The sequence below is a fragment of the Chlorocebus sabaeus genome, chromosome 13, assembly GCF_047675955.1.
Source record: "Chlorocebus sabaeus isolate Y175 chromosome 13, mChlSab1.0.hap1, whole genome shotgun sequence".
Classification (NCBI taxonomy): domain Eukaryota; kingdom Metazoa; phylum Chordata; class Mammalia; order Primates; family Cercopithecidae; genus Chlorocebus; species Chlorocebus sabaeus.
Window position 1 is genome coordinate 51,441,319 of NC_132916.1, and position 144,179 is coordinate 51,585,497.

General features: G+C 38.9%; 2 protein-coding genes and 4 pseudogenes across 24 annotated transcripts; 4 read left to right on the forward strand and 2 right to left on the reverse strand.

Annotated features, from left to right (window-relative positions):
- Positions 1-18,936: 18,936 nt before the first annotated feature.
- RNF146 (ring finger protein 146) lies at positions 18,937-40,329 on the forward strand. Of its 12 annotated transcripts, XM_008007139.3 has the most exons (6): positions 18,937-19,029; positions 32,231-32,340; positions 32,515-32,610; positions 34,286-34,399; positions 38,029-38,156; positions 38,580-40,329. In XM_008007139.3, the coding sequence occupies exon 6, from the start codon at positions 38,581-38,583 to the stop codon at positions 39,658-39,660; it is 1,080 nt and encodes a 359-aa protein (XP_008005330.2). In that variant the 5' UTR covers positions 18,937-19,029; positions 32,231-32,340; positions 32,515-32,610; positions 34,286-34,399; positions 38,029-38,156; position 38,580; the 3' UTR covers positions 39,661-40,329. The 12 variants fall into 12 exon arrangements, with proteins under 12 accessions (XP_008005330.2, XP_037856868.1, XP_072878547.1 ...); XM_038000940.2 differs by lacking the exon at positions 34,286-34,399; XM_008007136.3 differs by lacking the exon at positions 34,286-34,399 and having other exon boundaries at positions 18,968-19,199.
- Positions 40,330-40,670: 341 nt separating this feature from the next.
- ECHDC1 (ethylmalonyl-CoA decarboxylase 1) lies at positions 40,671-91,527 on the reverse strand. Of its 12 annotated transcripts, none has more exons than XM_073022447.1 (8): positions 90,503-90,896; positions 89,517-89,592; positions 80,656-80,693; positions 79,643-79,864; positions 75,847-75,989; positions 64,885-64,937; positions 63,249-63,329; positions 40,671-42,276 (listed from the first exon to the last, which is right to left on the reverse strand). In XM_073022447.1, exons 4-8 carry the CDS (start codon positions 79,860-79,862, stop codon positions 41,868-41,870), a joined length of 906 nt encoding a protein of 301 aa, XP_072878548.1. In that variant the 5' UTR covers positions 79,863-79,864; positions 80,656-80,693; positions 89,517-89,592; positions 90,503-90,896; the 3' UTR covers positions 40,671-41,867. The 12 variants fall into 12 exon arrangements, with proteins under 12 accessions (XP_072878548.1, XP_008005317.3, XP_072878550.1 ...); XM_008007126.3 differs by lacking the exon at positions 90,503-90,896 and adding an exon at positions 90,316-90,369; XM_073022449.1 differs by lacking the exons at positions 80,656-80,693; positions 89,517-89,592; positions 90,503-90,896 and adding exons at positions 78,657-78,717; positions 90,930-91,335.
- Positions 91,528-96,818: 5,291 nt separating this feature from the next.
- Positions 96,819-99,186, forward strand: LOC103240407 (14-3-3 protein zeta/delta pseudogene; annotated as a pseudogene).
- A 2,918-nt stretch (positions 99,187-102,104) lies between these two features.
- Positions 102,105-104,990, forward strand: LOC140713243 (large ribosomal subunit protein uL18 pseudogene; annotated as a pseudogene).
- Positions 104,991-129,605: 24,615 nt separating this feature from the next.
- On the forward strand, positions 129,606-134,558 carry LOC140713216 (endogenous retrovirus group K member 7 Env polyprotein-like; annotated as a pseudogene).
- A 6,147-nt stretch (positions 134,559-140,705) lies between these two features.
- On the reverse strand, positions 140,706-141,947 carry LOC103241007 (charged multivesicular body protein 3 pseudogene; annotated as a pseudogene).
- Positions 141,948-144,179: the final 2,232 nt, after the last annotated feature.

Sequence of the window (144,179 nt, forward strand, 5' to 3'; positions counted from 1 at the left end):
AATAACCACATTTCAGGTGTGATCCTGTGCTATTCCCTACACTGGTATTACATCCAACATCTCATGAGAAAAGTAGACCAGGTAGACAGATGATATTGGTAAGATGGTAGAATTATTTTACAGTTCTATCCTGGTAGATAGGTGAAAACTAGTAACAGGAAATTTGGGAAAATAATATACTTACATAAAAGTGCAATCATGGGTAGAACTTGTATCAGTTAGGATTCCTTAGGTGCAAGAAACAGAAATCAGCTCGGCCTAACAAGCACATAGGAATGCATAAGAGGAGTGGAGAGTATAGGACACCTTTACACAGTCTTAGGGTCAGTCTTGAAGAAGTCATGAGCCAAAGTATCTCTGGGGAGAGGAGAAACTAACGGACAGTCACGGCCAGCTGGGATTAATCATCACAAACTGCTTTTTCCATCTTTTTCTGCATTTCACATGAGCTCCGAATTTCAAGGAGAGAAAAGCATCTGATGGTATCACTTGGGTCACATGTCTATCCCTTGGCTAGGAGAAATGGGGACATCTTGATTGGCAGTTCTATGGCTGCCAATAGTGAAGAAGTAGCTTTTCCAGTACAAGTTCAGGGCATCATTTCAAAAGAAAGGGAAATGAATTTTTGGCAGGCATAAACAACAGATGTCCACTGCATGACTGAATAACACAGATTTTGGGAAATGCATCCATGTAGAGCAATGTTATGATTACCAGTTGAACCTTGGTGCAGAACCCCTTTTTTGATAAAAGAAAGAATTCTCTCAAGATGAATCATTCTGGGAAGTGGTTAATAGTAGATTAAGAAATGAGGTGGGTCTTTCTCTGGGGGAGGAAGGGTCTTCCTTCACTCTCTGGGGCTGGAGGCATTGTGCTGAAACCAAGATGTTATTGTAAAGCTACCCCTGACCATGGTGGCTGCTGAGCACCTCTGTTCACTGTGCAAGTAGCAACAACACCAACCATGAAGAAAGATAAGCTACTTTTAGGAGCCTCCAGTATCCATGACAGTGTTTGTGGAATCCTCCTATGTCAAGAAAAGGTACCTCTCAGTGAGTGATGGATAACTGGTGCATGCTGCTCCCCACACTCCAAAAAAGAAAAAACAAAAAATAAAAAACACTGCCCTTCCCATCAAAAAGCAAAACAGAAAAATAGTCACTTGCACTGCAAGAGAAAGTTTTTGTTGCCCAAGATCAAGATGAGTTTTCACTACTGGTGATCAGGGGACAATCTGGTCAGCAGAGTAACCTTCAAGAGAATTGGCAGCCACAGTAACATAGCATAGATGCAAGATGAGAGTGTTAGAGTAAAAGAAAGCACTTCTTCCAGAGCAACTTCTAAACTCTACATATTCAGTGAAAATCCATTTAACCATTCTTGTATAATAAGGTAACATACAAAAACACTAAGAAGAAAACAGATACATGTGTGTGTGTGTGTGTGTGTGTGTGTGTGTGTGTGTGTGTATAAATAAATAATAGTACAAGGGTGGTGGCCAGTTTGCAATTTTTTGTTTATATATATACATATATACACACATATATGTACACACACATATATAAAGTTTTGAATCATGTTTTATTGTATATAATAGAACAAGAAAGAAATTTTGCTTAGGAAATATTTACTACTAATATTTTCAAACAATTTTTTATTCCCTTTTTATTTGTTTAAGGTATTTTTGATGTGCAAAAGCTTGCCAATTTTGTGACGTCAAAAACGCTATCCTTTTCCTTTGTAATTTCTTCCATTTCTTCTATGTTCAGAAAGTACTTCTGTTCAAAACACCAATGTTGTGGTCTCTATAATTTATTTTTTAAACTTTGGCATAGGCAATGTGCTATTATTTAAGGGACAATTGATTTAATTTATGCTTTATATGAGATCATTTGCCCTAATCAGGAATGCTCATGCAAAAGGTGATTATTTAGCATTTAATCAGAAAGGCCACATTTCAAAGACTATACGTACTGCATCTAATTTATCTTTGATGAAATTGGTGCTTATTGATGAAATTAATGGTATGGGAGATACATACATTGAATAAACGATTTCAGAGACACTTCCACAAGAACTCAGAGAGTCATATCCTACTCACTTAAGGATGGCACCAAGCCGTGATCCCTAGTGAGATTTTTTTGCATGCTTTCCAATGGATGTATGGGTGGCAGAATTCGATCTGCAATTGCTTTCTTTATAACCTGATAGGTTGTGGGGAAGTAGTTAAACTTCATCCACCTCTGAACATTGGAGGCTACTACTAATTTTTAAAAATAACCTAAGAGTTATACAAGATTGAATTGGCTTACACCATTTCATGAGAATCAGGTAAATATCCACCTGTATCTTCTTCTCACTTATTTCTGAGTTTTATCTTTTGTAGCCAACTCTTGACCCACCTGAAGTTTTGAATCTCAAATGGCTATGGGAATGGAGCCATTCACATAAATGTGTGAGGCAAACTGGCATAAAACAGGAGGTGGGAAGAATTGTGCCAAATTGCAGAGCACCAGGGGAGCTGTCACTCCTCTGTTCTTGCCAAATGCTGCCATCTGGGAATGTGAGTCCAGTGTTGCTGTATCTTCTGTTTTACTTTTTCCTCCCACATTAAAAAACAGAAAACAAAACAAAAAAAAATTTATAGTTTGTGTTAAATTTTTTTGAGTGTTATAATACGATGCAACAAACCATATACATTTGTGGCCCAGTTATAGTACAAGGGTGGTCACCAGTTTGCAATCTTTGGTTTACAGTATAAGAGGTGAATGTAACATATATATTTTTATCTCCAAGTAGGCAATATTTCCCCAAAATTGTTGGAAACAGTCTTTCTCGTTAAGATCTTATCCTTCCGCCACCGAACACTGTATACTTGTATACTAGCAACTGTCCTACTAATAAGTATATTCTTCCACCACTTCCATATTATTTTCATAACAAATTCCACAATTTTAACTATTACTATTTTTGGAAGCATTTTTAAAACTATGAAAAAATCCTCATCCATTTAAAAACCAGCAGCCCTCCACTGGTATTGTTTCACAAATTTTTCTTTCCTGTACACTTAAGTAAATTTAAGAATAACGTTGTGCATCTTCAACAACATCTTTTGATATATTAATTTAAATTTTATCTCCTAAATGGTTATTGCTAATATATAAATTTTTTTTATTTATTTTGTATCTGAATGTTTGACTTACATTTGTTCTGGTTTGAAGAATTTTAAAATGTATTATTTTAGGTTTTCTAAGCATATAATTATCTGATCAATTGATAGCCCATTTTCTGGGCTATGGAACATTTTACATAACATGAAGAGTTTTGAGTTATAGAAAGCTTGAAAGTATTTGACAGCAAACTATGATGCCTGGAACTATTTTTTTGAGGTAATACCATGATTATTGGATATACATTTTTTTATTCTTCTCATGTTTATTTTCCTAAAAAACTATTTACTTAAGACCTTTATTGATACCAACTATGCGTCATTATTCTATGTGCATTGGGTAATAAAGACACACAGAATCCTCTGTATGTCCTTATATATGAAAGAAACATATTCTCAGAAGACAGATAATAAACCAACACATAAAATTTTAAAATATCAGCTAATGATAAATGCCCAGGTGAAATTAAAAGAGTGTTATATTATGCTGAGTGGCAGGCTGAGGGATTTTGAGAAGCTATGGGTAGACAAAACAAAAACTTCTCTGAGAAAGTGACTTTTAAGCTGAGACATCACTGACAAGAAGGAACCATCAAAAATCCAAGGAAAGAGATTCCATGTAGAAAGTACAGTTAGTCTAGAGTGCAGGAAAAATTTATTTGTATACAAAGATTGGCATGCTCCAAGTTACCCATGTGACCAGAATTTTCAGACTTATTAGTACAACATAATTTAATACTGTTAACTTCCTCCATGTCTTTTTTTTTTCCATCCTTAATAATGCTTGTCTTTGACATCATTTTTAATAAAATGTGCCTATGATATAGCTGCTACATTACACATTTATTTTTAATTAAAAGTTTTGGATTATCAATTCCACTTTCATTTTTATATTTAGAATTTTTTTCCTCTATTTTTGCTTCCTATTTAAAACTCTTTTTATTTTTAGTAATAAACTTTTTTTTTTACTACCAATATTCCCTGAGGTAAGTTTAGCCCACACTCAAAAAAAAAAAAAAAAAAAGCTAATGCCTTGTATTCTTTCTATTCTTGTTTCAAAATTGTCTCAGATTATATTATTTTTATCATTGTGTAAGATAGGAGATTTTGCTTTGAATGTTTAAATGATATTTTATTCCCATCTAATACTTTAAAATTAATATTCAGTTAATTTTATCATGGTCAGAAAATATGAAGTTTTGATTTGAGAAATGTATTGAAGTATTCCTTTCAGTCTAAGTACATGAGTTTATTTTTTTCTGTCTCTTTTTGGTATTTCATGGGCACCTAAAAGAGTTATAGTCTTCTCTTGTGGATATAAAGCTTTAAATCTTCTCACGTATCTATTGATTTAGCCTTATATAATCATGCAATTTCTTCTTGTCATTATCTTTTTTATCAATTATTTAATCCAACAAAGGTTGAGAGATGCATCAGTTGCCCCAAATTTTTTTTCTTCAAATGTTTCTTATATTTTTAACAGTCTACTAGGACTGAGAAAGTAGGAAAGCCAGAAATGTGAAAGTTTGTAGCTAGAGTATGAAACTATTTGTAGCCAGACCTAGGACCTGTAACATGTATAAGGATGTTTCGTGTTGTGAATACTACATGAAAAGCTAACTCAAACTGACTGAAACAATATTGAGGCTGTATAAGCTCACATAATTGAGAAGTTCAGAGAAAAGACAACTTTTAATTGTGCTTTAATGAGGCCTCCCCATTCTCTTAGTCCCGCGGTTTTTGATGTATCAGTTTCAACTTCAAGTGGCGTTCTTCACAGTAGCAATATGAATGAGCCAGCTCCAGGTGTGACACCTGCACTTGCTGCTAACCAGAGGAGAAGAGAGTCTGTATCCCAAATTATTTACAAAAGTTCGGGAATTTCATATGGTAACAGAGGTCAAATGGTCACATCTTTATAGTCACTAGCCCAGGGGTTGGTATGCACTCACTGGTTTCATCTATTTTACATGCTCCACTTACAAGAATGAAGTACTGTTTCCCAGAATGTCATGGCCCCTCAATGGAAGTCAGGGACAACTGGTGTATTAGTCAGGGTTCTTCAGAAAACAGAACAAAATGGCTATAAATACATATATAGAAAAAGATTTATTATGAGGGAGTGGCTCATACAATTATGGAAGCTGAGAAGTCCCACCATCTGCCATCTGCAAGCTGGAGGCCCTGGAAGCCAGCAGTGTAGTTTCAATCTAACCCCAAAAGTCCAAGAACCAGGAAAGTCAATGATGTAAGTCCCAGTCATGTCTGAAAGCCCAAGAACCATAAGCACCAATGCCATCAGGCAGGAGAAAATTAATGTCCTCACTCAAGAGGAGAGAGTGGATTTGCCCTTCTTCCACCTTTTTGTTCAGGCCCACAACAGATTATATGATGCCCATCTGCATTGGTGAGGGTGATCTTCTTTATTCAATCTACTGATCCAAATGCAAATGTCTTCTGGAAATACCCTCACAGACACACTCAGAAATAATGTTACACCAGCTATGTGGTCATTCATTAGCCAGGAGAGTTGACATATTCAATTAACTTTCACAATAGGGAAGAGAAGAGGGGAAAACCAAATTTTAGTCAGAGGAATAGAAAATTCCTAGGTCTGGCAGGGCGTGGTGGCTCATGCCTGTAATCCAAGTACTTTGGGAGGCCAAAGTAGGTGGACTATGAGGTCAGGAGATCGAGACCATCTTGGCCAACATGGTGAAACCCTGTCTCTACTAAAGATACAAAAATTAGCTGGATGTGGTGGTGCACGCCTGTAGTCCCAGTTACTATGGAGGCAAAGCGAGGAGAATTGCTTGAACCGAGGAGGTAGAGGTTGCAGTGAGACAAGGTCATGCCACTGCACTCCAGCCTGAGCCTGGCAACAGAGTAAGACTCCGTCTTAAAAGAAAATAAAAAATAAAAAATAAATAAATAAATAAATAAAATTCCTAGATCCCTTGGCATGGGCCTCTGAAGTTAAATAGCTTTTTTTTTTTTTTTTTTTCTTGTTAAGGATCTGACTCTGTTGAGCAAAATTAAATCTGCCTATTACTGGCCAGGCGTGGTGGCTCAAGCCTGTAATCCCAGAACTTTGGGAGGCTGAGTGGGGTGGATCACCTGAGGTCAGGAGTTCAAGACCAGCCTGGCCAACATGGTAAAACCCCATCGCTACCAAAAACACAAAAATTAGCCAGGCGTGGTGGCAGATGCCTGTAATCCCAGCTACTCGGGAGGCTGAGGCAGTAGAATTGCTTGAACCCAGGAGGCGGAGGTTGCAGTGAGCCGAGATCACACTGTTGCACTCCAGCCTGGGTGACAGAGTGAGACTCTGACTCAAAAAAATAAAAACAACAAAAACAACAACAAAAAATCTTCCTATTACTTCAAGAAAACTGCACTTTTCCAACGGTCTTAGAAATGGCACACCAGGAGATTATATCCCATGTCTGGCTCAGCAGGTCCCACACCCACAGAGCCGTGCTCACTGCTAGTGCAGCAGTCTGAGCTTGACCTGCAAGGCAGCAGCCTGGCAGGAGGAGGACCATCCACCATTGTTGAGGCTTGAGTAGGTAAACAAAGTGGCCAGGGAAGCTCAAACTGGGCAGAACTCACCACAGTTCAGCAAGGCCTGCTGCCTCTGCAGACTCCAACTCTGGGGGCAGGACACAGCTGAACAAAAGGCAGCAGAAACTTCTGCAGACTTAAACGTCCCTGTCCGACAGCTCTGAAGAGAGCAGTGGTTATCCCAGCACAGTGTTTGAGCTCTGAGAATGGACACACTGCCTCCTCAAGTGGGTCCTTGACACCCGTGTAGACTAAATGGGAGACACCTCCCAGTAGGGGCTGACTGACAACTCATACAAGAGGGTGCTCCTCTGGGATGAAGCTTCCAGAGGAAGGATCAGGCAGCAATATTGGCTGTTCTGCAATATTTGCTGTTCTGCAGCCTCCACTGGTGATACTCAGGCAAACAGGGTCTGAAGTAGACTTCCAGCAAACTCCAACAGACCTGCAGCTGAGAGACCTGACTGATAGAAGGAAAATTAACAAACAGAAAGGAATAGCATTAACATCAACAAAAAGAACATCCACACCAAAACCCTACCTGTAGGTCACCATCATCAAAGAACAAAAGTAAATAAAATCACAAAGATGGGGAGAAACTAGAGCAGAAAAGTTGAAAATTCTAAAAACCAGAGTGCCTCTTCTTCTCCAAAGGATTGCAGCTCCTAGGCAGCAATGGAACAAAGCTGGGCAGAGAATGATTTTGACGAAGTAGGCTTCCGAAGGTTAGTAATAACAAACTTCTCCAAGCTAAAGGATGATGTTAGAAGCCATAGCAAGGAAGCTAAAAACCTTGCTAAAAGATTAGATGAATGGCTAACTAGGATAAACAGTGTAGAGAAGACCTTAAATGACCTGATGGAGCAGAAAATCATGGCATAAGAACTATGTGATGCCTGCACAAGCTTCAATAGCTGATTTGATCAAGTGGAAGAAAGGGTATCAGTGATTGAAGATCAACTTAATGAAATAAAGTGAGAAGAGAAGTTTAGAGAAGAAAGAGGAAAAAAAATGAACAGAGCCTCCAAGAAATATAGGGCTATGTGAAAAGACCAAATCTACATTTGATTGGTGTACCTGAAAGTGATAGGGAGAGTGGAACCAAGTTGGAAAACACTCTTCAGGATATTACCCAGGAGAACTTCCCCAACCTAGCAAGGCAGGCCAACATTCAAATTCAGGAAATACAGAGAATACCACAAAGATATTCCTTGAGAAGAGCAACCGCAAGACACATAATTGTCAGATTCACCAAGGTTGGAAATAAAGGAAAAAATCTTAAGGGCAGCCAGAGAGAAAGGTCGGGTTAACCACAAAGGGAAGCCCATCAGACTAACAGCAGATCTCTCGGCAGAAACTCTACAAGTCAGAAGAGAGTGGGGGCCAATATTTAACATTCTTAAAGAAAACAATTTACAACCCAGAATTTCGTATCCAGCCAAACTAAGCTTCATAAGTGAAGGAGAAATAAAATCCTTTACAGACAAGCAAATGCTGAGAGATTCTGTCACCACCAGGCCTATCTTACAAGACCTCCTGAAGGAAGCACTAAACATGGAAAGCAACAACTGGTACCAGCCACTGCAAAAACATGCCAAATTGTAAAGACCATCGATGCTAGGAAGAAACTGCATCAACTAACAGGCAAAATAATCAGCTAACATCATAATGACAGGATCAAATTCACACATAACAATATTAAACTTAAATGTAAATGGACTAAATGCCCCAATTAAAAGACACAGATGGGCAAGTTGGATAAAGAGTCAAGACCGATCAGTGTGCTGTATTCAGGAGACCCATCTCATGTGCAAAGACACACATAGGCTTGAAATAAAGGGATGGAGGAAGATCTACCAAGCAAATGGAAAGCAAAAAAAAAAGCAGGGTTACAATCCTAGTCTCTGATAAAACAGACTTTAAACAAACAAAGTTCAAAAGAGACAAAGAAGGCCATTATGTAATGGTAAAGGGATCAATTCAACGAGAAGAGCTAACTATCTTAAATATATATGCACACAATACAAGAGGACCCAGATTCATAAAGAAAGTCCTTAGAGACCTACAAAGAGAATGAGACTCTCAAACAAAAACAATGGGAGACTTTAACAACCCACTGTCAATATCAGACAGATCAATGAGACAGAAGGTTAACAAGGATATCCAGGACTTGAACTGAGCTCTGCATGAAGCAGACCTAATAGACATATACAGAACTCTCCACCCCAAATCAACAGAATATACATTCTTCTCAGCACATCACACTTATTCCAAAATTGACCACATGGTTGGAAGTAAAGCACTCCTCAGCAAATGTAAAAGAACAAAAATCACAACAAACTGTCTGTCAGACCACAGTGTAATCAAATTAGAACTCAGGATTAAGAAACTCATTTGAAACCACACAAGTACACGGAAACTAAACAATCCGCTCCTGAGTGATTACTGGGTAAATAATGAAATGAAGGCAGAAATAAAGATGTTCTTTGAAATCAATGAGAACAAAGACACAGCACACCAGAATCTCTGGGACACATTTAAAGCAGTGTGTAGAGGGAAACTGAGAGCACTAAATGCCCACAAGAGAAAGCAGGAAAGATTTAAAATAGATACCCTAACATCACAATCAAAAGAACTTGAGAAGCAAGAGCAAACACATTCAAAAGCTAGCAGAAGGCAAGAAATAACTAAGATCAGAGCAGAACTGAAGGAGGTAGAGACACAAAAAACCCTTCAAAAGAAAAACAAACAATGAATCCAGGAGCTGGTTTTTTGAAAAGATCAACAAAATTGATAGACCGCTAGCAAGACTAACAAAAAAGAAAAGAGAGAAGAATCAAATAGGTGCAATAAAAAATGATAAAGGGAATATCACCACCAATCCCACAGAAATACAAACTACCATCAAAGTATACTATAAACACCTCTACACAAATAAACTAGAAAATCTAGAAGAAATGGATAAATTCCTGGACACATACACGCTCCTAAGAATAAACCAGGAAGAAGATGAATCTCTGAATAGACCAATAATAGGCTCTGAAGTTGAGACAATAATTAATAGCCTACCAACTAAAAAAAGTCCATGACCAGACGGATTCACAGCCGAATTCTACCAGAGGTACAAAGAGGAGCTGGTATCATTCCTTCTGAAACTATTCCAATCAACAGAAAAAGTGGGACTCCTCTGTAACCGATTTTAAGAAGCGAGCATCATCCTGATACCAAAGCCTGGCAGAGACACACACACACACAAAAGAGCATTTTAGACCAATATCCCTGATGAACATCGATGCAAAATCCCCAATAAAATACTGGCAAACCAAATCTAGCAGCACATCAAAAAGCTTATCCACCACAATCAAGTTGGCTTCATCCCTGGGACACAAGGCTGGTTCAACATATGCAAATCAATAAATGTAATCCATCACATAAACAGCACCAATGACAAAAACCACATTATTATCTCAATAGATACAGAAAAGACCTTTGATAAAATTCAACAGCCTTTCATGCTAAATTTCTCAATAAACTAGGTATTGGTAGAATGTATCTCAAAATAATAAGAGCTATATGACAAACCCACAGCCAATATCATACTGAATGGGCAAAAACTGGAAGCATTCCCTTGGAAAACTGGCACAAGACAGGGATGCCCTCTCTCACCATTCTTATTCAACACAGTGTTGGAAGTTCTGGCCAGGGCAGTCAGGCAAGAGAAAGAAATAAAGGGTATTGAATCAGGAAAAGAGAAAGTCATATTGTCCCTGTTTGCAGAGGACATAATTGTATATTTAGAAAACCCCATTATCTCAGACCAAAATATCCTTAAGCGGATAAGCAACTTCAGCAAAATCTCAGAATACAAAATCAATGTGCAAAAATCACAAGCATTCCTATATACCAATAAGAGACAAACAGAGAGCCAAATCATGAGTGAAGTCCCATTCACAATTGCTACAAAGAGAGTAAAATACCTAGGAATACAACTTACAAGGGATGTGAAGGACCTCTTCAAGGAGAACTACAGACCACTGCTCAACGAAATAAAAGAGGACACAAAAAATGGAAGAACATTCCATGCTCATTGATAGGTAAAATCAATATCATGAAAATGGCCATATTGCCCAAGGTAATTTATAGAGCAATGTCATTCAATACCAATGACTTTCTTCACAGAATTGGAAAAAATTACTTTAAAGTTCAAATAAAACCAAAAAAGAGCCCGCATTGCCAAGACAATCCTAAGCCAAAAGAACAAAGCTGGAGGCATCACGTACCTGACTTCAAACTATACTACAAGGCTACAGTAATCAAAACTGCATGGTACTGATACCAAAACAGAGATATAAACCAATGGAACAGAACAGAGGCCTCAGAAATAACACCACACATCTACAACCATCTGATCTTTGACAAACCTGACAAAAAACAAGAAATGGGGGAAAAATTCTTTTTTTTTTTTTTTTTTTTTTTTTTTTGAGGTGGAGTCTTGCTCTGTCGCCCAGGCTGGAGTGCAGTGGCACTATCTCGGCTTACTGCAAGCTCCGCCTCCTGGGTTCACGCCATTCTCCTGCCTCAGCCTCCCGAGTAGCTGGGACTACAGGCGCCTGCCACCACGCCTGGCTAATTTTTTTTGTATTTTTAGTAGAGATGGGGTTTCATCGTGTTAGCCAGGATGGTCTTGATCTGGTCTCGATCTCCTGACCTCGTGATCCACCCATCTTGGCCTCCCAAAGTGCTGGGATTACAGGCTTGAGCCACCGCGCCCGGCCAGGGGGAAAGATTCTTATTCAATAAATGGTGTTGGGAAAACTGGCTAGACATACGTAGAAAGTTGAAACTGGATTCCTTCCTTACACCTTATACAAAAATTAATTCAAGATAAAGACTTAGCTGTTAAACCTAAAACCATAAAACCTTAGAAGAAAACCTAGGCAATACCATCCAGGACATAGGCATTGGCAAGGACTTCATGACTAACACACCAAAGCAATGGCAGCAAAAGCCAAAATTGATAAGTGGGATCTAATTAAACTAAAGAGCTTCTGCACAGAAAAAGAAACTACCATCAGAGTGAACAGGCAATCTACACAATGGGAGAAAATGTTTGCAATCTACCCATCTGACAAAGGGCTAATATCCAGAATCTATAAGGAACTTAAAACAAATTTACAAGAAAAAAACAAACAACCCCATCAAAAAGTGGGCAAAAGATATGACCAGATACTTCTCAAAAGAAGGCATTTATGCAGCCAACAGACCCATGAGAAAATGCTCATCATCGCTGGTCATCAGAGAAATGCAAATCCAAACCACAATGAGATACCATCTCACACTAGTAAGAATGGTGATCATTAAAAATTTAGGAAACAACAGATGCTGGAGAAGATGTGGAGAAACAGGAATGCTTTTATACTGTCAGTGGGGTGTAAACTAGTTCAGCCATTGTGGAAGAGAGTGTGGTGATTCCTCAAAGATCTAGAACTAGAAATACCATTGACCCAGCAATCCATTACTGGCTATATACCCAAAGGATTATAAATCATGTTACTATAAAGACACATGCACACGTATGTTTATTGTGGCACTATTCACAATAGCAAAGACTTGGAACTAACCCAAATGTCCATCAATGATAGTCTGGATTAAGAAAATCTGGCACATATACACCATGGGATACCATGCAGTCTTAAAAAAGGCTGAGTTCATGTCCTTTGTAGGGACGTGGATGAAGCTGGAAACCATTATTCTGTGCAAACTATCACAAGGACAGAAAACCAAACACCACATGTTCTCACTCATTGGTGGGAATGAACAATGAGAACACTTGGACACAGGACAGGAAACATCACACACCCGGGCCTGTTGTGGGGTGGGGGGAGGGATAGCATTAGGAGAAATATCTAATGTAAATGACGAGTTAATGGGTGCAGGAAACCAACGTGGCACATGTATACCTGTGTAACAAACCTACACATTGTGCACGTGTCCCCTAGAACTTAAAGTATAATAAAAATAAATAATATATAATTGACTATATATATAAAACAGAAAAAAAGAAAATAATTTATTAGTTTTCGCTAAAGACAATACAAGTTATGAAATTATAGGTATTTATTCTTATGCTTTCTAGTAGACTGAAGGAGAGACTCTGGCGGAACTAGCTCAGAATTCGAGACAGGTCAAATAATGTAATCGTAATAGCTAAGGTTTTTCAAGCTTGGCCAGGTTTTTCAAGTTTGGCCAAGCTTGGCCACTTGTCTTAAATTTCATTGTCAAATCTCTGAATAGAGGTGATAATTTACCTGTTTTGTGGCTACATATAAAAAAAAATGATATTTGGATACAGTAAGTACCATGCCTGAATTAGTTTATGGCTCTCCTGATCCTAGGACTCATCATGTCTTTACTGAACCTTTACTGATGCATGTTCATATTCCCCTCAGCCAGTCTTTCTCTGTTCACCATGATTCTACTCTGGGCTACCTGTGAACATTGGTAACCTCAATGAGTTGCAGTTGTCTGATAGTACAATGATGAAAAGATATTCGTGGACCTGGATCATTGTGGTGAAAAAAATGGTTTAAGATCTTAGAAAAAAACAGGCAATCAACTATTCTACTTCTTTCCATATTTCAGAATATCTATCACCCTGAGCAATACAATAAATCATTTTTTAAACTTTTTGAACCAGATACTGGATGCCCAGCCTTATAATAGCACTTCCATCTTCTGCTTTATATCTAAGGGAGCTGGAAAAAGTTGTTTTTGAGAATCCTTTCATAGATGGTTTCTTGTTTGGTTTTGTCAATAGAAGGCATTCACATGGAAAAAGAAGGTGAAAAGGAGAAGGTGATTTCTTTCCTATTCATTTCTTGTTCTGACATTGGAGTGGTAGGTGACTGCTTATGGCTGAGCTGCTGGACTTCCGCAGGCTCAGTGAGCATTTGGGACCCTGACTTCCTATTACAGCAATTCATAAAAAGTGCTCCAGAAGCTTCCAGGAGCTCCCAGAACACCGTTTGCTCCTCCAAACTTAGATGAGCTGGTAACTTTTTGCAGTTACTGATTTCAAGTTATCCTCATCTTTCTTTTTTAGTTTCTTCAATTTTCCAACACTTTTGCTACCATTTCACTACATTAGAGTCGCTGAAATACTTCAGGTGGCTTTTGTTTTCCAAACAGAATCTTGCTTGACAAACTTCTGTGAAAATACTTCAAACTTTTAGGTTATAATTATATTAAACTCATACAGTACGCATAGGGCTTCAAAAATAAATCCTAAATATGGATGCTTATAAACCATGTAATTTTGATTTCCCAAATCCTAACCATTTTGAGGAAAATGTGACATCACAAAACATAGTTGCTGCTTTGATGACCATAAGCAATTTCCTTTACGTGATGGAGTACATTAAGTGACTATTTTGTTAAAATAATAAGCTAGCTTAAAAAACCTCCACTGTTAAAATACAGCATTTATTCTTATCTTTCAATACTATGCTCAATGAAAGGTTATGTCATCTAATGAAACAAGCATAGACTTTGGAGATATCAAAGCTACTATTGTCAATAGAAGACATCTAAAAAGTAATAAATATGTATTATATATGTACAAACAGGTTAGGAAGTAAATGCATGGTTGACTTTATAGTCAAACCATAAAGTTTGACTCAGTGACTCTTGGGCTATTTTCTAGCCATACATTATCCTAATTCAGTTGTAATGTCTGTGGTTGATGTAGGAACATTAAGAACCATTAGAAGAGAAAGCACTGATAATCACATTAGGTAAAAGAAAAATACAAGCTAAACTGGCTAGTATATTATTATTTACAAAGGATTTCTACTAGAAAATAATATACTGTTTGATTACTGTAAGAACAACATCAAATGATAGGACAGAAACCAACCTATCTATCAGCTCTGGGAACAAAGTTTTTAATTAAAATAAAAAAAATTTGCGGCCGGGCGCGGTGGCTCAAGCCTGTAATCCCAGCACTTTGGGAGGCCGAGACGGGTGGATCACGAGGTCAGGAGATCGAGACCATCCTGGCTAACACAGTGAAACCCCGTCTCTACTAAAAAATACAAAAAACTAGCTGGGCGAGGTGGCGGGCGCCTGTAGTCCCAGCTACTCCGGAGGCTGAGGCAGGAGAATGGCGTAAACCCGGGAGTCAGAGCTTGCAGTGAGCTGAGATCTGGCCACTGCACTCCAGCCTGGGCAACAGAGCAAGACTCTGTCTCAAAAAAAAAAAAAAAAAAAAAAAAAAAAAAAAAAAAAATTTGCTTTCCGGAGCTTCCTCTTGGTTTGATTTCCATTCATCTGCTAGCTCTAATGACTGGTACTTTCCTGAATCTGGTTTGTTCTGTTTCCAGGCATACGAGAAAGCTGTGTCCATAGCTATCAGATGATTGCCAGCATGTGAAAAGGGAAGAAATTTAACTTGGAGTTGGTAAGCAAAATAGCCCCAGACAAGCATTCTCATTTGGTCTCAGGACACTTTGACAGTGTTAAGTTATAGAAGACCCCAAAGAACTTTTGTTTATGAGTTAACCAATATTTACCAAATTAAAAGTTGAAACAGAATGGTTTACAATATGTACTAGTTCATTTAAAAATAAGACCCATTAAATATTAACATACTTTATATAAAAAAAACCCTACATTTTCCAAAACAAAGTTAACTGAATGAGTTTTACATTTTTTGTACATCGTTTTAATGACTGGTTTAATAGATACAGTCAAATTCTCATATCTGCTTCTGTAATCAATCTATTGTTATATCACATATCATGTAGCTTCTGGAAAACTCCACTGTACATTTCAGAGAGTGCAAGTAAACAAAGTAACTAGAGTCTTAGTATTATTATAAGAACAATTTACTATCAGACACTCCACAAGAGTCACAAGACCCATATGGGTCACTAGATAACACTTTGAACACCGCCACCCTAAATTAGCCACATCAGTGGTTTCAACATACATTCTATTATAACACATCATTTTCTCATGAAATGCTTTTCATGGATGTCTTCGAATATTAAGTAAACAAAAAAAAATGCCTTGATCCTTAAGTAAAACAAACAACATTGGACAATTTTGAGTGTTGGAAGGATATGTGGAGAAGAGTAGGCGCTTGGAGATGTGTAGTATTCAGGAAAGCATTTTGTAAGTTGTGGGAAATAGACAATGAGCTATAATCAAACAGGCCACTGGGTAATTCCTAGCAGTCAGCTGCAACTTCTTTACCTTTGATTCAATGAAGTGAAATGGAATCTCAGTTATAGTAACATTGTTACAGAAATATATTGAAACTGTTAGGCTCGGATTGATTTCTTTAAGCAAATAATCTGAAGTTTTGGTACTTAAAATTACTGGAAACCAGTTACTCTTAATTACTGGAAACCAGCACTCTGACAATGTTGAGAGGTGCTGTCCTGTATTATTCAAAGATATAAACTTCTCACTATCTTTCTTTCAAGTGGCTGATGGAGGTAGGGTGTATAGTATTCCATGCATTCAATTCTGCTCTTCATATGCAACTACTGAAAAATAATGAGAAGTTCACTTTTATTCATATATATAAAAAGTGTGTATATGTATATATACACACATAAGTATATATGTATATACGTGTATGTATATACGTATATACATAAGTATCATGTATATATGTATACGTATGTGTATACATAAGTATACACATATGTATGTGTATATATATACACAGTCACATACACAAATGTGGTTTTTTTTTTTTTTGAGACAGAGTCTCGCTCTGTTGCAGTGAAGGCTGGAGTACATTGGCACGATCTCAGGCAACTTCCGCCTCCTAGGTTCAAGCGATTCTCCTGCCTCAGCCTCCCGAGTAGCTGGGATTACAGGTGTGTGCCACTATGCCTGGCTAATTTTTTTTGTATTTTTAGTAGAGACGAGGTTTCACTGTGTTAGCCACAACGGTCTTGGATCTCCTGACCTCGTGATCCGCCCACCTTGGCCTCCCAAAGAGCTGGGATTACAGACGTGAGCCACCGTGCCCGGCCATGTGTGTATGCATTCATTCATTCATTCATTCACTCACTCATGTAACACATATTTACAAAGAACCTCTTTAAATGGGTCAGGCACTATTCCTGGCAGTTGAGATACAAAATAGAACACACATTCCTGGCCTCCCAAGTCTTGCGTCCTAATGTGAAGAGACATATGATGATTAGTAAGTAAAATAAATTATCCATTACATTGTGATAAGTATTAAAAAGTAGAGGAGGAAATATGAAATATCGGGAATGGGAAATGTCATGATTTAAAATGTGGTGACAAGTAGAAGGACTGACTGAAGGGTTGGACATCTGAGCACATATGGAGGGAGCATGACGGTGAAGAGTGTTCTAAGCAGAGGAAACCGCAATTGCAAAGACTATGAGGTTGGGAGCCTGTGGAGAGCTTTCTGGGAATACAAAGCTGGGTAAACAGTCTGTGGGGTCAAAGATGTAATGAGGGGAGGATTTTAAAGTCATTGTTAGGACTTCGGTTTGTACTTGTGTTGGGAAGCCATAGGAGACTTTGAGCAAGGGAGTGGTATGATCTCACTTCTTTTTAAGTAATTTTGGATTCTGTATCGAGAACAGAGTCAAAGAAAAGACTAGTTCTTGGTCTACCATAATACTATAATCCAAACAAGTGATAATGTAGATTGTAGTGGAGGTGGTAAGCACTTGGATTCTGGATATACTCTGAAGGAAGAGCCAACAGATTATATGCCAATGTATATAAGACATAAAAGAGATGAATTAAAGATGGGTTTGAACAAGGAAAAATGCAGCCATTTGAAATACAAAGACCCTAGGTATGAGTGAGAAGAGGTGGAACTAGTTGACATCTTACAGTGTGCCTGGATTCAGATCTTAGCTGTGTGTCTCTCTCTGTAAAATGGGAAGAATAATAGTGTCTACCTCATAGTTTATTAGGAGAATTAAATGGGTATATATGAATAAAGCACTTAGAGAAACACCCGGTACCTCGTTAGTTAATACTAGCATGACCTCTTCAAGCTGGAATCTTCGAGTATATATCAAATTTTAGCTATTCTCTGTTCTTGGGCTGTGTAGGATACAGGGACAAAACTGAGTGGCTAATAAGAAGATAAAGATAGAAAACTAAGCTTAAAGGATATACACTTCAATATTTCTACATGTATAGAACTTATAAGAAAAACAGTATTGCATACATGCACAAGCATCACTGAACTAGATGCACCCTTCAAGAGACTGGTTGACATATTAATATATGTGAATAAAAACCCTGAAATAAACTGATTTCAGGGGAATAACAGAAAACATATACATTTCTATACCTATAAGGGCACTGAAAACTTCCAATCCTGAATCAGTTAATGAAATCCCAAAATGCGAGAAGACACTGTCACAGAATGTTGAAATACATACTCTTTTAAAGATAAAAGGTCTGCTCTTCCACCCTCTTCATTTTCCTACACATTAGGAAAATTTTTTCAGTTCTGAAAAAGGAAACGTACATGCTAAAATGGTGAATTACTGCTAGAAGTCTGATGTTTAAAACCACAGGCTTGCGACCAAAATAACCTATTTAATTTTAGATTCTCACGCAGATTAATTTCTTTCTTCAGTTTCTCAGGCACTATTCTGTTTTTTAAAAAGGGGAGGGCTCAAAATAAAATACCAATTTTTTCCCGTATTAAATTGCTCAACCATTAAAAAAGTGAATAAATTGGAAAGTCCTAAAGTACTCTCTCCCCTCCGTCCCCGCCCACGACCCTCCTTTTTTTTTTTTCTTGCAGTGGAACAAGCAGTACTTTTGCTAAGGAATCTTCAAGCCGAAACTCAGCTAGGCGCCCCAGGGCTTCCTCCGGATAGCAAAGCTGGATTCTTGAGCAGCACCACCTGCCGGGCCTACACCCGTTTTACTTCCTCCACCCCAAATCTCTCTCTGCTGGAACTGCATTCTTTCAGCGCCTCTGGGCCCTAATACAACCAAAGCACACTGTAAAGCAGCCAGAAGAATCCAAGCAGCGAAGTCGCCGGTCCCCACAAGCAACAGAGTGCGGGCAGGCAGCGAAGCGATAGATGCAGGGACAGAAAAAGGAGGTGCCGGAGCCAGCTCGCGGGTGCGCGGCACGGCTTCCGCCCCGCGCGGCCCCGCCTCCGTGACGCGCCGAGTGGTCACGTGACGGCCGCGCGCGTTCCCGGCCGCTGCGGGCTCCGAGGCCAGAGAGAAAAGACTGCCAGGTGGCCGCAGCTGTGGCCGGAGAGGTGGGAGTCGAAGCGAGGCCCTCTCGGGGGAGCAGGGTGAACGCCGTCCACTCCAGGATCCTCACTCGGGGAGAGGAGGCATAGCTCGCGGTGTCACCTCCAGCCGCAACGTACTCCGGGTCGGCCTTGCGCTCGGGGCCTGAGAGGGGCGGCGGCGGGGTCAGGGGCCGGTACGTAGATGGACGCCCTTGGGCTGGCGCGGCCCCGGCTGTCCGCGCAGCGGCGGGATGGGACAGCTCAGCCCTTTCCACCACCCCCGCCTTGGCTGCTGGGGCAGGCAAGACGACCGTGACAGCCCCTGCGCTGCCCGAGGGCGCCGCAGTCCCTGCCCTAGGTGACGGCCGGAGCTGGTCTCGGTCCGGGTGCGAGGGGCGGAGCAGCGGCCATTACTGCGCAGCCTCTTCCGCCTGAGCCCGCGTCGCTGCCTCGGGTGGCAGGCGGGTCCTTCTCCTCCCCCTGGGCCGTGGTTTCAGGCCTTTACCCGGGGACCTCCTGGCCTCGAGGTGTAGGGGCGGCGATGGGTTTTCGGCAGTAGCCTGCTCCCTGTTTCCCGTGTGGGGTCAAACAGTTTAGGCCTTGGGTCAGATCGAAGCCAGGGCGTACAGTCTGCATTTTTCTTTTCCCGGAGTGTCTCTGGCTGCTGCTTTCTCCTCTCTCTCCCTCCTTTTCCTCCTCCTCCTCAGTGTCTTGGTCTTGGCTAATACGAAGAGAGCAATCCCTGCACCTTGTTCTAGTGAAGCCCAGCGCTGCATATTCTTAGTTGTTTTGACGGCTGTTGAAGCATCGGAACAATTAAGAGATCTCACAGTATCCCTTGAGCCTCCAAACCCTCTGTGCATCTTGAAAGCCGAGACTGTTGCTTTGTTCTGTTTGTTGGGTGGGGAGTTCTCTTCCTACCCTCCATCCCATGTGAGGAGTGTGGATCTTCCATTGTTGTCGCTATTTATTTTGCGAAGGCTTCTAAAGAATGTAAAATTGTTTTTAAGAGTGTGGAGAAGGAACCGTGCTCTCCACAGGTAAAACCTACAGGACTGTAAGTTTACACACACATCCTGGCAACTAGAATTTTTTATCGTTAATCATTTTGGTATACGTTTTAATTTCTTTTCTACAAGTGCCATTTCAGTGAGCACTTATATCTCAAGTTTTGAACATTTTGTTTAATATTTTTGTAATACTGAAACAGTGGAGAACTGAGGTGAGAAGAAAGCCCAAAGATAGGGAACGCTTTGTTCTTTGTATGATTGACGTTTCAGGTACTGGGCGCATCACCCCCACCCCGTGTGTGTACTTTTCAAATGGGATGTGAACGTATAATGGCATTCAGTCCAGTATATAATTATAGAATTTGGAAGACTTAGGACATTTTAGTCAGTGAATCTATATTTAGACTTTTAAAAGACATGGCACGTAAGGACACATGGAGAAAATGTCCCACACTAATACCAGGATTTGTGATTTTTGCTTTGCTGTTTTATGACTAGCAAATATTGCTTGTATAGAGTGCCTGGGTGCCCTAAAAACACATGAAAATAGGTCAAGTAAATCTCGTTTTAAAGAGAAAACCGGAAGAGTGAAACACCACTCTAAAAATAGATTCTGGATGTGTTTGTTTTGGTGCCTTGTATATCTTAAAGTGGAGGATGTTGTTCAGTCCAATCTTTCATTTAGAATTTATGCCTCAAATGGGCCAGTGTGTCATGTGGGCAGAATGGAAATACATTTAAATATTTTTTTTTTCTTCGCTGGTTGTTCAAAACTTGGTAGAATTATAATCATCAGGAAAACTTTCTCCAAATAGCTGGTCTTTTAGACAAGAGAAAGAAAAAGTTAACTTTTTTTAAAAGGAGATGTCAGCTTACAAAGTGTTTTGTTTCAGTCTCCACCAACTTATATTGTCAGAGGAAAGGAACAGACTTTTTTTAAAAAAGGATCCAAAACGATATTTTGAGTTAAAAGAAGAAAAGGATATTAAATATGTTGTTTTCACAATATCGATATGTTTAAAGAGTATTATTTTATATGTTAACCATATACTACCAGGAAACATCTAACAGCTCTGACAGTTGGGAATTCGAATGCGTATTTTTCTCCCGTGTTAGTAATAGAAGGTACTGAGCCTTTTCCATTCTCTTATCTGGTTGCCTTGTGCCTGAGGAATCTGAATTTGTGGAACAACATCTTTGTGGATATAGAAACCAATTTATGTAACACTTGGCTACAACCACCTGTGCTTACTTATGGACTGTGTTTAGTTTTCGTGGCGTATTACCTTTTGGGTTAATTCAAATCCAAAATGTTGTGAACTGATTGCTAATTAAAGCATTTAGAACTTAGAATTACAGAATTATACAGTAGGATGAGATAACAAAAGACTGGGGGTCTTTTGACTCGACCAAGGTCACACAGATAATTTGCCAAAGAGCTTTCTTATTTATGAAACAGTTGCTGGCTAAGAAACATCTGTGTATGATATGATTAAAAGACAATATTTGTTCACTTTTACATCTCATGTTTTGAAATAAAATGCAAAGCCCACTTTTTTGTTGTTTTGAGAAAAATTAAAGGGTTTAGTGCGCTAGTATAAAGATTGTGAAGGCAGTAAGTAGATTGCCACATAGTAACGTCTTAAAGGGAAGTGATTCTTTAAAATAAAGTATCAGACCCCATTTAGTTGAAATGAGTTTTGTCTGAAGTTTCCAAGTATGACCTATTCTTTTTTTCAGCTAATTTTTAGCAGGCGATGATTAGGGCATTTAGTTACATCTCTCAATTTGGGACTGGTTCATAAAAAATACTAAGATGTGTCTTCTAACTCACACTTGATTTATCTACTCCTTTTATGTTTATATAATTTTTTTTTGAGTTGTATACCAAAAGTGGGAACATTTCAAGTATTTTTTCTGTCACTAAGTGCTTTCATGTAGAACATTTCCTGTTTTGTGTATTTTGAATAAATGGTAAAAATCTTACATTAGCTGTTAATAATTGGAAAAATACAGTGTCTTCAAATATTTATAATTGATATTTGTCTTTGTTTTTATATGTACTTATATTGATGTTACATGCTCTTTTTTTTTCTTTTGATTAAAGATAATCGCTTGCTTGAATCTATTACCTGAAAAAACTCTTGACTTTGATCTTGTGACTGACTTGAAAAGTGGGAGTATGAATATTTGGAGTTGTTACAAATTATAAATGATACAATATTACTTCATTTTTAGTTGTATTTATTTTTCACTTATTTGAATGGGTCAAGATTTAAATTCATTGATAATCCCTAAACCGCTTTGTATATTTTTAAGTTTTACTTGTCACTTTTTTTTTTTCCTTCATAATTGTTAGGGGCAAAGTATCTAATTTGGTTTTAGACTTTTTCTTTTTTTTTATGTTACCTTCTTAATAGATCATCATATTAAGTTTGGTGTAAAATTTACAAGTCATTCATTCCAGTAGGAATTATGTATGTTTGATTTATTTATGTTTGGCAAATTAATTCTGGCCTGTAGTTAAAATTATGCTGTTGTGTTTTACATCCCCCTATTGGTTAAAATAAAAGCATCCCTTCTCCTCCAACTTTAAAAAAATCTTTGATTTCAAATAATATGGGTGTTTTCTGAGGACTTCTTCACATGACTGTTCTAAGTATTACATGCATACCCTATTTTGTGCCCAGTTGAAATTATAGTTGACCATTGAACAAGGCTTTGAACTGTGCAGTTCCACGTATACAACAATTTTTTTTTCTGCCCCTGCCACCCCTGAGAGAGCAAAACAAATGCCTCCTCTTTCTCCTTATCCTGAAAAGGATGAAGACCTTTATGATGATCCATGTCTACGTAATGAACGTAAATATATTTTTCTTCCTTATGGTTTTTTTTTTTTTTTTTTTGGAGACGGAGTCTCACTCTGTCACTAGGCTGGAGTGCAGTGGTGCGATCTCGGCTCACTGCAACCTCCGCCTCCCGGATTCAAGAGATTCTCCTGCCTCAGCTTCCCAGGTAACTGGGACTATAGATGTGCGCTACCACACCCAGCTAATTTTTGTATTTTTAGTAGAGACGGGGTTTCACCATGTTGGCCAGGATGGTCTCGATCTCTTGACCTCATGATCTGCCCACCTCAGCCTCCCGAAGTGGTGAGATTACAGTCGTGAGCCACCGCACCCGGCCTCCTTATGATTTTTTAAATAACATTTTCATTTTTTTAGTTTATTGCAAGAAAACAATATATAATACAACATAGAAAATATATATTGATCCACTGCTTATATTATCAGTAAAGCTTCCAGCCAATAGTAGGCTATTAGCAGTTAAGTTTTTGGAAAGTCAAAAGTTTTCCTGGAATTTTGACTGTGCAGGGGGTAGACACTCTTAACTCCTCACATTGTTCAAGGGTCAACTGTATAAATTCTCAGAGTTAGTAGGTGATGAGTCAGTTTGGCAGAATTGGGGCTACCTAAACCTGTTAACTTTGATTATAACAGAATATGCAGTTTTCTTTTTTATCTGTCTTTGGCAAAAGTCTAGGTAAATTAACATTGAATTCATTGTCTCTATTAAATGATTCCTGTAATGACTTGTCAGTTTTGTAATGAGGTTAATATGCAAGACATTCTAGACCAGCATTGCCCAGTTAAAGTAGCCACTAGCCACATGGAGCTATTGAGCACTTGACATGTATCCAGTCTGAATTAAGTTGTGCTGTAAGTGTAAAATACACACTGGATTTCAAAGACTATGCATACACTTACCCAAGAACATAAAATATTACATTAACAATTTATATTGAAACATATTGAAGTGGTAATGTAGAAATATTGGATTAAATAAAATATATTATTGAAATTAATTTTACCTGTTTCTTTCTATTATTATTTTTGTAGAAATGGGGGTCTCACCATCTTGCCCAGGCTGGTCTGTAACTCCTAGGCTCAAGCCATCCCCCTGCCTCACTACCCCCAAAGTGCTGGGATTACAGATGTGAGATACCATGCTCGGCCTCTTTTATTATTATTGTGGCTAATAGAAGATTCGAAACTGCATATGTGGCTTGCATCATATTTCTGTTAGAATAATACCTGGCCTTTTCTGTGAGAGACAATACATTGTAGAAAGACTTTTTTAAAGGTATATTTGAGTTTGAATCACATTTCCCAACGTTGATGGCTTTGTGACTTTGGGTAAGTCATTTAACTTCCTGAGCTTAGGCTTCCTCATTTGTAAAATAGGTACAGTCATATTTCACAGTTGTTTTGAGGATTCAGTGACATGGATTTGGTAGTGTTTCACTAACTGTAATATGCGAATCACTTGGAGATCTGGTTCTGTAGGTCTAGGGTGGCACTTAGGATTTTCGTTTGTGAACAGCTCCCAGGTAGGGCTGATGGTGCTAGTTGGGAATCGCAGTTTGTATAGCTAGGATCTAGAGCATTATATTAGTTTTAATTCATTTTCTTTCCCCGGCGTTTATCCAGTTAGTCTGCACTTTAAAAAAATTATTCATGAGGATATAGAAATTGAAAAAGTCACCAAAGCGTGCAATATTGACTAAAATTATTTGAACTGTGGACTCGTAGGGTTACTGTAGGATTCCTGTTTACATCTGTTAAGTTTTTGGTCTGCTTTTAGCTGGAGTCACTTTTGTTGGTTGGGTAATATTGCTAAATCTCAGCCAAGAAGACCTAGTTATGTTGTTTCACACAAATGTATTTTTGAAAGATAATGCATAATTAGAGGTGAAATAAAAGAATGCTCAAAGACAATCAGAGGGCAGTACAATTGACCCTTGAGCAACACGGGCTTAAGGGTGCCAACTCCTTGGACGATCGAAAATCTGAGTAAAGTTTTGACTTCCCCAAAATTTAACTACTAATAGCCTACTGTAAAGTCGGTTAACACGTTATGTATGTTACATGCATTATATACTATATTCTTAAAATAGAAGAAAAATTACATTTAGAGTACTGCATTTACCGATACTGTGTTTATGTTACCTGTTTACAAGGTGTCTGTCTGAAATGATGGGCAACTGCAGCTGCAGACCCATCTAGGGCACATACCAAGTTAATTTAACTTCTTGTAATGGCATGACTTTTCTTGGCTTCTTGGGAGCACTTCTAGCATCACTAGTGGCACTTCACATGGGTCCCATGGTGTTATTCAAGGTTTATGGTATTACACTAATGATGAAAAATGCACAGGAACAAGAAATTACGTTTTACTCCAATACACGCAGAGATGATTAGTGTCACACAGCATATTAAGTGGAAATTCATAATAGCAACAGGAAATTATTACAATATGTACTATAATTTTGTATGGCTATGATTCATACTGCATCTTTACATTTGTTTAAATTTCTTGTACCACCTCAAATGGCACCATATGTGTCTGTGTTTGCTAAGTTTTGATACACTTTAACTTATAATTTCTCTACATTTTATAGTACTAAATGATAAAATAGACTATATGTTTTATGCATTCATAATATACCTAATTTTTTCTTTTCCTTTTTTGATATTTCAAGACTACATGATTCATCTGCAAGTTTTTTCAAATTGTCACAAATCTCAAAAAAATTTCCAATATATTTATTGAAAAAACTGTACGTATATAAGCCATTTTGTTTATTTCCAACCTGTGTTGTTGAAAGGTCAACTGTATGAGGTTATCGTCAAAGATCTTTGAAGGAAAAAATGAAATCATCAATAGTTTGAAAATTAGAGAAAGCCGTTTCTAAGAGAATCCTAGAAATTCAGGCAAGAATTAGAAAAAAAAATTGAAGAAATCGGCTAAAATAAATATGTCTTTGGCTGTATTTTTTTTGAAAATGGCATTAATATAATGAAACTGGAATGTGAGTTATGGTCACTGATACATTCTTTTGTTTACTCCTAAACGTAACTAGACTAGAGGAGTGTGATGAGGACAAGGATGTTCTATTGAAGGAGAAAGTTCATGTTGATGGAAAGTCATTATTCATAGATACTTTGCTGTTATTTCAGTACAATTAAGTAAATAGTTCTCTGCTCCTGGGTTTGTGTGTGTGTGTTCTTTGTAAGGGGCTTTTTCAAATAATTTTGCTATTGATAAGTTACTTGAATTTAATCATTAGTCTTTAAGGGAAGCAGAATGAGAGAACTGCATCTCCTTGAATTAATCAGAATTTTTTTTTTTTTTTTAGTACCTTTGTTCTAGTGGATATGTAGCAAAGCTTTTATTTCAATATTTGTGGCTATAGCTTTATTTCAACGATGTGAAATAGTTTTATAGAAAAGATCACAGCTTATTTAGGTGTTCAAATATGGGGTCTTTAGAGGATTTTTTGTAGTTGTTTTGAAGCTGCTTTGTTTCAGTTAGCTTAGATTCCTTTAAGAATCAACTTTTGTTTCGGAGATAAGATATTTATGGGTAAGACCTAGAGGAATAAATTAGATTGGTTAGAGATAATGTGTAAATGAATTCAAGAGATAAGGAGAATTAGAAACAAGGACATATTTTTTGTGTATTTCATAGGAATAAAATGGTACCGTCTACACATCTGAATTATTAAAGTACAAATAGTGATTAAACAAAATTTTTAGAAGAAATGTTTTAATTGAATCTCCCACACTAGAGGTTTTAACATTCAATCAATTAGGTTCTGAGAATGATGGATTGGTACATCTTAAAAGACTTGTAAGATAGCGAAGGATAGACAGTGCTAATGACCAACAGCAACACCCAGCAGGACTTCCTTGAGCAAAAAACTTCATGTTCGAATTGTGGGTAAAGGCTGGGCATGGTGGCCCTCACCTGTAATCCCAGCACTTTGGGAGGCTGCAATAGGAGCATCACAGGACTCCTGCCTGGTTAACAGACCCTGTCTCTTAAAACAAAACAAAAGAATTGTGGGTAAAGTAAGAGCAAATTGACTTTTGAGTGATGGTCCAAAAACCTTTGTGATGGGTAAAGGGTAGAATGTCTGTATAATTTTTCTGAACTGGAACACTTTTGTTAGGAGACCAAGGGCAAACTGGACAGATGCTGAGCTAACGTATGTGGTCATCCTGGTGAAGAATCATAACCTTTATTGGGGAAAGAGATTTGTGAAGCTGTTTTGGCTGTTCAGAAACCCATCTTGGTTTATGCATAGATTTTTATCTCCATTTTGGAGAATTCATTGCCAATGAACAATACCTGGGTAAATGATTTGCTTGCCAGAAGATACAAAGATGGGTTGAATTTTATATTTGTAAATGCAGGAACTCCTTTAGATTTTAAGTTATATAAAGAAAGGATTAAAACTTAGATATTTTTATGTATCTTACAGATTCCAGCTGGGTGCCTTGTTCACAATTAGAACTCAAGTGTTATTTGAATAAATCTAATCCTTTGATATTCTGTTCCTCACAATAGTTACTTTTAGGAGTTGATTTTTTATTCATCCAAAAAATATCAGTTCAACAAAAATTGATTGACACTTTACTAGCTACTTAGAGATATAAAAAGGTCCCTATCTTCAGGGGTTTCATGATTTCACAGAAGAGTCAGACTTCACAAATGAATGAAATTAGTGCATGTGATAAATTCAGTAATAAAAAAAAACATACAAAATATATAGAGAGAACAATTAACTTTCTGGAGGTAGTCAGAGAAAATGGTAGGGATAACCATTTCTGTGTAATATATTAAAGAACAAATAGGCATTCATAAGCTGTAAAAGGGAATAGATTGTACCAGGCAGGAGGAAATACAGAGCTACAAAGGGAGGTTTGCAGGACTATGAGTAATTTGATACAACTAGATTATTAATCTATGGGTGGTTGTTGAAGATAAAAAAGACTAGAGACTAGTTATTTACAGTTTAGATCTTTAAAACCTTTTAATGTTGTCCTGAGGAGCTTTGTCTTTATTGTGTAGGCTGAGGAGCCAGTATTGTGCTTCACATATGGAAGAAACCTGGTTCATTTTGCCTTTTAAGTATATCATTCAGTCCTAGCTACTTGGGAGGCTGAGATGGGAGGATCACTTGACCCAAGCAGTTTGAAGTTGTAGTGAGCTATGATCATGCCACAGCATTCCAGCTTGGGAAACAGACTGTAGAGTGAGTGAGTGTATATGTGTGTGAGAGAGAGAGAGAATCTCAAAGGCTTAGTAAATGCATTTGAGGGTGATAGTGACACAAGATAATCAGGCTGTACAGTAGTTCAGGTGAGAGATGATGCAGGTTTAAACTAGGGCACTAGCAATGGGTAGAGAGTATAGGATAGATTCCAAAGGGATTAGGAATAAAAGTTGACAGAATTGATATGTTGTGGTTGGTTGGGGTGGGGGAGCAGGAGGCTGTGTGGTGAGAGAAAGGACTTTGTCTTTTTCTCCATGAACACAAAAGTAGTTAAGGCATGAAACCTGAGATGTCATATTGTAAGAATTATGCAGAAATGGGGGTTTGTAAAATGTGTGTATATGAGAGATAAAGATAGGAGGGAGCCAAGGGTTCTGTTAAGTAAAAAAGATTGGGTTCCAGAATGGGCAGGAAAGGAAATGAGATGGTCAAGAGATTGTAGGTCCCCATGAAATTGAAGAGCAGGTGTGGGAATGAGTAGGCTGGAAGAACCAGAGCTTGTGATCTGAGAGTCGGATTAAGATTTCAGAGAGGCAGCAGTTTAGGTGACAACTAGTTTCAAATGTGATCATAACATTTGGTTGCCGGAGAGGAGATTAATTTCTTCGAATTTAGGATTTAAGGAACTGAAAATTGAGGACAGTGTTTCTCAGATTGCATTTGAAGGACTAATGCATGAGTACCACCTGGGGTGAGATTCCTAGGTTTAAACCTATGTCTATTGGCCTAGAATTCCTAAGGAAAGGGGCTGAGAATCTGTATTTCCAACAAGCAGTTTCAGTGATTCTGATTAACAGAAGTTGGGACAAGTTTCAGAACCTGTGCAATAGGTGTTGGATGGTTCATTTTCAAGGCTATTTAAATAGGCTCATAGTTATGTCAGCAGTTAGGATGAAGAGGATGATCAGTAGTGAAAGGATGACATTAATCCCTTACAGGTGGTGAGAGAGCAGTTTTAGGGGATTATAGGGTATGTTAAAGTCAGTGTGATAGAGACTTGAAAGAAGTAATGATGTTGGAGCAGTAAATTGTCTCCTCCTGTCCTATATATAGGGAGTGTATGAAAATGTGCAGTTTCTGTTTGGAGTAGGCTGCAGCAAGGAAATGAACATAGCCTTCTTTGATGCCATTGAAGTTGTAGGCTCCTTGAAGGTGGTGAAAGGGTTGAGAGGAAAGTCAAAACAGTGGAGTCCATATCATCTAAAGTCAGAGTAAAACAAAAAGCCAGGTTTCTTAGAAACCTTGTTTAGTCAGTATATTAGGCAGGGTTCTCTAGAGGGACAGAACTAATAGAATATAGATATATGAGTTTATTAAGTATTAACTTACACGATCACAAAGTCCCACAACAGGCTGTCTGCAAGGAGCAAGGAGAGCCAGTCCGAGTCCCAAAACTGAAGAACTTGGAGTCCGATGTTCGAAGCAGGAAGCATCCTGTATGGGAGAAAGATGTAGGCTGGGAGGCTAGGCCCATCTCTCTTTTTCACGTTTTTCTGCCTGCTTTATATTCACTGGCAGCTGATTAGATTGTGCCCACCAGATTAAGGGTGAGTCTGCCTTTCCCAGCCCACTGACTCAAATGTTAATCTCTTTTGGCAACACCCTCACAGACACACCCAGGATCAATACTTTGTATCTATCAATCCAATCAAGTTAACACTCAGTGTTAACCAGCACAGTCAGTTACTTTTGAAAGTTCTCTGATTTTAAAACAAATTGTTTGTTCTGTTAAACATTTGGTAGGATAAGTCAGCTTATATTTAGAGGTTACATATGGCCTTAAGAATATGTTTCTTTAAACACTAGAATTTTGAGATACCTTAGGGAGATAGATGCCCATAGTATGAGAGCCACATGGAACTAAAAGAATATTCAAGTCTCTTCTATTTTGTGTTTACTGTGAGATCTGTCATTTCTTTCGTTATCATGTGTTCTTGATTATTCTGTGTAATGTGATGTGTGTCCTGTAGTGGACATGGTGAAGTGAAGAAGGAAATACTAAATGAGAAGAAAGAAGGTTAATGACTGAGATGGTACAATTTTTTAAGAGTACAATTCCATGTAATTTCACTTACAATGTTGTGCAGCCATCACCATTATAGATTTTCCACAACTTTTTTTTTTTTTTTTTTTTTTTTTAGCATTACGAACAGAAACTCTGTACTCATTAGGCAAATAACTCCTCATTTTCCTTCCCTCAGTCTCTGGTAACCTCTGATACCTTCTGCTTCTATGAATTTGCCTATTCTTGATATTTCATATAAGTAGAATCATTTCATATAAGTAGAATCAAGTACAATCTTTCCTGTATCTGGCTTATTAGTATGTTTTCAAGGTTCATCTATGTTGTAGCACATATTTCTTTTTATTACTGAATAATGTACTGTTGTATTTATAGACCACATTTTGTTTATCCATTTTGTTTATCCATTCATCTGTTGACAGATACTTGAATTGTGTCCACCTTTTGCCTAATATTTCTGCAGTGAACATTGGCATACAAGTATCTGAGAACCTGTTTTCAATTCTATTGCTATATCCCTGGGAGTGGAATTGCTGGGTTATATTGGTAATTACGTTTAGCTTTTTGAGGAAGCAACAAAATATTATTCACAGCAGCTACACCCTTTTACCTTCCTACCAGCAGTGTTCAAAGGTCCTATTTTTCTACATCCTTACCAACACTATTATTTTCCCCTTAAAAAAGTTGTAGCATCCTTATAGATGTATCATTGTGATTTTGATTTACATTTCCCTAATTGCTAATAATGTTAAGGATCTTTTTGTGTGTTTATTGCTCGTTTGTGTATCTTCTTTAAGTTCTTTGCTCATTTTTTGCTCGCTTTTTAATTGGTTTCTCTTTGTTGTTGAGCTGTAGTTCTTTACATGTTCTGGATACTAAATCTTTTATCAGATACATGATTTGCCAAAATATTCTCCCATTCTGCAGTTTTTTTATTTTCTTAGCAGTGTCTTTTCATGCACAAAAATTTTAAACTTACATAAAGCCTAATTTATTTCCTATGTTTCTCATGCTTTTGATGTCATAACTAGGAATCCATTGCAAATCTAAGGCCATGAAGATTTGCCCCTGTGTTTTCTTCTAAGAGTTTTATGGTTTTATTTCTCATATTTAGGTTATTGGTTCATTTTGAGTTAACTTTTATATATAGTGTAAGCTAGAGGTCCAGCTTAATTATTTTGCATGTGGAAATCCAGTTGTCCCAACATTAGTTAGAGGCTCCTCTTTCCCCCGTTGAGTAGACTTGATACCCTTTTGGAAAAATCAGTTGACTATTGATGTATGAGTTTATTTCTGTGCTCTCAATTCTATGTCATTGGTATATTTATATCTATCCTATGCCAGCACCAAACTGTCTTGTTGCCTTAGCTTTGTAGTAAGTTTTGACATTGGATTTTTCAAGATTGTTTAGGTTACTTAGGGTCCTTTGCAATTCCATATTTGAGAATTGCTTTTCCATTTCTGCAAAAAAAGGTCGGTGGAATTGTCATAGGAATTGTGTTGAGTCTGTAAATCACTTTGGGTAGTATTGTCATTTTAATATGTTAAGTCTTCCAATCCATACATCACTTGTCTATTTACTTAGCTCTTCTTTAATTTCTTTCAGTAATGCTTTATAGTTTTCTGTGTACAAGTCTTTCACCTCCTGGGTTGATTCCTGGCTATTTTATTCCCTTAGACGCTATTATGAATGAATTGCCTTCTTGATTTCTTTTTTGGATTGTTGTCTGCTGGTGTATCAAAATGCAACTGATTTTTGTGTGTGTCAAACTTGTAACCTGCAACTTTGCTGAATTTGTTTATTAGCTTTCTTGGGGATTCTATGCGATCTTCTATATAGAGAGAATAAATATACTTTTACTTCCTTCTTATCCGTCTGTATACCTTTATCTCTTTTCCCTGATTTGCTCTGCTAGAACTTACAGTCATGTTGAATAGCAGTGGTAAAAGCATGCATCTTGTCTTTAATTTTTTCCACTTTTAAGATAAAGTTTTCCACTGAATTTTGTGAAAGGATTATAAATAATTAATTGATTCTCTTGATTTTAATTACTCTTTTTTCTTTTGCAGCATAAAGAATGAACCAGCAGTGGAAGAGAAAATACTGCAAGCTGGCTGACTGCTGATGAAGAAAATGCTTTATTTTTATGGCAGGCATCTGTGGGATCTGTAATAGAAATGTAAGTGTAGCATCATGTTTTTTTCAGTGCTGCAGTAAATTAAGTGGATTGGTTTAAAGCACAGTAAATTGAGTATCTGTCATATTTAGTTTTAATTATATAAAATGAGCATTTTCTGTTGACTTATAGGTGCTTTATTAACAATTTATTTACATTAAATTATCGTTAATGTAGATTTCCAAGTCTCCTCAGAGGGAAAAATCTCTGTAAGAAAAACTGAAGACACAGGAGTTTGCTCATAGAAGGCTTAAATACTGAAGAGATCTCCAGGTCCTCTGGGTTCTACCTTCTTTTTACATAATAATTTTCTTAAATAACTAAGCTAGGCAAGTAGTACTAGCTTTTATAAATAAGACAAACTACTGGGTTATAAAAATTCTAGTTACTAAAAACTGTTTCACTAAATTAAAGGAATTTCTACATAATTGACTTTTTTTAATATAGTACCTCATTGCTTTTTATTCATATCACTTCACTCTGATCCCCAGTTTTACTAGTTGTGCTTTCATCATTTATCTTTGCATGAAATGCTTTAAAGTGTTACATACTACCTTGGATTTGTCCATATTTAACTTTACCCTATTACTGATGAAACATTTTTCCACTATGAATATATTTGTTTTCTAAAGTAATATAAACCATATGCAACTTGATGTCACTCATGAAAAATGTAGTGAATATTTTATTGACTTTTAATTATAGCATTTTTCTTATTAGACCAAGAGTGACCTTGGTAGATCCTATTTCACATTTTCCCAGTTTGACATAAAACTTGCTATCTACTCTTCCAGTATGATACTGGTTACATGTAATGATATGTATTAACAATAATTAATTTATTACTTAAAAGTACGACCATATTTTTATTCAGTATTGAAAATTTGATAATTGAAAAATGATATTAATAAACATTTGTCTTTAAAAATACATCTTTTATTTAATCCTGTCCATTTATCTATCTATATACATTTTTAAATATCTTAATAGGTCAGATAGTCTAGGTGCTGGTCATCAAGGAACTTACTATGATCTAGTAAATGAGACATGTATGTAATTAACAAACAGTGGAATAGATGCCATATTAAGGTAACAATAAGATGCTATTGAAATTGAACAGAGGGAGAGATTAATTTCATCTGAACGGTTCAGAGTGAACAGAGTAAGTTTCACTTTGCCTCTAAAGAATGAGTAGAATTTTAACAGTCAAAGAAAATTAAGAAACATTTTTCAGGCGAAGGGAATGAGGAGGGAAACAACTGCCTAATCATCAACACATTTTAGAGGAGTCAGGTAACAGTAATATGTGGGAAGGCAGGGTAGGAGAAAGAGAATTCAAAATAAGTGCCGGGAATGAACATTTATTTAGTACTTACTATATTACCAGATTTTACATTTATTTAACATAAAATCAATGTTAATTGATTTTGATACTTAGGGACAGAGTATATTGATCAGTCTTGGAGGAGTTAGGTGACAGTACTAACTAGATGTTGAGTGGTTAGCTTTGTAAACAAGTAGCAGTACCCCATATTGAGCCAGGAGGAATAATGATAAGACAGAGTAAAGGTAAAGATAGATTTTCAGGATTTATTTTTGACTTACCTAATTTCTCAGTGATAGAGGTGTTAGTATATTGATAAACTAGGAGGGAGAAGTTTTATGATAGTCTCTGGGGAATAGGGAAAGAAAGATGTCTTGGCCAAGTAAAAGGTTACTGGGATTGATGGTGTTTAGGAAATCAAAATAGCTACTAAGTGTGTGGGGTTCACAACTTTTGCACCACACAAAAGTGAATTGTATGGTGAAATTTTTGTCACTTAGAGTAACTTGCTTGATTATTCTTTATTGCGAATGTCTCCTTTGTTGGCTTTTGTGGTGGTGGTCTATCTTTATTCCCTGTTCTTCTCTGACCGTTCCTTACACCCCTTCCTGGCTATTTTACCAGACAAATAATTGGAGTAATTCAAGATTCTGTGGCTGGCCCTTTTGACTGCTCTCTCTACAGGTTTAATTTGGGCATTTACTCATTTTCATGGCTCCAAGGACCATGTATGTGTTGGTGAGTCACCAGACTTTTTTCAGCTTAGATTTATTCTTGGAGTACCAAACGAGTAAATTCAGCTGTCATCTATCTATCTCCACCTGGAGACCTTAATAAAGTCATTATGTCTGAGACAGAACTCTCCTCAAATTCTGAATTTTGGTGAATGTGTCACCACCCATGAGTAACCAAATGCTTTCATTTCTTTTTCCTTAGCATTCTTATATTGTTGGAACCTTACATCAGCACCCTGCCTCTAATTATCTTATACTTGCATTACTACCTGGATATTCTAGTTTCCCTTTCACCTACCTCCTCCTGCATTACCATACTTTCCTCCAACCTGCTGTTCAAATGGTCTGGAAGCTACTAAACTGGCTGTTATTACCTGACGTAAAACCTTTCAGTGAACTCCTCTTGTCTCATTAGTGGTTCATATGTGGACCAGCTTCATAGAAATCCTTGAGCCCCTTGAAATTATGTGTAGGATTGTTCCCTTTTTTGTGTCTGTAATTGGATTCTGAATTCAGACTTTAAAAATCTGATTTTTAATATTTGGAGTTTTTATTGCTGGCTAAAAATTTCTTGAATACTACATATACTAAAGACCTTTTCTGCTTATAATAATTTTGCCTTCCATTTGACTAATTATCCAAGAAGTTTCAAGGAAATCTGAGTTCTTGGAGATTTCCACTAACTCTGCCCATACCCCTCTATATTTTTGTCTTCTTAAGAAGATGACTTAGTATTAATAAACTCTTAATAGTCTTACAGAAATATTTCACATGGTTTATCTATTGGAAGAAGGGGATTTATACTTAAAAGTTGGAATATCACATGAAGAATTCAGTGAAAACGTCTTTGAAAATAAGTGATGTATTATACTTTATTTAGAATTGGACTACACTCCAAATTTCTATGTGTTAAATTTTTAGTTTAGTAAACTGGAAATAAATTCCCTTTTTCAAAATGATTCAAAATTAGAATTTTATGAGACATTTATGAGATAGGGAATACCTCTTTTGATTAGCATTAATACTTGCTTTACACAAAGGGAGGGGAAAAGCATTTCTTATTTACATATTGGTATGATCATCTGCATACATTTAGTCTCCTACCTATTTTAAGATCATTGAAAGTATGCAAAATAGAGTCTGTGTAGGGTAGATTAAAATGGTTTTTTAAAAAGCCTTGAAGTATGTCTTACAGGTAGACTAGCAGTTTGGGGTTACTTTGTGTCTATCTTGTTACACATTTTATGTGTATCTTGCTTATTGCATGTGCCTCATTCAAAATTAAAGAAGAAATATTACTAAGTTTTTCTGCCCATTTGTTGGTGATAGACTAACAGGATACTTGATGGGCTAAACAGAATTTATAAATTGCTATGGCAAATTGATAGTTAAGAGTGCTTCAGATGAAATAATGACCATTTAGCTGTCTAGTGTCCATTGTTTTCAGATTAACTTTGTCCAACTTAATGACGGAACCAAAATACCTGCACAAACCGAATTGTTTTGCCTTTCCAATTGTGGTGGTGTTACAATTCATGCCTTCTCCTGGGATGATTGTAATTGCTTAATTTTGAAATTACGTGTTTTGGTTTATTCATACATGCAAGAGTAAGAGTCATGCAAAATATTGATCATATTAAATAGGGTGGAGGATAATGTTTTTAGGTTGAAAACTTTTTTTTCTGTAGATAAACGAGCTGTATGTGATGGAAAACTGACTTCTTGGACCAGTTTTACTTAAAACAAATACAATACGTTTGGAATTACGTATTTAAAAGCATGGCATTGGTCCATGTGACATGTTGGGTATCTTGTTTACATTTTACTAGACTTTATTTTTATTTATGTTTTAAATTTATGAGCCTGTCCTTTGTTCATAAGATACTTAGATGGTTTAAGATATAGACTTCTTATATAAAGATGTTGCTGTTGTTTTTCCAAAGTAATAATGATCATCAGCCCATTTTTCTATTTAGTCTTATGAATAGAATTATGAGTAGACTCTATTAAATTATTACTTGTGAATGGATTGCTTTCTTGTTCTTTTTCTTAACTGGAATTTTAAATAAATATGGAACTTGGAACAAAAAGAATTTCAGGAATTTTATGGAAACTTACTTTTTTGACCTAAATTGAAAGGGATGAAAGTTTCTGAAAACCTAACAAAATGTGTGCACAGCCAATTCTTTTAGGGGAGGAAATAGGCAGGGAATGTTAACTGGCTATTTAAAAAACATATGCCTTAGTTTGTAACTTATTGTTGTTTCAAGTTACAAGATCTTTGAAGGCAAGTGTTTATCTCAAAATATGTGAAAGCTTTTATAGTGCTTAACATACTAAGACGTCCTATTAGGGTTTATTTAGAACAAGCTTATCCAACCTGTGGGCTACATGCGGCCCAGGATGGCTTTGAATGCAGCCCAACACAAATTCATAAGCTTTCTTAAAACATTATGTGATTTTTTTTTTTTTAAGCTTATCAGCTATCATTAGTGTTAATGCATTTTATGTGTGGCCCAAGACAATTCGTTTTCTTCCAGTGTGGCCCAGGGAAACCAAAAGATTAGACACCCCTGACTTAGAACTTTCCATAGGTTAGGAAAAAGTTGTACTTTCTTGATGTCTATAACCTAGAATTTTTGGTAAAGGAATTGATTGGAAATGTTATTAAAAGTTGAAAATAATTTGGAAATTAAGCATTTTAGTGATCAGTTCTTCCACTGACACTGTGTTGCTTCCTTTACTAAATATGTGCCATCTTTTTAAAAACTTAATGTGTTGCTTCCTTTACTAGAAAATTGCCATCTTTTTGAGCCTTGTCTATTGAGGAACCAAGAACACAGAAAAGGCAGTAAAAAGAAAAAAAAAAAAGGACTGTTTTAAGATTGGATGTGCTGTGATGATAGCCTAGGATTATTGTTTTTCAATTTTTGATGAGCGTAAGCATTCTTAGTGACTATATCTTTTGTAACTACTGGACCCATTTAGAATGGCAGAATTAGCTGGCACAAAGATTGTCATTCATTTTAAGCTTTAATCTCTTTGACATCTTCATCTTCATTTCTCAGTCATTTTTACTTACCAGTGGTTTACTCCCTTGATTATTTTCTCCCCTTTAATTTTTTTTTTTTTTTTTTAAACTATGGGGGAAAAAAAAATTAAATGTTTCCTTAGCAGGGCACAATAAGGCTTTCATGACTTGGCTTTTGATTTTCTTTACACCTTCATCTCCTGCTCTTCCATTGCTTGTATGACTATTTGACTCAGTGTCTTGCACATGCCTCTGCCTAGAATCTGCTCCACTGCCCAGGCCCCTCTGAATGAACGCTAAACTTTCTAACCTATGTCCATCCTCTCATCTCTCTCTCATTGTTATTTTTGTAAGTATGTTAACACATTTTGATTATGCAGGAATCAGGCCATATTGTAATTATCTGCATATATGTTTCCTTATTTAACAGAGTACTTGTGTGTCTTATTTATCATTAGACCCATCAGTACTTAGTATCTAGACCATGGTAGGTGTTTGGTAAACATTTATCTGAATCAGTAAGGCAGAAATTATAAATTTTATGTCAGTGTTTAAGCTGGATACATCCAATTTGACAAATCTTTTTTCTTCCTCCTCTTCAGGGCATCTTCAATATTCATGTTATTTTCTCCCTTGGTTTTATGTGATTGTTACCTTTATGAAGCTTTAGTGATTACAAAGCACTTTTTTTGTCCATTTTTACCTGAGCTTTGTAAACTCTGATTTGCAGGTAAGGAAATTTAGACTAAAGGTTTAACTGCATGCCTAAGAGCACATAGTTAATAAAGAACTCTAAAACTCAGATTTTTAGACTTCTTGTCTAGCATTCATTTCACTGTATAATAGCTGCCATGATCCCTTTTCCCTCCACTGGATGCAGCTTTTCATTATATAGTTCTTCAGTGTGTTTCTCCAGGGCTGATCTGTAAGTGCACTGATGGAATTTTTATACATTCCCAAGGTATGTACAAGTAAATGCTTATAAACTGTTTTCATTGGTTGGAGAGTTTTTCTTCTCCTTTCATCTTCATATCCCCATTGTCTAGAATGTGGCTTGCATATAATGCACATAATAGGTGGTATTTTCATAATTGTTGAATTAAGATATTGCAAGAATTAAAACATGACTAATATTATATGTATTTTTTCTTAGGATGGCTGGCTGTGGTGAAATTGATCATTCAATAAACATGCTTCCTACAAACAGGAAAGCGAACGAGTCCTGTTCTAATACTGCACCTTCTTTAACCGTCCCTGAATGTGCCATTTGTCTGCAAACATGTGTTCATCCAGTCAGTCTGCCCTGTAAGCACGTTTTCTGCTATCTATGTGTAAAAGGAGCTTCATGGCTTGGAAAGCGATGTGCTCTTTGTCGACAAGAAATTCCCGAGGATTTCCTTGACAAGCCAACCTTGTTGTCACCAGAAGAACTCAAGGCAGCAAGTAGAGGAAATGGTGAATATGCATGGTATTATGAAGGAAGAAATGGGTGGTGGCAGTACGATGAGCGCACTAGTCGAGAGCTGGAAGATGCTTTTTCCAAAGGTAAAAAGAACACTGAAATGTTAATTGCTGGCTTTCTGTATGTCGCTGATCTTGAAAACATGGTTCAATATAGGAGAAATGAACATGGACGTCGCAGGAAGATTAAGCGAGATATAATAGATATACCAAAGAAGGGAGTAGCTGGACTTAGGCTAGACTGTGATGCTAATACCGTAAACCTAGCAAGGGAGAGCTCTGCTGATGGAGCGGACAGTGTATCAGCACAGAGTGGAGCTTCTGTTCAGCCCCTAGTGTCTTCTGTAAGGCCCCTAACGTCAGTAGATGGTCAGTTAACAAGCCCTGCAACACCATCCCCTGATGCAAGCACTTCTCTGGAAGACTCTTTTGCTCATTTACAACTCAGTGGAGACAGCATAGCTGAAAGGAGTCATAGGGGAGAAGGAGAAGAAGATCATGAATCACCATCTTCAGGCAGGGTACCAGCACCAGACACCTCCATTGAAGAAACTGAATCAGACGCCAGTAGTGATAGTGAGAATGTATCATCTGCAGTTGTTGCACAGCACTCCTTGACCCAACAGAGACTTTTGGTTTCTAATGCAAACCAGACAGTATCCGATCGATCAGATCGATCGGGAACTGATCGATCAGTAGCAGGGGGTGGAACAGTGAGTGTCAGTGTCAGATCTAGAAGGCCTGATGGACAGTGCACAGTAACTGAAGTTTAAATAAAAATGTCTTCAGCTCCATGCTCAAGGTTGAAAAGGTTACCTGTAAATTTCTGCCCACATAACATTATACTCATCCCTAGTAGTGCATTTTGGGAGTTGGGGTGGGAAGGGGTATGGGAAGGATAGACCCGTAATCAAAATGTCTAACATGTCTCTGTTGAGAAATTTATTTAATGTAAGGAACTTGGGTGTTAATAGTTGAGAGCTGTTTAGTAATAACCCAGTTTTCTCGAGGTCTGTTTACTTTATAGTTTTTAAAAACTTCTGTAGTTCTTTTGGCCAGTGTGTTTGTATTATCTGTGCATTAATGGTCCTCATCTGACTCCTGCATTGTGTCTTATTTTTCTGCATGGATTGGCATAAGACCATTACTAAAACTTGGCACCTGTGAGATGCTTGATATTATGAGCAGGAAGCATAATTTAATGTAAGAATAGATGTGAATTTGGGATGTCAAAATAGATGAATAACAACTATTTTATAGTAAAGTTATTGATATGGAAATGAAAACAGCCAGTAACTTATGTTTCAGAATGTTTGTAACACACTTCATGGCGTTCCCATAGGCTTTGCTGTCTAGTCTTATAGTTTGAGGTTTTTCTGGTCAGCATTTTTCTTTTTGATTACAAAATTTATAATTTAATAAATACTAGAGTTTATCAAAAACAATTTGTCTCTTGTTTGAGTGTGGAAAGGGTGTGGAAACATTTTGACATTTGTGACCAAAGGTCACTTAAAAAGTGGTGGTTTTAATTGGTTGTTTTCAGCTTTAAATCACCTGCCGAGAAAAGTCTGATTTTTTTTCTTGAGGTTATTTATTTAACAGATTATTATTTAAACAGAACCTTTAGGCAGTGTGTATATAATAAGTATATATGGAAATAAAATTAAAGCAGATACTATTAATATTTTATATTTTTCTTAGCATATTCATTAGTAGTCTAACACTCTGGATTAAATGGCAGACTTACAGTGTTAGCAGACATGAATTCACTTTAAACAAAATGTTGTAGACCACAAAATCCACTTTTATTTGGTAGATTTTACATCTATGGCCAAATAGAAAATATTAGGTTGACACAGTAATCTAGAATTTACCTGTGAAAAAAGTAACGTGAGTCTGTCTAACCATATTTTCCGAACTCAACAGCAGGATCATGTATAAGGCAAATGCAAGTTATTTTTACCATGATTTTCAAATGTGAATTGAATGTTACAGTAGCAAATACTTTTGACCTCTTGTGATGAGTCAGAACTAGAACTTCATTCTTGGACTTTCACATTTTTTAAAAAGTGTATTTCTGGGATGATCATAAACATTTTATGTTGTGCATTTTTACGTTTACTTTTGAAAGACAGTTATAAAAGGTTGTTTCTCAGTAAAAAAAAAGAAATCTGATGTAAAAATGCAAATTTATGTTGCAAGATGCTTCATGAGTCCCTTCGAGTGGTTTTAATTTTAAAACTACATCAAAAGTAGTTGTTTATTACTAGTTGGAAATTCCAGGGCACACAAATTAATGTTCAATTTGTAAAATCAGTTGACTTTCCATGTCATGGCTACCACTATCTACTATAAATTTATCTACTATAAATTAGTAGATAATTTATAATAGAAAACTTAATTATTGAAAAGATCAAATAAAGTTCCAAATTTGTAGTGGGTAGTGAGGTACATCTTTTTTTAAATTAAGGGCCATTTCCCATGAATTTTACTCCGGCTGTTTGGAGCAGAAGAAAATAATTGATCATATCCTTTCTTGTTTTCTTGTTCCCTGATCCCTCCCCACTTTTGCTCTTTAATAGCAATACTCATTATTTTGGTAAATTATTTCCAGGTAAGACAGGTAAGACAAAATTTTATGAAAAGTAACACCAGGAATAGGTTTTGTACAGAAGCTCTCCTTTTAAACACTGCTCTTTGCTTATAAGCTAAGAATTATTATTGGAATTGAGAGCAATAATTTTTAAGCCAAAAGTGTGTATTTTAGCTAAATGTTCCAGATTATGCAGTAAATACCCAAGTGAATAACTGGCAAGAAATGAGGTAAATGAGTTCAGATATTCAAAAGATGATTAAAAACAAGTCTGTATATTAATAGTAGCCTTCAAAGTAATTCTGATGTTCATATTTAACATCATTTAACATTTATACATATTAGTCACTGGAGCTTTACTTGGAGTACATCCACACGAAAAACCAATTATTTATTAAATTTTCCTTTCTTAGCAATAGCCTCTAAATTTGCAGGCCCACCCCAAACTGTTCCTAAAAGATCTCTTTCATTCTGTAATGCTTCCTCCAAATATAGCTCTCTGCCTGAACAAACAGATTTTTTCAAAGCTCTGATTACTTCCGGTGGCCCTTGGATGAATTGCTTTAGCCATTCTTGTGCCTCTTCTAGAGATTTAGTTTCATCTGAAGACTGCAAGACCTCTTCAACCATTCCTATGTGTAGAGCGTATTTTGAATCCAGTTTAAGGGCCCCACTCAGCACTTTGAGAGCTTGTCTACTTCCAATTATTTCAACTAGCCGGGTGGTGCCACCCCAGCTTGGTATTATGCCCATCTCTTTGTGGACGAATCTGATCTTACTCTCTGGAGTCATTAACCTGTAAGAGAAAAAAGAAAAGCTTAATTGTAACTTTCTGAGTGTGTGTATATATGCCCTAATCATACCCATTCATGATCTGATGTGAACTCTCCACAGATCTTTATAGGTAGATATATTAAAAACAATGTTTGAAAAATATGGCTGTTTTGTCTAGAATTTAATTCACTAATAGTATTTAAAACTTCCTTTGAAAACAGTATCAACATTTTTTGTTGTGCTTGTTTACCCTTTGCAAACAAGAACCTACTCTTTGTTTCTAAAAGCCCAAAGTAAGTTGGTATTTCTTGAGTGGTGACCTAATGAGAGGATCTGGATCAAGTGAAAGTATGGGAGTAGGAAATGTTAAGTGCATACTATGAAAAACAAGCATATTAAGATTCTCAAAAGTCCTTAGGGGGAAAAAAAAAACCGTTTTAAATACAGCATCTATTCGGCAAATATTTACCAAGAACTACCAATGCCAAGTGGTGTTTTAGGTGCTGAGACTACAGGAATGACCAAAATAAAATCCTTGTGCTCAGGAGCTTGTTTTCAGTTTGGAGAGAGAGGCACTAAACTATTATAAAGTCAGTGGCAATGAGTGCTTTATAGCAAAAAAAGAAAAAAAATGAGGCAGGAGACTATTGACTTGAGGATATGTGTGCTGGGGGTGTGCTATTTGGGACGAAGAAGGACTCTGAACATTTGAGCAGCTACCTGAGGAAGTGAGCAATACAAAAATCTGGGAAAAGATGTTCCAGGAAGAAGGAATTGCAAGTGCAAAAGTCTTGAAGTAGAACTGCTTAGTATCTCTGGAGACAAGTACAGTGTAACTGAAACATGGGGAATAAAATGAGAAGCACACTTACAGGCCTTAGTAAGGAGTTCGGATTTTATTTATTTTTTAAGTGTGCAGTTATTTAGAGGAGGTCAACCAAAGAATTAGCGTCTGACACTTTACAAGGGCTGCTCTAGTTGACATGTGCATGAAGACCTTATTTAGCATTTCAAAGCTCTTATACCATTTTTTTTTTAAGGAACTGGCAATACAACTATTGCAGAGTTGGATTTAAACCTAGGTAGGTTGGCTTCAGTATCTTCATGGTACACATAATAGTTAGCTAGACAAGGTGGAATCAGGTATACCAATAAGAAAGTTACTGATAGAGGCTTGGATTAGACTGATAGCAGTGAGTTTCCCTAACGGGTTCATTTTCCCCAATCATGGGATTTTTATGAATAGGATGATTAATAAGGAAAGAATAGCAATAAAGGGGAGTTAACACAAAGAAATTGGTGGGCATAGCAAACGGCCTCACATTTGCCAGTTCAACAGACTGAGTAAAGTTACATGATTTAGGAAGTGCTGCCGATGCGTTTCACTTTGAATGCATGCTTCAAAAAGCTTTCACTTTCAAATTACTCAGTACAAAAAAAGAAGACCTTAAGTTGGTTTGGCTTTCCAGCGTGTTAAATACTGAAATGCAGGTGATTTGGTTCTATTAGCACTAAGAACAAAAAACTCAGTCTTTGACCCCAGAGAATTCTGACAAATGCCCATTTATTAACTCACTGGGAAACTTTGTCTTCACAGTTGTGAATTTCTACAAAGGAAAATATGCCTTGATTATGAACAATTGCTTCTAGAGGCAAATAGCTATGAAAAATAATAGTTTTCAAGAAATAATTTTAAAATTGGGAGGAAGAACAAGTCTTATAAAAATCTGAATTTATCACAACATTGTAAGAGGAATACTGCTTTGTTAAACAGAAAACAATGTCAAAAGGAATAGAAATTATAGAAATAATGTCTAATATTCTTAGAATAGGACTATTGTCAATATTGAACCCAATCCTATAGGCTTTTCACATAATACATTAAATATGTAACTGTTCTGAACTGAATCCTGGAATCGGTTCAGAGCTGCGCCTATATGGAGTAAAGGACTATGCCAGGAATAAATTCATTTAGAATCAGCTGAACATAAAAACTGGTTAAAGTCCTAGATGTTGGATTAATGTAGATGAGCTTATGACAACAAAAGTTATTACCTATGTAAGTACATTCATATTTTGAATTATTTGCTTCTAAAGAAAAATCATCATCATATTGATGGTGAATTTTTTCCATTTGCCTTATTTTATAAGGTAAAGTATGTCTTTTGGAATCATTTTACAACTCCAACAAATATTTTATAACTCAACAAATTTTATCTTTGTAAAACACCTTTTGTGATCAAAATCTAACATCCATTCTTTGCAAATTGTATACCTTGGGTGTGCTTGTGTACTGATACGCATTAAATATATATTAAATAAATATGACCAAAAAATTCATTGGTGACAAAAGAACACAAGTAGTTTCCTCTAATAAACACAGCATTCAGATGGTAACCTTTACAAGACTAATTTAACCTAAAACTTAAAGTTTAAATATAAAATTTAAAATGCTGAAAAACCTAATTTAAGAAGGACATTGTTATATTATCAACAAGATATATCCCAAAACAGTTTCCTGATAGATCCTACAGGATTATACACTAATTCCTTCCAGAGTTTAGATGCAGTTGCCTGGTAATATAATTATTGCAAGGGATAATCTATGCAGAGTAATGGAAGACTTAGTTCTTATAATTTTGAAGACTTATGACAGACTTAATTTATAAAACCATATTAAACTAGCTTTTTTTGACAAGTAAAAGAATGGTGTCTTCTGACTGTTTAATAGCATAATCATTGGCAATGTTTAAAATTTCCTCTGACATCCTGGGGCAAAGGAGATGAGATTAATCAAATGTGGATATACTTCTTGTTACCACTGTCTGGATGAAACAATGTTATAGGAAAAACTACTGACAACTGGGGAAAGAGTTTCACTTTTGACAGGTGATACAAAGTCAAGTGTTGATGGCACCAGGAAAGACTGTTCAGTGAGTTACTACTTTTTGATGTAGTAACTTGTTTCAGGTCTTTGAACAAATGTATTCAAGAACATTCTAAAAAAAGTTACCAAATGTTACTATAATAGGAACTTTTTAGTGGAAAAGTTGCAAAAAAAAAAAAAAAAGAAAAGAAACAGCCTTTTTTGTAATGTTGATTATTAAAGCAAGGTACTTCTAGTAAATTCTGTGATGAAGGATGGAAATATAAATAACTGAATTGGAAGAATGAACAGCTTTGATGTGAAGTGCATATACTCAGGAGCCAGACTGCTAGGCTTGAAATCCTAGCATGGCCACTAGACTGGCTACATACCACACATTGTAAAATATAGTGAAGGCAAAAGAAACGTACAAAGAGGAGAGGAAGATTCATCTCTAGATCTTAGGAAGGTACTTAACATCTCTGCATCTCTTGATAGATACTTTGAACATATGTACTCCACAATTCTTTTATTGTGTCTTTATGTTTTAAAAAATCTGTGTGAAATTGCCTCAGACAAGTCTACAAGAGAATACAATATTACCTACTTTTATTTTGAAATATAAAAGTTGTACATATTTTGTAGTCTGATACATAATAAACTCTATGTATACTAGCTTTTATTACTATTAAGTTGGTGGTATTGATAGGTCAGTAAAAATAACAGTAGTGTTTCTGCTAGTGAAGTAGTATAAAGTTGTCCCCTGGATTAAAATCACATAACCTCTAAATATTCAAAGTAAAAGAGCTATGCTCAACACTATAACCAGCAAACACTGTTGTTCTTCGATGCTGTTTATATAAATGGAGAGCAAAAGACATATTAAATTTTTATATTTCTAAATAAAATTAGAAATAATGCTATATTCTACTACAGATACAGTTGAAGCAGAAGATTGCAAGCTGATCTTTTAAAAAACAGGTAAGACACTTACCCCTCTAAGATTTCTTTAAAGAGAACTGTTCAATACAAGATAAATATCTTGAAATTTTAAACCATTGATGTTACAAAATTAACATCATGTTACACATTTAAAGTTTGGAATCACTGATTTAAGTATAAATAAGCTTTAGTTTAGGGCCAGAAACTGCTAGTCCGTTTACACTGATTGCATAAAGGGCCAAGGACAACAACGTAAATTGCTCACATGGGAAAATATAGCATAGAAAATTATAGAATTAGCAACAGCATCTCTGACCACAAATAATACTTTACAATTATGCCTCGAACATAATTGTAAAGAAAAACATTACTTGTTCACACATATATTTTCCTGGCACCTTCTCCCTTTTGTTTTCTACCATCTATAACATCACAAAACAAACTATGGAAAAGAGAACCCAAAAATTCTCCCTATAATCTCAGCTTTCTGATTTCCAAGTCTCAGATGATTGGCTTCAGGAGTTTCCATTCATTTTATGCAAAGAGACTGCTTGAGTAAGAAGGTATATAGTTGAATGTGTGAAAATTTTTATTTGTGTGTGTGGTTGAGAGGGGGGAGCAGACATAAAAATTTTTTGTGATATTTAAGTCTGATTTTAACATTCAGTAATCCTGGCATGATCAGAGGTCGATTTTCTTGATGTCACAGCTCTAAAGAAAGAACTTCCAAGTAATGTGGTAACTACAAAACAAAGCAACATGGGCAATGTGACTGCTTCCTGAGGTGGACATCTCCTATTCAGAGTAAAGTTACTTCCAAATCAAAAATGGGATTTGTTATTTTCGAATTGGGGTGGGGGCGGGATTGTGTGTGCATGCATTTATTTGTGTATGTGCAAGTGTGTGTGATATTGTACTTTATTAAGCCAGTATTTTTTTTTTTTTTTTTTTTTTTTTTTTTTTTGAGACAGAGTCTCACTCCATTGCCCAGGCTGGAGTGCAGTGGTGCAATCTCGGCTCACTGCAACCTCTGCCTCCTGGGTTCAAGTGATTCTCCTGCCTCAGCCTCCCAAGTATAGCTGGGATTACAGGTGCCCACCACCACACCCGGCTAATTTTTGTATTTTTAGAATAGACGAGGTTTCACCATGTTGGCCAGGCTGGTCTCGAACTCCTTACCTCAGGTGATCTACCCGCTTCGGCCTCCCAAAGTGCAAAAGGCTACCTTGTAGGCTCCTTTGGGATAAGCATGTTTACAACTCCCTTTCTTTGTAATATACTTTGAACTAATGTGTAGCAGCTGGAAATGCTAATACCTTGGCTGAGGTAAAACAGCATTAGAGATTGAAAACAAATCAGATAGGCAGGCTCTAATTGGATAGTTGAGAATTTTATTTCACTAGGGACATAAAGGAATAAAAATGTGCTTTTCATTTGGTGTATAAACAGCTCAATACCCCAAAGGAGAAATGGGAAAAGAAAATGCAGAGAATTCATACACATATAAATCAGCCAACATGAAAATTTATGCATCACCAAAAATCTCTAAAAAGGCAAATAAAATTTAAATATAATTTTTGATTATCAAAATTATAAAAAATACCTTAAAAGATTATACTCATTGTAAGAAAGGATGCTCTCAAACAGACATTTTCTGCTGGTGGTAATATAAATTGGTAGAATGTTTCCTAGAAGATAACGTAGCAATTATCAAAAGCCTTGTTAACACTGCATATCCTTTGATTAAGTATTTGTGCTACTTACATGATTTATTTTCAGGAAATAATCTGAAATGTGGGTAAAGCCTTTTGCATAAGGTAATTATCACAGCATTAATCATTTTAGAGAAAAATTGGAAACAACAGACCAACAGAAAATCTCTCAACAGACATAACTGCAAGTGGAAATCTAGTACATGATCAGGTGTTACCTCAAATCACTGGAACACAGAAGCCTTTCTAAAACAAATGCTGTTGGGACAAATAATCATTTGGAAAAAAAGATGAAATAAGATCCATTACTCACACCATACATGAAAATAAGCTCAAAATGGATTAGATATATAAATGTAAAACAAAACCATTCGAGTACTAGAAGAAACACGCATGAACTTCTCTATAACCTTGGTATATGGAAAGGCTTTTAAATTACCACTCGAAATCCAGATGCAACTTTTAAAAAGATTGACAGATATGACTACTTTCGTGTGTGTGTGTGTGTGTGTGTGTGCAGATGGAGTCTTACTCCATTGCCCAAGCTGGAGTGCAGTGGCACGATCTTGGCTCACTGCAACCTCCCTCTCCCAGGTTCAAGCGATTCTCCTGCCTCAGCCTCCAGAGTAGCTGCAACTACAGGTGCGCACCACCACACCTGGCTAAATTTTTTTATTTTTTTAGTAGAGATAGGGTTTCATCATATTGGCGAGGCTGGTCTCGAACTCCTGACCTCGTGATCCGCCTGCCTCAGCCTCCCAAAGTGGACTCTGTTTTTTTTAAAAAGGCTTGCATGGCAAAAAAGAATAAAAACCAAAAACAAGCAAAGTCAAAAGACAAGCTGAGCAAATATATGCAAAACATACCACAGATAATGACACTATCCCTAATACTTGAAGAACTTTTAAAAAAATTGAGGGAAAAAAACAAATATCCTGTTGAGAAATACGCAAAATGTGAATAAATAATTCACCAAAAATTTTTTTTAAATGGTCCTTAAGACATTAAACCATAATCAACTTCACTTTAACAGAAATGGGCTGTGTGCAGTGGCTCAAGCCTGCAATCTCAGCACTTCGGGAGGCCATGGATCACTTGAGCTCACAAGTTCGAGACCAGCCTGGGCAACAGTCTCTACAAAAAATACAAAAATTAGCCAAGTGTGGTGGTGCATACCTGTAGTTCCAGTTACTCCGGGGGCTGAGGTGGGAGGATGACTTGAGCCCTAGAGGCGGAAGTTGCAGTGAGCAGTGATCGTACCACTATACACCACAGCCTGGGTGAGATAGAGCAAGACCTTGCCTCAAAAAGAAAAAGAAGAAGAAAGAAATGCATATTACAACTATGCTGAAATGTTGTTTCTTACCCATGAAATTTGCAAATTCAAAAGTTTAATAGTAGGCTCTGTTGACAAGGCTAAGTGAAACAGACTAGAGGGAATGCAGACTTGTCTATCTCTTATGGAAGAAAATTCAGCAATAATAAATATTCATTAACTCAATATTTGTTTAACTTTTGATTCAGCAATCCTATTTCTAGTGTTTATCCTTAAGATATGCCACTAATATTACTAAAAAGTATACATAAAGTTATTCAGTGCAACATTCTAACATATTCAAGACATAAAATAAGGCTGGAAACAAGGGAAAAAATTTAAACTGAATGGAAAAACTAAAGCAAGGTATTTTCAAATGAAATCACATTGAGGGAGAAAAGGAAAAATCAGGCAGACAGCTAAGGCTAGTCCTTGGAGAAATAGCCTGAAAAATCACAGCTACAGGCACAAACAGAACAGCCTGGGGAAAAACTAAACTGCAACTACACTAATAAGAAAGCGAGACCCAACAGAGCCTTTTTTCCTTTGTGTGATTAGCGGGCTTCCAGGAAAAAGGTTCCTCCCCTTTTCAGGCATATACATGGTAGGCTCTGTGGGAGCTTGCACAGGAACGGGGGTGGGCTTACCTGAAAAAGACCTGCAAGTTACACAAACAAGAGAAGCTGCACTTTGTGCTTACCCAAGACATACCCACAGCTGCACAGATAAGGAGAGTTACACAAATAGCTACAGATGAGGGGAGTTTCTTATAAAAGCTTTTGGATTCAACTGTAAAAACAGCAACCCACTCAGGCCCCCTCTCCACTGTGAAGAGCTTTCTTCTTTCACTTATTAAACTTTCACTCCAACCTCCCCCTTGTGTCGACGCTCCTTAATTTTTTTGATTGTGAGACAAGGAGCTTGGATAACACCTCAGACAACGAGACCATTCACCCAAGACCATTTCAACATCAAAGAAGGAAAAACAACAAAAACAACAGTGAACTAATCTAAGTAACTTTTGAACACAGTACAATACTTTACCCTTAGTCTGGGTGAAAAAAATATATGATACACAAAGATAAAACACAATAGCAAAATGTTAAAAATTGTTGGATCTGAATGAATGGCACAGGGAAATTATTTGTGTTACTCTCATGCCTTTTCTGCAAGTTTGTAATTATTTCAAAATTAAAAATTAAAAAATACAATTCCAGTTTCTCTCTCGCACCAAATTCAATAGTAAAATATTAAATATTAGATATATAGAAATGTGTACATGCTTTTTTTGCCAAAAGTTGATGCTAAAAGCCAAGCACTCTGTCATTTTCTATTTTCTAAGGTAGTTTTGAGAGATTTTTCTCTATTTTCCCATGTTTTTAGAGTAATATTTTTCTCTATTTTCCCATGTTTTTAGAGTAATATTTTTCTCTATTTTCCCATGTTTTTAGAATAACTAGAATTAGAAAGTAGAATCAAGGAATGAGTGTTTTAAGTACTTCCTGAAGCACATTCTAGAATCTTGATCTTGAAACCAAGCTAACCATCCATACTACAGGTATGTTTAAAATAATACCTATCAGAGAATCCTTTATAAAGTAGGTATACAGTCATGCATTGAATAACAACATTTCAGTCAACAATGGACTGTATGACAATGGTCCCATAAGATTATAATGGGACTGAAAAATTACTATAGCCTGGTGATATCATAGCCATTGTAATGTCATAGAACAATGCTTTACTCACATTTTTGTGGTGATGCTGTTAAAAACAAACTTACTGCACTGCTACCTGTACAGAAGTATAGCACATACAATTATGTACATTACATAATACTTGATAATAAATGACCATGTTAATGGTTCAGGTATTTACTGTACTATGCTTTATTTATTTTTTCTGAGAAAGGTTCTCACTCTGTCACCCAGGCTGGAGTGCAGTGGTGCCATAATGGCTCAATGCAGCCTTAACCTCCTGGCCTCAAGCAATCCTCCTGCCTCATCCTCCCCCGGTAGTGGGACTACAGGGACTACAGGCATGTGCCACCATGCCCAGCTAATTTTTGTATTCTTTGTGTCTCACTATGTTGCCCAGGCTGGTCTCCAACTCCTGAGCTCAAGCAATCCTCCTGTCTTGGCCTTCCAAAATGCTGGGATTACAGGCATAAGCCACCACACCCGACCTATACTTTTTATTTTAGAGTGTACTCCTTTTACTTTTATATGTAGAAATTACATGTAAAATGGCCTCAGGCAGGTCCTTCAGGAGGAATTCCAGAAGACAGCATTATCATCATAGTAGATGACAGCTCCATGCATGCATGTTACTGCCCCTGAAGATCCTGACTCTATGTAGGCCTAGGCTAATGTTTGTCTGTCTTAGCTTTTAATAATTTAAAAAAAAAAAAAAAAAAAAAAGATGAATATAATAAAAATAGAAAAAGCTTATAGAATAAGAATATAAGAAAAGAAAATACTTTTGTACAGCTGTACAATGTATTTGTGTTTTACATGAAGTGCTGTTATAAAAGAACAAAAAAAGTTTTTTTAAATTAAAAAGCTTAACTTTGTTACAGTTAATTCTGTCTTCTGGAATTTCTTCTGAAGGACCTGCCTGAGGCGGTTTACATTTAATTTTTTATATATAAAAGTAAAAGGAGTACATTCTAAGTGTACAGTAATGTCCTAGGCCTTCGCATTCACTCACCACTCACTCACTCACTCACTTACCCAGAGCGACTTTCAGTCCTGCAAGCTCCATTCACCATAAATACCCTATACGAGCATTCAGTTTTTTATCTTTTATACGGTATTTTTACTGTATCTTTTCTGTTTAGATACACAAATACCATTGTGGTACAACTGCCTACAGCATTCAATACAGTAACAGACTTTACAGGTTTGTAGCCTGTGAGCAATAAGCTATACCATATAGCTGAGGTATGTAGTAAGCTGTACCCTAGATGGTATAATTAGGTTTAACTACATACTATGATGTCTGCACAACAAAAAAATCACCTAATGACACATTGGTCATAAAGTGTTCCTATCATTAAGCAATGCATGACTGTATGTAGGTACTATTACTGTTTTCTAAAAAGTAAGCAAACATTAAAAAAAAAATTAAAATACAGTTTACAAAATTAGAATAACAAAGTTATCACTTTTCACTGGCAATGAAATAGAAATATAAAAGTTAGCAACAAATCTGACAATTAAATTCCCTGTGCCAAGCCCATATGTGGTAGGTAGATTGGCCCTGAAGAGATGACCTAATCCCTGGCAACTGTGCATGTGTTACCATACATGGCAAAAGAGACTCTGCAGATGTAACTAAAGTCACATCCTTAAAATAGGAAAATTATCCTGGATTATCTGAGTGGACCCAATCTAATCATGAGAACACTTAAAAGCAGAGAAAATTTTCCAGCTGTAGTCAGAGAAATGAAGCATAAGGATAAATAAGAGAGATTCAAAGTATGAGAGGAATTTGACTGGCCACTGCTGGAGGAGCCACATGGAAAGCATGAGAAGGAATTCAGAAAGCCTCTAGGAGCAAAGACTCGTCCCCGGGCTGGCAGCAAGGAAACAGGGACTTCAGTCCTTCAAGTGCATGTAACCAAATTCTACCAGTTGGAACCTGGATGAGCCTGGGAGTTAATCCTCCCCTAGAGTCTTCAGAACCCATTCCACTTAGATTTTGGTCTCATGAGACAAGGTTTAGAAAAACCAGCTGAGCCCAGCTGGACTTCAGACCTATACATCTGTGAGATAATACTGTGTTGTTTTAAGCCACAAAATTTGTGGTGGTTTGTTATGGCAGCAACAGAAAACTACTACATGTATTAACATTTTCTTAATTTATATTTCATTCTAAATATCTTTAATTTGTCAAGGTGGATTAAAAATGAGAGGCTATGTTGTTTTATCACATTTCTAGCTTTTCATTTCCTCACATCAATGTTGTCACTAAAATGGAAACATAATGCTTGACTAGATTCTGACCATTAAGAAATACCAATTTTTAATTCATGTTAGTTTTTTGCTTTTAAAAAATGGTTTTTAAAAGTCATTTTCTCTTGGAATATTTTACATGAAAAGTATGACTCAAGTGAGGGTCTATTGATGCAAAGTGGAACTGAGTGTTTCTGACATATGTATTCATTACATCTATTATCAGCTGGTGCTCACAGGGTTTTGGGGGAAGGGGACAGTGTTAGAATGCTACATGAGTTCATTTCTTTTATATATTCATATTAAGTATCTCCGTCTGCTGAAGTACTTCCATTGGCATGGATGAAAATGTCAGTTGAGTGAATTCCAGGCAATTCTCCAAGGTAAGAAAGTTAAACAAGCTAAAAGGGCCAACACACATAAAAGAAGGAACGTATCTTTTTAGCAAATAATATCAAAGCTTTCCGTGTTGTTTTAGAACAAGTAGACATTCTTAGGAAATAATTAAAACAATCTGCCATAGAAAATAACTGGTGAGGTATTGATAAAATAAAGGGGAAAAAATCAGCTAGAGGAACTTGTACTGATTTATCACTTCCTGGAAACTGGGGCTACCAATGTAGTTCATTCAGTATGCAATCCTCTCTATTGGCCTCTAACATTTAAGAACTATACTTGCTTTTGGTATGTGGATTTTTAAAAGGCTGAATAGCCTAGGACAGTGCTTGTCAAATTTCTCTGGTCAAGGATCAATTTCTTCATTTTAAAAAAAGTTGTCTATCGATGACAGATCAATAATTTTGTAAAATATAACAAAAACATATTACTAGAAAAATGAAACAGAAAACCAAGGCATAAGTTTTGTGAATGGCTGTGCCTAGCACATGTGGGTGCTAAAATATGTTTAATAAACAAACACCACTTTCAGAAAAGCTGGTCCAAAAATGAATAAGATTTCATCAGAATCTTTTTGACAAAAGCACCTGGTATCTCCAGATACTGAGAGTAGGCAGTACCCTCAGACATCTTGTAACAAATAAAATTAAATATTTCATGAAGCTCTAGGATTCATTACATTTTCTTCAATTAGAGAACGACAGCTAGGCAATTTAGCAGTATTAAAGGATTATTTTTCCTGCTATTGTGCTTTTCTGTCCTAAACCTTAACTACACTTAAACATCGATGAGAAATCAGTATGAAGGATGGTGCAAAAATCTAATAAAGATGAACACCGGAATCTATGTTAGAGGGTTTTCACTTGTTCCAAATGACATCTAGAAAGTCTTAATTTTCTTGAATTTTCATTTTCTTTTATACACAGGATTTTTCAGTGTAATAACGCACACTTGCATATAGCTTAAGATTCTTTTTTTTTTCTTTTTCTTGTTGCCCAGGTTGGAGTGCAGTGGTGCGATCTCAGCTCACTGCAACCTCCGCCTCCCGGGTTCAAGCAATTCTCCTGCCTCAGCCTCCCGAGCAGCTGGAATTACAGGCGCCCGCCACCATGCCCAGCTAATTTTTGTATTTTTAGTAGAGATGGGTTTTCACCAAGTTGGCCAGGCTGGTCTCGAACTCCTGACCTCAGGTGATCCACCCACCTCGGTCTCCCAAAGTGCTAGGATTACAGGCCTGACCCACTGTGCCCAGTCTTAAAATTTTTTAAATTATATATTGAGATGTACATTTTATATTTATGTGTTGAAATTATATATTTCATAACTACCTATATTTCAGTGTAAAGTGAGGAATGCATTTAATACTTTCACACATAGAACATTTCCTGTTTAGTCACATATCAAGCATAAAGCCAATGACTGCTTTCTCCTCACAGAATAAAATGTAGTAATAGCAGCATTCTAATGCAATCTGCACTGATGACAGCAGAGGGCACTGTCATAAAATAACCTTTTTTAATTGTGCATAAGAATTCTGCCCATTATTGAACACTAGTTTTCAAGAGGTTAGGATTTCTGTAAACTGTCTTATACACCAAAAAAAAACTGGAAAATCTCTGTATGTGTGAACAGGAAGTGACATATTTTAACGGATGAATTGAAACCTGAGTCATAAATTATAAAAAAGAAAAATTAATATAAAATTTACTGTTTTTCATAAGTTAGCATATGAATCTTTTCTCATTCTATTTCTACTACTATATGATGTCATTTATATGAAGTCAAAAAAATAAAAATTATATTTATTTTGGAATATTTAGCTTATAAAACTATAAAGGAAAGCAAGAAAGTAATTACCATAAAATTCAGGGTAAAAGCCAAGTTATGAATACAACAGGAAAGTTCTTGAAGGAAATTCAAAGTGCTAATCCAGTGAACACATGAATAATAAAGAAGCAAAACAGTCTTATTGCTAATATGAAGAAAGTTTTAGTGGTCTGGATAGAAGACCAAACCAGCCACGGCATTTCCTTAAGCCAAAGGCTAATCCAGAACAAGATCCTAACTCTCTTCAACAGTACAAAGGCTGAGAGAGGTAAGGAAGCTGCAGGTTGGTTTATGAGGTTTAAGGAAAGAAGTCATCTCCATAATATAAAGGTGCAAAGTGAAGCAGTAAGGGGTAACATAGAAGCTGCAGCAAGTGATCCTGAAGATCTAGCTAGGGTTATTGATGAAGGTGGCTACACTAGATAACAGATTTTCACCGTAATATCAATGATCATTTGGCAGTATTCCCTGTGAGCCAGTGGTGACAATGGCCATGGGGCGACACTCCTCCACCTTTGGAAAGGGGAGAGAAGACTGGAAAGGTCTACATCTTGTGGTCTGAGTTACAGGTCAGGCAAGTCAGAATACCAGCTAGACTTCTAAAGTTTTTGACTATAGTGTCAGGCTCCCAGACAGCACCTCTGGACTTGTCCAGAGTCTAGTGGAAATCACCACCCTGCAAAGAAGAACACAGGACTGGCTGGCTTTGCCACTTGCTGATTATAGAGTCCTAGTGCCTCAAGTGAACACAGGAGGTATTCAGGGGGTGGTTATGGAAGGCTTGGGCAAGACCCAGTGCTGTGCTAGCTTCAGGTTTGACCCAGCACAGTCCTAGTGGTGGTGGCCATAGGGCTACTATGAGGGTTCACTCCACCCTCAGCTCCATGGGGCTCAGCACAGGGAAAGAGATTTCATTTGTTTGGGAAAAAGTAATGGAAGAGAACAAGAGTCTCTGCCTGGTTATCCAGAGAATTCTTCTGGATCTTCTCCAAGACCATCAAGGCAGTATCTCCACAAGTCTGCAAGAACCACAGCATTACTGGGCTTCGGGTGCCCTCTAAAGCAGACACAGCTTAGACCATGACACCTAAGTCTTTCTGAATATCTGGAAAGTCTTCCCAAGAAGGACCACTACAAACAAGCTCAGACTGTGAAGACTATAATAAATACCTAATTCGTCAATGCCTAGATACCAAAGAACATCTACGAGTATCAAGGCCACCTAGGAAAACATGTGCCCACCAAATGAACTAAATAAGGCATCACAGACGAATCCTGGAAAAAGAGATATGTGACTTTTCAGACAGAGAATTCAAAGTAGCTGTTTTGAGAAAACTCAAAAGAAATTCAAGATAACACAGAGAAGGAATTCAGAATCCTATCAGATAAATTTAAGAACAAGATTGAAATGAAAAGAACCAAGCAGAAATTCTAGAGCTGAAAAATGCAACTGGCATACTATTGAAGAATGCATCAGAGTCTTTTTATGGCAGAATTGATCTAGCAGAAGAAAGAATTAGTGAGCTTGAAGACAGGCTATTTGAAATACAGCTGGAGGAAACAAAAGAAAAAAGATAAAAAAGCGTTCCTACAGGATATAGAAAATAGTCTCAAAAGGGCAAATCTAAGCATTATTGGCCTTAAAGAAGAGGCAGAGCAAGAGACAGGGTTAGAAAGTTTATTCAAAGGAATAATAACAAAGCGCTTCCAAAACCTAGAGATAGACATCAATATCCAAGTACAAGAAGGTTATAGAGCAGCAAAGCAGATTGAACCCAAACAGAAGTACCTCAAAGCATTTAATAAACTTCCAAAGGTCAAGGATAAAAACATGGTCTGTAATAAAGAAAGGATCCCAAAAGCAGCAAGAGAAAGGAAACCAGCAACACACAATTAAGCTCCAATATGTCTGGCAGAAGACTTTTCAGTGAAAACCTTACAGGCCAGGAGAGAATGGCATGACATATTGCAAGTGCTGAGGGAAAAATCCTTTCAATGCTAGAATAGTATATTCTGCAAAAATATCCTTCAAACATGAGAAATAAAGATTTCCAAACAAAAGCTGAGGGATTTCATCAACACCAGACCTGTCCTACAAGAAATATTAAAAGGAGCACTCTAATCAGAAAGAAAACGATGTCAATGAGCAATAAGAAATCATCTGAAGGTACAAAACTCACTAGTAATAGTAAGCATACAAAAAAACACAGAATATTAAAACACTGTAACTGTGTCTTAAGTAGAAAGACCAAATGATGAACCACTCATAAATAATAACTAAAACAATGTTACATGACATAGACAGTACAATAAGATATAACTAGAAACAACAAAATATTAAAAAGCAGGAGGATAAAGTTAAGGCATAAAGTGTTTATTATTTTCTTTTTGCATGTTTGTTTATCCAAACAATGTTCAGCTGTTATCACCTTCAAATAATGGGTTATAAGACAGTATTTGCAAGCCTAATAAGATACAGTATTTGCAAGCCAAAAAATGTAAAAGATACACAAAAAAATTAAAAGCAAGAAGCTAAAACAAATCACTGAGAACATCATCATCACAAAAAGGAAGACTGGAAGAAAAGAAAGAAAAGACCACAAAACAACTCAAAAAACAAATAAAATGGCAGGAGTAGTCCTTAACTACCAATAATAATATTGAATGTACATGGACTAAACTCTGCAATCAAAATACATAGACTGTTGATGGATTAAAAAAAAAAAAAGACCAAATGATCTGTTGCGTACCAGAAACACATTTCACCTATAAAGACACACAAAGACTGAAAATAAAGGAATGGAAAAAGATATTCTATGCCAATGAAAACAAAAAGAAAACAGGAGTATCTATATTTATTTCAGACAAAATAGATTTCAAGACAAAAACTGTAAGAAGAGATGAGGAAGGTCACTATATAATGATAAACGGGCCAATTAAGCAAGAGGATATGACCATTTTAAATGTACATGCCACCCATCACTGGAGCACCTGGATACATACAGGAAATATTATTAGAGCCAAAGTGAGAGATAGGCCCCAATACAGTAATAGCTGGAGACTTAAATACCCCACGTCAGCATTTGATACGGTTTGGATTTGTGTCCTCACCCAAATCTCTTGTAGAATTGTAATCCCTAATGTTGTAGGAGGAGGTGACAGGATTATGGGGGCAGCCTTCCCCCTTAGTGTTCTTGTGATAGTGAATGATTTCTCATGAGATCTTGTTTAAGTGTGTAGTACCCTCCCCTTTTTCTCTCTTTCTCCTGCTCCAGCCATGTAGGATGTGCCTGCCTCCCCTTCATCTTCTGCCATGACTGTACATTTCCTGAGGATTCCCCAGCCATGCTTCCTGTACAGCCTGTAGGACTGTGAGCAAATTAAACCTCTCTTCTTTATAAATTACCCAGTCTCAGGTAGTTCTTTATATCTATGCAAGAATGGACTAATACAGCACTGGACAGATCTTCCAGACAAAAAAATCAACAAAGAAACATCAGACTTAATCTGCACTATAGAAACAATTGTACCTAAGAGATATTTATGCAATATTTCATCCAACAGCTGGAGAATACACATTCTTTTCCTCAGCACATGGATCATTCTTAAAGGTAGACCATATATATTTGGTCAAAAAACAAATCTTAAAACATTCAAAAAATTAAAACAACATCAAACATCTTCTGTGATCACAATGGAAACTAGAAATCAATAAGAGGAATTTTGGAAACTATACAAATACATGGAAATTAGACTATATGCTCCTGAATGGCCAATGGGTCAATTAAAAAATTAAGAAGGAAACTGAAAATTCTCTTAAAACAAATGATAATGGAAGCACAACATACCAAAGCCTATGGGATACAGCAAAAGCAGTACTAACAGAGAGTTTATAGCTATAAGTGCCTGTATGAAAAAACAAGAAAAATTTCAAATAACCTAATAATGCATCTTAAAGAACTAGAAAAGCAAGAGCAAGCCAAACCAAAAATTAGTAGAAGAAAAGAAATACTAAAGATCAGGGCAGAAATAAATGAAATCAAAATTTAAAAAAATATTGACTGGGAATGGAGGCCCACACCTGTAATGCCAACACTTTGGGAGGCCAAGGTGGGTGGATCACGAGGTCAGGAGTTCGAGACCAGCCTAACTGACATGGTGAAAGCCCATCTCTACTAAAAATACAAAAATTAGCTGGGCATGGTGGCACGCACATGTAATCCCAGCTATTCAGGAGGCTGAGGCAGAGGAATCACTTGAATCTAGCAGGTGGAGGTTACAGTGAGCTGAGATCACACTGCTGCACTCCAGCATGGGCAACAGAGCGAGACTCTGTCAAAAAAAAGAAAGAAAAGAAATACAAAAGAGTAATGAAACAAAAAGTTGGTTTTTTTGAAAAGTTAAACAAAACTGACAAATCTTTAGCCAGACTAACAAAGAAAAAAAAAAGACAAATTCCAAATAAATAAAATCAGACATGAAAAAGGAGACATTACAACTAATACTGCAGAAATTCAAGGATTATTAGTGGCTACTATGAGCAACTACATGTCAATAAATTGGGAAATCTAGAAGAAATGGACAAATTCCTAGACACACACAACCTAGCAAGATTGAGTAGAAAGAAATCTAAAACCTGAACAGACCAATAACTAGTAAGGAGATTGAAGATGTAATAAAAAGTCTTCCAGTAAAGAAAAACCCAGGATGCAATGGCTTCATTGTTACATTCTGCCAAACATTTAAAGAAGAACCAATAGCAATCCCACTCAAACTATTCCAATATTCTGAAAAATAGAGGAGGGAATACTTCCAAACTCATTCTCTGAAGCAAGTATTACCCTGATACCAAACCAGATAAAGACACCTCGAAAAAAGAAAACTACAGGCCAATATCTCCAATGAATATTGATGCAAAAATCATCAACAAAATACTAGCAAACTGAATTAAACAATACATTAAGAAGATCATTCAACATGATCAAGTGGAATTTATCTCTGGGATGCAAGGATGGTTCAACATACACAAATGAATCAATGTGATACATCATACCAACAGAATGAAGGACAAAAGCTATATAATAATTTGGATTCATGCTGAAAAAGCATTTGATAAAATTCAATATCCCTTCATGATTTAAAAAACAAAAAAACCACCAAGAAACTAGGTATACAAGGAACATGCATCAATATGCTAAAGGCCATATATGACAGACCTTCAGTTAGTATCATACTGAGTGGGGAAAAGGTGAAAGCCTTCTCTCTAAGATCTACAACGCAACAAGGATGCCTACTTTCACAACTGTTATTCAACATAGTACTGGAAGTCCTAGCTAGAGCAATCAGACAAGAAAAAGATAAAAGGGCATCCAAATTGGAAAGGAAGAAATCTAATTATCCTTGTCTGTAGATTATACAATCTATGCCTGGAAAAAGCCTAAAGTTGCGAAATAAAAAATCAACATACAAAAAATCAGTAGCTTTTCCATATGTAAACAGTGAACAATTTGAAAAAGAAATTAAAAGAGTAATCCCATTTACAACAGTCACACATAAAATTAAATACCTATGAATTAACCAAAGAAGTGAAACATGTCTATAATGAAAACTATAAAACACCAATGAAAGAAATTGAAGTGGACATCAAAAATGAAAAGATATTCTACATTCATGGATTGGAAGAAACAACATTGTTAAAATGTCCATTCTACCCAAAGCAATCTAGATATTCAGTGTAATTCCCATCAAAATACGAACGACATTCTTCACATAAATCGAAAAAAAAAAATCCTAAAATTTATATGCAACCACAAAAAACACAGAATAGCTGAAACTATCCTCAGCACAAAGAACAGCCCAGGAGGAATCACATTACCTGACTTCAAATTATACTACAGAGCTACAAAAACCAAAATAGCATAAAAACAGACAACCAATGAAATAGAATAGAGAACCCAGAAACAAATCTACAGATATACAGGCAACTCATTTGCAACAAAGGTACCAAGAACATACACTGGAGAAAACACATTCTCTTCAATAAATGATGCTGGGAAAACTGGATATTTGTATGCAGAAGAATGAAGTTAGACCCCTATCTATCACCACATACAAAAATCAAATCAAAGACAAAAAAACACCCAAAAAGCAAACAACAAAACACATACACACACACACACACACAAAGGAAAAAATAGATTAAAGACATATTTAAGACCTCAAACTCTGGAACTACTACCAGAAAAACACTGGGGAAAATCTCAGGGTCACTGTACTTGGCAAAAATTTCTTGAGCAATATTCCACAAACCCTTTCTCACATTGTTATTAAGAACTACTTGACACTGGGCAACTTGTGAAGAAAAGAGGTTTAATTGACTCATAGTTCCACAGACTGTATGGGAAGCATGGCTGGGGAGGCCTCCGAAAACTTACAATCATGGCAGAAGACGAAGCGGAAGCAGGCATATCTTCACATGACAGAGCAGGAGAGAAAGAGCGAAAGGAGAAGTGCTACACACTTTTAAACCACCAGATCTTGTGAGAACTTACTCACTTATCATGAGAACAGCAAGGGGGAAGTCTGTCCCCATGATTCAATCACCTCCCACCAGACCCCTCCTCCAAAACTGAGGATTACAATTCAACATGAGATTTGGGTGGGGACACAGAACCAAACCATATCAACAATTGAATTCATAAAGATAGAGAATAAAAAGATAATCACCAGAGTCTGGGAAAGGTAGTGTGGAGTTGGCAGGGAGATGGGGATGGTTAATGGGTACAAAAAAAATAGAAAGAATGAATAAGGTCTATTTGACAGAACAGGGTGACTATAGTCAATACTATAATAATAACTTAATTATACATTTAAAAATAACTAAAAGAGTATAACTGGATTATCTGTAACACAAAGGATAAATGCTTGAGGGGATAGAAACCCCATTTTCCATAATGTGATTATTATATATTGCATGTCTGTAGCAAAACATCTCATGTATTCCATAAATACATACATCTACTATGTTAAAAATTAAAAAAAAAAAAAATTGTTTTCAACTCTCATGGTTGGCTTTCGACCCTCATGAAGATTTAAGGAGTTCAAGACTTCAGTGGAGGAAACTGAGATGAAGAGAGGTAAAATACTTGCTGAAAGTCAAATAGGTAAAAGTGGCAAACTGGGATTCAGCCTAGGTCTACCTGACATCAGTGCTCAGGCTCTTTACTGTTTTGCCAGTTTACCTCTAATTATGCTATATATACTACCTTTTGCATTATAAAGAGGCTCCAGTGTGTGAGCCTGTACAGATAACTTACGGAGCATTGTACTGGTCTCCTTATAGCTAGCTGTGTTAGTAGGCCTTGGGAATGGTACTGAGAAAGCAGTTTAGATGTCTAAAGCATTAGATTTTACAAAATGTCATTTCTATATAATATAGCTATCAAATACTGAAAATAATTATAGGGACTGAAGAGCTATTGGTCCCAAAGAACTTTCTCTATCTTTACTCCCTATTCTTCCCACAAGTCCCGCAAAGTTGCTATAAATCACAGCAGAAAGAAGACAAAGGGATCTCAGAAAATCTCTTTTTATTGGTGAGAAAACAGCTACAGCAGTCTCTCTTTCTGCATTCTATTTTTCTTTTTTAACATTGCTTACTTTGTTTGTATAATTCTTTTGGATTTTAAAGTTTCATATATTTCCTTAGCTTTCCTTCCAGGAGTTTTGCTAATATGGATTTGCTCTATTCGAAATCTTAAAACCTTGTGTTTTGTTAATTTTTTGAAAATGCATAGCAATGAAGTGATCATGAAGTTATATTAGATAAAAATTATCTAATGACTGACAAAAAGAAAATGTTCAAAAAAGAAAATAGGTTTATCCTATTTAAGAATATATAAAATATTGATATTAAGACAAAAATGAATTTGAGCAAGTTAATTATATTTGTGCAAGAAATTAATGCAATTTTCATCCTACCTGAAATCACATGCCGTAGTAAATTCTGCTCCTCCACCCAATGCCCAACCTTGAACCAGTGCAACACTTATTAAAGGAAGTCTGTATATTGAAGAAAAAACTGATGTTACAATTTTTAATTTCAATATTCACTTACAAATGTTATTTTTAAAAAATCTTAAAATGCAGTGGAAAGAAAATGTTGCAGTCTTCATAAAAACAAACACACATCAAAGGATAGCAGAAGCTTGAACCTTTACATCATGAGAAGAAAAACAGTGTAATACTAAAGATACAGTAGTTCACAATAAATGCCATGTAAGTTCATCAAAATACCTCCTTGAATCATTATATATTTTTAGGCTATAGCCATATTGTAACTTACTCCCAAATAAATGGATGCTTTTGTCTAATTTATAGCTCCTGGAACTTCTCAGCAGCAGTGGTTCTTCAGAATAATTCCATGTGATATCATCTTTGTCCATTTTTATTGATATCAGGTTAAAAGTGGGAAAATCAAGGCTATATCCAAAGGTTCGAAATGTGTTACAGAAGACAGAGTTCCAAAACTGTGTTATGAAGGTTCCTTCAAAAATCAACTCATTGCTGCCTGAAATAATCCACATACTAATCCTATATAAAGGCATGATTTTGCAGTAAAAATAAATCTTTTACCTTTCCTGTTTGCAAAGACCCACTTTGCAGGGGTGTGTGAATACAAGGTAAATCTAAAAAGTTTTGCAAGTATGGAATTTTTGTAGGTTCTAACCTACAATGCAAAGGTGCAGGTCTAAACTAATTGAAAATTTCCTAATATACACCGCTCCCATGTAGAAAGAATTATTTTAAAAAAATAGTAACTTTTCAGATTTATGTAAGAAAAAGTCAAATGCAATAGGAAAAGGGAGGTGAACAGGGGTTAAGAAAATGAAGATACTATTTTAGAATGGTAATGTTATGATTCTATTACTCCCTATAGACTCTCAGATACAATGAGTACCAAAAATACAGCAGTGCCCAATTAATAACCTTGCTTAAATAAGAATTTCCTTAGTTTTCATAATTTTAAATTTATCTACATTTGGAATGTGAAAGTAGAAAACTAATCAGCCAAAACATGTCACAGTTTGTAACCTCAAACATACCTTGACAGGCCAAGAAGAATTTTTCCTCTTTGCTTCTTTATCTAGGTACAAAGTCAATTCATCTTCCTCAGAAAGCTGTAAAAACTTTCCAATCCGTAGTTCTTTCTCTCATCTCTGGATACAGACCACTTCACTACACATTCTACTAATTTGGAATGTTAGGTAACCTTTATGTGTCACATATAGATCAGTGTCTTTATTATTCTGCTCTAATACCAGTATTTAACTTTCCTAATATCTACTCCTAAATATAGCTAGTTACATGAGCTCTTTAGGGGATATGTCTTATATTCTTCTTATCTTTCATTTCTTTTATTTTTAAAATACATATGTATATACTTCATTAACATGTAATTAAATGATTATCCTCTATATCACAAAAAATAGGACATCATTAGAATAGATGTAATTTAAAAATTAGCTATTATTTCTTAACTAGTACAAATAATGGAATAGTAAAAAGCTATTTTTGGTCTTTTAGAAATTGTGTTTTAAAAAGAATGATGCATTACCTCATAAATCTTGTTAAGGTGTTTTGCATGAACATGCATACGGCCATTCCATCCTTTAAATAAAAATAAGCAGAAACACAAAGGTATGATGCAAATATATTACATTAAAAATTTTTAATTAAGTTTTTACAAAGTAATGAAGCCAAAAATATGTATTTTTTTAAACAATGATGTTTCCATTTAAAACTCTTTGATATTGTCTGAAACGAAAATAATGCTGTATTTGACTTTGTTGACATCCTAGGGCTCCTTGAGCTCAGCTTTGCATGAGGTATTAGCAAAGATGTAGGGATAAGTGACAGATCACATACTCTAGATCACTATAGAGTTCTAATCAGGGTAATGATGGGGGGAAAGGCATAAGATATACCCATCTGTTATCCTTAAGATGATAAACTTATCAAAGAAGAAGGGAAAAAAGGGAAAAGTTATGTTAAGCTTTGATTTAAACAAAAAAATATTTCGAAGGCTTTATCTTGGTATTGCCACAACTTATAATTTTCTTAAACAAATTTCCTAAGAGTAGTCCAAACTCATTGCCTTGTCTTTTTTTTAGCTCACATACTTTCTTCAATCCAGTGTAATCTGGCCCTCTGCCTTATCCCAAAATCTCTCCTGAAAAGCTTTTAATAATCTCCTACTTGTCAAATTAAATGACTTTTCCTTATTCATCTTTTCTCTCTTCATAACACATAGTACCTTTCTTTAATCAGTTTCTTCATTCTCATATTTGCTCTCACTTTCTAGCAACATTTTACACTCCAGATTCTCTTATTTCTTTGTTGTTTTCCAGTCTTCTTCCTTGGCTCTTCTTATCCAACGAATCCCCTAAATCCATGCAGTTTCAAAAATCCAATCTATGATTTACTCTCTTCTTTATTTCTTTTTTTTTTTTTTTGGAAGTCTCATCTACTTCCATATAAAGTGCTAAAATCTACTAGACATTTTCACATTCTGATAGCACCTCAAACTCAGCACAGCAAAACCAACTGAAAGTAAAAGAACTGAGTTTGAATCCTAGTGCTGCCACTTAATAACAACATGAACTTGAGCAAGTCATGACTATGTAATTCAGTTTCCTCATCCACAAGAAATAAGAAATTTTTTAAAAATTTGCACTATTTGACTTAAAGGATGTTTAGAAAGATGAAAATATACCTAGAAACTCTGTAAAAGATTGCGTAAGAGTTCTGTGTTAGTGGAAAAAGTTAGTGTAAGAGTTCTGAGCTAGTGGTCAATAAGGCTCAGAATTTTGGTACTATGTTTGACTTTCCTATTTCACAATTCTCCCACACTCAGTTAGTTACCAAGTACTTCTCCTTGGATATTCCTTAGAAATATTTCAAATATCGATCCCTTCTTTTATATTTCTGCTGCTGTAGCATTAGTTCATACCTGTGTTACTCAAGCCTTGATTAGTACAATAAGATGGCTTTGCTTTCTCCCACCCAAGGACTAATCAGACCCGACACCGATTAACTTCCAAGATTGGCAAGACTGGGTGCATTCAGGGTAGTATGGCCGGAGACAACAGCTTTGCTTCCTCACTGATTTCTGTATTTAATTTATTTTTCCTCTTAAATATAATCTTCTATCCTGCTACCTAATAATCCTTCCTGTAGGATGATGATGTCTTATAGAATACAACCTGAATTTCTTGGCAAGACCACCTGATTCCAAACTATCTTATCAACTTTGACTACCATACCCCTCATCCAAGCATCCTAATTTCACCACATAAACTATTTGCCATCCCTCTAACACCTTACACTTATTGTGGCTCCTGTGTCTTTGCTTTCATCATTCGTACTAGTTGGAGTAGGCTGTCCTTCTCTTTACCTATTTCAAGGAATGCCCAGATTATATATTTTTCCATCAAGATTTTCTAAATCTCACAATAACAATTTTCTCTTTTGTGTTTCCATAGTATTTTTATTTTTATGCCTTAATTATAGTACTTATAAATTGTGTTGTATGAATATGTGTTTAGATGCATTATCAGACACATCATCTCTACAAGATGGGGACTAGAGAGCATAATAAGAAGTTCTCAATAATTTTGCCAGAGATACAGAAATACAACAACTATCAAAGTATAAGTATTATAAAAAGTGCTTGAACAAACTGAGAAGAGTCTCAAAGAAGAAATCATTAATTTCAATTGGGATGGGGGTAGTTAGAGAGGCTTTAGAGAAGGGAAGGTGACATTTGCTAGGTCTAGACAGTAAGTCCCTTGATGGTGATAGTATGCCTTCTCCCTCCTCAGATGCTAGTAAAATGTTTTGCACATAGTGTTTGTTGAACTTAACAAAATTAGATGACTTTTAGATGGAGAACTATATTGATTTATAAAACAAATGCAGTCAAGAAAAAGTAAAAGCCAATGTGGAAGGAATTTCCTAATCCAAAGCTGTTATCAGGAAGATCAGTGTATCTCACAAAGTGATAAGAAAATTAACACAGGCACAAAGAGCTAAAAAGTTTTCAAAGTGAACTGGTTTATCCTCTGCTAAAAACCTTTCCAATAAAACCTGTTCTATTACCTACAACAAAGAATTTTAATATGCATATTTGCTCTTGCTAGATTTAGATTACTTAAAATTCCCATGAAGTATATAGAATTGGTAGAAATAAAGGTGACGCAAGTATTAGCCTGTGTACTATTATAATTTTCATTCACAAGACAAAAGGCACACACTAAAAATGTCTATTAGAAGCCTTAGGAAATAAACGGTTAGGACAACAGTTTCTAAAGCCAATCTGCCTAGGTTTGAATTTGGGTTCTAGCACTTTCTAATTAGTTTGACTTTGCCCAACCTGCTTAACCTCTCTGTCCTACAGTCTCTTATCTGCAAATTGTGCTAATAGTAGTATCTATTTTATTAAGGGAGCTAGTAATGATTAAGTAAGTTATGGCACCAAATGAGGTTAGAACAGTGTCTGACATATAGTAAAAGAATAAAAGTTATCTATCATTATTATTAATATTACTAACAATACTGGCAATAGATAATGAGTATGTTTTGGTTTTAAGTGTATCATAAAACAGAAGTTTAAGCAGTATTGGCCAACATGCCCTAGAGATAAGAAAGATTTCATTAAATTTGTCCCCCAAAGTTATTAAACCCACAATGGTTAAATGCTCTGTCCTCTCACTGGGTTGAAGAAAGCAAACAAGCCAGTAAGAGATACCTGTGATAGAGGAAGCTGTGGGTAAGGAACCAATAAAAAGCTAGACCTGCTCTAATGTATAAAAGCTGGAAGCTGAGAAGTACTAAAACAAGGTTTTGAAAGTTGCTGCAGACAGTGATATTTTCATGCTATTTGGATGATACCTGAGATCCAACCCTACTCTTCTAGATCCTTCTCATAAAACAGGGATAAGAACAACAATGCTCAGCCAAAATGCTAAAAGGAAGGATTAACATCATATGTACTCTAAGCCATGTTTACAGTGGAAAAATGCCCAGCCTGTAGAATAAGCCTCTTTCTTAAGTGTTTATTATATGGATTTATTAATTTCCTCAAAATACACGGAAGGGTTTAGAGAAAATTAAAATAGCTTGTCTTTTTTTTTTTTTTTTTTTTTTTTTTTTTAAGCAAGTGTATTGCTCTGTCACCCAGGCTGAAGTGCAGTGGCATGATCTCGACTCACTACAACCTCCGCCTCCTGGGTTCAAGTGATTCTCTTGCCTCAGCCTCCTGAGTAGCTGGGATTACTGGCACCTGCCATCATGACCAAGTAATTTTTGTATTTGTAGTAGAAACAGATTTCACTATGTTAGCCAGGCTGGTCTCGATCTCCTGACCTCAGGTGATCTGTCCACCTCGGCCTCCCAAAGTGCTGGGATTACAGGTGTGAGCTACTGTGCTTGGCCGCTTGTCTATAAATTAATCAGGGTATGGAACTGTACAATAGTAGTAGCAAACACAAGGAAGTTAGACAAGAACTTTGAGGTCACTGTAGAAATATAAGCAACAGAGATCTAAGGAACAACAGATTGGGAGAAAAGTAACAAGGAAAGTTAAGGGACAAAGGAGGATACAGATACGAACAGAAAGGTTTCTAAATGCCACACTTTTCCTTGAGGCATTATACCCATCCATTGCAGACTAAGCAGGTTTTATTTCCCTACATTCTAAAGCTTATAACTGCACTTTGATTACATATTCCCTCTGAAAAGAAACTTCTTGTAGCCTACAGGACATCTGTGGCATCAAATCCAAGTCTTAATATTTAAATATATTTTTTTCTATTTTATTCCTTTGTCTTTCCCATACATAACTTTTCAGCAGGGTTAATCTTTGTGTTATCCTAGTGGATCTCCTGGCCTCTGCCATCTGAACCAAGAATTACCTGCCTAATAGGGACAGTTGGAGCTCTTTTCCTGCACAATAAACAAAGCATACCAAGATGCGACCAACTTCTTATGGGATCAGTTACACTTAAAAAAAAAAGTGGAATAATAGATAAATATAATAAAATGTTGATAGGTTTGATGCTCTTATAAGTACATGAGGGTTTCACTGTATTAGTCTCTGCTTTTACCCATATTTGGTAATTTACATTAATAAAAAGCTTTTGAAAACTGAACAAATATAATAGTTAAAACATCAAAATAATTATATTTTTATGATAAAAAAGCCATTTAATAATCACTTCCAAGCATTTTATTACAATTAGAAGGAATTATAATCTAGTTGCTAAAATTGTCATATATTTCAGTTATCTCATCATCCTCAGAAAGCAAATTCATCAAATTAAGTAGATGCTAGTGATGCATCTGTAACAACAAAGAGTAAGTATTTGGATAAAGAAGAGCCTCACTGACAGACAAACTGTTTACAACTTAAAGTCATGGTAAGTTTCAGATTGTTTCAGCTATGAGGGGGAGATGCAATTATATATTGCAGCTGTAACTCATATATAATACATGTATGAGCCTCAAAAGTCCTGAGGTCATTTTAAATTTCAGCTTTACAAAGATTTATAGTTCCTTCTCAAGTATATAGAAATATAGTTTACAGGAAACATGGAAATATCAGGAACTTTACATAAACTACTTCTAGTTCTTGTTAATTTTAAAATCATAATGTGATAAATACACCCCATATGTATTATTGCAATTCTTGTATGTATTGTTACATACATACAATTCTTGCACGTATTGTTACAATTCTTAAAATTATCCATAAATATTCAAAGTGCTTATTTTTATGCTATATATTTCTTATACTGTGACTTCAGAGATTTCATAAAAGGATAATAAAGAATTCATCTACCCTATAAAATGCTTTAAATAGCCGGGCGTCGGGCCGGGTGCAGTGACTCACACCTGTAATCCTAGCACTTTGGAAGGCTAAGGAGGGTGGATCACCTGAGGTCAGGAGTTCGAGACCAGCCTGGCCAAAATGGGGAAACCCCATCTCTACTAAAAATACAAAAATTAGCCAGGTGTGGTGGTGGGTGTCTGTAATCCCAGCTACTTGGGAGGGTGAGGCAGGAAAGTTGCTTGAACCCGGGAGGCGGAGATTACAGTGAGCCGAGATCACACCACTGCACTCCAGCCTGGGCGACAGAGCCAGACTCCATCTCAAAACAAACAAAAAAAACCAGCCAGGCCTGGTGGTTCATGCCTGTAATCCTGGCACTTTGTTAGGTGGAGGAGGGCAGATCACTTGAGGTCAGGAGTTTGAGACCAGCCTGTCCAACATGGTGAAAACCTGTTTCTACTAAAAACACAAAATTTAGCTGGGCATGGTGGCCCATGCCTGTAATCCCAGCTACTTGGGAGGCTGAGGCAGGAGAATCACTTGAACCCAGGAGGCGGAGGTTGCAGTGAGCCGAGATCGCTGCCACTGTACTCCAGTCTGGGCGACAGAGCAAGACTCTGTCTCAATAAAATAAAATGAGATCAATGTTTTAAATAAAATAAGATTCTGATCTGAGTTCTAAGCACACTCATTGTAAAGCAGATTCACAATTCTACATTTCCTTGATGAGACTGGCAGATGTATATAGCAACAAGTGACAAACACTTGCAGTAATACTACTCCTCAGGTGTCAATCAAGATTTACTTCAGGCGTTGAAAAAAGCAGATTACTTGGAGAATGTAGGTACTAGAAAGAATAAACTTTACTAAGTGATTCCTTATTTGAAGCTGGAATAAAAACTCTCTCCATGTTTTCCTGCATGACTTATGCCAGACCAATGGTGTATATATACTACATATACATAATGATGTATATATAAAGCAATGAGCATGTTTCCACTTCCATCTTTAAATATATAGAAAAAGAATAGTGGCCACATGATCTAAAGAGGCAGAAACAACCTTCTAACTAGAAAAAAATAAGAAAGTAAAATAACCCTTCATCTTTTTAGAGATGTTTTCCTAACCAGCTTCTATCAAACCCACAAGAGTCTATATTATATCATTCTGTCTTTAACAGTGTCTTTCATGAACTAAGGTGAACAGTGATACAACCATTCAAGAGATGAAAAATACACATATATAGGTTGAGCTATGAAAATCTGAAATCTAAACACTCCAAAATTTAAAATCTGAAATCTAAAAGCTCCAAAATCTAAAACTTTTTGAGTGCTGACATGATACCATAAGTGGAAAATTCCACAGCTGACCTCATGTACACAAACTTTGTTTCATGTAAAAAATTACTGAAAACACTGTATAAAATTAAGTTTAGGCTGTGTGTTTAAGGTGTATATGAAATATAAGTGAATTTTTTGTTTAGAGTTGGGTTCCATTCTCAGGATATCTCATTATATATATATATATACACATATGCAAATACTCCAAAATCTGAAAAAATGTAAAATCTGAAATAGTTATAGTTCCAAGCATTTTCGATAAGGGATACTCAACCTGTATAATCGAATGACTTGCAGGTGACATAGCTAATAATTAGATCTTGGGGGAAAAAATCTGTCTTTTCAAATTTCCAGATTAGTGCTATAACCATTCAGATACATCACAAATTTAAGTCTAGCGGAGTGCTACAAATTATGCATCATCTCATTAATGAAAATGTTTATTAATCTCAAGATCTTTGAAATAAAAATAATAGCTAACTTTTTCAGATACAGCGCTAGTAGGCACTTTATATATATTATCTTGAATCCTCACAATAGCTCAGCGAAATATCTACAATAATCCTCATTTATAGATTAGGAAAATAAGATTTAGAAAGATTAAGTGACTTGCCTAATCACTTAGCCAGAAAGTATTGAAACCAGCTTTCAAATCCAAGTTTATCAAAGCCAGTGTTCTGATTATCTGAAAGATTCTTTCTCACATATGCAAATAATAATCATATACTACATACAGTGGTATGAGACTTGTGCAATATCATGAAAACTTTATTACCCACCTACAGCCCACATCTATAATTAAATGGAAACAAATATTACTTATTTTTTTCCCTTTCTAATTTCATTTCCTTTTTTTCTCCTAGAAGATGTGGTAGAGGGGGAAGGAGCACTGAATTCATGAAAAACAGGTTCCTTGTAAGATTGATAAAGGAAGATGATAGCATTTCTACTCTATCAGGGTAATTCAAAAGCATATTTTTAAAGTTGTTACTACTTCTTGAACTTTACTATGTGCCAGAACTAGGTGCTTTATGTACATACCTCATGTAAAACTTCTTATCATGAGATGCTAAAGAGCTTCCACTTAAAGGCATTCAAATTCTTGCTGATTTTAATGATGACCACCTTTGTTCATTGCTAATCTTCCTGTCCTTCATTTTTTTCAGCCCTTCACACTACTGCGCCCTCATTTTTAAAAAGCGAAACAAATAAACAACAATAACAAAAGTACTGACTTCATATGACTGCTAAAGGAAAAGTAATGATATTGAATTTGATGGATCATCTCTTTTTTTTTGAGACGGAGTCTCACTCTGTCGCCCAGGCTGGAGTGCAGTGGCGCGATCTCGGCTCACTACAAGCTCTGCCTCCTGGGTTCACACCATTCTCCTGCCTCAGCCTCTGGAGTAGCTGGGACTACAGGCGCCTGACACCACGCCCAGCTAATTTTTTGTTTTTGTGTTTTTGCAGAGACAGGGTTTCACTGTGTAGGCCAGGATGGTCTTCATCTCCTGACCTCGTGATCCGCCCACCTCGGCCTCCCAAAGTGCTGGGATTATAGGCGTGAGCCACTGCACCTGGCTGATCTATCATCTTAATATTATTAATTTATATTACCTATGTAAAATGTCACAGTAGCTCCCTCTAGCTTACAAAGCACTTCAGAATAGCTAACTGAATCCTCAATAGATTTTAGTGAGATAGATTTTATATATCCCATGGAGCTAAGGTTAAGAGGAAGCTGAGCAACTTTCTCATTTAGTTGAGTGGCGCTGAGTGGTAGACCTATGTCTAAACCCAAGACTTCTCACTGTGCATTAAGAGCTTTTCTTGATCCTATTATAGTCACAGGTAGGCTCAACTAACTCAGGAATGTACATATCAATGTACTTGAAAAAAAGAAACACCTAACACCTAGATCTTAGTTTCTAACACCATCCTCTACCATTTTCCATAACCAGGACTCCTTGAAGAAATCACTCATTACATAATTGGAGCAGGGAAAATACAAGATTAACTTGGAGTATCTTATAATACTAGAAAGTAAGGGAATACTCAAAAAACAAAAGGATGTGTCAAAGGAAGACAGGACTTTGGGCCTTTGGTCTTTGGGCTCCCAGTGGCCAAAGCTGGAACAATTTGAGCAACAAATGAATAACGAATATAAAATAAATATCCATGAGTGCATATTGATATAAATAACTGAATAAATAAGTATGTGAATAAATGGGGCAGAAGACCCAAATCCCCCTTACATAATGGACATATATGTCCTCCCTCCAGGAGATGGAATTTATTTTCCCTTCCCCCTTGAGTGTAGACTAAACTTAGTGACTTGCTTCCAAGGAGTGGAGTATGGAAAGTAAATTTAAAATAAGAGTAACCAGGCAAACACTACCTTAGACAGGTGACCAAGGTTAACATCATTAGTGATAAGTCACCTTGACAGCATATTCCCTTGATGTGATGTGATGAAAATAGAAGCTTACCTCTGGTCTTTCTCTCAGAATCCCACAACCCCAGTCTAATATGAGAAAAACACCAAATTCCATTTGAAGGATATTCTGCAGAATATCTAACCAGTACTCTTCAAAACTGCCAAGGTCATGAAAAACAAGGTAAGTCTGAGAAACTGTCATAGATAAGAGGAATCTGAAACATGACAGCTAAAGGTACTGTGGTATCCCGGATTTGATTCTGAAGCAGAAAAGGGACACCAGTAGAAAAAGTACTGAAATATGAATGAAGTGTGGAGTTTCTTTTTTCTTTTTTTAACTACTTTGTTGAATTATCATTATCAGGTTAAGAAGCTGTACATATTTAATGTATACAACTTGATGAGTCTGTGGACAAGTATATACCCATTAAACCATCACCACCATCAAGGCCCTAGACATATACACTACCTCCCAAAGTTTCCTCCCACCCCTTTTATTATTATTATTAATATTAATTTTGTGTGTATGTGTAACAAGAACACTCAACATCAATCCCTGCCCATCCCCACCACCAAGCCCCTGACAATCACCATTCCAGTCTTGGCTTCTCTGAATTTCACTTTTTTTTTTTTTTTTGACAGGGTCTCACTCTGTCACCCAGGCTGGAGTGCAGTGACACCAACATGGCTCAATGAAGCCTTAAGCTCCTGGACTCAAGCAGCCTTCCCACCTCAGCTTCCCAAGTAGCTGGGACTACAGGTATGTGCCAGCAAACCCAGCTAATTTTTTTATTTTTTTGTAGAGACAGGACTGGCTATGTTGTCCAGGCTAGTGTTGAACTCCTGGTCTCAGGCAATCCTCCCATCTCAGCCTACCAAAGCACTCATATTATAGGTGTGAGTCACCATGCTAGGCAGAGTTTCACTATTTTAGATTCCATATATAAATGAAATCATACAGCAGAGTTTCATTAATAGTAAAGTACCAATGTTGGATGATATGGTTTGGCTCTGTGTCCCCCAACCAAATCTCAGGTCAAATTGTAATTCCCAGTGTTGAAGGATGAAGGAGGGGCTTGGTGGGAGGTGACTGGATTGTGGGGGTGGATTTCCCCCTTGCTGTTCTTGTGATAGTGAATGAGTTCTCATGAGACCTTGTTGTTTAAAAATGTGTGGCACTTCCCCCGCCCTCTGGCCCCACCATGGTAAGATGTGCTTGCTTCACCTTTGCTTTGCACCATAACTGTAAGTTTCCTGAGGCCTCCCAGTCATGCTTCCTGTATAGCGTGCAGAACTGTAAGTCAATGAAATGTCTTTCCTTCAAAAATTACCCAGTCTCAGGTAGATCTTCATAGCAGTGTGAGAACAGACTACTATATTGGTCCATTAATAGCAACAAATCTATGTACCACAGGAATATGAGACGTTAACAAAAGGGGAAACAGGATGCAGGGTACATAGGAACTCTGTATTCCATCTGCAACTTTTCTGTAAATTTAAAATTATTCTAAACTTAAAATATTTTTAAAAAAGAAATCAATTCACCTTAAAAATAAAGAGACAAAGTGGGGCATTTGAGGGGGCCAGAGCAACATTAACAGCAAGAGAGAGAGAGAATCCCTCCAAAATATCTAACACAACTGAGAGTGTTCTGCTAAACTAGAAATTATAGTAATTTCAAAGCTTTTAACAAGAGCCCTTTGCAGATATACTACTAGTAAAACCTCAGAATCATTTGCTTGTTATATTGTTCCTCCTATAATTCTAAAAAAGAAAACAAACCAAAATATCCCTATAATCCTTTGAAAGTTATTACAGTCATCATAATAACCATTAGTAAAATATAAATGTCATAGTCATACATGTCTAATAAACATGTAGAATCTAATGCATAATTCATATAACACTTGCCTCCGGAGTTCCTAGTGATTTCACAGCATTCAGATCAGATCCTGAAGAGAAAGTATTTTTTGCCCCACGAACAATGAGGCCTTTCCCCTCTGTCCAATTTTCCAATTCAATTACTTTTTCCAGAAGTTGTAGCATCATAACACCTGCCAGAGATGGGAGGGGGAAATCACAAATATATGAAGGTGACTGGAAAAATAGAAATAATTTATAAATCATAAGGTGTCAAGCATAATCTTAGGTCCTATATTTTATAAATATTTGCCGAATGTCTATCAAATGCCTACTGCACTGGCACTATGAAGTATACAGGAGAGATATATATGGCAGGCCCTGCATTGTAAGTGTAAATTTATTATGTGTCTATCTCTCCATCTATCTTAAGAAATCACACAAATATATGATTATGTAGAAGAATAAGAATATACCATGCTGTCCTAAGAATAAGAAAATGATATGATAATAAGAAAAAATTATTTCTTAGGGTAGAGATAAGACATAGACCTGACTTCTCAGCAATACATGCCTCAGTCAATAAAGCTTTACGGGTATAACATGACTATGAGACTTATGATATATTGGACACATGGTATACAGAACAAAGTGCAATTCCTATACTACTGACATCAGAATAGGATGTTAGTTGAGGAAATGAGTAATAAATACCATCTTTCTCTATGGTTAGCAAACTGTCCTCTGAGGGGCTTGAGGCATACGATGGAAGTTCTTCACAGGCCTACCAACCATTAATTCTATGATTTATAGATTGTTACCTTGATATGACTCCAAAGTTCTATTGGAGCTTCTTTATAATAGATAAATTTAACACAGAAACAGCCGGGACTGGCATTTTAAGATCTAATCAATAACTTTTAGATATGCTTATCTTTGGTGATCTTCCAAGTTCATACAGTTCACGGTTTTCAACATGACTAGTTTTATTTTCCTCTGCCTAGGCAATGCTTTTAGAAGTCAATGTATAAAGATCATAACAGAGGGTTAAAAACTGGCAAAACATTAGTACCACAAGGTTCCAAAACATGGCCCCATTAAATTATGTACACTTCTTTGGAATATAAATCCCACAATGTCAAAAACTTATTTTCTTTGCCATTTTCTGAAGTAACCAGGAGTGAGGTGGTTCCACAATAAATGTTATATTAATGGTACTAACTCACAAATGACTAACGCAGCTATTCTTTCTTATGGCTAATTATGACCTACAGTCATGCATCAACAATGTATTACATATACCATGGTGGTTCCAAGATTAAAACAGAGCTAAAAAATTCCTATCACCTAGTAACCATCATAGTCATTGTAATGTAGTACAATGCATTATTCACATGTTTGTATTACAGCTACCTATAGTATTCAGGAAGTAACACACTGAATAGGTTTGTAGCCTAAGAGCAGTAAGCTATTTCATATGGTATAGGTATATAATAGGTTATGGGTGTAAGTACACCCTATAATGTTCATACAATGACAAAATCACCTAAAATATTTCTTAGAATGTATCCCCATCACAAAGCAACAAATGACTGCACTTAAAACTGTAACCCTTTCCAAGGATGTCCTAGATGCTTTAGAAATATCGTTCTTTTGCTTTCAAGTGATTTACAGTCTAGTAAGGGAAAGAAGAAACCCACACTTTTAGTATAAGAATAAATCTGTATAGGTTAATATGGACCTTTAATCATTCGTAATATTTAAGCTTCTTAAAAACAGATCAGGTGCGGTGGCTCACACCTGTAATCACAGCACTTTGGAGGTGGAGGCAGGCGGATCATGAGGTCAGGAGATCGAGACCATCCTGGCTAACATGGTGAAACCCCATCTCTACCAAAAATACAAAAAAACTAGCCAGGCGTGGTGGCAGGCACCTGTAGTCCCAGCTACTTGGGAGGCTGAGACAGAAGAAAGGCGTGAACTCGTGAGGCAGAGCTAGCAGTGAGCTGAGATCACACCACTGCACTCCAGGCTGGGTGATAGAGCGAGACTCTGTCTCAAACATAAATAAATAAAATAAAAATAGATAAATAAATAACAATGCTGGCCTTTGTTTTAAAACCTTTCCTATGGTGCTGATTTTTTTTAACCCTTTCCTATGATGCTGAAACGCTGGCTATGACAATAAGAAAAATCCATACCAGTAGTTACTATTAAACTAATCTTTTCAACTTTGCAAAGTAAACCTCAAAAGATGGAAGAGACCTTAAAGAATATCTAACTGAATGATTTTTAAACAAGGGCCCTGAGTGCTCATTCATCCTCTCTCAATCCAACTTCACCAAATATCATTACCCAAATCAAAGCACGTCTCCTTTTATTAGTTTTATATATTATGCATCAAAATAATATTTGTTTCTAATTGAATGAAAAATTATTTGTAACTTTTCAGAAACAAATCATCACTATTGATCCAAATTTAACCTTCTAGAGAAATTTTACCTTTCAATTTCTATTTTTCCTGGACTAATATTAAATTGGTTTTTATTCTCTAAACCAACAGAACATATAGAACTACAAAGTCTCATAAGGTAGTCACTAAGTCACCTGTATATATTGAGCACTTGATATGTGGCTAGTCCAAATTGAGATGTGTCATAAGTATAAAATAAATATCAGATTTCAGAGACTTAGTATGAAAATAAAAAGAAAAATACCTCATAATTATTAGATTAGTGACATATTGAAAAAAATATTTTGGATATACTGAGTTATAAGTGAATTGTTAAAATTAATTCTACCTTTTTTTATTTTTTTAAACTATGGCGACTAGAATATTTAAAATTGTGCAAGTGGCTCACCTTTGTTTCTTACATTATGCTTCCATTGGTCGGCAATGGTACAGAGAAATCTCTCTGAATTCTGATAAGTGGAGAGAAAAGTCATCTTGGGTTTAAAGACTCACCACTGGTAATTTACAAAAAGTTTACAGACTATTGAATTATGTCTATAGTATGAGTGTATATAAAGTAGATAAATGAAAATTTTGTGAGATTTTCTGAGCCCCAAAATTTCAAATGCTACTAAAGATTATAATCATGAAGTGCATAACTGAAAAGGTGAGATTAGTAAAATCAACTTGAAAATAGGAGTGGTGAATATTCAACAAGGCTACTCATTAGCTCTTGCATAACATAGTTGTAGCATAATCAAATTTGAGCTTCAGCAAAAATTACAAAGTACCACATGTCCTGCGTCTTCAGTTCTCTTAAATATAAAATTCTTATATGCTAAGAATGTTGACTAGAAAATAGAAGGCATTCACGAGTATCTAAGAGTTAGGGAAGAGTCCACAGCTAGACAAGTGCCGTGTTTCTTCTGTAACCATTGAATTAAAAGGTTAAAAACTAACAATGATTTTATCTCAATTCATAGAAAAATATTAAGCTAAATAATTCTTTTCATTAACAGGCTTTTCTCTTTAGTTTCAGGAACTCTTTGAAACCTCTTCCTCCTTGTTACCTAGAAGAATTAGCTGAAAACAAAGAAGTTATTAAACAGTTCATGAATTTCAATGGAAAATATAATCAAGATTAATTTAGGTTTCCTTTTTATTATTATCTGTATTAATGAGTTTTCTGAAAGCATTCAAATATCCATAATTATTAAAAATTACTTAAAGTGTTTCTGGTTCGTATTACAGAGTTGTTGTTTTTGTTATTTTTCTCATGTTCTACCAAGAGTACCAGGACTTTAAAATATTCTGTCACCAGAGCAAGGATAAAAAAACATGTGATAACAGGTTAGATTTAGTGTCATTCTTCAGGGATAAAAAGATCCCTAATACCTGAGAAGGCATTCATTTTACTTGGATTGTTCAGAGTAAGAATGCCAATGCCACTGTCTTCTTTCTGAAGGTCAATGGATCCACCAGGAAACTGCTGAAGTTTTTTTTTCACTTCTTCCTCATAAAATCCATGGGATGTACTATAAAGTGACAATCCTGTTTGATGTAGCAATTTTGTCCTTCCAGACAGAGAGGATGTCTTCAAAAGACTTTTTGCCATTTCTGGAAAAGAGAAATAAGTATGCAGTAGTACAGATGAATAGGCACTCATTATGTGTTAATAGGCTTGTAGTAATGGACCCTTCTGTGGAACTGGGAATACTTCCCCATTTCTTTCTTTCTTTTTTTTTTGAGACAGAGTTTCACCTTGTTGTCCAGGCTGGAGTCCAGTGGGGCTATCTCAGCTCACTGCAACCTCTGCCTCCCGGCTTCAAACGATTATCATATCTCAGCCTCCTAATTACCTGAGACTACAGGCGCCCACGACCATGCCCGGCTAATGTTTGTATTTTTAGTAGAGGCAGGATTTCACCATGCTGGCCAGTCTCGAACTCCTGACCTCAAATGATCCACCCACCTCGGCCTCCCAAAGTGCTTGGGATTATAGGCGTCAGCCGCCCCGCCTGGCCACTTCCCCATTTCTAAAAGCACTCTTTCAGGAAATGATCAGTATGGAATTCCTTTCATTTTTCCCTCCTTCTCAAACCAAATAATTCACAAAGCATATCATTTCAGTATATATCACTGAGAGATAATGGCATAATTACAGTATATTTATTGTGTTCCAATACAATAGGAAAGCTTAGAAAAAATGCTGCTGTGTATTTTGCACCATCTCCTGCCTCCAGGTAGTCTTTTGCATCACATGCTTCTTCATTCTCCAACTCTTAACTTTTTCAAAATCTAAGAATAAATATAGTCCAAGTGTCCCTTTGGAAACAGCCTCTATGCAGAAATGCTACAAGAGCAATCCCATTCTCTAACAGAAATTTTATTCTTAACATTATTCTTACCTTCTGCAATGCTTTCAGGCAAAAAGCTGGAAAGGGTCCTAAGAAAAATGGGAAGGGAAATACGAATGTCTGTGTGGTTTTTCTGTTCCCCAATGTTCTGTCACTCCTCTCCTCTTACTCTTTTACCTCCTGAGTAATCTCTTCTCTGCCCATAAGCTTTTCTTGCCCTACTTAAACATTATTGTTGATACAAGACTACATTCAGAAAAGGATACAAAATATAAGTTACAGTTCAATGAATTTTCACAAGGTGAATGCATTCTAGTAAATAGCACCCAAATCAAGAAACAGAAGATAACCTGAACTTCACAAGATTCTCTGTGTCTCCTTTCAGTCAAAACCCCTCAAGTAGGCCGGGTGCGGTGGCTTACGCCTGTAATCCCAGCACTTTGGGAGTCCGAGGCTGGTGGATCATGAGGTCAGGAGATCAAGCCCATCCTGACTAACATGGTGAAACCCCGTCTCTACTAAAAATACAAAAAATTAGCTGGGCGTGGTGGCGGGCACCTGTAGTCCCAGCTACTTGGAGGCTGAGGCAAGAGAATGGCGTGAACCCGGGAGGTGGAGCTTGCAGTGAGCCGAGATCGCACCACTGCACTACAGCCTGGGCGACAGAGCAAGACTCCCTCTCAAAAAAACAAAAACAAAAACAAAAACAAAAAAACCCTCAAGTAAAAGTAACTTCTTGACTTCTAATACACAAGATTACTTTTGAACTTTATATAAATTGAATACTATATATTGTGTGTCTGGTTTCAATTTTATTAACATCCATTAGTGTTATGTGTAATCAGAGTCTAAATAGCCCATTATTCTCATTGTTGTATTCTATTTGTGAACACAAAATATCTGAGACAGGTCTCATCGCAACCAATTCAGAATGTTTATTTTGCCGAGGTTAAGAATGCGCCCAAGACACAGACTCAGGAGGTTCTCACCACACGTGCCCAAGGTGGTCGGGGTATGACTTACTTTTATACATTTTGGGGAGACATGGGACATCAATCAATATGTGTAAGATGTACACTGGTTCTGATGGAGGTAAGACAGGACAACTCTAAACTTCTAGGGGGCAGGGTGGTGGTGGGGAGGGGGCAGGAGGTGGATGTAGGCGAAGTCTTCCAGGTCATAGGTAGATAACAGACAAAAGGTTGCATTCTTTTGAGTACCTGATCAGCCTTCTACTGAATACACAGTTTAGTCTGGCTCAGTGAATCTGCATTTTCACATAAACAATAGGGCAGAGGAAGTAATCAGATGTGCATTTGTCTGAGGTTAGCAGAGGGATGACTTCCTTTTTGCCGGCAGGGGAGGGGTGTTTGAGACAGTCTCTCCTTTGTCGCCCAGGCTGTATTGCAGTGGCACCATCTCCACTCACTGAAACCTCAGCTTCCCAGGTTGAAGCGATTCTCATGACTCAGCCTCCTGAGTAGCTGGGACTACAGGCATGTGCCAACATGCCCAGTTAATTTTTCTATTTTTTGTAGAGACAGAGTTTCGCCATGTTGGACAGGCTGATCTCCAGTTCCTGGCCTCAAGTGATCTGCCCACCTTGGCCTCCCAAAGTGCTGGAATTACAGGTGTGAGCCACCACGCCCAGCCCAGAGGGATGGCTTTCTGTCCAGCACCTATGAACATAAGCTATCTGTTTAAATGTCAGAGTGAAATTCAACAGAAGTTAGTTTTAGGGTAAAGATTGTGAGGATCGCAAGGAATTTCTTTGTGGGCAAATTGTGAAGGAGGTATGTAGCTGTTATCTTTTCAGCCATCTTATTTAGGAATAATATAGGACTAAGGTTTGCCTGATGTAGTTCCCAGCTTGACTTTTCCCTTGGCTTAGTGATTTTGGGGTCCTGAGGTCTATTTTCCTTTCACATATTATATAAATATACCACAGTTTATCTATTCTAATCTTAATAGACATTTGAATTATTTCTAGCTTTTGGCATGACTATAGAGTAGTTATTCTGAGGTACATACTTTGTGACACTAGTGGCTACAGTACTGAATACATAAACGGTACTTAGTAGATAATGAGGGAGAATGTAGGCAAGTAAAAAAAATAACTCATCAGGCAGTCAAAAGGAATGCCACAAACTTGTTTTATAGCTTTAAAAATGTATCTACTATGTGAGTTATAAAATGGTATCAAAAACTGTCAGAGAACATGCCTCATAAAGGTTACAATACAATATCCCCTTTCCACTTTAAGTCACGTGGCCTTCAAGTGACATTTTTACCAAAGTGTTTCCAATGAATACTTACCTGAACACATAGTGGGATGTAATCTCCTCAAACAGATATATTTCAAAAACTTGAGAACAGTATTTCAAAACTTTAACAACTAAGGTGGCTTGTAACTACAATATTGAAGATACCAAGACATTTCTTAAATCTCCTCAAGGAGATTGAAGTGTAACTCAGAGAAATCGTGACCTAATACACTATATTTTAGATTGACAAAAAAAAGTAGCGAGATGCTTGTCATCTTAAAAAATGATATCTAAGAATAAAAACTGGATGTTGTTTTTCCAAAAAAAGAAAGGTGTTCTAACTTGCCATCATGTCTTTGATGGGACCTGCTTTTAACTGTCATAATTTTATTCTATCCCTTAATTTCAAATTTCTTATCATCTTTCTTTGTATCCTCCCTCCCTCCCTCCCACTGAAAGTCACCAGTTGCCAACAGCTATGGTTACCGAATAAAGAATAATGAAAGCACTGGGTGACTTACTTAATGAATTGTGATTAATAAGGTTTGGGTCAATGTGATATACAAAACTAATAAGCAACTAATAAGGAAAGTCAAATGTTACAAGTTGCAAAATATCTAAATATTTAGTATTTTCAATACTTTAATGCCTTCATCTATGGCAATTCCATACTTCTTTTCCAAAACTCATATAGTGTAACTTATGCAACATCCTTCCATCCCATCACCTGTTCTGTCAAATTAGAAAATGACATTAACTGATTCTACGGTATTAACAGATTTTAAGGTATCTAAGGCCTCCTGAAGAACTAGAAAGCTAGAGGGAACAATGATCAAACATGATTTTGCAACATTCCAGGATATTTTCAGTTAACTCAAGGGACCTTGCAAGATTTTTAAAATAAACTTCAAAATAAAAGAATCTAATTAGAATATGGAAATGTTTACTGACACAATGAAGGCAGAATGAAAGCTTATATCACAGATGTTCTCACCACCTAATTTAGTGCAATAATAGGTACTTTACCAGTACTATATAAAATTACTGGGCATGCAGAAGAATGAGAGGATACTGTGAAACTAAATAAAATTTTTAAATGCCAAAAATTACTGCCATATATTTAAATAATAAATTATTTAATTTTAAACAAATGATTCATTTGAATAATGTTTCTGCAAATATGATTTTCATTCACTGAATATTATTCCCCATATTTAACTTATCTCTTTCCCTTATATAGCTCCATTACCCAAAACTGTAGTCTGGTTCAAAGACCTATTCCCCTGCTTTCCCAGAGGGAAGTAAAAGTTCTGTCTATGGAAAGGAAGCATTTCTGAAATTATTATCATTAGTTATCTACCATTATTAGAAAATGAGCTATCCTGGTCAAATAAACTCTCTCTCTTTCACTGGAAAGCAAAACTTTCCTGGGCAAGGACAAATTCTTTTGTTGAGAGTTTTCTTGCTCTAAGGCACACAGAACTGTATTTTTAAATATTTTACCCTGAAGGAGAAATAAAGTGATAAACATAGAAAATTCAGGTCTATGGAAAACAGAAGGCGGGGGGGGGGGAAGTTTTATAAATAAAATGTTATTACCAATTACAAAGTACGAAGTGGTTATGAGAAAAACACCAGGGATTTTAGACACTTTCTAAGTTATCACTCAAATGTAAATATCAAGTTACCTCAAAATCTCTTAGCTAGTGGAAGAAACCTAAACTAAAAATTTCAGACATTATTGAGAAATGCCAAGCAATGTGGCTTGAAACAAACTGGTTAATCACACTGAGGACTAAGCTCTGATTTTTTAATCTTGCCCAAATTCCCACCTAAGGGGGCTGGGGAGTCATGCCCTACAAATGATAAATTCTCATCAGATGGGTTTTATTTGACCCTATATATTGTGACTTACTTTTCAATCTGACTCTGGCATAACATTATGAGACAACAAGAAAATATTTAACTCCTAAATATATTTCCTTGCCATACCTTGAAATTGCCCTGCAAAGTTTCTTATGGGAAAAATGCACATTCTATAGAGCATCTCCTTCCCCCTTTGTTTTCCTTGCTTTCTTTCCAGATGCAGGAGATAATCAACTAAGAGCCAAGCACCCTTCTAGGTCTGACAAGAAACATTTTACAGCTTGCTCTCTCTCTGAAGTCTGCTGAGATTCCTCTCCCCAAAAAAACTTGGTCTCCACAACCCTTTATCTTTAACCTGAACATTCCTTTCTATGGATCCCAGTCTTTAAACAAATTCAACCAACTGTCAACCAGAAAGTTTAAATTTACCTATAGCCTGGAAGCACCCCCACTTTAAGTTGTCCCTCCTTTCTGAACCAAACCAATATATTTCTTAAATGTATTTGATTGATGTTTCATGCCTTCCTAAAATATGTAAAACCAAGTTGTACCCTAGCCACCTTGGGCACATGTTCTCAGGACCTGAGGGCTGTTATAGGCCATGGTCACTCATATTTGGCTCAGAATAAATCTCTTAAAATATTTTACAGAGTTTGACTCTTTTCATCAGTAACACCTATATTCTCATGGCAGGATGTATTTATTATTAAGTTTATGTTTGTAATCTCCATTCATAACTATAACCCTCCTATACTCAACCACTATTCTTTCTGTTTCACCTCCCCTTTCACTACCCTTAGACCGAAGTTCAGTGGTCAAAGTCTGTGAGAAAAATAGGAAAAACAAAATATGTCATTCAAAATAAGTTCTGAAGCTCCCTTTACCTTTTTAAAGGCAAAAGTTTAAAAATATAGTAACTGGATTAGCAATTAAGACAAATATTTTAAAACAGGATGGTATTCTTTATTGGATTATTTAAACTAGGTAAGTAGACATTTAGCTGCATTCTCAGAAATAAAAACAGTTATTAGTTTCTTGGCATATGGACCATTAAATTTACATTTATATGTAGACTTTTCTGGTCAAGAAATGGGATCCAAGTGTATAGACACATATGCATATGTTAAGAGCATTTGGTGAGAGGTAGTTCTGTAGCAATTCAACAGCTATTTATTGAATTCCTATTAGTGATCACCCCATTGTTAGCTATTTCAGAGAGAAACAAAATATCTTTAAAAGTCTGCAGTTTTGTCAGAGAAACAAAATATTCACACATAAAGCAAAAATAACTCAAATATCTAATTGAAAATAGAGCAAAGTCTCTCCTTTTATTGAGCTCTACTAGAGAGTTCCATTAAACTTAATGTATAATCTTAACTTCATAAAAGGATATCTTTTTTTTCCACCAGTAAACTTTTATCATGTAGTCTAAGGATTTTCTTTAGGTACAAATGGATCCAATAACATTAAATCAGTGCATGGAATTATGATGCTTTATTGCCTTTCATTCTAATTTTTAAAATTCTAAGCAGAAGTACAACCAAAATCAAGCAACATACCAGCTCTGCTAGGGAGTAAAGTACATATCAAATGTATATACTCACATACACATATATAAAACCAGAATTATCCTACATATGCGTAACTAGAATTTTTATGGTTATGAAACAGTGCAATACTAGTGTTTCACAGCTATATATTACTTCTATAACAAATGACTTTTGTTCACTGAGTTGAAATTTATGTTACATTGCATTTCACCAGAAAGAAAAGAAACACAGATGTGAAGAATGAAGAAAAATATCAGTTGAGTCACCTAACCAGTGCTGAAAAGGTTAAGTTTCAGAATACGGGTATATTCTACTTCTTAACCTAGATAATGTCATCCACAGTTATTTAGTTTGTTGTTCTTTAAACTCATCTTATACATTTTACTCTCTATATATGTGTGCTACATTACATTTACTTCTCAGGAAATATTTTCTTCCTGTCCAGGAATTCCTTCCAGTCTCCTAAACTGCCAGTTGCAAAACTAGTTTCTTAAGAACTCTGCTTTATATATTGCATCAGTAGCCACTGACAATAATTACAACCTATAGATGTCTGAAATTTCTTTGTTGACAAGTCTGGCAGCTAAGCAAGGGTCCTTATTAAAGGTAATGATATTTCTTAAAAAATCATGCACAACCAGAAAACGTAACAGAAAGGTACATATGAGATAAGCTGTAGCATTTTAGGGGTGGTCAGGACAGGGACTGCATCTTACTCACAGCTCTTAACACAGAATTTTACATTAAATTTTTGTGGAACTTAATGACACATATTGTGGTTATTACTATATAGGTAATACGGTACCTAGTCATCATTTTCTAAACTAAAGATAAAATCTATATTTACAAAATAAGAAAAAGAGAACTATTTCAGGCCGGGCGTGGTGGCTCACGCCTGTAATGCCAGCACTCTGGGAGACCAAAGCAGGCAGATCACCTGAGGTCAGGAGTTCGAGACCAGCCTGGCCAACATGGCGAAACCCTATCTCTACTAAAAATACAAAAATTAGCCAGGTGTAGTGGCACACACCTGTAATCCTAGCTACTCAGGAGGCTAAGGCAGGAGAATAGCTTGAACCCAGGAGACAGAAATTGCAGTGAGCTGAGATCGTATCGCTGCACTCCAGCCACGGTGACAGAGTGAGAGATTGTCTCAAAGAAACAGAAAGAACTATTTCACTTTTGGGTTCTTTAAAAATGCAAACCCAGGGGTGTAGCTACAAGTGAGGGTATCATAGCCAAATAATCTTTCACTGGCCTCTGGTCAGCTTGCCAAAGAGCCGCAACTTCTCCATCGCTCCTCGCTGAGGAATCTCTGCTCCTCTTCAGAAAAGGAGGGCAAGAGCTCCTTGTCTGGTTTTATTCATATTTACAAAACGGGTTTGTATGCAACATAATCTCTACTGCATCACTAATAAAAATATTAACACTTTTTAAGAAATGAGGTTAATAGCCGGGCACAGTGACTCACGCCTGTAATCCCAGCACTTTGGGAGGCCGAGGTGGGCGGATCATGAGGTCAGGAGATCGAGACCATCCTGGCTAACACGGTGAAACTCCGTCTGTACTAAAAATACAAAAAATTAGCCGGGCGTGGTGGTGGGCGCCTGTAGTCCCAGCTATTCAGGAGGCTGAGGCAGGAGAATGGCGTGAACCCAGGAGGCAGAGCTTGCAGTGAGCCGAGGTCGCGCCACTGCACTCCAGCCTGGGTGACAGAGTGAGACTCCGTCTCAAAAAAAAAAAAAAAAAAAAATGAGGTTAATAGACAATACAAAGTCATTCTACATATCTATATATAATACATATTTTATAAGGGTCTGGTTAGTGGTATTCTTCCTACTTTAACTATTTGAACAGATTTTTCTCACAAGGCTATTAGGTATTATGAGTTAAGGATAACCTGACACACTTCCTATAACTTTCTCAGAATGAGAGGCAATTTACCCAGTACGTATTGAGATAAGACTTGACTTAATGTGTCCCTCCCTTCTGCATTCTATTTACTGAGGCAACAAAGGGAACTTGCTTTCTCCCTCTCTCCCTTTCTCCCTCCTCTCTCCTCTCTGCAACCTATGGCTGCCTTCAATTTGGGAAGTGTCCCATTCCCATTCTAAGAAGGCCAAATAGACTAGAGCTCAGGGTTCCTTAGGAATGCTTCTAGTCTAGGGAAGCTGTCAAGGTCACGTACCAGTTCAGTTAATAAACCTGGAAGGCCTACATATTCAGAGTCAAATATAGTATGCCTGGGCGCTTTTGCCTAAAATATGCCATTAATCAGGTATGAAGATACAATTCAATGAAGGAGATCCATGTGGAGCAGAGGCCCTAATTTCCACCTTGATAATATCTTCAGAATAAAAGTGCTAAAGAAACCTGATAAGGACATAGATGGTTGCTTTAAAAAAAAACCTTTTTTTTTTTTTCTTTTTGCCTGTCTTCCATAATCCTGTTTAGGGGAAGAAACAAGGAGTTAATCTAGAAAATAAAGAGTAGGGACTTACAAAAGCATTAGCATTTTGTGGGAAAGTAGAATCAGTAAACAACATATCTTCTGCTCTCATTGTAAAGGGGTCTGTCTGCTCTGTCTTGATACATTATCCCTCACCAACATCAACACTACAGCATTTAGTATGAATGCCATCAGATATCCTTTTATCCTCAAATCATCAAAACATTAAATATTTATGTAATAGTAGTATTTTGTCTCATTAGTCATCTTTGAACTATCACCGAAATGCCAATTTTTCCAAGAAAATCTTATAATACTTCACGTTTCCTTTCACTATTAATTCCATATTTTCTCTCTTCTCTCATTCTATTCTCTCCCACTACCGTCTCTGCTTTTCTCTCCTCCTCTTACATTCCTTGTCTGTGCCAGAAAAACCTGAGAACACTGCTTGAGCCTGCTAGATTCACTGACCCCAAGTTTAGAAATCCAATTCTAAAAATTTTATAATAGCCTATTATGTATACTTTCATCCTAGTTCTAAATTCAGAGACTATCTTAGACAAAAGCTCAGCGATGAGATGACAAGGTGTTAGTCATTATTAATCTACTATAGAATCTAATAGTACAAAGTGAACAGAGCTTAAGATTCAGGTTCTGTAGAAGCATGTAGTTAAACGATTGGTATTTTGGATTTCTTCCAGAATCACAGGAAGATGAAAAGGTTCTGAGGCATTTACAATTTTATAAGCTTTCTTCGGGGTAAAACTTATGTTTAAAACTTGCCAAGCAGGATGTCTTGCAGCCCGCAGCCCCACCACAGAGAAGATTCGGTGCAGCTGAGCAGCTCACTACCAAGCCACTGAAAAGAGGAAAGAAAGCCCATCTGAGATCAAAGGTCGCACTTTCCAATTTTTTCAAGTTCTGCAAAAGTGATCTGTTCCCCCTTAGTGCACAGGAAATAAGTGAGATGTTCTCTTAAAAGCCCTTACCTATTTCACCTTATATTGTAATCACTAAATCCAGAAGACTAACGCAAACTCATACTTAGAAAACAATTAGCCTAGAGCACGCAATAGAAATCAGAAGCATTTGATTTCAGACTGTCTGTATATCGCCTGTTTTTAAAAGTTCTGATTCGGTTGTAGGCTGTCATAATATAAACTACCTTTGAAGGTTCATTACATGCCACCCACAACTCTCTCCCTCACACAGGCAAAATGCACAACTTTCAGTTCCTGAAATCCTTCTGATTTTTTCGCCATTTCAAGCTTTCGCATATGCGATCTCTCTTCCCGTTACATTTTTGTCTCCCTCAGAGTAACTTCAAATCATCTCCTCTAACATAGGACTACATAAAGTCCCCTTATTGTCTGCTCTCACAATATCTGTATCTCTCATCACCACTCTCTCACTCTTTGCTGTAATTAGTTTTTTAACCAGTTCTTCCCATTAGTCTTAGCTGCAAGAGGGTATTTGCAGTGTCTAACGATAATTTTCTTAAGCCTAAATTCCATACAGGGACTTAAGAATCTGGCCACAAATCAACTCTCCAACTATCCTGTTTATTAATCTCACCACTCACCCTGTCTCAACGCCATGCTCCTTCACAGGCTGGCTTCCCTTCCTGGAATGTTAATCACTGCAGTAATCTCAACTGATTATACGGTCGCCTTTCAGGCCAGAACCCAATAAGAAATCAAGAAAGGATCACCCGTTTTATTACTGCGCTCCTCCCCCGCCCTCGTAGATTTCACAAATACACTTCTCACCACAAGCTTGTCTCTCCCAAGAGAACGCTAGTTCTTCGAAAGGGGTCCTTTGTTTTTCTTGCCCTTGTCCAGTTCCTCTGCGTACCTCTAGCACCTAAAGCAACAGCTGCTATACAGGAGGCTCCCAGATGTGGAACAGAGAAAAGAACGGAGTGTTTATTTAGATGTTGCCTGAAGTCCTTAACAGCCCCTTCAACCTATAACTTAATTGTGGTTTTAATCCCCTACACGTGTAACCCCCGTATGTGTGCGCAGCGTTAAAAGGATTACTGCAGCTCAAAAACTGTCCAATGAAAAAACCTCTACCAAAATGGAGTTGCTCATCTTTCGTTCTTGAAAAGTTGGCGGCACGATACAGGAAAAGTTTTAGTTAAGCAAGACAATTTAATACATAAAAGACAATTACAGAAGTCACAGGGAACATTACCTAACTTAGCACAGGGCCTCGAATGTACTCCGAAATTAAATCAATGTGTAGAAAGCAAGCCTCCTTATGCTTTTGAAAGTGTAATCTCGCGATCTCGCGGCGCGCTCTGCGAAGACCGATTCATCTCTTCCCCTAGCCCTTCTTCCCCGCCCGGCGTACAGTCCGCCCGTGGCGCTTAGCACCGCGTTTCCACGTCCAGCAGGTGGCAGGCCTGCGCGGCGCTTGCAAGGGACAAGCCGCAGAGCCGGCGAGGCTCGCCGTCTGGGACACGTTTGGAGAAGCGAGCGCTACAGTCCATTCCACGGCGACATTTTAGGATTCTCCCACTAACAACACTAAACTGAAGCGCTAAGGCCAACCTTTACGACCACGTAGCCCCGCAGGCCGCAGCGGTGACTTCCTTTTCCGCTACCTTACACACGCTCTTCCGCTTTGCGTGTCTTTGTTTCTGCTCCCACCGGGAACCTCCTCCGCGCCTGTCCTCCGTTCCTGTATGTCCCCTCCTCTTCTCCGCGTCGCCGCCTTTACTATCCCACGCTCCTTTTCCTTTCTCCAAGGACTTTATCCTGTTCCCCTGCCGGTTCCCGTGACCCCGGAAATCCCGCCTCTGCCGCGAGGCTCCCCCTTTCCTGCAGCCGTATCGCTCCCCCTAGTGTCGCGAGTGAGCCCGGGTGGGCGGTCTCCTATTGTTCTTGGCTTTGAATTTTCGCTTTTGCAGCACAGGGTTAGGGCTGGGAAGGAGGCTGCTGAACCGTGCTTGTTTTGGCTCCATAAACGTGGGAAAAAGGGAAGGCAAGGAAGCCAGTGTAGGCAAACAGCGAGAGGGGAGAGGACAGAAAGGTACCGCAGGTCGACCCTTTTTAGATCTCTCATCCGAGTTATTGAGGGGAATGGGTATTTAGCCAGTTTTTTGTGTTTTTGTTTGTTTGTTTTTTGTTTTTACCCGAATACCTAGTGTGTGTCCTGAATGTGTGGATGTGACGAGGTGTCTGTAAAGCTCAGTAAGTGTAAAATTCCGTGCCAATAGAGTTTGTATGCCTCAGACAGGAAGTGCTTTGGAAGATCCTTGAAAGGGGAGGTCATTTTACGCCCATATTGAGATCGTTTTGTCAGAGTCGTGGGACTAAAGGTAGACTTTAGGTAGTCGATGTCAAAAATAAGCGCAGCTGGACGTTAAAGCGGTGAAAACATTTGTTCAGTTAACTACTGACAGGAAAGAGCTGAGCACTATTTCGATTTGTGCAGAGGTGACCTGGGCATTTTTAAAGGGGCCTTTTAAAAGGAGAAAGGGGATACACGGGCTGTCAGTAGAGAAAGTGAACCTACAGAGTTGTTAGTGTAAATGTGATTAGGCCAGCTGTGTGTGTGTGTTTCAACAGTTACCGCAGGATTGTATCCTCCTACGGAGGATTTTATCCTTCTTGATTACATTTCCAGGGAATGGCTCTCTGGTCCTTGAGAGAGAACTTCTGAGTAGCAAGAAATAAGTATTTACAATTGTAGGCCCTTTAGTAAATGTTCTAAGAAAGGGATGTCAGAGACCTGTTATCAGTTCTGTGCTGGTTACATCACGTGGTTCAGCTTACTGAGGCAGTCGTCCTGGGCACAGGACCTTATGCTGCTAAAACTGTGCTAGAGTTTGGTCAAATCTCTGAGCGCAGGGGTTTCGATGGAACGGCCACGTGCCTGGAGTTCTGCAGTGGTCATAGGTATGATTTGAATAAGTGCAGGAAATATTCTAGTGGGAGGAACAGAATGTGCCAACGCGCCGAGCAGAAAGGATAAAGTTTTACGTTACAGAGATATATATCATAGGGTATAAGTGGGAACCCAGTTTGGACTGATTGGAAGAAGTCATTATTAGAAGTACCGTATTTAATTCCAGTTTGTTATATAATGAGCACCTTAAGCCATTACACTCTTGGACAGGAAAGTCGCTTGATTAAATGATAATTTGGGAGAATTTATCATTTTGCAGAGTGAGTGAGGATGATTAGGTATATGATTTATGCTGTAAGTATGTATATGATTATGTGATACTACAGCCTTCCAGGGTGGAAGCTGTAGATAAGACGGCTTAACTGTTGGACGTGTTTGTGAACCTCCCTGATAAGTAGCTTGCTTAAGTAAATAGAAAAAAAGGGTGAAATTTGTTTGTTGAATACTATCTCGTGCCTTGTCTTTTTTCCAAGGATTTGGTTACTTGCCAGTTCTCAATTATATCTCCTCAATAAGTACTGACAACAAGTTGAGATAAAATGTGTAAAAAAAATTACATGAAAGCTATTAAAAGAGGACCAAAGCCCAGTAGGAATTTGGAGGTGGGAAAAAGCTTGGCAGCTGGTGAAAATTCCAGGAGGGTGGCACAAAAGACATATTTTCAGTACTGTAACTATTTAATAGGCTAACAGATAAAATAGCATATTTTTTTACTCCCACTTAAGTAATGCCTATTCACCCACAGCTGTAGGAGTATAATTGGAGACAGATGGGGATCCGCAGGGAGGTATATGTTCAGTGGTGTTAGGCAATACACCAAAATAATAACTTCTGTTAATATTGGTTTGTATTTCATGCAATTCCCCCCAATACCCATATGTGCATTAGTAATTAACTCTTATAAATTGGAATAGACTTTGAGACTAAACAGAAAAGATATTTAAGCATCCTGAGAAGACAGGCAGATGGGATCTAGGAGGGCTGAGACCAAAATATCTGGTACTTACTCTGCATACCATGGAGAAAGAGGGAAAGTTTTCTAACCCAAGATTTAGTCTTCCTCATTTAAACAATTTTCCTCCAGTAATATTCTCAGGGCTCATTTATATGTATAGCATTTCGGTTTACCTGCACATACCACTTAGTATGAAAATACCTTTCACTGCAATAAACATTGCGCTAAACTGCAAACTAGAGCTTAATGTACCGTAGTGCTTCATTGCAGAGCCACTGAGAAGAGCTATAGTATCTCTGATGGCTGTGAATTTAGCCCATGGGCACTCAGAAAATTTACAGAAAAATTCCTATGCCTTAGCTGAAGTGTGGAATTAGAAAGCTGCAAGACTTGGCCAGACACGGTGGCTCACGCCTGTAATCCCAGCACTTAGGGAGGCTGAGGTAGGTGGACCACCTGAGGTCAGGAGTTCAAGGCCAGCATGGCCAACATGGCGAAACCCCGTCTCTATTAAAAATACAAAAATTAGCTGAGCGCAGTGGTGGGTGCCAGTAGTCCTAGTTACTCTGGAGGCTGGGGCAGGAGAATCACTTGAACCTGGGAGGTGGAGATTGCAGTGAGCTGAGATTGCACCACTGCACTCCAGCCTGGGCAACAGAGTGAGACTCCATCGCCCTCCCCCCACAAAAAAAATCACATAGGAAGACATCAAAGGAGGAAGAATGGAATAAAGAAATTACAAAGTAGTCAAAAAGACAATTGTAATTCCTTATCTATCAATAATTACATTAAATGTAAATTAAATTCTCCAATCAAAAATAGAGTGGTTGAATGGATGCAAAAACAAATATTCAACTATATACTCTCTCTAAGAGTCTTCGTTTTAGCTTTAAGGACACATATAGTCTGAAAATAAAGAGATGGAAAAAATATTCCGTGTAATCAGTAGCCAAAAGAAAACAGGGATGCTAAATTTATATCAGACAAAATATATTTTATATCAAAAAGTTTCACAAGAGAAAAGGTCATTATAAAATGATCTAGGGGTCAATTCACCAAGAGGATGTATTAATCATAGATTCATATGTGCCCAATATCAAAGCACTTAAATATATAAATCAAATATTAGCAGAACTGAAGGAAGAAATGGACAGCAATATAATAATAGTAGGGGACTTCAACATCTTATTTGCAACAATGGATAGATCATCTAGACAGAAAATAAAGAAACAGCAGAGTTGAATAACATGGTAGACCAAATAGAACTAAGAACCATACAGATTATTCCATCCAACACTAGTGGAATACACATTCTTCTTATGCGCACGTAACATTATTCAGGATAGATCCTGTGTTAGGCCACAAAACAAGTTTTAGCACATTTAAGAAGCTTGAAGTCGTGTCATGTAACTTTCTCTTTTTTTTTTTTTTGAGATGGAGTTTCACCCTTTCGCCCAGGCTGGAGTGAAGTGGCATGATCTTGGCTCACTGCAACCTTTGCCCCTCAAATTCAAGTGATTCTCCTGCCTCAGCCTTCCAAGTAGCTGGGATTACAGATGCCCTCCGCCACACCTAGCTAATTTTTGTATTTTTAGTAGATACAGGGTTTCGCCATGTTGACCAGGCTGGTCTTGAACTTCTGACCTCAGGTGATCCACCCACCTCGGCCTCCCAAAGTGCTGGGATTACAGGTATAAGCCACCACGCCCAGCCATGTCAAGTAACTTTTTCAAACACAGTGATATAAAACTAGAAATTAATAACGAGGCAAATTGGAAAATTTGCAAATATATAAAACTTAAACAACACGCTACTGACAACGAATGTGTTACAAAAGAAATTTTACAATAAAAAAAAAATATATTGAGACAAAGGAAAATGAAAAAAATATCAAAATTTATGGGATATAACAAACATAGCTCTAAGAGGGGAGTTTATAGAGACAAATGAATGCCTATAAGAGAAGAGGAAGATCTTGAACAACCTTTCTTGATGCCACAGGGAACTAGAAAAAGAAGAAGCTAATCCTAAAGTTACAGAAGAAAGGAAATAATAAAGATCAGAGCAGAAATAAAGGAAATGGAGATAATAAAAATAACAAATCAAAGAAACAATTGGTTTTTTGAAAACAAACAAAAATTGACAAACTTTTAGCTAAACTATGAAAAAAAAGAAGACTAAAAATTATAAATGAAAGAGAAAGCATATAATGGATACAGAAATATAAAGGATCCTAAGAGCCTATTATAAACAATTATACAACAATATATTCGGTAACCTAGAAGAAATAGATAAATTTCTAGAAATATAGAATCTACCAAGATTAAATCATGAACAGGCCGGTAATGAGTGAGAGGTTAAATTTATAATAAAAAAACTACCAACAACAGCAAAAAAAAAAAAACCTGGGACAAGATGGCTTCACTGGTTAATTTTACCAAACACCTAAAGAAGAATTAACGCTAATTGCTCTTACTCTTTCAAAAAATTAAAGAGAAGACAAGACTTCCAAAGTAATTTTATAAAGCCAGCATTACTTTGTTACAAACGCCAAGGAAGGAAGAAAAGTATAAGCCAATATCCCTCATATTGTCTCAACAAATTAGGTATGGAAGGTTTCTTGGTTTGTTTTCTCTGGCTTATAACAAACTGAAACTGGGTAATTTGTGAAGAAAAGAAATTTATTTTTCACAGTTACAGAGACTGAGAAGTCCAAGGGCAGGGGTTGTATCTGGTGAGTGCCTTCTTGCTGATAGGAACTCTGTACAGAGTCATTCACCAACTCAGGTCATCACATGGGGAGGAGCTGAAGATGATAGCTCAGATCTTTCTTCCTTTTTTGTGAAGCCACCAGTCCTACTCCCATGATCATCTATTAACCCATTAATTCATAAATGGATTAATCTATTCATGAGGGCTCAGCCCCACCTCTCAGTACTGCCACTGTGAGGATTAAATTTCACCATGAGTTTTGGAGGGAAAAAATATTGAAACCATAGCAGAAGGAGTGTATCTCAACATAATAAAGACCATATGTGATAAGTTCACAGCTAATATGTCATATTAAATAGTGAAAAACTGACAGTTTTTCTTCTAAGATCAGGAACAAAATAAGGGTGCCCACTCTTGCCCTTTCTATTCAATATAATGCAGGAAGTCCTAGCCACAGCAATTGCAGGAAAAAAAAAAAAAAAAAAAAAAAGCAGATTGGAAAGGAAGGAGTGAAATTATCTGTTTGCAGATAACATAATCTTGTATATAGAAAACCCTAACAACTCCACCAAATAACTCTTAGAACTAACCCACAAATTCAATAAAGTTACAGAATAAAAATCAACAAGTAAAAATCAGTTGCATTTTTATACACTAACAATGAGCTATCAATAAAAAGAAGTTAACAACAATCTCATTTGCAATAGCATTAGAAAGAATAAAATACTTAAGAATAAATTTGACCAAAGAGATGAAATACCTACACACTGAAAACTATAAAACATTGATGGATGATGTTGAACAAGACACAGATAAATGGAAACATATTTCACTTTCATGGATTAAAGATATTAATATTGTTAAAATGTTCATACTACCCAGAGAAATGTGGAGATTCAGTACAATTCGTATGAAAATTCCAATGACATTTTTTCACAGAAATAGGAAAAGCAATCCTAAAATTTGTATGGAACCATGAAAGCCTCAAATAGCCAAAGCAATCATAAGCAAAAAGGAATAAAGCAAGAGGCATCACACTACTTTATTTCAAAATGTACTACAAAGTTAACAAAAAACAGCATGGTGCTGATATAAAAATGCATATGTAAACCAATACAACAGAATTGAGAGCCAGAAATGAATCTACACATTTTTGATCAATTCATCTTTGACAAAGATACAAAGAAGACACAATGGGAAAAGTCACTCTCTTTAATAAATGGTGTTAGGACAACTAGATAACTGCATACAGAAAATAAAATTGGATCCTTATCTCATACTATATCTAAAAATCAAATTAAAATGGATTAAATACTTAAATGTAAGACATGAAACTGTAAAACTAAGAGGAGAAAAACAGAAAAAGGTAAAAAGGCTTGTTGATATGGATCTGGGTGTGGTTTTTAAAAAATATGACCCCAAAGCATAGACAACAAAAGCAGAAGTAGACAAATGGGACTACATCAAAATAAAAAGCATCTGTCTGCACAAAAAAGGCTCAGTAGAGTAAATAGACCAGCTGTGGAATGGGAGACAATATTTGCAAACCATACTTCTTAAAAGGGGTGAATATTCTAGTTTATAAGGAAATCGAGCCTCCCACTGCCACCACTGCTGCCCCCCAGAGACTACTGAGCCCCCATTGGTCTGCCGCCACGACCCAATCCAGAAACAGAACATCTAATCATGGATAAAAATGAGCTGGTTCAGAAGGCCAAACTGGCCGAGTAGGCTGAGCGATATGATGACATGGTAGCCTGCATGAAATCTGTAACAGAGCGAGAAGCCCAATTATCCAGTGAGGAGAGGAACCTTCTCTCAGTTGCTTGCAAAAATGTTATAGGAGCCCGTAGGTCATCTTGAAGGTCATTTCAATTATTGAACAAAAGATGGAAGGTGCTGAGAAAAAACAGCAGATGGCCCGACAATACAAAGAAAATTGAGACAGAGCTAATAGATATCTGCAATGATGTACTGTCTTTTTTGGAAAAGGTCTTGATCCCCAATGCTTCACAAGCAGAGAGCAAAGTCTTCTATTTGAAAATGAAAGGAGATTACTACCGTTACTTGGCTGAGGTTGCTGCTGGTGGTGACAATAAAGGGATTGTGAATCAGTCACAGCAATCCTACTAAGAAGCTTTTGAAATCAGCAAAAAGGAAATGCAACCAACACATCCTATCAGATTGGGTCTGGCCCTTAACTTCTCTGTGTTCTATTATGAGATTCTGAACTCCCCAGAGAAAGCCTGCTCTCGGCCAGGTGCAGTGCTCACACCTGTAATCCCAGCACTTTGGGAGGCCGAGGCAGGTGGATCACGAGGTCAGGAGTTCGAGACCAGCCTGGCCAACATGGTGAAACCCCGTCTCTACTAAAGAAACCATTCCTACTTGCTGGCCATGTACTTGGAAAAAGGCCGCATGATCTTTCTGGCTCCACTCAATGTCTAAGACACCCTGCTTACTTTGCTTGCATCCCATGAACTATTTCCCTCATCCTATTTACTGCAGCTCATCTCTCCTTAATTGATGAGATTGTGTTTATCTCCCTTTAAAACCTTACCTATCCTAAATGACCTGTCATTGTCTGTCTTTCAAATCCTTCCTCTTTCTCTTCCTCTATTCTCTAAATAATAATGGGGCTAAGTTATACCTAAAGACACTTTTCAAAATATTTCCTCAGTACTTTGCAGAAAACACCAAACAAAAATGCCATTTTACAAGAGGTGTATTTTTTCTACACTTCTTTAGAATGTAAGCTTCTTTTCTACACCTTTTTAGAATGTAAGCTTCTCAAGAGCAGGGACAATGTTTTCTGTATGTTCTGTTGTGCCTAGTACACAGTAAATGCTCAATAAATATTGATGATGGGAGGCAGTGAGTCTTGATGATAAGGGTAAGAAACTGAAATACCCCCCCATAAAAAATTCTAGTATATAAGGAAATCAAATAATAGCAAGAAAGCAAGTAGCCTGATTTTAAAACGAGCTAAGCTCTTGAAAAGACTTTTCTCTAAAGAAAACATACAGATGGCAATATGTATATGAAAAAATGCTCAGCATCACTAATCATCAGTGAAATGAAAATCAAAACCCCAAGAACCTATCACCCCACACCTGTTAGAATGGCTATCATCAAAAACACAAAAAATAATGAGTGTTGGCAAAGATGTGGAGAAAAGGAAACCCTAACACACTGTTGGTGGGAATGTAAATTAGAACAGCCATATGAAAAAATATACAGAAGTTCATGAAAAAATTAAAAATAGAATGATCATATGAGCCAGCATTTTTACTTCTAAGTTTTAAAAACCTATAGTATATACACAAAGAAAAAAAAATGTATTTTCTTTTTTATTTTTTTGACTGAGTCTCACTCTTGTCATCCAGGCTGGAGTGCAGTGGCATGATCTCGGCTCACTGCAACCTCCGCCTCCCGGGTTCAAGCGATTCTCTTGCCTCAGCCTCCCAAGTAGCTGGGACTACAGTTGCCCACCACCATGCCTGGCTAATTTTTGTACTTTTAGTAGAGACGGGATTTCGCCATGTTCTTCAGGCTGGTCTCGAGCTCCTGACCTCCAGCGATCCACCCGCCTCAGCCTCCCAAAGTGCTGGGATTACAGGCATGAGCCACCGGGCTGGGCCATATTTTCTTTATTCAAAGGAAGTAGAATCAGTATGTCAAAGAGATATCTGCACCTTCGTGTGCATTGTAGCATCATTCGCAATAACTAAGATATGGAATCAACCTAAGTGTCCATTGAGGGATGAATGGATAAAGAAGATGTGGTATATATGTACAATAGAATACTAGTTAGGCTTAAGTACTAAAAAATTCCTGTTATTTTCAACAACATGAGGGAACTTGGCAACATTATGCTAACTGAAATAATCCTGGCAGAGAAAGACAATACTGTATGGTATTACTTACATGTGGAATCCAAAGAAGTTCAACTCATAGAAGCAGAGAGTAAAATAGTAGTTACCAGGGGCTAGGGTGGGGGTGAGGTGGAAGAACATGTAGAGATGTTGGTCTAAAGGTATAATATTTCAATTAGGATGAATAAGTTATGGAGATGTATTGTACAGCATGGTGACCATAGTTAATAATGTATTGTATACTTGAAAATTGCTAAGAAAGTATATTTTAAATGCTGTCGCTACACACACACACACAAAGAGAAATATATGCAGTGCTAAATGTGTTGATTACTTTGGCTTAAACATTTCACAATGTATACATATGTTTAAACATCACATTGTACACCATAAATATAAACAATTTTTGTCAATTATAGCTTAAGAAGACAGAGGGGGAAAAAAGACAATCTGTGAAATGAATGAAAACAAAAACCCAGCACAACACAAAAGAGTATGGGATATGGCTAAAACAATGGTTAAAGGGGGAATTTATAACTGTAAATACCTATACAAGAAAATCTCCAATCAATAATAGGACCTCCAATTTTAAGACACTGAAAACAAAACAGTAAACTAAATCTAAAACAAGCAGAAGGAAGGAAATAAGCAAGATTAGGATGTGATATGGGTTTGGGTCCATGTCCCCACCCAAATCTCACCTTAAATTATAATCTCTACATGTCAAGAGAGGGACCTGGTGGGAGGTGATTGTATCATGGAGGTGGTTTCTCCCATGCTGTTCTTGTGATAGTTAGGAAGTTCCCACAAGATCTGATGGTTTTAAAAGTGGCAGTTTTTTCTGTACTCACCAGGTCTCTCCTGCCACCTTGTGAAGAAGGTGTCTGCTTCCCCTTCACCTTTCTCTATGATCATAAACTTCCTGAGGCCTCCAAAGTCATGCAGAACTGTGAGTCAATTAAACCTCTTTGCTTATAAATTACCCAGTCTCAGGTAAGTATCTTTATAGCAGTGTGAAAATTGACTAATACAGAGAATTGTTACTAGGAGTGTGGTCATGCTATGAAGATAACCCGAAAATGTTGAAGTGACTTTAGAACTGGGCAACAGGCAGAGGTTGGAATAGTTTGGAGAACTCAGAAGAAGACAGAAAGATGCGGGAAAATTTGGAACTTCTTAGAGACTTTTAAATGGTTTCGACCAAAATGCTGACAGTGATATAGACAATGAAGTCCAGGCTGAGGTGGTTTTGTTAACTGAAAAGGGGTCCTGATCCAGACCCCAAGAGAGGGTTCTTGGATGTCACACAAGAAATAATTCAGGGTTAGTCCACAGTGCAAAGTAAAAAGCATGTTTATTAAGAAAGTAAAGCAGTGAAAGGACAGCTACTCCATAGACAGAGTAGGATGTTCCTGAAAGTAAGAAGAGGAACCCTTCCACCCTAGGTACAATGCTTGTATATTTATAGGATAAAAATAGCTCTTGGGGAGATGTGCTCTGCTACAAGGGTTTGTGATAAAGGATTAATTTTCTTAATTACTATATTTTATAAGAATCAATATTATTATCTTTAAAGCAAAATTAGGAATGTCCTTGTTCTCCAGATATCAGGATATCTGGACAATCCCAAGTCTGAGTCTGTTTCAATAAACATCATAAATTTGTTCCCTTAACCAAAAACATCTAGAGGCTAGTAACACCTAATTTTCTGGAAATGTAGCCCAGCAAGTCTCAGCCTCATTTTCCTAGCCCTCACTCAAAATGGAGTCGCTTTGCTCGAAAGCCTCTGGCAGTTTTAGATGCAGATGAGGAACTTTTTGGGAAATAGAGCAAAAGTCACTTATGCTATGCTTTAGCAAAGATACAGGCAGCATTTTGTGTCTGCCCTAGAGATCTGTGGAACTTTGAACTTGAGAGAGATTATTTAAGGTATCTGGCAGAAGAAATTTCCAAGCAGCCAAGCATTCAAGATGTGGCCTGGCTGATTCTGAAAGCATTCAGCGATATGCACTCACAAAGAGATGGTTCAAAATTGGAACTTATGTTTAAAAGGGAAGCAGAGGTCTCTGTTCCACAGGATGGGGTTTGTTAAAGTTGTTAAGAATAAGGCCTACTTTGAGAGATACCAAGTGAAATTTAGAAGACGATGAGAGGGTAAAAATGATTACTGTGCTCAGAAATGCTTGGTGATACAGGATAAAAATAAATACAACACACTCAAATATAGGATGATCATTCATGTAACAAAAAGAGGTATCATTTGTCAGATTGCTTATGCCTGTATAGAGGGGGATATGATAGTCTGTGCAGCATATGCACTTGAACTGCCAAAATATGGTGTGAAGGTTGACCTGACAAAGTATGCTGCAGCATATTATACTGGCCTGCTGCTGACCCACAGGCTTCTCAAAAGGTTTGATGTGGACAAGATCTATGAAGGCCAAGTGAAAGTGACTGGCAATGAATACAATGTGGAAAGCATTGATGGTCATCCGGGTGCCTTTACCTGCTGTTTGGATGCAGGCCTTGCCAGAACTATCACTGGCAATAAAGTTTTTGGTGCCCTGAAGGGAGCTGTGGATGGAGGCTTCTGTATCACTCACAGTACCAAATGATTCCCTGGCTATGATTCTGAAAGCAAAGAATTTAATTCAGAAGTACACCAGAAGCACATCATGGGCCAGAATGTTGCAGATTACATATGCTACTTAATGGAAGAAGATGAAGATGCTTACAAGAAACAGTTCTCTCAATACATAAAGAAAAGTATAACTCTAGACATGATGGAAATGTATAAGAAAGCTCATGCTGCTATATGAGAGAATCCAGTCTACAAAAAGAATCCCAAGAAAGAAATTAGAAAGAAGAAGTGGAACCATCCCAAAATGTCCCTTGCTCAGAAGAAAGATTAGGTAGCTCAAAAGAAGACAGGCTTCCTCAGAGCTCAGGAGCAGACTGCTGAGAGCTAAACCAATTTTCTATAAGGGTTTTCAAATAAAGACAATAAACTTATGGACAGAAAAAAAAAGGGGGAAACAGAACATAAAAGTTTGGAAAACTTGCAGCCTAACTATATGGTAGAAAAGAAAAACCCATTTTCTGAGAGGAATTTTAGCCAGCTACAGAAATTTGTGTAAGTAATGAGGAGCTGAATGTTAATAGCCAAGACAATGAGGAATTGTCTCCAGGGCATGTCAGAGATCTTCACAGCAGCCCCTTCCATCACAGGCCCAGAGGCCTAGGAAGGAAAAATGGTTTCCTGGGCTAGGCCCAGGGCCCTGCTGCTCTGCGCAGCCTCAGGATCCAGCACACTGTGTCTCAGCCACTCCAACTCCAGCTGTGGCTAAAAGGAGTCAAGGAACAGTTCAGGGTCATTGCTTCAGAGGATGCTAGCCCCAAGCCTTGGTGGCTTCTATGTGGTGTTGGGCCTGCAGGTGCACAGAAGACAAGAGCGGAGGTTTGGAAGCCTCCACCTAGATTTCAGAGGATGTATGGAAACATCTGGATGTCCAGGCAGAAGTCTGCTGCAGGGTCAGAGCCCTCATGGAGAATTTCTGCTAGAGCAGCGTAGAAGGGAAATGTGGGGTTGGAGCTCCCACACAGATTCTCCACTGGGACACTGCCTAGTGGAGCTGTGAGAAGAAGACCACTGTCCTCCAGGCTACGGAAAGGTAGATCCACTGACAGCTTGCACCATACACCTGGAAAAGCTGCAGGCACTCAACACCAGCCTGTGAAAATAGCCACAGGGGCTGTACCCTCAGAGTCACAGGGGCAGAGCTACCCAGGGCTGTGGAAGGTCACCCCTTCCATCAGCATGTTTGGGATGTTAGAGATGGAGTCAGAAGAAATCATTTTGGAGTTTTAAGATTTAATGAGTGCCCTGACAGGTTTTGGACTTGCATGGGGCCTGTGGCCCCATTGTTTTGACCAATTTCTCCTATTTGGAATAGGAACATTTACCCAATGCCAGTACCCCCATTGTATCTTGGAAGTAACTAACTAACTTTTGATTTTACAGGCTGATAGGTGGAAGGGACTTGACTTGTCTCAGAAGAGACTTTGGATTTGGACTTTTGGTTTAATACCATCATCAGTTAAGACTTGGGGGGACTGTTGGGAAGGCATGATTGTGATTTGAAGTATGAGGATGACACAAGATTTGGGAGGGTCTGGGGTCAGAATAATATGGTTTGGCTCTGTGTCCCCACCCAAATGTCATCTCAAATTATAATCCCCATGTGTTGAGGGAGAGACCTGGTAGGAGGTGATTGGATCGTGGGGGACATTTTCCCCCATACTTTACTCGTGCCAGTTTTCTTTGCACTAATTTAAACTTACTTCAGTTGTCTAAAAGATACCCTAATTGTGAATCCTCTGGGATGCTCACTGTTGTCCCCATGTACACTAAGAATCTCTACAGGGGTTTTTAGTTAGCCTAAGTTTAGCAAATGCCTAGTTACTTTTCCCTTTTTAAATTCACACTTTCTACAGATAGCAAGGTGTTACAAAAGTAGATTACAAACTACAAATGGCAGTTGGATGTTGAACCTAAATTCCACAGAGAGTGAGCGATATACAAGGGGGGACTAACAGATATGATTGTAGAAAGGAGGAAGGGAAGGGTAAACTGCATTGCCCAAGGGGAGACTTCAGAGTTCCTGACTTGCTGGAGAACCTACCCCGAAGTGGAGACACCAAAAAATATTCAGGTGGCCACTTGCCTATTACTGTAGGTGCTGTTCATCAGACCAGGAGTCTGGGAACTCTCAGTTTCTTTGAACAAGAAGGGCTTGAGCAAGGCAGTTTATATGACAGCACATAGGAAGGGGCTTGCAGCTGACTATTAGGAAAATAATACTTTCAACTTTAGGGTAGAAAATGGCAAGACCAATAGTCCCCTAGGGGGAGGGACTATAACCCAGAGTCCTAGAGGGAATGTCAATGCCGGAAACCCCAGAACATTTAGTGGAGTGACCAAAAATACCTATGCTGAAAACCTAGAGTGTCCGAAGTTAAGCCAATGAGTGTTCTCTCACCAAATGCCAAAAACCTTGAGGCACCCCAGGGGTGGCCAAGACTGAACGCCAGACCAAGTTGGGATCACAGAACAATTTGACTCTGGTGTTCTCGAGTCCACACAATGGGGGACCTCTCACAACCAAGTATTCTGCCTTAAACAGTTGCCAAATACAGTTAACAGAAAGTGAAAGCGAACATGACCACAAACAAATGATTGCAATCAAAACATACAGTTTTAGAACTAAAAATAAAACAAAAGAGGAGCAATAAAATGAAGTGAGAGGGGGAAAAAAAAAAAAAAGGAAAAGTGGTGACAAGGATGTGCTTCAGGTAAAAGTTACTGCGGGTAACTTTTAACTGACCACTTAGCCAAAGGCCTTTATTTCCTACCTTACCTAATATTATGGCTGGGGAGGAGAAGAGAGGAGACATTCACCCATTGCACCAAGTGATCTCCCATGCATGACTTGGGTATAGGTCTCTCCAGGTTCCCCCAGCTTGGGTGGGCTCAGCTGCCATATTGTGAGAGGGGCAGCACAGGGACCTGTAATCCACTGACCTGCTGGTTGGAGCAGTGGGTCCCATGAGGCAGCAGCACCATGGCTACTTGTTCCTCCACTTTGCTCTGCTGCCTGCCAGGGAAAGATGATGGCTCTTAAAAGAGTCTTTGGTTATTGTTACAGCTCTGTAGTGTTAGAAGCTATTTATTGTTACAGCCTCAGTGTTACAGCTCTTGCAGCCTCAAGATCACAGACTTTTTTCTGTCTCTCTCCTTGTGGTATGTATTGCAGATTGCCATCTTTCACTCTCACCAACTGCTCTCTCTTGTTATCTCACTGCCTCTCTGACTGCCATCTTTCATTGTCTCTCTCCAATCGCTACCTCTCTGTACTGTCTCAGCATCCAGGTCTCACCGTCTCCACCAATCAATAACTGCCATCTCCACCAATCACTGCTGTCTCCACTGTCTTCCTCCCTTCGCTGGTCACCAGATGATGCAAGACAGGCAAGCCCCAAAATTGAGTCCTAGCCCGGGCGGGTTCTTGGCTTAGCCCAGGAAATAATTCAAGGGCGAGCCAGTGGCATTAAACAGCAACTTACATTGAAGTGGCAGCATACAACAGCAGCAGCAGAAGTACTGCTCCTTGCAGAGCAAGGCTACTCCATACTCCCAGAATAACAGCCCAGAGGCAGTTTTGCAGTCATATTTATTCCCACTGTTAATTATATGAAAATTAAGGGGTGGTTTATGCAAAAATTTATACGATGGGAGTGGTAACTTCTGGGTTGTCGGGTCATTGCTATGGAAAGGGATGGTATGTTGTTGCCATGGCAATGGTAAACTGACATGGCACATTAGTGGGCATGTCTTATGGGCAGGTGCTTCTGCATCAGATCTGTTTTAGCTAGTACTCAATTTGGTCCAGTGTCTGAACCCCGTGTTGAGTCCTGCCTCCCATCTCATTTTTAAGGTTCATCTATGTCATAGCATGTATCAGTACTTCATTCCTTCTAATTGGCAAATAATATTCCCATTTGTGGCTAAATCGTATTTTATTTGTCCATTTATCAACTGATAGATATTTGCATTTTTACACTTTTTAGCTATTCCAAATAAAATGCTCCTATCAGCATTTGTGGGTAAGTTTTTGTGTGGACATAAGCTTTCGTATCTTCTGGGTACACACCTAAGAGTGGAATTGCTGAGTCATATGGTAACTTAACCTTTTGAGGGACTACCAAACAGTTTTGCAAAGTGGCTGTACCATTTTACATTTCTGCCAACAGTGTTTCAATTTGTCCACAGCTTCTCCAACACTTGATATTTCAGTGTTTTTGACTATAGCCATGTTAGGGAGTGTGAAGAGGTATCTCATTGTGGTTTTCATTTCTGTTTTCCTTATAGTTAATTGATTTTGGCATATCTTTATATATTTATTGGCCATTCACATATCTTATTTGGAGAAATGTTTACTTATATCTTTTGCCTTTGTATCTTTTGCCTATCTTTTAAATTATGTAATTTATATTTTAATTATTGACTTGTGAAGGTTATTTTTATATTCTACATATGAATCTCTTCTCAGATATATGAGTGGTAAATATTTTTTTCACATTACATGGTTGTTTTTTACTTTCTTGCTGGTGTCTTTTGAAACACAAATGTTTTACATGATGATTAAATCAAATTTATCTGTTTTTCTTTTGTCGCTTGAGCTTTTAGTGTCACATTTAAGAAACCGTTACCTACTACAGGGTTGTGAAGATTTATCCTTATATTTTCTTCTAACAGTTTTATACCTTTAGCGCTTACATTTAGGACTTCGATTCATTTTGAGTACATGTTTGTAAGTGGTATGATGTAGGGGCTCACATTTACTCTTTTGCATGTAGATATCTCACCGTCCCAGAACCACTTTTAAAAAAATTATCTTAATTGACACATAATGATAGTACCTATTTATATGGTAAAATGTGATGTTTTGATACCTGTATACATTGTACAGTGATCAAATAAAGGTAATTAGCATACTCATCACCTCAAATATTTATCATTTATTTGTGGTAGGAACATACAAAATCCTCTCTTCTTGCTCTTTTGAGATATACAATACTTTTTTGTTGATTATAGTCACCCTACTGTACTATAGGACACCAGAACCTTTTCTTCCTTTCTAATTGTAACTTTGTACTTGTTGACCATCCTCTCCCCTTTCCTCCTTACTTCTACTCTCCCCAGTTTCTGGTGACCGTTATTCTATTCACTACTTCTATGAGATTAATGTGTTTAGATTATGCGTATGAATAAGAACATGTGGTACTTGTCTTTCTGTGCCTGGCTTATTTCACTAAATATAATGTCTCCAAGTTTATCCATGTTGTAACAAATGACAAGATTTCCTTCCTTTTTATGGCTGAATAATATTCGATTATATTATATCACATTTTCTTTATCCATTCACCCATTGTTGGACCCTTAGATTGATTCCATATCTTGGCTATTGTGAATAGTAATGCAATAAACATGAGAGTGCAGATGTCTCTTCGATATACTGATTTCATTTCCTTCAGATATATAGCCAATAGTGGGATTGTTGGATCATATGATAGTTCTATTTTTAATTTTTCAGGAACCTCCATACTGTTTCCCATAATGACTGTACTAATTTACATTCCCACCAACAGTGTATTAAGGTTTCCCTTTTCTCCACATAATTGCTAACACTTGTTATCTGTTGTCTTTTTTAATAACAGCTATTCTAACTGGAGTGAGGGCATGTCTCATTGTTTTGATTTGCATTTACATGATTATTAGTGACCTGGGTCATTATCCCTGATGATAAGTGATATTTAGTATTTTTTAATATGCCTGTTGGCCATTTGTATATCTTCTTTTGGAAAATGCCCGTTAAAGTCTTTTGACCATTTTTAAAATGAGGTTGTTTATTTTTTGTTTGTTGATTCAAGGTCATTATATATTCTGAATAGTAATGCCTTGTCAATGTATAGTTTTGAATATTTTATCCCATCCTGTAGGTTGCCTCTTCACTCTGTTGATTGTTTTCTTTGCTGTGTAGAAACTTTTTAGTTTGGTGTATCTTAATTTCTGTTTGGTTTTGTTGCCTGTGTTTTGAGGTCTTGTCAAAAAAAATCCTTGCCTAGTCCAATGTCATGAAGCATTTTCTCTGTGTTTTCTTCTGTAGTTTCATAGTCTTGGGTCTTATATTTAAGTTTTTTAAGTCATTTTGAGTTGATTTTTGTATGGTGAAAGATAGGGATCCAGTATTCTTCTGCATATGGATATCCAGTTTCCTCAGCACCATTTATTAAAGAAATTGTCCTTTCCCCAATGTGTGTTCTTGGCTCCTTTGTCCAAAATCAGTTGGCTGTAGATGTGTGGATTTATTTCAGGGCTCTGTATTCTGTTCCATTGTTTTTTATGCCTGTTTTTCTGCCAATACATGCTGTTTTGGTTACTGTAGGCTTGTGATATATTTTGAAGTTCGCTGGTATGATGCCTCCAGCTTTGTTGTTATGGGGATTTTTTTGCTCAAGATTGGTTTGGTTATTCAGAGTTTTTTGTCATTCTATGTGAATTTTAGAACTGCATTTCTATTTCTGTGAAGGATGTCATTGGAAATTTGACAGAGATTACAGAGAATCTCTACATACTTTGGTATAATGTGGACATTTTAACAATATTAATTCTTCCAATCTATGAACATGGATATCTTTCTATTTATTTGTGTCCTCTTCAATTTCTTTCATCAGTATTCTACAGTTTTTACCTCTCTGGTTAACTTTATTCCTAGATATCTTATAGATTTTTGTAGTTATTATAAATGGAATTGTTTTTTATTTCTTTTTCAGATTGTTCACTATTAAGGTATAAAAATGCTATTTATTTTTGCATATTTACTTTTACCCTGCAACTTTAGTGAATTCACTTATTAGTTTTAACAGTTTTTTGGTAGAGCCTTTTGGTTTACCTCTACATAAGATCATATTGTCTGCAAACAGACAATTTGACTTCCTCCCTTCCTATTTGGAAGACTTTTATTTTCTTTTGTGTAATTTCTGTGGCTATGACTTCCAATATTATGTTGAAGAGAAGTGATGGAAGTGTGCATTCTTGTAATATTATTGGTTTTATATGTGTTATAGGCCTAACAATGAAATTATAAGCATGATGTTTTATTCATGTGTTTTGTAGATCAATTAGGAGAAGAATTAATATGCATTTATACTACCTTTACAACTACATAATTACCTTTAAGCATGCTCTTTTTCTATTTTGCCTTTTTTTTTTTTTTTTTTTTTTTTTTTTTTTTTTTGAGACGGAGTCTTGCTCTGTCGCCCAGGCTGAAGTTAGTGGTATGATCTTGGCTCACTGCAACCTCCGCCTCCTGGGTTCAAGCAATTATCCTGCCTCAGCCTCCCGAGTAGCTGGGACTACAGGCATGTGCCATCATGCCTGCTTAAATTTTGTATTTTTAGTAGAGACGGGGTTTCACCATATTGGCCAGGCTGGTCTTGAACTACCGACCTCGTGATTTGCCCGCCTCAGCCTCCCAAGTCCTGAGATTACAGGTGTAAGCTACTGCGCCTGGCCTCTATTTTGCTTCTTATAAAATATGTTTTGAGGCCACTTGCTTTCATCCTGAGGAAGTTCTCCTAGTGAACCCCCTTTATAAAAATTATATCAGCAGCAAAATTAGACAGTGAAAAAGATCTGATCCAGCCCACCCCTCCTCTTGCCTTTAGCTTCAACCTGCCTCAATTATTCCTGGGCTTAGCCTGAGCTAACTCTGGAAGGTTGTTTGGTTTTTCTTTTGTTTTGTTTTGTTTTGTTTTTGAGACTATGCCCAGCTAATTTTTGTATTTTCAGTAGAGACGGGGTTTCACCATCTTGGCAGTCTTGAACTCCTGACCTCATGATCCACCCACCTTGGCCTCCCAAAGTGCTAAGATTACATGTGTGAGCCTCCAGGCCTTGCCAGAAGATTGTTTAAATAATAGACCTTCCCCCAAACTCATCTGCTTTCATAAAGTTAATGAGAAGCCATCAGACTAGGGGGCAGAGAGGAGACTGATTCTGCTGAGGTGTAGACATAGATTGCCAACCATTCCTGCAGATAATACTACTATTGTAGATTGGCCTTTTGAGATATCTTTTCAGGTTTTTTTTCACGTCTGACACCACTTGGACCCTCCAACCCTGCTCCTGTGGCCCCACCCAGGAGTGATTCAGTGCAAGAAGACAGCTTTGACCCCCTTTGATTTCATCTCCACCCCAACCAATCAGCACCAAGCCTAGCAACCTCCACCCCTTCCCCCAAACTGCCTGTGAAAAATCCGTAATTTAGAAGCTTTAGAGGAGAATTATTGCAGTACTAACTCCATCTTCCATGTGGTGTGGCTGGCCTCATGTCTAATTAAACTCTTTTACTGCAATGCCATGGTCTTTCTTTGTGCAAGAGGCAGGAGGAACCCCTTGGGCAATTATATTAGTATTTCTTATGAGATAGGATCGCTAACAATTCTGTCAGTTTTTGTTTGTCTGCAATTGTCCTTGTTTCAGCTTCATTGTGCTGCTTTTAAGATGTTCTTTTTGGGCCAAGTGTAGTGGCTCACGCCTGTAATCCCAGCACTTTGGGAGGACGAGGCAGGTGGATCACAAGGTCAGAAGTACAATACCAGCCTGGCCAGCATAGTGAAACCTCGTTTCTACTAAAAATACAAAAAATTAGCTGGGCGTGGTGGTAGGCACCTGTAATCCCAGCTGGTCGGGAGGCTGAGGCAGGAGAATCCCTTGAACCCTGGAGGTAGAGGTCAGAATGAACCAAGATCATGCCATTGCACTCCAGCCCAGGTGACAGTGCAAGACTCCATCTCAAAAAAAAAAAAAGTTCTTTTTGTTTTTGACTTTCAACACTTTGACTATGATGTTTCTATGTATAGTGCTCTGTTTTTCCTACTTGGAGATTGTTAACCCTCTTGGATATATATATTGTTTTTCCTCAAATTTGGGAAAATTTTAGTTATTTCTTTGAATACGTTTGTTCTACTCTTCTTGTAATCCTATTATATGTGTGTTGGTGAGTTTCTTAGTGTCACACATTCCTCTGGGACTTTTTTTATTTTTATTTATTCTTTTTTTCTATCTGCTTTTTGGATATTATTCTCTATTAGCTTATCTTCATGCTTCATGTTTGCTCATTTATTCTTCTGCCAGTTCAAATCTGTGGTTGAGCCCTATAGTGATTTTTAAAGTTTGATTCTAGTACTTTCAACTTCAGGATTTCTATTTGGTCTTTTTTTTTTTTTTTTTTTTTTTTTTTTTTTTTTTTTTTTTGAGATGGAGTTTTGCTCTTGTTGCCCAGGCTGGAGTGCAATGGTGTGATCTCAGCTCACTGAAACCTCTGCCTCCCAGGTTCAAACAATTCTCCTGCCCCAGCCTCCCAAGTAGTTGGGATTATAGACATGCACCACCATGCCCAGCTAATTTTGTATTCTCAGTAGAGACAGGATTTCTCTATGTTGGTCAGGCTGGTCTCCAACTCTTGACTTCAGGTGATCTGCCCTCCTCCGCCTCCCAAAATGCTGAGATTACAGGCGTGAGCCACTGCGCCTGGCCTGGCCCTTTTTTTTTTTTTTTTTAAATAATTTCTTTTTAATATATTCTCTCTTTAATGAGATATTACCATCATACAATTTTTGTTTGTTTGTTTTTGATTTTTTTTTTTTTTTTTTTTTTTTTTTTTTTTTTGAGACGGAGTCTCACTCTGTCGCCCAGGCTGGAGTGCAGTGGCACGATCTCGGCTCACTGCAAGCTCCGCCACCTGGGTTCATGCCATTCTCCTGCCTCAGCCTCCCGAGTAGCTGGGACTACAGGCACCCGCCACCTCGCCTGGCTAGTTTTTTTTGTTTTTGGTTTTTTTGTATTTTTTAGTAGAGATGGGGTTTCACACCATGTTAGCCAGGATGGTCTCAATCTCCTAACCTTGTGATCCGCCCGCCTCAGCCTCCCAAAGTGCTGGGATTACAGGCATAAACCCCCATGCCAGACCCATCATACAATTCTTTAAGCCTTTAAGTCTGTTTTTTGTTTTTGATTTTTATTTTTCAGTTCTTCAAACATATTTATAATAGCTACTTTAAAGTCTTTGTCAGAAGTGGTCAAAGTCTGGGCCTCCTCAAAGGAAGTTTTGTTATGCCCAGACCGTTTGTTCCCCAAAGAAGACCACCAGATTCCAGTGTCAAAGCCAAGTGGTAAGGATCTTTACTACAAGTTTGAACCTGGTCCCTCCATTCCACAGCGTACAAGAGGGTTTGCTTTTTATAGCCCGAGAGTTACAGGGGAACAAAGAAATTCTTTTGGTTCCCGCACTTTCAGTAAAACCTTGAATGGCTGTCTCCTTATCGGAGACTTTCCAGGTGGTGTTTGTACTGGGCTCAGGGAGTTTGAGAGATATATGGCGATATGTGGTGGGATGGGAGGATGGGATGTGTTTGTACTAGGCTCAGGGAGTTTTGAGCCCGGGGCTGAGGAATGTGCCCAGCTCCTTTCATTCCCCCCTTCTTTTTAGGTATCTCTAGAACCAATCTTGGGTCTTATAAGTCTGATTCTGTTTCAGCGTTTACAGGTTAGTATTGGGCTCTGAGGACCATGAGTTATACGGTGTCAAATCTCTCCCTAACAAATTGTAAAATTCTGTTAACAACACAAGGTCCTACGGTAAGCAGAAATAGTAGACTTAGCAGGGGTCCAAGGAAGGGGGATAACAGAGAAAACATAGAGGAATTCCACCATTGGTCTGCAGCTGAAGCAAACTGCCATGTTTTTACTTCTGCGCTTAACTTGCGTAACTGTTGGACCTGGTCCTCTACAAGCCCTGATTCATTTATGTAGAAACAACAGTCTTCTTTCAGAAACATACATGTACCACCTTTTTCTGCAGTGAGTAGGTCTAGGGCCCTCCGGTTCTGCAAGGTTACCTGAGCTAGGGACGTGAGCTGCCGCTGAAGGGAGGCAAGGGACTCAGCCGACTCCTCCATAGCAACGGCAAATTGTTGGTACAACTTGTTGCTTTCTATGAGGGTGTGACCTAGGGCTCCCCCCGCCAGTCCGGCCGCCATGAGGGATGCAGTGAGGGAGATTCCCACAATGAGGGGGAGAAATATGGCTCGTGCAGGTCTTGGTCTAGGGACTGGATGAATAGCAGTACTAGTCCAGTTACCGGTGTTCCCTAGGAACTTGCCAGCAGTTAGTAGAGTCAACCGGGGAACTAATGTGACAGGAAGACACAGTAGGTTGGTAACAGAGGGACTAGGTAGGTTCTTAGATAATGTTCCATTACACCAGAAGAATATGCCCGGCGGAGCCTTTAGGGTGATATTAGGGGGCATTGCAGTGATGCTGCAGAGGCTGGAATTGGTTCCTGAGAAACAGTAGGGAAATTTCTCCTGACTGGGGTTTAGGTATAGGGGCACGTTTAGGATAGGAGCATATGAGAGGTTTCGGAGGTTGTTAGCTTGGGCAAAGGTAGAGGATCCCCATGGCAGAGGGACAGCGGTTAGCGGTGGACGCCCTAGAGTGGCACACAGAAAGCAGCCAGACAGGTTGTGAAGTCCTGTAAGGTTAGCAAGTTCTAGTCCTTCTTGTAATAACTTTAACCAGGAGAAAGGACGTAAGTCTTGTGTTAGTCTGTTTTCTTGTCGTTGGATATTCCCGTGGACCAGGGGCAGTACTTGCACTAGGCCTCACCACAGATAGAGGTGACTGCTAGGCCATGTGGAGGAGGGGGAGTAGTATACAGCCCCATGTTGAGGCGTGGTCCAGCGGGAGTTCCAGGGGTCTCTAACTATCTATGTATATGAAAAGTCTCCATCCCGTCTATGATGGAAGGGCCACTTAGGGTCTAACTGTTTTCTTTCTCCCTAATAACAGGGTCTATGGATGTTACAATAGTTATAAGGACAGCCGGCATTTTGGTGCCACCAATAGTGTTTACAATTGTATTTAGTCTGATCAAACTCAAAGCATATTATTGGTGTTATAGGTTTGGCTATTTGAAAACCAGTAAAATTTAGTAGAATTGGGCTGTTGCACCCTGAGGAGAGGCAATCAGCACTGGCCAATAATTTCCCGGGCTTATGAGGTTGCCCAGGGTGGGTTCGGTTTTCATAAAGCCAGAATCTCCAGACAAAGGGATTAAGAGCTGGTTTTGTGATTTCCCCAGCGGCCACTAGGGCGACTAACGTTAGGGTTAGACTACCTAACTGCATGTTTGCAGTGAGCTATGCTGCCGGCGCAGGGTGAGTTTTAAGGGGTTGTTCCTAGCTCTGTCCACAGTCCACGTGTCCAGTGCTTCAGCCGTCACGGTGATTGGTCCCAGAAGGTCGGAGGTTGGGTCCACTGGCTTGACGTGGGTGTAGTGGATCCACGACGCGATGCCTTCTACCTTCAGGGTGGTGGGTGTGGTTAGGAGTACCTGGAGTGGTCCTTTCCACCTGAGTTCTAGGGTCTCTTGTCGGTGTCGCTTGACCAGGACCCAGTCTCCCGGCTGGTACGGATGGGGTGTCGGCGGGGGACCGGTCTCATATAGTTCCTTCAGCTTGGGCCAGATTTCTTGATGAATTTTCTGCAAGGCTTGTAGGGAAAATAAGAGTTCAGAGACATTTTCTGTTTCAGACTTTAGCAGATCATCTTTTAGGCTGGGAACTAAGGGTGGGGGTCTGCCATACATAATTTCATAAGGGGTAAGGCCCAGTCTGTAAGGGGTATTACGGGCCCGGAACAGAGCGTAGGGGAGAAGGACCACCCAATTAGCGCCAGTCTACATAGTTAATTTAGTTAAGGTCTCCTTTAAGGTCCGATTCATCCTCTCTACCTGTCCTGAACTCTGGGGCCTGTAAGCGCAATGTAGTTTCCAATTTGCCCCAAGGATGGAAGCCAAATCCTGACTTACCTTAGCGACGAAGGCTGGCCCATTATCTGACCCTATCTGGACGGGGAAGCCATACCTGGGGAGGATATCTTCCAGGATTTTCTTTGCTACAACCTGAGCAGTTTCCTTTTTGGTGGGGAATGCTTCAGTCCACCCTGAAAAAGTATCTACAAAGACAAGTAAGTCCCGATACCCGTATTTTCCTGGCTTTATCTCAGTAAAATCTACTTCCCAGTAGATACCGGGCCTGATTCCCCTGAGCCTCGTTCCCGTTGCAGCCTGGGATTGGGGGTAGGCGTTGTTAAGCTGGCAGACTTTGCAACTTGTCACAATTTTGCTGGCCGTCTCGGCTGTATGTCTGATATGTTCGGTGGATGTGTTCTAACACTTGTTGTCCTAATTTTTCTGGTAGGATGGTTTGGTCATTAGTATCAGTCCACCAGGCATTCTGGATCTGTTTCAGGGGAAGCTTGTCAATCCACTGGGGATCTTGTTCTGAATAATCAGGGAGATATGGCAAGTCCCGGGGGCCCGGGTCAGGGAGCTGGAGTGCAAGGAGTTGGCTGGGAGCCTTCACCACCTTTTTTGCAGTTTGGTCTGCCAGAAAGTTGCCTTGAGCAGTTGGAGTAGTTAGTTTCTGATGCCCTGGGCAATGCACAATGGCTAACTTTTCTGGCCTCCATAGGGCTGTTAGCAGGGCTAGGATCTCTTGCTTGTTTTTTATCTCTTTTCCTTCAGCCGTCAGTAACCCTCACTCCCTGTAAATGGCCCCACGTATATGCGCCATTGCAAAAGCATATCGGCTGTCTGTATATACCGTCAGCTTTTTCCCCGCCCCTAAGGTAAGAGCTTGGGTGAGCGCTATCAGTTCGGCCTTCTGGGCCGATGTCCCTGGGGGCAGGGGTTCCGCCCAGATTACCTCAGTCTCTGAAGTCACTGCCGCTCCAGCGTACCTCTGGCCCTGATGCATGAAGCTGCTCCCATCAGTGAACCAGACGAGGTTGGCATCAGGAAGTGGGCGGTCCTGCAGGTCTTCTCAAACTCCATGCACCTGAGCTAGTATCTCGGTGCAGTCGTGGAGTGGGGCGTCCAGGTCCGGGTTGGGCAGCAGTGAGGCAGGGTTTAAGGTCGTTGGGGGCAGGAAAGTTATCCTGAGAGGATTTAGTAGTAGTCCTTGGTAGTGGGTGAGCCAGGCGTTACTCATCCATCGATTAGGTGGCTGTTTGAGTACACCTTCGATGGCATGTGGAGTAACGACCCGCAATTCTTGCCCCATGACAAGTTTATCAGCATCTTGCACCATCGGAGCCGTGGCTGCAATCATTCAGAGACAAGGGGGCCACCCGGCAGCCACTGGGTCTAACTTCTTTGACAGGTAGGCAACTGGCCTCCGCCACGGGCCTAAGTTCTGAGTTATTACCGCCTTGGCGACACCCATATTCTCATCTACGTATAAGTGGAAGGGCTTGGTAACATCAGGTAGTCCCAGTGCAGGCGCGGAGAGTAGGGCGGTTTTAATCTGTTGGAAAGCCGACTCGGCTTCGTCTGTCCACTTAAATGGCTGCTGCCCCCGTGTTGCCTGATATAAGGGTTTAGCCAGTTCTGCGAACCCAAGTATCCATAGTCTGCAAAACCCCACCGACCCCAGGAATTCCCTCACTTGTCGGGTGGATTGCGGCCTGGGAATCTGCAGAACAGTTTGTTTCCAGGCATCTGTTAACCAGCGCTGCCCTTCTTTAAGCAGGTACCCTAGATATGTTACCTCTGGCTTACAGATTTGAGCTTTCTTTGCTGAGGCTCGGTAGCCTAGATTTCCCAGAGCTTGTAAGAGACCCTTGGTTTCTTGGATGCAAGCTTCTTGGGTCTCAGCAGCAATTAGGAGGTCATCAACATACTGTAGTAAGGTTATTTCGGGGTGTTTGCGTCGATACTCACCCAGGTCTTCATGGAGGGCCTCATCGAACAGGGTAGGAGAGTTTTTGAATCCCTGCGGCAGTCTGTTCCATGTCAGTTGGCCACTTATGCCCCTATCAGGATCATTCCACTTGAAGGCGAAGAGCTTTTGGCTCTGAGGGGCTAAAGGCAAACTGAAGAAAGCATCTTTCAAATCTAAAACAGTGTACCATTGATGTTTAGGGTTTAGGGTACTCAGGAGGGTATACGGGTTAGGCACAGTTGGATGTATGTCCACAACCCTCTTAATGATTTCTCTTAAGTCTTGTACAGGTCTGTATTCTCCACTATTAGGTTTTCGTACCGGCAACAATGGAGTATTCCAGGGTGAGTGACATGGGCGAAGGACCCCTTGGTCAAGGAGCCGGCGGATATGCGGGGCAATTCCTTTATTGGCCTCTAGGGGCATCGGGTATTGGCGTACCCGCACGGGGTCTGCCCCAGGCTTAAGTTCAACAAATAAGGCAGGACGGTGTTTTGCTAGACCTAAGCCCCCCGTTTCCGCCCAAGCTTCTGGATATTGCTGGAGCCAGGTTGCTATGTCCTGGTCAGGGGCTGCTTGCTCCTGGTGGAGCCGGTACTCATCTTCTAGGGTTATAGTCAGGACGGACACGGGTCGATTGTGGGAGTTGGTCACGACGGGCCCCTCAGGGAAGAAATGGATCTGTGCTCCCATTTTAGTTAGCAGGTCTCTCCCCAATAGGGGACAGGGGCTCTCAGGGATGACCAGGAAAGAATGGGTTACATTCTTGGCTCCGAGGTTTACTGTTCTTTGTGTTGTCCATGGGTATTTCTTAACTCCTGTGGCCCCTTGTACCCACGAGGACTTGGCGGATAATTTCCCATTAGTTTTAACTAAGACTGAGTGCTGTGCTCCCGTATCGACCAAGAACTGGACTGGGGACCCCTCCACTTGCAAAGTTACCCTAGGTTCGGGGAGGGGATCCGAACCCCGTCTTCCCTAGTCTTCATCTTGAGTGACTAGTACCGGTGTAGACCTAGGGGGTCCCTGTCCTCGTTGTTTCTTTTTGGGGCAGTCTCTTACCCAGTGGCCAGCCTCCTTGCAGTAGGCACATTGGTCTTTTCTCAGATTATCATGCCTGGGGGGCCGCCTAAGTTGGGTGTCCTCTGGCTGTAGATGTTCTTTCTGTACCACTGCTGCCAGGACCTTGGTCATTTTTTCAGTGGCCTTAAATTGCCTTTCCTCTGGAGTATCTCTGTTATTGTAAACCCGCTGGGCTATCTGAAGGAGGTCCTGAATCCGCTTTCCTTCCAAGTCTTCTAATTTCTGGAGTTTTCTTTTAATATCTGGGGCTGCCTGATTTACAAAAGACATTACAACAGCTGCCTGACTTCCTGGAGCCTCTGTATCTATGGGGGTGTACTGTCTAAAAGCTTCCATTAATCTTTCTAAGTAGGTAGCTGGGCTCTCTGTCTTTCCCTGCAGAATAGAATATACTTTAGCCAAATTAGTGGGCTTGCGAGCAGCTGCCCGGAGACCTGCCATTAGAGTCTGGCGATAAAGGTGTAGCCGTCCCCTACCTTCTGCCGTGTTGTGGTCCCACGCCGGCCTGGTCAGAGGAAAGGTCGCGTTTATGAGGTCGGGGTTGGCAGTCGGTTGACCGTCGTCCCCCGGGACCAGCTTTCTAGCTTCTACCTGTATTCTCTCTCGCTCTTCCGTGGTAAACAAGATTCAGAGGAGCTGCTGACAATCATCCCAAGTGGGCTGGTGGGTGAACATGACACTATCCAGTAAAGCCAGTAAATCTTTGGGGTTGTCTGAAAACCGAGCACTCTGAGTCTTCCAGTTATACAGATCACTGGTGGAGAATGGCCAGTACTGGAGCCTGGGGATTCCTGTGTCATCTGGGGGTCCTATTTCCTGAAGGGGTAAAGCCACCGTGGAGTCAGGCGGCTGGGGTGGGCTAGTCCGCGAAGTGCGCCCTCGCATCCGCCCCGTCGGCCCTTCAAAGTTACTTTCCCTTTCAGCGGGCCCGTGTGTGTCGGCCGCCTCCCGTCCACCTGCTCCCTCCCGCAGCTCAGCCCGTGGGGTTGGGGCCTGGGGCCCGGAGGGGTATGGAGGGGGTTCTGCGAACAGTGGGTCCCCGCTGTCAGGTAGAACAGGATTGGGGGGGGCAGTTGGTTGCTTGGATTTTAGTGGTTGGGCAACCAGTGCCTTACAGGGTTCAGAGGCTAATTGGAAAGGGGACAGCCAAGGAGGCGGGTTTTCAACAAGGTCCTGCCATATGAGGATATATGGGATTTGATCTAAGTGGCCCGCACGCCCAGGTAGGAAAATCTTGGACTTTACCCTAGTGATGACAGCAAGTCGGAAGGTCCCTTCGGGTGGCCACCCCACATCAAAGGCAGGCCATTCGGAGCGACACAGAGTAATTAGCTTTCCTTTCCTGATTTCCATACCAAGATCATGGCCCCTTGCTCTAACTTCTTTGAAATTACTTGTAAGGAGAGATAGAGGAGTGCTCTGGGTATTACCCATCCTGTAATGATTTGTAGTCTCTTCCTGTAAAGGAATGTGGGTTAGAATCCCTGTAAAGGAAATCTGATCTGACTTATTAATGATATCTAGTCGCAGGCGCGCTTTGGCAGCCCAGGAACCGGGGCAGTTCAGATCGCGAGCGCGCACCGGAAGCCGGAAGCCCGGGAACTGGGGCAGCAAGCGCGCACCGGAAGCCGGAAGCCCGGGAACCGGGGCAGTTCAGATCGCGAGCGTGCACTGGAAGCCGGAAGCCCGGGAACTGGGGCAGCAAGCGCACACCGGAAGCCCGGGAACCAGGGCTGCAAGCGCACTGGAAGCCCAAGAACCGGGGCCGCAAGTGCGCACTGGAAGCCGGAAGCCCGGGAACCGGGGCAGCAAGCGCGCACCGGAAGCCCGGGAACCGGGGCCACAAGCGCACCGGAAGCCCGGGAACCGGGGCAGTTCAGATCACAAGCGCGCACCGGAATCCCGGGTCAGAGTTAGCTGCCTGGGTCACGATCATGCTTGGGCGACCCAGATCAAAGACAGCTGCTGCCCCGGGGACCGGGGCAGTTCAGATCGCAAGCGCGCACCGGAATCCCGGGTCAGAGTTAGCTGCCTGGGTCGCGATCGTGCTCGGGCGACCCAGATCAAAGACAGCTGCTGCCCCGGGGACCAGGGCAGTTCAGATCGCAATTTAGATCAGAGGAGAGCCAGGGGACGTCTCCCACCAGTCTCCGCTGGCCATCTTATAGCACGTCCGCCAGGACTATGCCAGCTCCAGTTTCAGACCTCGCGAGTCACAGATTCAGATTCAGAACAGACACACAGACACAGACAGACAAACGGAGACGAGCCAGCTCACCTATCAGTAGATCGATCCTAGCAGATCCATTGACCAGGGGTCTGGTGGGCTTGGGGAATCCCGGACGAGCCCCCAGATGTTATGCCCAGACCGTTTGTTCCCCAAAGAAGACCACCAGAGTCCAGTGTCAAAGCCAAGCAGCAAGGATCTTTACTACAAGTTCGAACCTGGTCCCTCCATTCCACAGCATACAAGAGGGCCCCGAACAATGTGAGCATTTGCTTTTTATAGCCCGAGAGTTACAGGGGAACAAAGAAATTCTTTTGATTCCCGTGCTTTCAGTAAAACCTTGAACGACTGTCTCCTTATCGGAGACTTTCCAGGTGGTGTTTGTACTGGGCTCAGGGAGTTTGAGAGATATATGGCGATATGTGGTGGGATGGGAGGATGGGATGTGTTTGTACTAGGCGCAGGGAGTTTTGAGCCCGGGGCTGAGGAATGTGCCCAGCTCCTTTCAGTTTCTATTGCCTGCCTTTTTTTTTTTTTTTTTAAAGTCCTGCTCTGTCGCCCAGGCTGGAGTGCTGTGGTGAGATCTTGGCTCACTGCAAGCTTCGCCTCCTGGGTTCAGGCCATTCTCCTGCCTCAGCATCCCAAGTAGCTGGGACTACAGGCTCCTGCCACTATGTCCGGCTAATTTTTTTGTATTTTTAGTAGAGACGAGGTTTCACTGTTAGCCAGGATGGTCTGGATCTCCTGACCTCGTGATCTGCCCTCCTCGCCTCCCAAAGTGCTGGGATTACAGGCGTAAGCCACCACACGCAGCCCTGTGTGTGTGTGTGAGTGTGAGAGTGTGTGTGTGTATGTATGGGTCACACATTTTTTTGCTTTTCATGTGTCTTTTTTTTTTCTTTCTGAAAACTAGACACTTAAATAATATATTGTAGCAATTGTGGATATAATTGTCCCTCATTTCATGGTGCTTGTTATTATTTGCCTGTTTTTTCCTTTGGTTTCTGATGGCACTATTTTAGTGGGAAGCCTTTGATGTGGCTCCTTAAAGGGCACAACCTTGGGCATGGGAACATTCAGCTGAGATGAGAGCAGCTTTAGCAGTGCTCTCTTTGACTCTTTCTTTCCTTCATCACACCCAGATGTTAGCCTTCTTTAATTGGTGGCTGATTGCCTTTTTATATTTAAGATGCCCTTGGGCATAAATTTTCCATAGTTTGACACAGTTAAACTATTGGCCTCATTTTAGAGGTAGTTTCTGTATTGTTTTCATCATTTATTCTCTTTAGCAAACTTGCTGGCCAACTTTTTAATTTGTTGCATTCACCATCTTTCAACACCTCAGTTTTAAAGAACACCCTTAAGCTTGAGCTTTCTTACACTTGGTTCAGATTAAAGCTAGTTCTTTGTGGAGAAATGGGAAACTCTTTTCTGAAGGCCTACTTCTTTTCCTGAGAGAAAAATCTCCGAGCCATGGGGCTTAAGGTAGGGATTTTGCTATGAATGACACCCTTCCTTTAAGAGGAGGATTCAAGATGGAGGCAGCACCTTCTGGTCCTCCTGGCTTTCCTCATGAAAGTGGAACCTTCACCCTATAAATGAACTCTGGCAAAAGCAATTAGGGTCTCAGTCTTCTCAGCCAGCCACAACACCTATGGTAGAGATTCTGCACTAAGTAGGGGCTGGATGGAAGAAGGGAGCCTCTGACCTCTCATGAGCAGATAAATTTTGCCTCCGCAAAACATAGCTGGTGCATTTGAAAAATGCTGGAAATCTACCCCTTGCCTGACAGCTATGACAGGAGGGAACCCTTGTCCTTGGCTGCTTGTCTGAAGTGAAATTTCTCTCATACTGAGTTGGAAGAAGGAAGAGAGGGAGCAGGTTGTGATTCAAATGATCCAGATTCCCAGATTCTTAGTGTTCTCACTGAGTTTTAGTAGATTTTCTCTTTTTTTTTTTTTTTTTTTTTTTTTTTTTTTTTTTTTTTTTTTTTGAGACAGGGTCTCACTCTGTTGTCCAGGTTGCATTGCAGTGGCATCCTGCTGCTTCAGCCTACCAAATAGCTGAGATTACAGGTGCACACCACCAGACCCAGCTTTTTATTTTATTTTATTATTTTATTTTTTTGAGATGTAGTCTCACTCTGTCACCCAAGCTAAAGTGCAGTGGCGTGATCTCGGCTCACTGCAACCTCTGCCTCCCAGGTTCAAGTGATTCTCCCACCTCATTCTCCCAAGTAGCTGGGACTACAGGTGTGTGCCACCACTCACAGCTAATTTTTGTATTTTTGGTAGAGACGGGGTTTCACCATGTTGGCCACGATGATCTCAATCTCTTGACCTCGTGATCTGCCCGCCTTGGCCTCCCAAAGTGCTGGGATTACAGGCATGAGCCACCGCACCTGATCCATCTGTCTTATTTAGTGTTATTCACAGCTTTAGTCTTTCTGACTCACAGAGAAGAACTTAACTGAATCAGTCCTTTTGTTTCAACCATTATTCTAAAATTTGCTTATCTGAATAACTTTTAAAATCTTATAGTAAGCTCCTATTTATAAAGTTAAACTGGCACTTGACGAATTCAGCTGAGTTGACTGCACAACTCATTCTATTTCCATGAATTATTTGTTCCACTGTGGAAACAGTAGTTTTAATATCTAGTCTAAGAAGGTGTGTTAGGAAGGAAGCAATCTTTTATAATTGTAGCTCTCAGCAACTTAATTATTTCAGACTTACCAGTTAAACAATCAATTAATGGGCCGAGTGCAGGGGCTCAAGCTTGTAATCCCAGCACTCTGGGAGGCCGAGGTGGGTGGATCATGAGGTCAGGAGATCGAGACCATCCTGGCTAACATGGTGAAACCCCATCTCTACTAAAAAAATACAAAAAAATTATCCACGCATGGTGGCGGGCGCCTGTAGTCCCAGCTATTCGGGAGGCTGAGGCAGGAAAATGGCGTGAACCTAGGAGGTGGAGCTTGCAGTGAGCCAAGATGGTGCCACTGCACTCCAGCCTGGGCGACAGAGAGAAGATTAATGAAGTATAGCCTGCATTTTAACAACTATTTTAGGAAGTTCTGCATCCTAGAAAATCATATTCTAGGCAGACTTAGAAATATAACACAAGTAACTATTGAGCACCTACTATGTATCCGAGTCATTAACATATATTAACTCTAGTTGGTGGCAGTACAAAGTGGGCATTTGGTTTTCTGTGCAAATGTGAGTTGAAGCCCTTACCCCCTAATCCCATCCAACTTGACATCCCTATGTCTCTGCTATATGGAAATCCCCATAATACATCTCAAGGTAGATACTATTAACCTCATTTTACAGATGAGGAGACTAAATTCAGTTTGGTTAAAGAACTTGCCAGAGGTCCCAAAGCTTATAAATGCAAAAAATAAAATTTGAACACAAACCTTGTGAGGTTTTGAAAATAGTACTTCAATACCTGTTATGTTTCCGATTCGCTTCTATACTGAGCTCCTGGCTATAAAGAAAAAATAAGCCCACCCTCCATTTGGCTGCCTATACCATTTTTAGAACTTCCTCTCTCTTTTCCTCCCATTACTCAGGTTTATGTCTGAATGAAAAGAAGAAAGAATATCTTAAGACTGTCAGCAACTATTTCTAACTATGTAGCTACATAGCCAGGCTGACATGATGGTCAGGAATAAATAGTGGTTTTGTCCCTGATATTCCCAATATTAGGTTAGATTGTCATGTTGTATATTCTGGGCCAATTTACCCTCCAATCCCTGTCCTGCTCTGCTCTATTTTGCAAAAAGAATGAACTCCCCTGCAAGTTGCTTTACAACCAATGACAACTATTGAAGAGAAACTGGAGAGTGGAGAAAAGTGGAAGCCAAGGCTTTCCTCAATCTCCTTTTCACTGGTGTGGTAATTGACAGTAGTTGTGTTTCCTAATGTGGCTCCAGCTCCTGCCAGGTGACGTGACCCTTGTGCTCTGATAACATTGCCTCTTCCTTATATCCCTTTGGGCTGTGGAAAGGAAAATGGTGGTTTCCCGCTGTTGCTAGCCTCTGCCTGGCCTCACCATCCTCCACTGGGTTTCTTAATTGTTTATCACTTGTGTAACCAGTTCCCAATTCCCTCTGTTCTAGTTACACAAGTGGTTTTTGTTTTGTGATTAGATCTTGACACAGATGCATAATACTTTATGTGTAAGTACAAAACTTATGTTTATATATTAAATAAATGTCTTCTTTGCTACACTCTAAGTTCCATGAGATGAGAGACCATATTTATCTTCCTCACCTTTTTATGGCATAGTGATTGGAAGATGGTAGGAGCTTGGTAATTGCTTGTTGAACAAATAAATGGATGGATAAAGTCTTTCTCTCTTGCAGGCATCTCAGTCACCACCTCACTTTTATTGCTACTGGACGTAATGAGGTAAAATTGCAACAGACAGAGCAGAGCTGTCTTGGTTCTATATTTATTGACACATACTTGTGTCATCCAAGTGCCAGGAAAAGTCAATTCACACACATAAAACTAGTAATAACTGCTCAAATAATTAAAATAAAGGTGGAATATTTGAATGCACCAAAGGAAAAAAAAGGAACTTTATGAAACTAACTTGAAAAGCCCACAGTGGGGATGCTAAGCCTAATGTGGATGTATAGAACCAGAAGAAAACCACGTGAGCCCTGAACTAGTTCTCTTTCAATGTGAAACATATTCTTTCCTGTATTTTTTTCTATGTCAAATAATTTGAACTTGAATGACTCTTGCCAGTTACTCAGACATTTTGAAATTCAATGTTATTTATCTTCTTCAGTAGGAAAGAGGGAAGAATTTATTTTGAGATTTTAGAAACCCTACAAGAAGTATTAAATTTAAAAATTTTTCAATATTGTTTTAGAGACTGGATCTCTCTATGTTGACCAGGGTGGCCTCAAACTCCTGGCCTCAAGCAATCATCCTGCCTCAGCCTCACAGGTAGCTAGATTACAGACACATGCCATTGTACCTGGCTTATATTAATTTTAAGAGTGCAAAGGCACACATGCTCTCTCCAGGAGTCACAATGTGGGCAGTGTCTGGATTTTTCACATCTGTTTTCATCACATCAGATCTCACGGTGAATCTCGCTGACATTTTGTCCTTCTTCATGAGGTCAGCAGGAAGGCCCCATGGCGGGGTAAAGGAGGGATATGTTAATGTCAGTCCTTTGCCATGATTAAAAGAAAGTAACTCAGTTCCTGCAAAAAGGAAGTGGAAGAAAATGAAGCATTATGCAAGGTAGGCAAAGGTCATGTAGTCAGCAAGCAAATATAACGAACTGAACAAACAATCTCTTTGTGTGATGAAACTGCACAACAGTAAATAGTGCTCAGGAATCCAAATTCTTCTATGTCAGTAACATATTCTGAAATGCCACTCTGGGGTGTTCTTATGATCAATTTAGGATAAAGGACAGAGAAGTTCCAGTTATTGCCTTGATTTAAAATATTCACAAGAAGTTAAAATAGATGAGCTACATACAGCCCAGAGAATGGCATATCCTTGGTGTATAGCTACAGTGGTTCCATTTATACCATGAAGGAGGAGGTGATTGAAAGGTTATAAAAAAATAAACTGTTTAGCACTATATTTTGTTAAGTTGCCATTTTTTAAAAAAGTGTTTACTACATATTTATCATGTTATCACTCAACCAGCCATGAACAGATTCAAAGTACTGTAACCAGTCGAGCATGACTGCCACCAAATTATAGTCCACACTTATGCCGCCCGAGATGATCTCTTAGAAGTCCCCTTAACTAATCCTGACCTTAACCTATGTACTGATGGAAGTTCATTTGTGGAGAATGGGATACAAAGGGCAGGTTATGCCATAGTTAGTGATGTAACTGTACTTGAAAGTAAGCCTCTTCCCCTAGGGACCAGTGCCCAGTTAGCAGAACTAGTGGCACTTACCCAAGCCGTAGAACTGGGAAAGGGAAAAAGAATAAATGTATATACAGATAGCAAGTATACTTATCTACTACTACATGTCCATGCTGAAATATGGAAAGAAATGGAGTTCCTAACCTCTGCGGGAACCCCCATTAAATACCACAAGGAAATCATGGAGTTACTGCACACCGTGCAAAAACACAAGGAAGTGGCAGTCTTACACTGCTAAAGCCATCAAAATGGGAAGGAGAGGGAGAACAGCAGCTTAAGCAGCTGGCAGAGGCAAGAAAAGACCAGCAGAAAGGAAAGACAGAGAGAGAGAGACAGACAGGAAGTCAGAGAGAGGAAGAGACAGTCAGTCAAAGAAGGAAAGACAGAGATTCAGAAAAAGAGAGACAAAGAATTAGAAGAGTAAAGAAAGAGTAAAGAAAGAAGCAGTAAAGAAAAAGCAGTGTACGCTATTCCTTTAAAAGCCAGGGTAAAGTTCTGTCTACCCAGTCAAGGCATATTCTTATGTGGAATGTCGACCTGTATCTGCCTCCCCACTAACTGGACAGGCACCTGTACCTTAGTCTTTCTAAGTCCCAACATTAATATTGCCCCAGGAAATCAGACCTTATCAGTACCCATCACAGCTTAAGTCCGTCAGCGCAGAGTCGTACAACTAATACCCCATTTGTAGGGTTAGGAATGGCTACTGCTACAGGAACTGGAATAGCTGGTTTACCTACTTCATTATCCTACTACCACACGCTCTCAAAGGATTTCTCAGACAGTTTGCAAGAAATTACTAAATCTATCCTTACTTTTCAATCCCAAATATACTCTTTAGCAGCAGTGACTCTCCAAAACCGCTGAGGCCTAGACCTGCTCACTGCTTAGAAAGGAGGACTCTGCATCTTCTTAGGGGAAGTGTTGTTTTTACACTAACCAGTCAGGGATAGTACAAGATGCCCCTCAGCGTTTACAGGAAAAGGTTTCTTCTGAAATCAGACAACGCCTTTCAAATTCTTATACCAACCTCTGGAGTTGGGCAACATGGCAGCACAGGCCAGCATGAGTTCCGGCAGGCGAGGGCTCGGCAGCCAGCACTTGGAGTGGCTGGGCTGCACCACCGGCCCAGGGCAGTGAGGGGTTTAGCACCTGGGCCAGCAGCTGCAGAGGGTGCACTGGGTCCCCCGGCAGTGCCGACCCGCCAGCACTGCGCTCGAGTTCTTGCCGGGCCTCAGCTGCCTCCCTGCAGCCCACCATCACCATGCCCTGTGGGGAAAAGAAAGAGAGATCAGACTGTTACTGTGTCTATATAGAAAGAAGTAGACATAAGAGACTCCATTTTGTTCTGTATTTGAGATGCTGTTAATCTGTGACCCTACCCCCAACCTTATCCTTGCAAGAGACAAGTGCTGTGGTGACTCAAGGTTTAACAGATTTTGGGCTGTGCAGGGTGTGCTTTGTTAAACAAGTGACTGAAGGCAGTATGCTTGTGAAAAGTCATCACCATTTTCTTAATCTCAAGTACCCAGGGACACGTACACTGCCAAAGGTCGCAGGGACCTCTGCCTAGGAAAGCTAGGTATTGTCCAAGGTTTCTCCCCATGTGATAGTCTGAAATATGGCCTTGTGGGAAGGGAAAGACCGGATCGTCCCCCAGCCTGACACCCGTGAAGGGTCTGTGCTGAGGAGGACTAGTATAAGAGGCAAGAAGTTCTCTTGGCAGTTGAGATAGAGAAAAGCATCTGTCTCCTGCCCGTCCCTGGGCAATGGAACATCTCAGTGTAAAACCCAATTGTATGTTCTGTTTACTGAGAAAGGAGAAAATCGCCTTAGGGCTGAAGGTGGGACATGCTGGCGGCAATGCTGCTCTTTATGCACTAAAAAGGTTTATGGAGATGTTTGCATATGCACATCAAGGCACAGCACTTTTCCTTAAACTTACTCATGTCACAGAGATTATTCATATGTCTTACTGCTGACCTTCTCCCTAGGATGATCCTATTTTCCTACCACTTCCCTTTTTCTAAGATGGTAAAGAAAATGATCAACAAATACTAAGGGAACTCAGAGACCAGTGCCAGTGTGGGTCCTCTGTATGCTGAGTGCCGGTCCCCTGGGCCCACTTTTTCTTTCTCTATACTTTGTCTCTGTGTCTCATTTCTTTTCTCAAGTCTCTAGTTCCACCTAACGAGAAACGCCCACAGGTGTGGAGGGCAGGCCACCCCTTCATCTGGTGCCCAATGTGGGTGCTTTTCTCTAAGGTGAAGGTACGCTCGAGCGTGGTCATTGAGGACAAGTCGACGAGAGACTCCCGAATACATATATAGTCAGCATTGCAGTAAGCTTATGTGCTCAGAAGAACCTAGGGTAACAATGGGGCAAACTGAAAGTAAATATGCCTTTTATTGCAGCTTTATTAAAATTCTCTTAAAAAGAGGAGGAGTTAAAGTCTCTACCAAAAATCTAATTATGTTATTTCAAACAATAGAACAGTTTTGCCTATGGTTTCCAGAACAGGGAACTTTAGATCTAAAGACTGGAAAAAAATTGACAAAGAATTAAAACAAGCAAGTAGGGAAGGTAAAATCATCCCACTTACAGTATGGAATGATCGGGTCACTATTAAAGTAGCTTTAGAACCGTTTCAAACAGAAAAAGATAGTGTTTCAGTTTCTAATGTCCCTGAAAGCTGTGCAGTAGATGGTGAAAAAGAGGCAGGGATAGAATCCCAGAAAGGAACAAAAAGTTCACATTGTAAATGTGTAGCAGAGCCGGTAATGGCTCGGTCAATGCAAAATGTTGATGATAATCAATTACAGGAGGTGATATATCCTGAAACGTTACAATTAGAAGAAAAAGGTCCAGAAATAGCAGAACCAACAGAGTCTAAACCACAATGGCCAACTCCTCTTACAGCAGCTCAGATGCCTGTAACTTTACAACCTGAAATGCAGGTTAAACAAGTACAAACTCCAAAAGAAGATCAAATAGAAAAAGATAGAATCTCTGTCATGGCAAGCACAATCCAAATACAGTGTCCACAATATCAGCCAGTAGAAAATAAGACCCAGATGCCAGTAGCCTATCAATACTGGTCACCAGCCAGACTTCAGTATCGGCTGCCCCCAGAAAATCAGTATGGACAGCCAAGAATGTTTCCAGTGCCACATCCACTGCCCACCATGAGACTTAATCCTACAGCACCGCCTAGTGGACAGGGTAGTGCATTACATAAAATTATTGATGAGGCAAGAAAACAAGGAGATATTGAAGCAGTGGCAATTCCCAGTAATATTAGAATCAAGACCACCTGGAGAAGGGGCCCAAGAGGAAGAGCCTCCCATAGCTGAAGCCAGATATGAGTCATTTTCTATAAAAATGCTAAAAGAAATGAAAGAGGGAGTAAAACATTTCCATTGCTCATGTGGTTGCCCATTTGATAATGGGAAACAAGAGGAGGATAATGGGAAATGAGAGGAGGATAATGAGAAATGAGAGGAGGCGCCAGCCTCAGGCCCCGCAATGAACTGGGGCATTCCCAATTCAGTCCTTTGTTCTTCAGGGTTTTTGGGAACAACAACCCCCACTGTCACAAGTGCCTCAGGGAATAAGCCAGTTATCACAAAACAGCAATTATCCCCCGCCACAAGTGGCAGTGCAGCAGTAGATTTATGTACTATACAAGCAGTCACTCTGCTTCCAGGGGAGCCTCCATGAAAAATCCCCACATGGGTATACGGCCCATTGCCTGAGGGGACTGTAGGACTAATCTTAGGAAGATCAAGTTTAAATCTAAAGGGAATTCAAATTCATACTGGTGTGGTTGACTAATCTTAGGAAGATCAAGTTTAAATCTAAAGGGAGTTCAAATTCATACTGGTGTGATCCAACTATAAAGGCAAAATTCAATTGGTTATTCCTCAATTCCTTGGAGTGCCAGTCCAGGAGACAGGATTTTTCAATTATGACTCCTACCTTATATTAAAGTTGGAAACAGTGAGATAAAAAGAACAGGAGGGTTTAGAAGCACTGATCCGGCAGGAAAGGCTGCATATTGGACAAGTCAGGTCTCTGAGAGCAGACCTGTGTGTAAGGCCATTATTCAAGGAAAACAGTGTGAAGGGTTGGTAGACACGAGCAGATGTCTCTGTCATTGCTTTAAATCAGTGGCCAAAAAATTGACCTAAACAAAAGGCTGTTACAAGACTTGTTGACATAGGCACGACTTCAGAAGGGTATCAGAGTACAATGATTTTACATACTTTAGGGTCAGATAATCAAAAAAGTACTGTTCAGCTAATCATTACTTCAATTCCTCTTAATCTATGGGGTCAAGATTTTTTACAATAGTGGGGTGCAGGAATCATTATGCCCACTCCATTATACAGACCCATGAGTCAAAAAATCATGACTAAGATGAGATATATACCAGGAATGGGATTAGGGAAAAATGAAAATGGCATTAAAGTCCCAATTGAGACTGAGGAAAATCAAGAAAGAAAAGGAATAGGGTATCCTTTTTAGGGGTGGCCACTGTAGAGCCTCCTAAACCCATTCCATTAACTTGGAAAACAGAAAAACCGGTATGAGTAAACCAGTGGCCACTACCGAAACAAAAACTGGAGACCTTACATTTATTAACAAAGGAATAATTAGAAAAGGGACACATTGAGCCTTCATTATCACCCTGGAATTCTCCTGTATTTGTAATTCAGAAAAAATCCGGCAAATGGCGTATGTTAATGGACTTAAGAGCAGTAAATGCCGTAATTCAACCCATGGGGCCTCTTCAACCTGGATTGCCCTCTCCGGCCATGATCCCAAAAGACTGACCTTTAATTATAATTGATCTAAAGGATTGCTTTTTTACCTTTCCTCTGGCAGAGCAGGATTGTGAAAAATTTGCCTTTACTATACCAGCCATAAATAATAAAGAACCAGCCACCAGGTTTCAGTGGAAAGTGTTACCTCAGGGAATGCTTCATAGTCCAACTATTCATCAAACTTTTGTAGGTCAAGTCATTCAACCAGTTAGAGACAAATTTTCAGATGTTATATCATTCACTATATTAATGATATTTTATGTGCTGTAGAAACAAGGCAAATTAATTGACTGTTACACATTTTTGCAAACAGAGGTTGCCAATGCAGGACTAATAATAGCATCTCATAAGATTCAAATCTCTACTCCTTTTCATTATTTAGGGATGCAGATAGAAAATAGAAAAATTAAGTCACAAAAAATAGAAGTAAGAAAAGACACATTAAAAACATTAAATGACTTTCAGAAACTGTTAGGTGATATTAATTGGATTCAGCCAACTCTAGGCATTCCTACTTATGCCATGTCAAATTTGTTCTGTATCCTAAGAGGAGACCCAGACTTAAATAGTAAAAGAATATTAACCCCAGAGGCAACAAAATAAATTAAATTAGTGGAAGAAAAAATTCAGTCAGCGCAAGTAAGTAGAATAGATCCCTTAGCCCCACTCCAACTTTTGATTTTTGCTACTGCACTTTCTCCAACAGGCATCATTGTTCAAAATACTGATCTTGTGGAGTGGTCATTCCTTCCTCACAGGCTTCATACCGCCTTAGAATTTGGTCTGGAAATCAAACTATAGAAACAAGAGATCGTAAGCCATTTTGTTCTCACAAGCTAAATTCCAGTCTAACAGTTCCTTTACAAAGTTGTGTAAAGTCCCCTTATATGTTAGTCCTAGGAAATATAGTTATTAAACCAGACTCCCAAACTATAACTTGTGAAAATTGCAGATTGTTTACTCGCATTGATTCAACTTTTAATTGGCAGCACCATATTCTGCTAGTGAGAGCAAGAGAAGGCGTGTGGATCCCTGTGTCCATGGACCAACCATGGGAGGCCTCGCCATCCATCCATATTTTGACTTAAGTATTAAAAGGCATTTTAAATAGATCCAAAAGATTCATTTTTACTTTAATTGCAGTGATTATGGGATTAATTGCAGTCACAGCTGCAGCCGCTGTGGCAAGAGTTGCATTGCACTCTTCTGTTCAGACAGTAAGCTTTGTTGACAATTGGCAAAAGAAATCCACAAGATTGTGGAATTCACAATCTGGTATCAATCAAAAATTGGCAAATCAAATTAATGATCTTAGACAAACTGTCATTTGGATGAGAGATAGACTCATGAGCTTGGAACATCGTTTACAGTTACAGTGTGACTGGATTATGTCAGATTTTTGTATTACACCCCGAGTTTATAATGAGTCTGAACATCACTGGGACATGGTTAGACGCTATCTACAGGGAAAAGAAGATAATCTCACTTTAGACATTTTTAAATTAAAAGAACAAATTTTTGAAGCCTCTCAAACTCATCCATTGTGCCTGGAGCTGAGGCGTTAGATCAAACAGCAAAAAATCTTTATGTATTAAACCCCATGACTTCGATTAAGTCTATTGGGAACCCTACTGCAGTAAATTTTGGAATTATGTGTCTCTGTTTAATCAGCTTGTTTTTAGTGTGCTGGACCAGTCAAAGAATCCTGCGTCAAAATTGAGAGAACGAGCAAGACTTCATCGCCATGGCACATTTATATAAAAGGAAAGGGAGAGAGGATGTTGTGGAAGTCAGAGACCTTGAACAGAGGGACTGGCTGAAGCCATGGCAGAAAAACATAAAATGTGAATATTTCATGGACATTTATTAGTTCCCCAAATTAATAATTTTATAATTTCCTATGTCTGTCTTTAATATCTTAATCCCATTATCTTCTTTGTAAGCTGAGGAGGATATATCCTCCTCAGGACCCTGTGATGATTGCGTTAACTGCACAAATCATTTGTAGAGCATATGTGTTTGAACAATATGAAATCTGGGCATCCTGAAAAAAGAACAGGATAACAGTGATGTTCAGGGAACAAGGGAGGTAACCTTGAACTGGCCGCCAGTGAGCCAGACGGAACAGAGCCATATTTCTCCCCTTTTTAAAAGCAAATAGGAGATATATCACTGAATTCTTTTTCTCAGCAAGGAACATCCCTGAGAAAGAGAATGAGCTCTGAGGGTAGGCCTAAAAATGACCCCCTTGGAAGCGTGCCACCTTTTACGGTTGAAGCCGGAGGGATTAAATAAGCCCGGGTCTCCTGTAGCACTCCCAGGCATATTAGGATGCGAAAATTCCCACCTAATAAATTTTGGTCAGACAGGTTGTCTGCTCTCGAACCCTGTTTCCTGATAAAATGTTATCAATGACAAGGTGTGCCCAAAATTTCATTAGCAATTTCAGTTTTAATTTTAATTTTAATGCCATCCTGTGGTCCTGTGATCTCATCTACCTCCACTTGCTTTGTGATATTTTATTACCTTGTGAAGTATGTGATCTCTGTGTTGGTACCAAAAACTGAGGCAATTGCAGGAGTTGCTGATGGCCTCGCAAATCTTAACCCTGTCACTTAGGTTAAGACCATCTAAAGTACTACTGTTGTAAATTTCATATTAATCCTTGTGTGTCTGTTCTGTTTGCTGTTAGTCTGCAGGTATACCCAACAGTTCCAAAGAGACAGCGACCATTGAGAATGAGCCATGATGACAATGGTGGTTTTGTTGAAAAGAAAAGGGAGAAATGTGGGGAAAAGAAAGAGAGATCAGACTGTTACTGTGTCTATATAGAAAGAAGTAGACGTAAGAGACTCCATTTTGTTCTGTATTTGAGATACTGTTAATCTGTAACCCTACCCCCGACCTTGTCCTTGCAAGAGACAAGTGCTGTGGTGACTCAAGGTTTAACAGATTTTGGGCTGTGCAGGGTGTGCTTTGTTAAACAAGTGACTGAAGGCAGTATGCTTCTGAAAAGTCATCCCCATTCTCTTAATCTCAAGTACCCAGGGACACGTACACTGCCAAAGGTCGCAGGGACCTCTGCCTAGGAAAGCTAGGTATTGTCCAAGGTTTCTCCCCATGTGATAGTCTGAAATATGGCCTTGTGGGAAGGGAAAGACCGGATCGTCCCCCAGCCTGACACCTGTGAAAGGTCTGTGCTGAGAAGGACTAGTATAAGAGGCAAGAAGTTCTCTTGGCAGTTGAGATAGAGAAAAGCATCTGTCTCCTGCCCGTCCCTGGGCAATGGAACATCTCGGTGTAAAACCCAATTGTATGTTCTGTTTACTGAGAAAGGAGAAAATCGCCTTAGGGCTGAAGGTGGGACATGCTGGTGGCAATGCTGTTCTTTATGCACTAAAAAGTTTTATGGAGATGTTTGCATATGCATATCAAGGCACAGCACTTTTCCTTAAACTTATTCATGTCACAGAGATCTTTATTCATATGTCTTACTGCTGACCTTCTCCCTAGGATGATCCTATTTTCCTGCCACTTCCCTTTTTCTAAGATGGTAAAGAAAATGATCAATAAATACTGAGGGAACTCAGAGACCGGTGCCAGTGTGGGTCCTCTGTATGCTGAGTGCCGGTCCCCTGGGCCCACTTTTTCTTTCTCTATACTTTGTCTCTGTGTCTCATTTCTTTTCTCAAGTCTCTAGTTCCACCTAAGGAGAAACGCCCACAGGTGTGGAGGGGCAGGCCACCCCTTCAATGCCGGAACCGCTCCCTCCCACCCCCTGCCCCGGCGGTGGGCCCCCACGTGGCTGGAGCTTCCCCAATGAGTGTCGCCCCTTGCACCTCGGTGCCAGGTCCCATCAACCATCCAGGGACTGAGGAGTGCAGTTCCACCTTCAGCCCTGGTGCAGTATCCACTAGGTGAAGCCAGCTGGGCTCCGAAGTCTAGTGGTGATTTGGAGAACTTTTATGTCTAGCTAAGGGATTGTAAATACGCGGATTGTAAATACAGCAATCAGCACCCTGTGTCTAGCTCAAGGTTTGTAAATACACCAATCAGTACTCTGTATCTAGCTAACCTAGTGGGGACTTGGAGAACTTTTCTGTCTAGCACTCTGTGTCTAGTTCAGGGATTGTAAACGCACCAATCAGCACTCTGTCAAAACAGACCAATCAGCTCTCTGTAAAATGGACCAATCAGCAGGATGTGGGTGGGGCCAGATAAGGAAATAAAAGCACACTGCCTGAGCTAGACAGCAGCAACCCGCTTGGGTCCCCTTCCACACTGTTCAAGCTTTATTCTTTCACTCTTTACAATAAATCTTGCTGCTACTCACTCTTTGGGTACACACTGCCTTTAAGAGCTGTAACACTCACCATGAAGGTCTGCAGCTTCACTCCTGACAGCAAGACCATGAACCCACCAGAAGGAAGAAACTGTGGACACATCTGAACATCTGAAGGAACAAACTCCGGACTACCATCTTTAAGAACTGTAACAGTCACTGTGAGGATCCGTGGCTTCATTCTTGAAGTAGGCGAGACCAAGAACCCACCACTTTCGGACACAGAAGTATGCAACAGCATGGTTCATTCAGAGAACTGAAAGTATAGTTGGCTAGTGGAAGTGGGGGGAAAAACACGAACACCTCAAATGCCTACTAAGCTGCCTGCATGTTTCTATTTTTCTTGATTATAATTGTTGGGGATTTTAGAGTGTGGTAAATTAAATTATTGACCGCATTCTTTCTCTCTCCCTGTATCTGCTGCTTTGCCCTTTGCCACTCACTCTAAAGCAAAGTGTCTATCCCAGTGGCTTTACTTTGGTCAATGGGATGTAAACATATTTGAGGCATTTCAAATACTTGAAATGTATTTGAGGAGGAGGGCTTGCCCTCTTGTACCTCTGCTCTTCTGCTCTTCTTATGCAGAAAGCTTCCCTTGGTAGCTGCTGTTTCTTTTGCTGTGACCCCCGAGTGAACACATGCAGGCTGGACACTGTGGCTTTTGCCTGTAATGCCAGCACTTTGTAAAGCCAAGGCGGGTAGATCACTTGAGGTCAGGAGTGAGACCAGCCTGGCCACCATGGTGCAACCATCGCTACTAAACAGCAAACATTAGCTGGCCTGGTGGCACTTGGCAGGGAGGCTGAGGCAGGAGACTCACTCGAATCTGTACAATGGAGGCAGCAGTGAGCCAAGATGGCACCACTGCACTCCAGCCTGGGTGACAGAGCAAGACTCCATCTCAAAACAAACAAATGAACAAACAACACACAATGGAGGAGAGCCTCACCATCTGACTTACACATCTAGAAGTGAAATAGTTACTTATTACCAGATGCCACTGAAATTTTGTGTTTCTTTGTTATGCAGTGTTGTTGCAACAGTATTTTGGAGAATGAGACTTAAGTATATTTGTTCACTGGTTTCGTAATACCCCTAAATCACACAGCTCTCTTGAGTCAGTTGCAGCAGATTTGTCACACAGGGGCTGAGCCTGTTCCCTTGAAACAGGAGGAGAGCAGAATGGCTATATTAATAAGCTGATCCCAAAGGCAGAGCTATGAGAAGTGGGGAGATACGTATATCCTCTTTCTACTCTTAGCTAATAATATCCATCTATTAAACAAAGGAATTAATGCCTACTTTTCAGAGTTCTATGTGGGTTTAATTAAGTCTATAAACAAAGCACGAATATAGTGCCTGATATTGACTGTGTTCAACATAAATTATTCTTCTCATTCTTTCCCTACCCTATCCTGTGTCTGTTTTGTGTCTTTGTTTATATATTATTTTTTCCTTTTATCTTCTTCTTTTTAATTTTCTTCCTATTCCTCCATCTTTCTAATTCAACTCTAAATTAATGGTACTATATACTGTGTTCTATTCTACTGTGTCTGGAATTGGTGGGTTCTTGGTCTCGCTGACTTCAGGAATGAAGCTGCGGCCCCTCCTGGGTTCTTCAGCAGGTCTGAAGTTATTTGTTCTTCCTGGTGAGTTCATGGTCTCACTGGCTTCAAGAGTGAAGCTGCAGACCTTCGCAGTGAGTGTTACAGATCTTAAAGGCGGTGTGGACCCGAAGAGTGAGTAGCAGCAAGATTTATTGTAAAGAGTGAAAGAATAAAGCTTCCACAGTGTGGAAGGGGACCCAAGGGGGTTGCCCTTGGCTGGCTTGGGCAGCCTGCTTTTATTCCCTTATCTGGCCCCACCCACATCCTGCTGATTGGTCCATTTCACAGAGAGCTGATTGTTCCATTTTACAGAGAGCTGACTGGACTGTTTTGACAGGGTGATGATTGGTGTGTTTACAATCCCTGAACTAGACACAGAGTGCTAGACAGAAAAGTTCTCCAAGTCCCCACTAGGTTAGCTAGATACAGAATACCAACTGGTGTATTTACAAACCCTGAGCTAGACACAGAGTGCTGATTGGTGTCCTTAGGATCCCTTAGCTAGACATAAAAGTTCTCCAAGTCCCCACTAGACCCAGGAGCCCACCCGACTTCACCTAGTGGATCCCACACTGGGGCTGCAGGCGGAGCTGCCCACCAGTCCTGTGCAGTGAGCCCGCACTCCTCAGCCCTTGGGCCGTCCAAGGGACCGGGCACTGTGGCACAGGGGGTGGCACTCCTTGGGGAGGCTCCAGCTGTGCAGGACCCCAGAGTGTCGGGGGGAGTCTCGGGCATGGCGGGTTGCAGGTCCTGAACCCTGCCCTACCGGGAGGCAGCTGAGGCCCAGCGAGAATTTGAGTGCCTGGCGGGCTGGCACTGCTGGCAGACCCAGCGCACCCTCTGCAGCTGCTGGCCCAGGTCCTAAGCCCCTCACTGTCTGGGGCTGGCGGCGCCCACTGGTGCTCTGAGTGCACTGGCCCATGAGCGCTGAACCCCGCCTCGGTTCTCGCTGGCACCTCTCCCTCCACACATCCCTGCAAGCAGAGGGAGCGGGCTCTGTCCTGGGCCAGCCCAGAGAGGGCTCCCACAGTACCGTGGTGGGCTGAAGGGCTCCTCAAGCGCCACCAGAGTGGGTGCCAAGGCAGAGGAGGCACTGAGAGCGAGGGCTGCTAGCATATTGTCACCTCTCAATCCCCCCTGTAAACAAGACACCCCAACTGCTGTTGGGAACTTGGCCGATGACCGCTCTAGCTGCTTCCTGCTGGATAGGGGCGATGAAGGGGCCCTGCAATTGTAGTATCCTCCAGAGGGGATCTCTCTAGGCCAGTGAAAATGCCAGTGGGTTGGTCCAGGGGTCCTTGGTAGAAGTTGTTAGTTGAGCTCATTTGGGGTTTCATTTGTAAGACCATCTGTAGCTTGATGGTCTCGATTCTGGAGGAAACAAATTTGACAAGAAGGTTAAAGATATAGGACTCAAAGGTGAGTAACAGCAAAATGGCTGCCATGGGACCTAGAAAGGGGAAAAGCCATGCTGCCAATTCCAGAGGTTGGTATAAGAGTTTGAAAGGCATCTGATTTTAGAAGTCTTTTCCTGTAAACGCCGGGTGGCATCTTGTACTATCTCTGAGGAACCTTAATTGCATATTACTAAGTGAAAGAAGCCAGTCTGAAAAGGCTACACAGTGTATGATTCCAATAAGACATTCTAGAAAAGGGAAAACTAGGGAGACAGTAAAAATGGTTGCCAAAGAATGAGATCATGTCCTTTGCAGGAACAAGGATGGAGCTGGAGGCCATTATCCTTAACAACTATCACAGGAACAGGAAACCAAATATTGCATGTTCTCACTTATAAGTGGGAGTGAAATAACATGGACACAAAGGAATAACATACTGGGGCCTACCTGAAGGTAGAAGGTGGGAAAAGGGACAGGACCAGAAAAATTACTATTGAGGACTAGGCTTAGTACCTGGGTCACTAAATAATCTGTATAACAAACCCCCTTGTCACGAGTTTACCTGCACATGTACCCCCTGAACCTAAAATAATTTTTTAAAAGTGGTTGTCAGGGGATTAGGAAAGAAAGGGATGAATAGGTGAAGCACAGAGAAGTTTTAGGGCAGTGAAACTATTCTCTATGATTTCATAATTGTAGATATCATTATACATTTGTCCAAGCCCATACGATGTACAATACCAAGAGTGAATCCTCATGTAAATTATGGACTTTGGGCAATAATGATGTGTCTGGTGTGGGATATTGATAGTGGCTGGAGGCTACGCATGTGTGAGGGCAGGGGATATATGAGAAATTTCTTTTTGTTCAATTTTGCTGTGAACCTACAACTGATTTAAAAAAATTTTTTTAAAACTATACTCTAAAGATGAAATCAAGAGTAATAGGAGGGTCCTCTGGACTCAAGAATGACTTCTTTTTTTTTTTTTTTTTGGTAGAGACAGGATCTTGCTATGTTGCCCAGGCTGGTCTTGAACTCCTATTCTCAAGAGAGCCTCCTGTGTCAGCCTTGTAAAGCACTGGGATTATATGCATGAACCACTGCACCCAGCCAAGATTGCCATTTTGTATGATAAGACTGGAAGGACCCAATTGTTTCAGGATTTTGCTACAATATACGAAAACCAATCTGTGAGACAGTGGCTGGGCTTTTTTCCTGCCTGATTAATTCAGTGCACATACAACTTGGACCAGAGGTTCTGGGTTTGAATCCCAGCTCTGATACTTCCCAAACTGAGCTGTTTTCCTTATTTGTAAAGACTAAATGAGCTCGCATATGTCAAAAAGCTCTGTAACCTCTCAACACATACAAAGTGCTACTGCTGAAATGATTTATAAATGTATCTTAAGAACGTCCCAGATGAGTGAATGTTGGTTATGATGCATGACCACATCTTAGTGTGCTCCTGGTCAGCTCCTGACTTTGAGAAAACAAGGATAGGAAGGCCCATGTCCCTTGCACAAGACAACCAGCTCAATGCAGGGACAGGCGCTGAGAGGTGAAAGAGACCTAGTCTTATAGCTTCTGATCTGGGTGCAACTTGCAATGGGAAGGAAGGGACAGAAGCTCTAAATAGACCCACATACACACCCTAGGACATAATAAAGCCACCAGCCAACAGGAAAAGCAGCACAATTCCCAAGCATCCTCTTGGTTAAATAGATAAAAGAACGGCTGCCACACCATGTCTGTGAAAGCTGGGGAGCAGCATCTGCAGAGGAGAAGTCACTACTGCTGAGCTTCCAAATCCCATATGCCTGACCATAGCAACTCTTTCCATGCCCAACAAATGAAGCAATCTGGGGAAGCCAATACCTGGAAAGTTTACTACACAGGGCAATCTACAGTGGGGCCAAGTGCTAAAGCAAAAATTTATTAAAATTCATTTATATAGTGTTTTATAGACAAAAGTAGAGTTTTTGACATTCAAGCAATCACCTGTATTTTCAGAAGTGTTTCATGAGCAAATGGATTTCTTTCCCTTCCCCACAATAAGATATTTCTGTCTATACTCCTAAAAGTGATGCATTTATTTATGCCACCTTTACAAGAACAATCCCTTTGTGATCCCAAAACCTGGGCAGGGAGTGAAAAGAGACAAACAGAACCTTCTCCAAAATGGTAGTCCTCACAACAGAGATGTAGTGCAAGAGATACATAAAATGGCAGCTCTTGAGCGGAATGTGAGCACACCCAGTGGGGTAGGCAGCCCTTAACTGTGGAGTGTGGCCAGCCGGGACTGCATGGCCTCCAGAGCCTCTTCCTCCTTCTCATCGTCTGAGGTGGCCATCACTCCTGAAGGTTCTGCCTCTGGAAGGGCATCGGTCACTTCACTGGGTGCTGTGCCCAAGGCCCCTTCTGTAATTTCAAACAGAATTCTGTCAATTTCCATTTCTGCTTCTTCCTCCATTTCTTCCTGATTGTCCATGCTTTCAAAAGTGTCCTCTAACATCCCCTCTATGATCCCAGCCTTCATCATTTCTTTGGACAACTCCCTCATGGTGGCCTGAATTTCTGGAATGTTCACAAGACGTTGCATGGCCTTCATCAATTCTGTGCTCTTCTACAGGGAACCAGCCACTTGCAAGACAGCGATCTGGTTCTTCATCCCCATCAGCACTGAGTTCATGTGTGCTTTGAATGCATACAGCTTGCTCACAGCCTTCCTTGACCTGAACATCTCCTTGGCCAGAAATACACAGACATCCTTCTGGCCCTTCTTGGCAGCATCTTTTACAGACCATTTCACTTTTTCTTTTCCTCTTTGGATATCTCTTATTTGCCTGTCCACAACTCTCATTTTCTTTCTTATCTTCAATGACCACTCATTGACCGGTTCTTTGGGAGCCTTCTCCTGGTTTTTTTCCAAACAGTCAATTCAATGATGAATTGAACCCGTCTTGCCCCTTCTGGTGAGGGCTGCTAGCATGTTGTCACCTCCCAATACTACCTTTATGCTCTTTTTCTTAATTAACAAATCCAATGCACAAAACATTTATTCCCTTCTATAAACACAAATCAAGTTGAATTACATTTGTGTGTGTGTGTGTGTGTGTGTGTGTGTATGTGTGTGACAAGATCTCACTCTGTCACCAGAATGGAACAGCTCACTGCAGCCTCGACCTTCCAGGCTCAAGCGACCCTCCCACCTCAGCCTCCTGAGTAGCAAGGAGTACAGGCGCGTGTCAAAATGCTTGGCTAATTTTTTATTTTTTGTGGAGATGAGGTTTCACTGTTACCCAGGTTGGTCTTGAACTCCTGAGCTCAAGCCATCCTCCAGCCTCAGCCTCACAAAATGTTGGGAATACAAGCATGAGCCACCACACCTGGCCTAAATTCTTTTTGAAATCAGTTTGGTTGTTCCGTTGATTTTCAAATTTTGGGACATTGGCTCTTACCAGTAAAAATCTTCCATCTCTTCATTATGTAACTGTCCAATTTCTCATATGTTTTCCATTTCCACTTGTGACTTCTGATATATAGATGTGTCGTCCCTGCTCAAATCTCATGTTGGAAATGCAATCCCCAATGTTGGAGGTAGGGCCTGATGGGAGGTGACTGAATCATGTGGGCAGATTTCTCATGATATGTTTAGTACCATCCCCTTGATACTGTCCTAGAGATAGTGAGTGAGTTCTCACAAGATCGAGTCATTTAAAAGTATGTGGCACCTACCCCTCTCTTCTGGCTCCTGCTTTCACCATGTGAGGTACAAGCTCCCACTTGGCCTTCCTCAGTGATTGCAAGCTTTCAGAGGCCTCCCCAGAAGCAGCTGCTGCTATACTTCCTGTACAGCCTGTAGAACCGTGAGCCAACAAAACCTCTTCTTTTCTTATAAACTACTCAGTCTCAGATATTTCTTTATAGCAATGCCGGAATCAACTAATACAACTTCCTAAAGAGAAAATACTTTCTCAATCTAATTTAATATGCACTTGAGTTTATTTTACTTTTGATATCAAATCCTTAGTTATATGACAGAGCAATATGTTGGTCACTAAACAATACTGGTGTGTTTCCATTTTCATATCTTAAAAAAAATCAATGTTGGAGGATTGACACAAAAGAAAAAGGTATTAAAAGCCAAGCACAGGGTCTAGGTAAAGTAGTTACTCAGTGGCTGGAAGACAGGAAAGGAAGGGAAGGTGGGGGAGGGGATGGGAGGGGAAGGGAGAAGGGAAGAGGAGGGGATGGGAGAAGGAGAAGTGAAGGGAAGGGGAAGAGGGAAGGAGGGAAGAGAAGGGGGAGGGAGGAGAGGAGGGAAGGAATGAAGGAAGGGAGGGAGGAAGGGAGGAAGGAAGGAGGGAAGGAAGGCAGGAAAGAAGAAAGGAAGAATGGAAGGAAGAAAGAAAATATAAATAAGAGCTGTTAATTTGGCAGGGTAAGTAAACATGAAAGGAGTGAATAAAGATGACCTGTTGTGTGAAAACAGAGACAACCAGTCCCACTTACCTGAAACGTGGGCAAAGACCAGGGTGTGACAGGGGCAGGGTAGAGAACAAATAGCATTTGAGGCCGCAGAGTAGATCATAGTCTCTACATGAAGAGGATCACTATCAAACTTCTGAAACCATCTACACTTGTCATTTCCAGGTTATTTATAGGTTTTGGAAAAGAAACACGATGTGAGGGAAAAGCCAAATAACTTAAAAACATTATTATGCAGTAACTGTGCAAAATGGTTTGAAGTACAAAATAACAGTCACAGTTGAATGATAGTCATAGTTGAAAATCTCAGCTAACAATACTCTGGAAACTTTTTATTAAAGTAAATTATTGTTTAAGGTTTTGAGAGAATGCATTTTTGTTCTATAGCTTATTGTTTGAGATTCGATGGAGCTAGTTTATTTTATTTTCTATGGCACACACTCCTCCATGGGGGCCTGCAGCACCCTAAGCCATAGGAAAGGGAAGGGCAGAACTGTTCATCCCACAATGGCAATAACGTTTGTTTCTTTTAAGGACCTCTTTATCTGATCTTCCCAAATTTAGTAATCCATGGAATAATAGACTGAGAAGCATTAATAACACTGACAGATTTATGTAGCAGTGCCTGAAGGTGGAAAAAGAAGATAAATTGGGATATAGTGTGCATTTTAGTCAGATCAGAGGGAGCTTTTC

Coding starts and splice junctions, on each gene's coding strand:
- ECHDC1 (XM_008007124.3), bottom strand. Junction 64,938..75,846: donor AATCACTAGGAACTCCGGAG/GCAAGTGTTATA, acceptor TTTTATTTAAAG/GATGGAATGGCCGTATGCAT. Junction 42,277..63,248: donor ACTACGGCATGTGATTTCAG/GTAGGATGAAAA, acceptor TTTCTCTTACAG/GTTAATGACTCCAGAGAGTA.